General features: G+C 44.8%; 3 protein-coding genes across 6 annotated transcripts in view; all 3 read left to right on the top strand.

Annotated features, from left to right (window-relative positions):
* Positions 1-365, top strand: part of LOC135233958 (ephrin type-B receptor 2-like) — a 130703-nt gene extending 130338 nt beyond the window's left edge. For both annotated transcript variants that reach the window (XM_064297971.1, XM_064297970.1), the window contains exon 16: positions 256-365. In XM_064297971.1, the coding sequence (XP_064154041.1) occupies positions 256-364 (109 nt within the window). In that variant the 3' untranslated portion in view covers position 365. The remainder of the gene's footprint in view (positions 1-255) is intronic.
* A 24261-nt stretch (positions 366-24626) lies between these two features.
* On the top strand, positions 24627-48800 carry LOC135233957 (leucine-rich repeat-containing protein 38-like). The gene is made up of 2 exons (XM_064297968.1): positions 24627-25965; positions 47962-48800. Exons 1-2 carry the CDS (start codon positions 25335-25337, stop codon positions 48207-48209), a joined length of 879 nt encoding a protein of 292 aa, XP_064154038.1. The 5' UTR covers positions 24627-25334; the 3' UTR covers positions 48210-48800.
* A 14109-nt stretch (positions 48801-62909) lies between these two features.
* Positions 62910-133464, top strand: vps13d (vacuolar protein sorting 13 homolog D). 3 transcript variants are annotated; one of them, XM_064297967.1, is made up of 70 exons: positions 62910-63515; positions 64414-64661; positions 65136-65213; positions 65989-66179; positions 67001-67081; positions 67568-67684; positions 68191-68295; positions 68562-68732; positions 68977-69077; positions 70260-70428; positions 70933-71034; positions 71554-71746; positions 72544-72726; positions 72921-73051; positions 73660-73726; positions 74165-74344; positions 74471-74601; positions 75057-75189; positions 75572-77827; positions 78318-78469; positions 78556-79650; positions 79747-79837; positions 80002-80128; positions 80478-80658; positions 81474-81698; positions 83798-83960; positions 84138-84351; positions 84701-84872; positions 86039-86154; positions 86464-86676; positions 87119-87393; positions 88542-88675; positions 89228-89383; positions 89702-89903; positions 90805-90879; positions 91074-91277; positions 91762-91851; positions 92150-92290; positions 93016-93147; positions 94007-94081; positions 94861-94966; positions 95611-95763; positions 96163-96298; positions 96917-96964; positions 97191-97341; positions 97644-97860; positions 98216-98463; positions 98681-98872; positions 99402-99528; positions 99854-99996; positions 100459-100589; positions 101028-101203; positions 101346-101469; positions 101944-102179; positions 102752-102854; positions 103183-103340; positions 103631-103739; positions 104129-104299; positions 106418-106516; positions 106932-107081; positions 107358-107507; positions 108365-108461; positions 109519-109667; positions 110665-110799; positions 111130-111297; positions 117478-117610; positions 119170-119365; positions 126907-127038; positions 129118-129358; positions 129952-133464. In XM_064297967.1, exons 2-70 carry the CDS (start codon positions 64565-64567, stop codon positions 130081-130083), a joined length of 13230 nt encoding a protein of 4409 aa, XP_064154037.1. In that variant the 5' UTR covers positions 62910-63515; positions 64414-64564; the 3' UTR covers positions 130084-133464. The 3 variants fall into 3 exon arrangements, with proteins under 3 accessions (XP_064154037.1, XP_064154035.1, XP_064154036.1); XM_064297965.1 differs by lacking the exon at positions 94007-94081; XM_064297966.1 differs by lacking the exon at positions 94007-94081 and having other exon boundaries at positions 62911-63515; positions 81474-81656.
* The last annotated feature ends 275 nt before the right edge of the window (positions 133465-133739 follow it).

The raw sequence follows: 133739 nt of genomic DNA, 5'->3' as shown, positions 1-133739 counted from the left end.
TCAGGAAATTGTTAAAATGTCTTAATCTAGTGTGTAATCATTATTTACTGCAGCTGTTATTGATTTTGTAATGACTATTTAAAAAATGGACAGGATGCCAGTGACTCTGTTGGGCTTATGGTGTTAACAAGCCTACTACTTCTCAGTAGGACTTGATGAGTAAATATTTCGGTAAGGTGTAGCTCATCATAGCTCCACCCACTTTCAGATCTCGCTCTTCATTGGTTAACCCCACTGCACTCTGTCTCCCTGCAGTGACATCCTCAGAATCGGGGTTACGTTAGCGGGACACCAGAAGAAGATTCTCAACAGCGTGCAGATGATGAGGGCCCAAATGAATCAGATCCAATCTGTAGAGGTTTGACCCTCGGGGGTGGGTGGGGGTGGGGCATGGTTGGGGGGAGGGAATGCAGGGGTGGGTGGCACAGCCCCACATCCTCAGTCTGGTCTTCCTGTGAGTCTGTCTGTACCTTCAAATGTCCCCAGCCCACCCACAGCCAAGCCACCTAACCCTGCCCCCTCCAAAGCCCCGCCTTTCTGCCGTCCCTCTCAGGGGACTCACAGAAGGTTCCTGAAGATAGTCCTCCATTGCCCAGTCGCCCCCACAGAAGAACAGGAGGACATGGAGGACAGTGGACGACCAGCACAGTGTCACCGTTTTTATTCCGTCTTGTTTTTTTTAAACAAAGTTCTTCCACAGAACGAGTTCTCCATGATTTTTTTTTTTTTTTTACGTTTGTTCTTGTTGGAATCTTTCAAAGAACTTTTGTAAGAAGACGTTTGAAGAAAAAAACTAGGAAAGAAAGAGAAAATCTACTATATATGCTGATATATAGATGATGTAATGTACGCAAGATGAACTGAAAATCAAAATGAATACCCTTCAAAAGGGAAATGAAACTAACTATGAGCAGGATTGGGAGGTGTGGGGCTGGAGACGGCCCTCATCCTATGACGCATGCAGTATGCGTCCAAGAATTGTACTTTATTCCTGGAGAAGATGTAAGAAATGCACATGGTCCCCCACAGAGCGTCGTCTGTGGTAGAGGAGTTTCGGAAGATATTTTGGAGCCTTGATTGCACTCCCATTGTGATGGGAGGGGGAAAAAAAGGAGTTTATTGACATTTGAAATTATCATATTTCAGCAGCACTTGCCTCTGTGGACACTTTTAAAAACTTCCGTGATATTAAATATTTAAAACAAAAAAAAAAGCTAAAAGAAAGAAACAAAAGCATCTATAACAAACACAGGCACAATTTTTTTTTTTCGCAGTGAATAATCTTCGACAGTGTGGAAGTCGTGGTGAATACTTTTATTTGCTTCCTTCTCTTCAGCTATCAGAACCGCTATCATTTTCTTCCATTCTGGAATGCTTTACAGCCTGCCGAATGGGTCATCGTCCCTGTGTACCTCTGATGTCATCATTCTGTACATATCAGATGCACTTGACATTGTGATGTCATCATTAAGAGACAGCTTGCCAGAGTTCAAGATTTGATTCATCAACTTTCAGTGTTCTTTGGGAGGGATTTTCATTGTCATTAGTTTACTTTTATAAAATACAATGTTTTTTGTTCACCTTGTGTAAGTAAAAATACAGCCATTTTTCCTATATGGATGTATTGCAGAGGAAAGGGGGGTGTTTTTCTTCTTATAATGTTTGCTTTTCTTTTCTTTTTTTGGTCTTCACATAAAGAGTACTTTCCTTTCACTGTTTTCAGTGGCCAGAGCATCATGGGAGAGAAAGCTTGTGAATATCCAATGTTGCAGGGAACCCAACCAAATGACACTTTACAGAACATCATGGTGATGTGGTTTAAATTTCCTTTTTTTCTTTTCTTTTCTTTTTTTACACACTTTGTAATGACATTTTAGGATTTGTCATACAACATACATTAATGTAAAGGCCATTTTGACTGGAATCGGCAGAGGGACATTGACTTTCTGCAGTTGGGCAGTGTTTGTGTGTGTGTGTGTGCATGTGTGAGATTAAGTTTGGTGTAGTAGAGACATTTGTCCACAGGTTCCCCTATCTCTTAGCCAATGCTGTGAGGCAGAATGGGCTCTTTATTTTTGGTTTTATGAAATACTGGCAGAAATGAACGGAGTATTGAGAGCTCTCTGCACTCAGAGTCAGGATAGATAAGGTGTACACTGTGCAGCTTTAAATCAGTCTTCGTGCTTGTTTTTCCTTTGGTATCGTTATATGGTCTCTTTGGTGTTATTGTTTAGGGCCTAAACCTTGTAATCCTCTTTACAGCCAAAGGCTTTATGGCAGGGATCATCAACTCTGGCCCTCAAATCCAAATCTAGCCCTGGTTTTCTTTTCTCCCAGGTAATTAGTGCTACTGATTGGCCAGACTGTCTTCACACCTGACTCCCAGGCAAAGAGAGGGTGGAAAACCAGCCCTCGAGGAACATGAATTGCTGATCCCTGCTTTTTGGCCTCCCCCTTTTTTCAGCCATGGCAACAGAGTTTAAAAAAGAGGAAGAAGGTCATATCCAAGAAGGGTATTTCTGAGAGCGGTGGTGTCAAACTCCAGTCTCGATGCCGCAAGAGTGTCTGGAGGCATTCCTGGATTCCTTTCAGTCAGCATCCGATTTAGGTCTTGGAAACAGGGTTTGTGGACTTTAGTCAGTCGGTAACTGAAATGAATAGCTTCATTAGTGAGGCACCAATAGTCAGCAGGCACTGTGGCCCTGGAGGTCTGGAGTCTGACACCCCAGTCTCAGAGGAGGATTATGTTCAAAATGTTGAGTTGAGGTGCCAGCGGTCTGATTCACTTTAAGGGCGTGATGCCCGTGGCGCTAGGTTCTGAAATGTTTCCTGATGTAGTGTTGGGGATGCACCGGGTGGGGGCAATTGGGAAGCCATCAAGACCTACATGGTCGCAGCCCCCACAGGACGTGACGAGTGTCTTTGGTCTGCGTTAACCTTTAGGGATCCAAATGCGTCTGACTCTTAGTTCCCAGAGGCCCCTTTTCCCCTTATTCATTGGTGCCTAGCCGGCCATTCAAGTCAAGACTGCAGTGCTGCGCTGATTTCGTCTCCTGAGTTTGAGTCCAAGCTCAACTGCTTCCAGTGATAACGTTAACCGTTCTTCTCGAAAAAGAAACACTTCCTATATAAAAAAAAAAAAACATCACTATCTTCACCTTGAATAAAATGTCTCCTCTTCCTTTCCTCTGAGAGAGAGAGTGCAAGGGCACAGCAGTACCCCCCCACCCCCAAACACTTCCACACTAGACAAAGAGCTTCCATTCCCCACCTCCCCCTCTGAAAAAAAACAAAGCCTCATACTTGAGGCCTGACTGGATGTTTTGCTAAAATATAGTTCCCTGACCAAGGGGAACCATGGAATTTAAACCATCACTTTGGTCCGTAGGTTTTCTAGAAAACCATTTGGAGATCATTCCAAATGAGAGGATATTAGACATCTTTATACCTTTTGAAATCCGTTCTTGCTTTAGTCTGAGAGTCTGTCTGGTGAATCCAAGCCATGGGAAAAGTGTACTTTTCTATATTTCATTCCTTTCCCCTGGTTCTTGTGTTCTGGCTGCAAGATTTTGCTTTCGTATTAGCCTGTGTATGCCTGATATCTTTGACCCTCTTTGACATCCTTTTAGATTTCCCATTTCCCATTCTCACAGTGATGTGATAACTGCTTCCTCTTCACCCATTGAATTGCGGAAAGGGAGAACTTGGATAAATTCCTCATTTAAGTCTGGTGGTGTCTCGTATATATTTAATAAACCCTAACCTTTTCCTTTCACACACAACCTTTTATGTTGTAATACATTCACCACATAGGGTGGTGTTCAGTGTTCTAGGCAGAGTTCAATATTTTCCTTAACTTTGAGCAATTAAATGTTTCCTGCATTTTCTTCACTAGCAGGTGTGAACTGATTTATTTTGATCACAAAATAACCGAAACTAACAATTTTATTTAATTGTGATGTTGAGTGAATCCAGGCCAGTGAATTTCTCTGAAAACCTTTTCCACATAGCCGGAACAAAGATGACATTAGGAATAAAGATCTCTGTTTCTCCTGACAGGTACATGTGTTTCCATTCTGAATGTAAGTTGCTTGCACTCATGAAACTGTGCACATACACACAGTACCTACTCTGCTCAACTAGAAAGAGATGCTCTTTAAACACGCTGAGCTAAGAAATGAAAGTTTGAACATCAGAAATATTGATGATTTATTTATTCCATTTTATTATTATTTTATTTAATTTTTTCATTTTTTTCTTTGGTCAGGTTGAGATATCTTTAAATGAAATCTAGGCAGTCTGAAGTGTCAACCTGTGGGGTGATTCAGGCTATTAAACTGATGGTACTTTACCACAAAAGGGAAATATGTTGTTAGTCCGTTATGGACTTGGGGCTCGTTTCAAGAAAAATGTAAGGTGCACGTTAATATCTGGGAGGTGTGATCCGTTCTTGAAGCGTTTCACAAAAAACAAGACCAGGTCAAAACCTAGTATATGGCTGAACCGAACCAGCCGACCAATGGTGTAACTTCATCAGTCAGTCACTCACTCAGTCACAGACATTCACGTTTATAGGGCTGTTGCGGTCCAGCCAAAAATAATGATACCAGTTTCATTCTACAAGCAATTTCACAAGCTTGCGAGAGAGAGAAAGTCAACTAAGTAGCTGTCATTTTCAGTCCACTGCCTCGCTCGGTTTCAGTGGGCATGAGTGGGTGCCCAGGTGACCGCCCAAAATCTATTCAGGGGAGAAATCGCAGACCCAGATCCCAGACTCAGTATGTACGGTACATATGACCTTCTTAATTCTGTAAACAAAGGGAGCAACTGCTCAGTGACAATACCCCATATCCTTGTCAATAAAACAGGGAATGCAATAGGATTTGTATGGCTTAGTAAAGATGAGCTTTAAGTTTAAATGGTATTGTAATAGTGGTTCAGTTAGATCTTAAGGGAAACAATCTGCTCAGTTAACGAAAAGGATATATTTAGATATGGGTGTTGAATAACCCATCATACTAGTTGGACATGTACAGTAAAGGAAAAAAGGAATTCTGAAGAATTAGTCACCTGATAGTGAAAGCTGTCGTATCTCTTTTAGATTATCATCCCCTTCCTGTCAAAAACAATCCTCAAGACACTTTAGTGGTCGGTGTTTATTTATTCTTTTTTTTCTTCTTTTAAAAGACTCATGTGAAAGACATGTCCTATCTGAAATTCTGTCACAAGTAAAAGTGTCAAATTCTGAAATCCTCCATCATTTTATTTTTTAACAACTGTGATAAAAGTGGCAGTGGCAGATTCTGTCAGTAACAGTCTGTTTTTCCCGGTGAGTATTTCGGTTGATTAGTTTGAAGAACTCTTGGCATTGGAAATAAGGATTGTGCAGTTCGTCCTCAGAAATGACGGGAGAGCAACAGTGTCACATTTATGACCAGGGGCATCTTCACGGGTTCATGCAGTTACTGTTCAGATGGAGCAGCTTTAGCAAAGGCTTACAAGCCATCATAAAGCTTTGGAACTTTGAACAATATGTTTGACAACAGGACTTATAACCAACACAGTTGGGCTAGATCAGAAGAAACCTCTTGCAGGAGCATTGTTTTTGTAATATTTGAACTTTTAGGCAGTGTTTGTTTTCAAAACTTACCCATTCTTGCCGTCTTTATGTTATTGAAGTCTGGATGCAGGTGGGAATTGTGGTGGTTTCCACGGAGAATGAGATCTTACGTGCTGTTCTGTACAGGTGTAGGCCTATCAGACGCAGGGGGTTAATGGTCTCTGAAGGATGGCATTCTGTCTGATTTAATTGTCAGCATGATTCCCCGCCATGCTGGCATTTATCAAAATTAAAAAATGACTAGTGAGTGAATATTGCACCTGGCTTTTTTGCTCTGTTTATGGTTTTATGGCATCCTTGGTTATTATGTCTCTAGAACACGAACTCGGATTTTCGTTACAGGCAACTCTTGAAATGTATGCAGTTTATTTGAAATAGCACTCCTTGTATCCAACTGGATGCAAATGCTACACATGAAATGTCTTTCACAGTTTTGTTGAACGTTGTTTGTTAAGTTCGGGAAATGCTGAAGCCTGCATATACGTACACTAGTTACACCCTCCCTCCTGGGTTGCTGTAGAGATGTTTTGATTGATCTACTTGGCTGGCTATGTGAGGTTTATTTTTTTTATTTTTTTTATTTTTTTTTCAGAATGATTCATGCCAAGATGTACAGCAATGATATGTTTGGATCAGTGTTTGACCATAAACATCAACATCCCTCCCACTCCCATCAACTTTAATTTGTGTCTGACTTTGTAAATAAGGTGGATTTATTTCTCATTACAGTAAGGAATGTTCTAAGCAGTGTCCATAAACAATATAGATTTTGGACTGTATGCTGGCCTTTCATATAGATGATTGCTTCCCTATTTTATTTTATTTTATTTGTAATTATAAAATTACGTTTATGTAATTTTATTTTTATCCATTTCTGGACCAACTGTAAAATATAAGGAAAAAGGGTTCGCGTACTAAGAAGTTATCTGTTAGGATTGAATGTCAAGATCATTTCAGTTTTCTTTTGACTCTGAGCATCACTTAGGTGAGAAGGGTTTGCACATAGAAATGGTGGCAGAGCTCAAATTTTTTCCCCCAATTTATTTGCCACACTTCGGGTCCTTTGTGAAAGACGAAAGGGACACTGACTTTTTCCGAATTCTGGTAGGCAGTTCAGCCACTGTAACACCTCTTTTCAGGGCACTGTGCATGGTCATGTGATTAAACGTTTAGGTCAGGGGAAGACTGCCTGATAGTAAATTGCTGTTGCTATAGATCTGTAACAGGGGAAAGAAAGTTGCAGTTTTTGCTGAGACAGTGGACGTAGAGACAGCAGTCCAGATACCTTTAAAAAGGATCAAACATGACCAAGGATTACCTAGATAACCTGTGGGTTTCTAGCACAAGGAAGAGCACAGCATATCTACAAGGTACAGAGATGAAAGATGCACCTCTGCTTTATCTTGAGTGACAGGCGCATGCTGTGTTTGTGTCTAAGGCATCTTCCTCTCTTACCTTTGTCAGTGTGGATCTTACCATGAATATCACTGCATGGCAGGCGAGTCTGGTTACAGAATCTCTTAGACTGGGAATTTATAGCAGGGCAATGTAGCTCATCAATGTGTTTGAATAGAAAACAGCTGTATATATACTGAGCCACAAACGAATTCTGTCAGTCGATTGGTGCATGTCATGTTCTTTTTAGACGATGGAAGACGGGGAATTTTAAATAAGGGTTACGTGGGTTTTGAACCAAGCCTGTCTAATGAGGTAACAGACCTTGCACATTCCGACCAGGCCACCAGAGCGAATCAGGATCTTCAGTGAATTACTGGTTAATCAGCACAGCAACAGATGTGTTTACTGTAATTCAGTATTCAAAATCCTTGACACGAAAAGCATGCATACTAACAGTGGGATCTATATATTTTTTATGCTGGGGATATTTCATTTCCCATTAAGACATGGGATGTAATTGTTTTTCCTTCTCAGCGCTTTTCCCCACAGAATCTGAATCTGCACAGATCTGTTGGCCTCCGCTCTCTCTGCTCAGACGTATCGGAAGGGTTTTTCCCAACGTTCCCGTCACGTGCCCTGTGTTCCCGTTCAGTGACGTTGGTCTGTGTTGCCCTGCACTCTGAAAGAAAATGGCGTCTGCCCGTGCGGCACAGGCAGAGCTGTGGGATTCTGGGATGCGGACAGATGCCTCCATGCCGGGGGCTCTGTGCCGCCATGTCTCGCCAACACCTGACAGCGATGCTACGTGACGCGTCAGTGAGACGGCCCCCTCGCTCATTCTTTCTCTCTCTCTCTCTTTCTCCCTGCACTCTCTCTCTCTCTCCCTCTCCCTCTCTGTCCCTCCTGACCCCCTGCCCACCTGCAGGCTGTTATTTTCCCAGCATCCCCAAAATACACAGAATGCGTACAGCACTGCCAGCCCTGACCACTGTGACTGAGATGGACATCCCCCCCCCACCCCCCCACCCACTGTACTTTGTATAAATGTATATTGACTGTAACCCTGTGAATGATGTAACAATTTAATTATTTGTAATATTGTTATTGGTTTATTTTCTAAAAATGGAAAGCCCAACTTGACTCTCCTCAATAAAAAAAGAATTCAGTCCGTAATTGTCATGTTCTGTCATGAGTTTTTTTTTTTTTCTAAAATTATCGGACTTGTCAGTTGTTAAGCGTTCAGTTGATTCAGTTTCACTATGAATGAATTTATAGTTTTGCTCTGAATTCATTCATTCATAGTTTCACAATCAAATCATCTCATAACAGAGGGATATTGTGGGTTTTTTTTAAGTTCTTCTGAAAGGGAGAAAAAAAGATCAGTTTGCATTTTGATCTTGTATCTATATAACTCTGATTAATGGTGTTTTTAAATATATATATATATATATATATATATATATATATATATATATATATATAATGATTTTTATGCAAATGGACAATCAAAGCATTAATGTTTAGACTTGTTCTGTTAAGAGTTTGTTTGCTTTTGTAGCCTGTGATGGATGATATTATGAAGTAAACCAGTATTTCTGGAGGACCCCACTGACTATCAATGGCCACTGCAGTCCATACTGTATGTAGACAGACCAGCTCACTCACTAAATCCCCATTGGCCTGGGTACTCCATTTTGTGCCTGCTGACCCTGGATTACCTGGCCCAAAAACATGCATTTCTATTCTTTCTGGCTGTCAGCAGAGACATCTGAGGTCCTTTTTGCCTGACTGTCATTCTCAAAACTCATCAATTTTTTACTTTTAATTTTGGTTGTGTTGTTGTGAAAAAGTTTTAAGTTATGTGTAGTTGAGTGCAGTTGTGAAAGTCATTAGTCTGGTCTTGGCAGATTTGTCATAACATATAAAGGTCTGAATACCTGGGTTTGGCTAAACAGATTGTATGCATTCAGGATATTTTCAGCAAAAAAAGGCAGACAAATCCCAGCTTAAAGATAGGACATACTGGGCTACTTAAACGCAATTGCACTTTGAAGGTACTAGTGCGCCATCTAGAGGATGTCAGTGATACAGTGAACTGTGAGCCTTTGCTTGGGATTTTTGTAAAGATAAAAAATAAATACTAATAATAATAGTAAATGATCGTGAAAAAAAGACTCGGTATTCATTTGGGATATTTTGCTTGTTAAAATGCACTGTATATTTTACTGCTGGTATTTTCATCATGAATACAGGAATTTCGTTACAGTAGCCAGTAGTTTTCTTCAGTGATCTTTAAGTAATTTTGAGCTATATCAAAAGATTTTATTCTCTGTGAACACTGTGAACCCTGTCAGAACATTATTTGTCTGCGCAATTTTGTGAGACATCAAAAACCAGAAAAATAGTAACAGAAAAATATAAAATAAAACCAGTGGAGGGGAATGTAAAATGTGAAGCCATTGCAATTTAGATATAAATGTCATTTTCATCCACAAGGGGGCAGCATCAGCCAAGTAGATCCAGCCTAGCACAGTTGCCCATGAGCACAAAATGCATATGGGAATTTAAATACTCAACAGCAGCTGCTGGGTGATTCATTCAGCATGGTTGCTTGCATTGCAAACCATCAAAAGGAAGGGTGATTCTGAGATAAAATAAGGATTTATTCTGCTCTCTGACCTCCACTGTCCAGCAGTGTACATCTGTGCATGGACAGAGGGATGATAAGTTTACAATCTTACTCTCTCTATGGGCATGGGTTTCATTGTATCCTGCAGTCAGAGCCTTGGAATAAAAATATCCATAAATGAGAACATGTTCCAGGCTGAATTAGGATTGAATGTGCCCTTGGTGAATCAGATTGACAGTCCTTCATAGCAGTCAGGTTTGAGTTGGCAAATGTAATGGGATGGGAATTGGCAAATTATAACTTGTTGAGGAAAAACTATATGTAAAGCATACACTGATTCTATATTCGGAACAGGATTGATTAGTATATGTAAGGATACAAACTATTTATTGTTATACAGTTGTATGAAAACAAACCAAAGTATGTTAGTGTACTGGGCCAAAAGCCAGCGGTTAACCACCCAAGAGCATTTGTGGTTACTGCTGCAGGAATCAAACGACTCTGCCTCACATAACAGGTTTAAATCTTGGCAATGATCAGACCTCTGTTGCTAGTTTCCATGCTCTGGAAAAATACACCAGTCTCTGCTGCCCTCGAGAAGTTACTACTTGGTCACTGCAATTAGAAGCAGTCAGCCTTCAAAATAATAGCTACGACTGATTTGTATTGGAGCTTCTGATAACTTTTATAAAAAGTTTTAATTGAAGTGGCAGTGGAGAACGGACGCGCTGACATTTAAGCCTCCGATCTCTCATTCTGTGAACAGCAGTAATACCCTGACAGGAAAAGGAAGTTCATTATTTTGTAATGGAGGACAGCACGTTGCTACAATGCTACAGTGGCATTTAGCATTCGGTGTTTTCCACAGACCTGGGCCTCCGGGAGGAGTCTGAACATTAAAAAACAAGTGAGTCATTCTAAAGACAGAGACAGGGCCCATGAAATTCCAGTTTTACCAACTGAAATGACCTCACAGGGAGAGGTTATTATTTGGAGGGACTCATTCCTCTGTTCCTTCTTAATGGCACACTGAGATGACATCCCTAGCTTTCTTTTGTCACAATACAATATATACCGTTGTTTGCTTGGTTAATGTTACATTTATTGATTTTAAATGGGCTTTCTGTTCCTTCTTGGTGATGGCCTCAGTATTCCTGAGGCTAACACTGATCTCCACGTCTGTACATCGCATTAGATCGTAATGTAATAATGCTTCCCCTCCTGGGTTCAGAAGGAGTAGATGCAGAAGCTGGTTTATCTACTGCTTTAATTTTCCATTATTTCTCATCAAAACAGCATATAGAAAAGCTCTGTGTGTGATGAGATGGTCTCTGTGCTGCCATTGGCTAGGACTTAAATTTCAATTTTGTTTTATTTGCATTAATGTTTTTTTTTTTTTTTTTTTTTTTTTTTTTTACAGAGAAACTGTCACCAAGCTTTATTGGAATATAGTAGAATTGGTAAAGATCCTGAATCCCAAAAAAGCAAGGGAAGCAAGCAAGGGAAAATAAATCCCCAGTGAAAATTTGAAACTCTCAAACAGTGGTGAGAACTTCCTGGTGGGAAGAACCTGGTTATTGGGGGAGCCCACCCACCACTGGACAGCCCAGCGTCTGTAGTTAGAGTTTGAATAAATAGTAATAGGGAGTTAATTCAGAATCCTAGAGCAAATAATCACCATGGTTGGGCGGGTTATAGCCTGTGGTTTTAAACTGGTAATATATAAAGTCCAAGCAAAGAAATGCATAAACTGTACCAGAAGTTTGCATGTATGTATTTTTGTGAAAGGGTATGGTTCTCTTTTCAATTAAGTGAGGAGGACTTAGTGTGGAACCCGCTTTGAAGATGCAGTTCTGAACCAAGAAAATGTGCTACTCTCAGATATCAGTAGGTCTGAGGATCAGCCATTATCCACAGACCAGCTCAGCTCCCACAAAAAAGCCCTGCCTTTGGGGTGGAGTGCCAAGCCCAATCAGCCACTGCTTCAGTAAGCAGGAGGCCATGATGAAGTCCAGAACTCAGTCATTAGTCTTCGATCGCACTGTAATTAAGAGAGGGATCGCATCTCCAGTCTGTGGTCCTCTCGCACGAGAGGGAGGGAGGGAGAGAGAGAGACAGAGAGCAAGGGAGAACAAGAGAGAAAGAGGGAAAGAGAGGCAGAGAGAGCTACAGTAGAGAGAGAGAGAAACAGCAAAAGGGAATGTGAGTCGGGGAGAACAGGAGAGAGAGGGACGGAGAGACATGGCCTGAGAGCAGGAGTGAGAGAGTGAAAGAGAGGGGAGATGGATAGAGAGAGGGATGAGGCGGAGGCTGATTGGATTTTGGTTTGATTGATGTTCACGGAGAGGAATCTCTCCCCGGCCCCTCCTGGGTCTGCCCCTGGGGCCCGCGAGCCGTCTGTGGCTCCGATGGATGGGGGCGCTCCATTGGGGCGAAGCTCTGTCCTGGGGGAGGAGGGGGCAGAACGAGCCTCAGCACGGGGGTGGCGGTGAGACACTGAGAGCAGGATCAAAGCTCGGCCCACCATTACACATCGCCCTACATCATAGGAGAATCGATGGGGTAGCCCTCTCATTAGTGGTAGTCCTGAATTATAACTCTCTGTATGATTTGCAGTTGTGCTGCATCACGAGCTCTATCACCCCTCAGGGCAGGGACAGGGACACTGCGCAGGCGTGCTCAGCACATCAAAGCGAGCGCCTGACTCGCCTCGTTATTAAACAGCCTGTGGCGCTTATCAGAAAAGCACCTGGGGTGCTAGCCGCAATGTTCCGAGCCCTTTCAGTCAGACCACCTAATTACACTCCTCAGTTTACTGGCTATCAGCGCTGGAGTCGAGCAGGTGGTGTTTGCAGGTTTGAATCCTCGGTGGGGCACTGGTGTCGTACACGTGGTACTCTGAGGAGAGAACCTTCAGTCTGCGTACCGCTGTTCAGGAGAACAGCATGTAAACTGCATAAGTCACTTACAGTAATGTTGCGCTATAAACTGCCACGGTGGTTCAGACATCATGGAAATGAGATGTGAGAACTCCCAGGCACGCTGGAAATTACTGTAATCAGAGAGTAATATCCCTCTCAAGGTTAGGCGGAGATCTAATTGACTTTAGCTTGATACGATTGTGTAACTGCTAACTCTCCAGACAGAGCATTTGAACTCGAAAACGAAGCTGTAATGTGAGGAGTAGCAGCTAGAGATCCTGCAGAATGGGTGTTCTTATGTGGCACTGAAACAATCTCAGCGATAAAACGGGGGGTGTGAATGTCACCTTCGGGGGCGGTGGGGGGGATGATTTGATGTTTTGCATTACCCTAATATATTTTCTTTTTCCCAGTGAGGTGATCCAGCGGATATGTGTGCGAAAGCTTGGAATATGAGAAAATGCCTTCGGTGGGTATGCTAAAAAAGTCATCTGTTCTTTTCACAAGAGGGAACAACCTTGTCCTGACACTGACTCAAGAGTGCGTGGAGCCCATTGAATGTAATGAAAGTTAAAGGAGAAAGGGAGAGAAATGAAAACAGATTGGCGAGTATATGCGAAGTGATTAAGGGATTTGTGTGTGTGTTTGTGTGTACGTGTGCATGTGCGTGCGTGCGTGCGTGCATGCGTGTGTGTGTGTGTGTGTGTGTCTGGCATTTAGAAAATAATGCAAAAGGCTCCACGTCCATCACTCTTCTCTCTCATATGTCCCATCTTCTTGCTCGCAGCGGTTCAGAGCATCGTCTGACCTCAGGACTCACCGTCCCTGTGAAGGAAATGATGTTTTTGCGTCTGTGTCTCTGAAGGCTTCAGGCAGTGCACTGAGTTGTCCTTTATCTCAAGGATTTAAAAAGCAAACGCAGCGCACAGGGCATTCGTATGCAGCACAAGACTTCAGTCACTGGATGGCCAGATGGAAATGGCATCACAATATGCATTTCACTTTTAATACTGTGGCTATTTATTTATGTATTGATTTACCTTCAGCGAGTCTTATCCCACAGTTTAGACTGCAGTGGGTCTTAAGCCATAGTGTAGTCTGCAGTGGGTCTTAAACCACAGTTGGTTTTAATCCTCAGTTTATGCTGCAGAGGGACTTAATCCTCAATTTAGGATCTTCTAGTCTGGTCTCACTGTTCTTGTTGGACAGCATGAGCACCATAGACCTATAGGCTGAGCAACTCAGCAACTAATCTGATAACTAATCTGGCGATAAACGCAAACCTGGTATTAGTGTATTCATGGCATAAGTGCCACATCCTTAATAATTCGTGCACACAAGGCACATGCTTAATAATTTATTAATTCCTATATTATGCATCTTAAAACGTTACATCACTGCAGACCATTCAGAAGGTCCGGGACTCCAGGGTTACCAGTGGGATGAGACAGGAGCCCCCCCCCCCCCACACACACACACATCAGGGCTGTGGAGCCACTTCCTCATTCCGTCCGCGTATCCTCCATAGAGTGAATTATGATGTGACTTTGCAGCAGGGTCACCCCCATTGCCTGCATGTCACACAAATTCAATATCCCAACTAAAAGGATTGTGGCGGAGACAAATGAAATTAGTCGACAGAAATAAAACATCTCCGTGGCTTGTGTGTTGCCTCCAAACTGTTGGGTATCAGAGACTGGGAGTCAGGGATGGGTGGGGGTGGGCGCAGGTCAGAGGGCAAGGTTACGGGCAGAGGGGTGAGGCAGTCGGGCATAGATAGAAGCCAGAGTATGGTGCATCTGTCTGCTCTGCATTATAAGCAACATAAACGGTTGTCCAACCGCACCTGCTTATAGTGTTTGATGTATTTGCACCCTTGTTGACATTTCAAACTTTACAGTGTTTGGTGACTCGTCATCAATTCGAGGTCTGTCAAAGGTGTGCGTGTGAAGACAGGGTCAGTCCTTAGCTGTCTGCTGCTGGTCCACCCTTGAGCAAGGCGCTGTAAATATACTGAGGTATAAATGGCTGTAGCCCTTGTGAGCCACATTGGCAAAGATCATCAACCTGAATCATAAAAAAATACAATTATTTAAACAATTCTGATGATTTTGCCCTCGGTTGTGCTTTGAATTAAATTGTATGACTGTCACAAACTGCTGTGTAAACTTTATTCAATTTTTAATAAGTTATCTATTGCTAATAATATATTTTTCATACATAAATGCATACATAAATTTATGAATAATTTTAATCCCTGTATTAAAATATTGCTAATATATCTGCCAATATTCATAACTGCTAAAATATAAGCGTAATAAACATGCTTAATTTGCCCCTGTTACTGAAACAATGCCATTTGCTATGATCTCCACAAAATGTGCATTGGTGTATAATTAATGAGATATGTACACACACAGTTCGGCTGTGCCAAAGGTGAGCCTCTCCACTGGCTTCAGCGTGAGGGAAGAGAAGGTGTTATTTCCACAGCCATGCTCCTCTGAGCCCGTCTGATACGCCATCCATCCACCAGCTGACGTTGGCTGCCATTATCACCCCCCCAGTGCCCACACCAGTTATTCCAGCATCCACACCATTTGTTGTCTTCTAATGAGCCCTGGTCCCTGCAGTGTCGTCCAACCTGGAGCTCAGTATAGCCCTTTGCGTCTTTCATTGTGAAGTGAACCATTTCAGTCATATTGCTAGTTTTGTAATGCATCGCTTTGGCCAGGATTCAATCACCGTTTGTCCCAAGCTCACTACTAAGTGTCTTTATTTTCTTCATGAAGACAGTTCAGCGAGCTCAGAGATTGCCAATATTAACTTGGGAAATATTGTGACTGTTTGTGAAGAAAAGAACTGAAGACTTAATTGTGCGGGGCGACAGAAGTTGGAAAATTGGATCCAGGCTTTTGTCTCTAAAGCGCAATCATGTTTTACACTGAAGAGAACCTAAGCGATCCCTGGTAAAGCGGTGGTAGGCAGCTACAGTGTGTCAAAGAACAAATTAAAACATAATTTGTTTCTTGTCCTCCACCACCTGTATGTTATGAAAATCTGACAATAAAATAAAAAAACTAATTTGAATATTTAGAATTGCTTACAGTCGTTCATGTAAAGATTTTAGTACCCCCTAAGCTTTTGTTTTTACTTAAATATAAAAACGTCTAAAGGTATGAAGAATCCTTTATGTAATCGGAAACCTTTGAGAATAAAAGGTCTGGAACAACTTTAGCGAGCTCCGCTGTAGTGTCTGATCACTGCGTTCAGGAGTGGCCTTGAGAGAGAGAGAGAGCTTGTCACATGACCGGAACGTTGGCCAAATAGCCAGAACAACTGCTCATCTCTGGTTTTCATCACCTTCAGTTACTATTCAAAGAAGCGAAATCACGTGAAGGTGTGCGTAGTGGAACCGATTTAAACTTCCACGGAAACGACGCGTCAAATTCAAACAGCCTGCCTCTCCGCCTCCTGCTCAGAGCCCACGCCATGGCGTCTCTCCCCCAACACTCCAGTCTGATTATTAGAGATGAGAGCTCTCTCATGCTAAGAGCACCTCTTAACATCACTAACATGTTTTGCATATATTATGTTTAATATTATGGATTAAATTAAATCTGTACCCAAAACAAACAACTAACCAATTAACCAATTAAAACCACTTTCAACACAGCCTTTTTCTTTGTAGAGGGGTCAGAAAAACTTGGACATGGTCAGTTTATAAAAATGTACTTAAAGGGTTATAAAATAGTAATATTACTGGTAGCCTAGTGGCACTGCAAAGTTGTAATATTCAGACTTTAATATTGCAATAATTACCACTGTCCTAAAAATTGTTGCTATCTGAATTTTGCAAACCCTAAAATATTTACAAAGGTTTATATTTTCAAAAAAACGTTATATGCATACTAATGTGATTAACCTTGCACTTGGCATCAACAATGTATGTTTTAAATGGCTCTTGTTATTAATGTTTCATTAAGCATCTTATAACATACTGTATAAGAAGGCATTGCCAAATTGTCACAGACTTGCCCAAAGGAAACAATTCAGCTACGTATGGACTCCTGTATTTCACAATGAGCCTCAGTTTTCAGACTTATGCTAGTTCTCCACATCTGCTTAGATCAGTTTTTCAAGGGTTTTGGATTAAGTAGTAGTTTTCCACTGTCCTAAACTCAAGCCCCGATTTCAAGCAGCTGTTGCAATTTTAATCATGTGAATGCTTTATTACAGTAGATGATGTGCCCTTCAGCACTTGAAATGATGGAATCAAAAATTGCCGTATTGATGGTTATGACATGAAATGATAGGCTGTATATTTCAAAGGTACAGAAATGAGTTTGAGATTTGTGAATGTAAATCCCTGGATGCAATTCCTTGTGACTTAGCTTAAAATTTATTGCGTAGATTTATGCTGTCAGAGGTTGCCAGAAAGGTACTTGATATGCTAACCACTGCAAAGGCAAACAGCCACACGGAGAGGTCAGTCAGTGATGAAATGATTCATATCTATTGAGATCATATCTAATCATTTCCATACCACAGGATTTTGGATTAGTGATAGTCCAGTCTGATGTTAACTCTATGGAAGCTATTTCCATCTGTGCTATCTTTGCATGGATCTGTATCGTCTATGCTGTGGTAAGTAAAGGTAAGATTTCTCTGGGGGCTGATCTCCTTAATGGATTATCTCTAGTACATCTGTACATTGGACCCACGGATTTTAATGCTCTCCATCTGTCTATTTTTATTCCCAGATTTTGAGTTTTTTATGTTTGTATTTATTTATTTATTTTTTTAAGCTTTTAAATGCATTCTAACGTTTTCTCTAAGGTTGGGTAGGGTGGTATGTTTAACCAATGGCAGTGTGTTATTTCTGCTCTTCTGCAAGGGTTCGTGCCAGCCGATAACGTACTACTGTTTGTTAAAAGCCAAGCTGTGCTATTCAAAGAGAACAGTAGGAACCCCCCCTAACTATACATTCACTTCGCATTCTAAAATTGTAGTAGGTAATGAAACCATAAAGCATTTATCAATGTTATCAGTTACACGCTATGCATAATTAATACACAGAATGCAATAATTAAGATCCCGACAGCTTCTGATGACCAGGAACAGCAGCAGAGCCTCAATGCCCGCAGTTATTTAATGCGGGGTCTGATTATGCATAAGCATACATATTCATTAAATACAGCCATGTGGGCAGGTATGTGGGTCTGTGCAAATAAAATACAGGGCTGCCAGGAGACCAGGCTTGCTCATTACTCTATTGTTGATAACAGAAATATTTAAGGACAAGCAGTATCTGGATCAAACATCTATGACTGGGGGAAGACTGTCTGCCGTATCTATGTGTGCTGCAGATCCACGATCATCTCAGCAACCCATAATTTAACACACTGAGATGTCATTACATTCACTGGAATCATTTTGCTGATTCAGTTAGGAAAAAAAAGTCAAGAGAGTACAGAGATCAAATGGGGAGTTGTCATTTAAATCACACTAAAGTGCTGTACAGACTAACTAAACGTGTTTTGATATGGTGGAGTTTTTTTCTCTTACATGAAAGCTGACCTCATTACTACACAGTCCCTTGTCTTTTCAGAAGATGCTCTTGCTCTTTCCTTGATTGTTGAAAATACACAGTTTGAAAACGTTGTTTAAAACATGCTTTATTCATCATTTCAATTCATGATGACGTTGATGCTGAGTTTCCTCTTTGCGCTTCTGTAAGTGCCCTGAATGGACCTTTCCCATGCCCTCTTTCATGTACTGTAAGGTTGATTTTTCACATAGTAAGATGAACGTTAATGACCAGGACAAGTGCAGTATGTTTCGAATTACCCTCTTTACTGGTTACCACTCTTGGCTTAAATTCTGTTTTAACAATTGCTATTTATCTTAATATAATTTTTAAATATATTCTCTGGAAGAAATACACCATTGTGTAAGTACTGTAAGTTCTTATTATTGGCGTAACATGTTGAAAATAAAAATGGTCCTAGCTCTATTGGGTCAGTGTTGATTTATTTTGGCTACAAAACAGTATGCCGTAGTCCACTTTTTTTTCTTTCTTATTGAATATTATAGGTGAAGGCATATGGTAGTAAATATGATTTAGCATAGCAAACAGTCTTCAGTTGAATTTTATTTGAGTGTGATAACTGGGGGTTATGTATTTATTTGCATATAAAATGCTTTAAAGAAATGAAAAAGTAAAAGGGAACCACTATTACACTTACCAAGGCATAATAAAACCATATTTTCAAAGTATGCAATTCAACTTCAAATAATAATTTTAAAAATCCTGTTTATCAATTGGGGAAAAGAACATGAAACAGCACTTTTGGGGATCAATCTTGGCTAAAATCTCATTTATCTCATATGATAAATGAAAATAGGATAATAACTTGCACATATGTTGACCGACAACTCATAGGTACCAGATAAAATTTGACCAACGACATCAACCACAATATGTTTTTTGACCTTTCCTTTTACAGCCTTCGCCGGTTAAGTCATGCATATGATTTAAATTCTGCTCCGATGCCAGCACTCCAAAGTTTTTTGCAGTCAAAATCAGCCAAAAACAACTTTAAAATGTTATTATGTCTTAGGTCATATTTGTGCCTTAGAATTCTAATGTAAAAGCGTAAAGGGTACAATGGACATACCTTCGAGGGTACTGTCCTAGTGACAAGCCATTTTACCCGTGTAGGTACATTTTTTGTGCATTTTTTTCTGACAGTGTAAAAGAATGAAATGTTCTCATTTAAAACGAATGCTGCAGAGGTGATAATAGAGCTTACTTTGATATTGTTATATTTTTCATGCCAGTGAGCTGATACTAGCGATTTTAAGGAATTATGAAGCGATCCTGAGGGGTCATTCTCAATCTGAGTGGATTTTCCTTGGACTGTTCAAAAACACAGATCACATGTACAGAGACTGGCTGATTTAAAAAGGCCATGGTACAATTTTCTATTTGAAGATTTGAAGTCAGCAGGGTCACACAGTAGCATTGTCAGAAAGCTTTTTCTTTTTTTCCTTTTATGACAGTGTGACAAATACGTTAAGCCTTGGGAGGTTTATGGAACGCGGTGTCTAATCTATCCGTGTGTGATGGGGGGAGGGACGGGCAGTTTCCGGCAGACTGCCTCTCTGGCTGGCTGGCATTTGGGTCGCGCTTTTCAGACACAGGCCAGTGTGTGAGTAGCCCTGGCTGTCTGCCCCCCGGTGCTGCCCCCCCCCTCCCCCAGTGCTGCCATGCTGGTCACAGGGGCAGTGTGTGCTGGTGCGCGTCCACTGCATACTTTTTCCCCTCTCCCTGGGGCTCTTTGAAGATCAGCCAGGCTGCCCACACTAACCTTCAGGGCCTCGTCCTTGCGTGGCTCCCCCCCCTCCCGTCCGTCCTCCCCCTCCATGAGCCCACCACTCAGACAGAGAGAGAGAGTGTGCTAGAAAAAAAGAAAAAGAGAGCCAATGGATTCTCACCTGCCAGTGCGCAACCGAAGACGAGACAGCTGTCCCCTTGTCTTGAATGTCTGCCGCATCGCTGGGGCCATTTTCAGAAGCGTGGGTGACATTTGCGGCCTTTATTTCTTTCCCGGGGTGGCCCTCGAGCCCCACAGCGCACCACACTGGGAGGAATTTGCCATTTATCATTTATTTATGCGCGTTGCCTTAATTGCAGCTAGAAAAAAAGCCCCTTTGTCACCTCTCAGTAGGACCTGCTCATGGTGAAGATACAATACCCCACCTCTGCCCCCGCATGCCTTCAACATGCTGTGCGTCTTTGTAGCCATGGTCTGACAAAACATTTCCACCTCTTCTGTCACCGATTTGGTGCATTTCTCATTTCTCTTTTTTCCACACAGATAAAACGTTTGTGTTCACTGCTATAGCTATCCTCGCAGCCCAAGCTGGTTTGGTGTGTGTGTGCTGGGTTATTAATTAACCATGGAAAAGAAAGAATTAAACATGCTGCATGTGCACAGTGATGGCTGTTATCCACTGTGTTCTACTCATAATTATGCACCAGCATAAAAAAGCATTTGAAAAAATGAGCACAACGAAAGTGTGTTCGTTTATTTGTTTTCTGGGTGGTGATATTTCCTCACAGAAAATATTCAAATGTGGCGAAGCAAAGAGGAACACTTTGTTTGAGGCTCACTGGTGGGATCGGGGACCAGGACAATGCAACCACATACTGCATCATTCAGTATTACTAAAACTTATTTGGAAATTTTGTCTTAAGCCATTAATGTTCCATTGCATTGATTTAGCAGATGCCCTTACGTATCTTACGCTGGGCAAGCTAAGTGCACACACTAACCAAGGCGCTAATTTGACGATATAGTCATGGTGGCTAAATTGAGGTCGACAGAACAAAGCAAATAAATCTTGTTTTATGCACTCTGAACCAGAGAATTCCATGCTTGAATAAATACATTTGAAAACTTCACAAAGCTGAATTTATTTAAAGCTTGCACAGAAATCAAATTGGCTAAGTGGGTGTAAAAAATCACTGGGGGTCTGAAAGGGGCCTTGACATTCCATTATTTAATTTTAGATTTTCTACGAGTGCAGAAGAGAAAATTTGTCCCATTGATTTCAGATGCTTACTCCTACCAGGACATCCATCTGAAACTTGAGTGTACAGTATAGGTGCCCCCTCGAGAGTGGGATGAAGGAATGTGTTTTTTTAAGGGAAGGGTCTGTCTGCGGTGATGTACATCAGCAGCATCTCACTGCGTGGGCCTGTGGCCTCACACCAGAAACCACGGGACGCTCCACGGCCCGGCTCCCCCTCGTTCTGCATTCTGAACCTTAAAATGGCTGAAGTGCTCCTTCAGCATCACTCATGGCATGCAGTCTGGCCTTCAGAACTTGGCCCTGTTGCCTTTGGTAGATTTGCATTCTTTTTTTCTGGCTGTAAATTCATACTATGTCCATTTAATTGACATGATTAGATAAAAAAGGGGTCACCTCTGTTCATTCATTAGACTTTAGTGAAAGTACTGGGATCACAGCCTATCATTGCACCCCAGTGACCCCCACTTGTTGATCAGGTGTTCGCACTCTGCCTGTTAAGCTGCGCATGAAGTATCTTCTGACTCACGTCTGTGTGAGCGCGACTTGTGAACTGCAGTGCGGTGAGAAGCGGCAGCTGGCATCACATGCTTCGTAGGAGAGCACACGCCGGTGTGCGTTCACCCAAAGTGACGAAAGAGGTTGGGCTTTCAAAACTGGGAATAAAGAAGGAGGAAAGCATGAAAAGGAATAAAATACCTGCTATTTAAAATACCAACGCCATGCTGATGAATATTTTGCATTACAATTTCACATTTAGCCGGCCCTCTTATCAAGAATGATGGGTAATTACAGATACAATCACAGATTACATTTTTATTGGCAAGCCAGTTGTTCGGCTGGGTATTTCACTGAAGCAGGTGAAGTATCCTTCTAAATGGTACTGCGACAGGGCCCAGCAGACTTTGAAGTATGAGGCCAGTCCCCTAACAATTACACAATGTTGCTGCCCCACTGTTGTGTATGCTTTAAAGCAGTGGTAATCAACCCTGTTCCTGGAGATCGACCATCCTTTAGGTATTCCTTCAAACCCTAACAAACCACACCTCAATCAATATGGAGAGATCTTCTCGAGCTGCTAATTCGTAGAGTCAGGTATGCCAACTTTGTATTGAAATTAAAACCTACAGGATGGTAGATCTCCAGGAGTGGGGTTGGCTACCACTGCTTTAAAACATTTTCAAATTCGTAATGCATATGGACCAAAATGTTTTATTAAAACTAAACAAAAATGATTCTGTTCCATTCTCCATGATCAGTGGCCAGGGACTATTCGTGATTAAATAGCATATACTGTTACTGTGCTACTGCTTTGTGTCATTATTGAGAGAAAATGATGCCAAAAGGAAATAAATTAATAACTGCTCTCACATCTGGGGGGGAAAGTCTCCATATCAACAAAGTGCTTTTTCCTGGAGATCACCCCTGCTAATGCTCTAGATAGGTTTCAGCGTCACTTCACCTCAATTTAACTAAACCTCCTCGTCCCGTTTAATTGAATTCTGAGCTGGCTGTCGATTACTCAGCCAGCGCAAATGGACACGCGGGGTTGTTGGGAACAGATGCGCGGCCTCTTAGCTTATCCGAGCAGCGTGAAAGCGAGCGTGAAAGCGAGGAGACCTTGAATGAGGAGGTGCATTTTCGCCGCTCGCCTTTTAGAAATAGCACGTAAGTGAGCAAAGGTCGCGTCGCTTACTATATAACAGCACGCCAAATAAAACAATACCCACGGCACAGGACATGTGATACACATCTCAGGGTTGTGCCAGCTGCTTTTGTAATCATATAATGTAATTGTAATGCAGTTCATGTTATTAGCAAGTTAATGTGTCACATTACAGTTAACATCAGACATTTGTGTCTGTGGACTCTATTCTTGCTGAAGCTATTCCTTTACCCAATCGCCAGGCTTTGTCTCATGAGGTCACTTCCCTTATTGCGCTCTCATGAAGACACCTACTTTATTACTTTCCTTTCACTGCAAAGTAAATGTCTATGCATTGTATAAGGATCATGGATGATTTGTGCCCTTTACTTCCTGCAGGTACGCTACATTGTCCAAAAGACAATGTGCACATTTTCAAGAATTTCCTGAAGTATATATTAATATATCTGCATGGTTTCTTAAAATAGCCAATGCAGATCATTGTAACTGTTTTAAAATAGCCCATCACTTGAGAATGAGAGCATAACTGTCTAATATTACATAGAGATACCTTTGGCTGTGCTTCAAGAACGGAAACGCGCAGATCGCTATCCTATACTTGAAGTACAATGAAATTTAAGTACATTAGCTTGTATATGCCCGCAAAAACGGCTTCCTTTTTACGCATAGGGCATTTATTATTGGCAGGTGATGACAGCATCCCACAGACCGACAGCCAGATGCAGGCTTAGCAGAACACCGTGCGGTGGTGATCTCACAATAGCCCCCTCGCGCTGGTGGTCTTTGTGCTGTCTGATCTCTGCTAGGCATGGCAAACTGAGGCAGATAAGAAGAGCAGGTTTCGTTTAAAACGTGCTGTCCCCCTTTCCCTCGGGTGCTGCTGGAGTTGCCAGTGGCTGTGTGAGATCTATCCCATCCGAACTGTGTAACAGTGCTGCTGCAAATATACCATCTGTTGCACGAGTGAAAACTGGGGCTTTGTGAAAATATGTTTAACAGTCACGTCTACGAATGACACGTTTGGAGGAAAATAAAGGCTGCCCCCTTTGGGGTGCTCTGTGAGGACACGGGCCTGTCACAGCTCCCTCTCCTCTCTGGCATATGTGTGATGTAACAGGAAAATCTCCCCATAGAAACGTCACGGCTTTCTCTAATTTCACAGGATAATTATGTAGGGGAGTAGAGGAGTTCCGTCTGTTCTGGGAGAAATATAAACAACGACAGCTGGTTATTTTACCAAATGCAGCCAAAAAACATAACAAACCTGAGGTGACAGCAGTCAGCTATTACAGCATATCTGCTGCCTGTATCTCAACCGAGCACTGAGAACAGTAGCAAGTGGATTCAAAGGGATTCTGTGGGAATGTAACAGGGGGCTTGGTACTTCAGGGGCAAACTGCCCTCTAAAATTGTCTCTTGACAGGAAGTGACATCACAAGCAAACCTCACCAAGAGGATGACACCAGGCAAGTCACCTCCCCTTGGGAAACCTGTGGCCAATCCGGCAGCGCTCTCTGCGCCGTGCTTTCCAGATCATCTTCTTCTTCCGCACGCCTCCACTGTGGATGTTTGGCACGCGTCACTATGGCAACAGAGCTTTAATATGTTTTGCCCGCCCGACACAGCCGAAACGTCACAGAAGAAAAGGGGGGGTGGGGTGGGTGTAGGAGGAGGGGTGTGGGGGCTGAGAGGGGAAGCACATCGTGATGCACGTTGTCCGCTATGTATAGAGAAAAGAAATTAGGCAAGCCTTGTGGCACAAGTGTGTGTGTGTGTGCCTGAGGTGACATTTGCCATGGTACAGTGAGCCGGCATCTCTCTCTCTCCCCTCTCTCTCTCTCTCTCTCTCCCCCCCTCTCCCCCATCCCGCTAACTGGAGCCGACCGCGGTATCCTTTTGTGTCAAAGATGCGGGCGCCCTCCTTAATTAACCCTCCAATGTAGAGCGTGGGTTCACCCAGCCAACGGACTTCCCCCGCTGTCAGTCTCTCTCTGCCCCTGCCATTCCCCATCTCTGGTTTGCTTGCTTCTATTTACCTCTTTGTTAATCTCTCCTCCTCCTCTCTCTCTCTCTCTCTCTCTCTCTCTCTCTCCCTCCCTCCCTCTCTCTCTCTCTCTCTCTCTCTCTCTACCCCCTCTCTCTCTCTCCCTCCCTCCCTCGCTATCTCTCCTCCCCTCACGCCTTCAAAGCCAGCAGTCTGCTACTCGATCCAGACTGCTGGCTACATGATCCCTCGGAAAACATTGTTCGGTGTCTCTCTCGTCGCTCGACGCTCGAGCCCTTTTACATCCAATCACATGGAAAAAAGGATGTCTCTGCTCTGGCACTGATTCCTCCTCTCCTTTCTCATTTCCCCCCCCTCCCCTTTCCTAATCTCCTACCCCCCTGACCCTACCCCAACCTCCCCTCACCTCTGCCCCCTGTCCCCTTTCTCTCACCCTCGGTCTGACCTTCCCTTCCCTTCTCTCCTCCCCTGTCTCCCCCTCTCTTCGGACCCCCTCGACAATGTTGCCATGTGTCCATCAGCTGCAGCTTCTTCTGGCTTTGCTCTCGTCTGTCTTGCTGTCTTCTTGGGGGCAGAACTGCCCAGCTAACTGCCAGTGCCCCGACCCCCATACCGTGGACTGCAGCGGCCGGGGACTGACCCGTCTGCCGGACGCCATCCCCCTGGACGTCCGCAGGCTCCGGCTGTCCGACAACTGGATTCCCTGGATCCCCTCCGACTTCCTGGTGCTCTACAGTGACCTGGTCTACCTGGACCTCCGGAACAACTCGCTCTCCCGGATCGAGCCCGGGACCCTCAGCACCTCGTCCAGGCTGGTGTTCCTGGACCTGGGCAGCAACAACCTGACGGAGATCCCCTCGGGGACGTTCGGGGAGTCCCGGAGCCTGATCAAACTGCGACTCGGCAATAACCCCTACCTGAGCATGGTCAGCAAGGACGCCTTCATGGGCCTGACCTCCCTACGGGAGCTGGAGCTGGAGCAAAACGCCCTGTCTGGCCTGGATGTGGAGGTCCTGGGTCAGCTGCCCTCCCTGAGGCTGGTGCGCCTGGAGGGAAACCCCTGGGTGTGCAACTGCAACTTTGCCAAACTGTTTGCATGGCTGATGAAAAACAGGCAAAAGCTTCCAACAGGTAAGGTCACATTTATTTTGCGCAAGACTGGATCTAAATGTATGTTCTTGTTCATTTTTTGGTATTATTTTGCTTAAAAACACTTTTGTCCTATTGCACATTTATTCATTTTTATTTGCATTTGGGCTGCTATTTTCTTTTTTACATTTTTAAAACATTTTATCCATATCAGGGATTTCTTGCAATTCCTTTTCATTCTCCTCTGAATAATAATTCCGAGCTGTTCTCAGCTGGTCGTCCAGCCATAGAGAGCAAGAAAGAGAGATAGAGAGTGAGAGATAGAGAGAGAAAAAGCAGGGGAGAAAGATTTCAGGGGAAATGAAAGGCTAATGGGTAAGTGTGCTGTGAAAAGGAGCTGCGGTGCTGGGCTTGATTCGGCACGACCTCGGCGCTGTTCAGCATTCCGGAATGTGTCGTGTGTTCCACGACTGCTGGCTGCGCATGCCAAGCATTAGTTTCCCCCTTTTGTTTGTGTTTATTCTGTACGCCATAAATCACCCGGCAACAGGAACCCCTGGCATTTTAAAGTAAGGCTTGTCATTCAAATTGCCAACAGACATGTCAGATGAAACGGCTCGTGCTGTGTCTTTCCCCGCGCGAATTAGGCAACCGCACTTCAGTGTTGGCGTACGGTCCACTGCTGGGTCTCATTTTAAAAATGCATGAACAGGAGACAAAGAGGATCACAGCACTCCCAAAGGAGTTAACAGTATGCCCAAATCTGCTTACATGCAGATATTTAATATCACATTAGACAGCAGCAGTTGCTATTGTTCTTTGATTTTTTGAACAATAACTAATTAATCACAAAAATTCTAACCCTTGTCCCCGCTGTCTCTGACAAGGGTAGAACGTCTTTTGATTGCTTACTGTTGAACATTCTATTGCTGGACTCTCTGCCCATTCTGCTGAAACTAACCCCGCTTTCAGTTTGACTTGCATTTCTGAGCCAATATCTTTCCCGCATTCTGCAAATTGCAATTTCAAAAACATAATCAAAAACATTGATTATGGGCAATGCAATGTGTGCCCCCCCCCCCCCCCATACCAAGTCAGATTAGTATGTAAGACAAATATTGCAGCCCCAATACCATGCAGTTTGAGAATCACTATTACACAAAAGATCTGATAACATAAATGCTCATGACCTCCAGAAGCACTTTGCCAAGAGAACAACTACAGCTTGGAGCTGTAGTAACTTTAATAGATTACTTTAATCTGTGGTGGATGGCACTCAAGCATGAATTGCCCTTCACCAGACAAACATGCTTGAGGTATATATATAAATTATTATATGATCATGCAATGTATAATATGATATTTTAATATCTACTTACAAAAATGTGGATGCTCTTAACTGCTGTGTATATGCCACCACAGTGAAGAGTTGAAGTATTAGAATATTTGCATTGCAGAGCGGTACATTTTAAAAGGTTTAGACCTGTGCGTGCTATTTTGATCTCCAGACTAGAACTCGATTTGAATTCGTAACGATAATTCTACATCGATACAGAACTTCTTCTACCATGGCTCTGTAGACGGCAAGGTCCAAAGCTGATGATAATCGGGGTGGACCTAGGTATTTACCAAATATGTAAATAAATAAATAAATAACAATTCCAATTAAGAAATTGGTGCATACATGAAGAGATGATAATTAAATACTGAAATATTTTTAACATGAAAAATAACTAAACAAGAAGAGAAAGTCCCTAAAAGTAATGTTTCTTGACAGTAGTAGGTTAAACAGTTCTAAGAGATAAGTATTTACATCTAGTAAACTAAACAGACTCAGAAATACAGTTAGATTTCATAAATTATTTGTAATTCTTGCTCACAACACTCAGAATACACAGAATAAGCTAAAGCTATAATGTTATTGTAATGTTAGCTAGCCAGGTAAGCCATATCCTGATCAATGTGAGTTCAACAACGGCCCCCCAAACTTTGGTGATATGATAATATATATATATATATATATATATATATATATATATTTAAAAACGTGTTTGGCTGCTGTAGGTAGATATAGGTTGGATAACCTGGTCAGCTAGCATCAATAGTGTTAGGTAAGGTTAACTAGTGGTTAGCAAGTTATATCATAATAAGTGACTTGGCTAACTATAGGCACATAACACTTATACAGGTGATGGAACTACCAGGAGTGGGCTAAAATAGAAGATATGCAGATTAATGTCCAACTTTGTCCAGCAACACCAACACCCCCCCTCCCCCCCAAAAAAAACCCCCCAAAAAAAACACACACGCACACACACAGACACACACACTCACACATGGCCAAAATGTCCAAATTACAACTTGTCAAAGCTTGTTTCTTGAGTAAAAAAAAAAGCATATACTGCATAAAAAGGCTTTTGCACTTTGCAGTTAAATTTGATTGGCTCTGGCAACACAAGGAAAGAAAAATAGCTAAACTGCAACCTGTGCCAACTTTCTTGAGCACCTGCCAGACAGAATTAGATGCCTGCATTGTTTGTTTCTCCATCGGGAACTCTTTTTTCTTTGGATTTGTGTAAATGGGCTAAATTAAGTGGCTGTGGTCAAAGAAAACAACAATGAGTGGCAATTCAGCAATGTTGCAACTAAATACAGGAACACAAATGGCTTGAACTGCCCATAGGATTAATAGCTACTACAATAAATGAATTCATAGGCACCAGTAGTAGATTTTGAGTGCAGCTTCAGTGTACTACAGCTTTGGCAGAGCTTCAAAAATGGCAACATTATGGATATAAATGCTGATAAAATTCAGGGCTACAACAACGGCTTGTACCAATATTTAATTTTAGCCTGCATGTCGTGCAGCTATAGGTGGGATGAGGACAGATGTAAAACTGGGATATATATATATATATATTGTGATCTCAATATAACTACACCATATATAATTTATCTCGCTGACTTCGTCCCTGGTCAAAGTAAAACAGAATGTGCTCATCCACTCAGAGGGTAGCATAGCGTATCATATCCGCAGTAACACACAATCACTGTGCATTCCCAGGTAGAACAGATTAATTTGTCATCACAAAAAGACAAATTTATGTGATGCCAAGATGCATACATTGTGATCACACGATTCAAAATAATAATAATAATGCATGGCCTCTACCAACATCTGTAGAAGCAGGGCTCTGCAAGATCATAAATATGATTTATTATTTTTTAATTGCTTCTGTTACATCACTCTTCTGGGAAGAGTGTTTAGCTTTTGATAACCCGTGTAGGACCATTTTTCACTGGTTATCTTGAAGTGAGAAAAAATTGAGGGAAGGTGGATCTGTGAAGGGTGGCACAGTGGTTCAGTGGGTAACACACTGTCGCCTCACAGCAAGGTCCTGGGTTCGAATCTGGCCTGGGCCCTTCTGCGTGTAGTTTGCATGTTCTCACTGTGTCCGCGTGGGTTTCCTCCCACAATCTAAAAACATGCAGGTAGGTTAATTGGAGACTCTACATTGCCTGCAGGTATGAGTGAATGGTATAGATAATGTATGGATGGATGGGTCTATGAAAAATTTCATGTTCATGTTATACTCATAGCAGTTTTGCTTTGTAAATAATGGAGAGCATGCATTTAGTTCAGCAGAGGTTACTAATATAACTGGTAGAAAATCAAAGCTAATGCTTTTTCCTTTTTCCTTTTTTAACGTGTTGTTGGGTGAACCAAAGTTTCATTTGTTCTGAAAAGTGTGATTGGGTGTCACACATACAATGAACATGAGAAAAATAAATGTTCATTTTACAATGGCCAAGACTATGACTATGTCTGCCTTATGTCTGACTTAGGTATGCAAACCACCAGTTCTCTTGAAAACTGGAAGGAAATACAATACTGAATATACAGTTGTCAGCAATTTGTGGAACTCCAGACAATGATGCAAAATCAGTCTGAGAGCTTTATGACAGTGACTCACCCCAGTTTGACATGTTTCCATTGAATCAATGACACAATAAATAATAAATAAATAAATAAATATGTACTGCATATGCCTATAAAATAAATATGTACAGTATATTATAAAACAAATATGCACAGTATATTCCTATTAAATTAACATATACAGGATATGCCTGTATATAATTTTTGTTTTTGGAGAGACTGTGAAAAAGGTTTTTTTCACTCCAGACAAGGTGCAACGTTTACAGCATAAATTAGATCAATGCAGCCTCTGTCAGGGCATCCTAAATAGCTTTTCTCACAGCCTAAATGGAGACCAGTGGAATGTGTCTGTGTCTATGCCATTTATAATTCATGGGTCACTCTTTGAATTATAATTTAACAGCTTGAGTAATTGAGCTGTTGGAATGCAAACATACCCTTGTCCAGCATGTGGTTAATGCAGTACATAAACTTTTCTTTCCGCTATAAGACTGAATGCAAAAATGATGAGCCTAGTCATTCTCATAATTGAGTTGTACTTATTCGCTAAGATAGGTATCTTTTACGACTGTGTGAGCACAAGCATGACATTCTCAAAATGTATGTTTTCTCTATAATGTAAACTATATATATTTGGACTTTATTTCATTTGAGATGTGCACTTTTTAAAAAGTATTTTGGTCGTTATTCATTTACAGTACTATGGGTGGAATTTTATCATTCTGCTACTTTTTTGGGGAAAATTTTAGCTTGAGAATTAAACTTTAGTCCCTTTCACACACCCGTGGAATACAGAATGGAACATAGTACACAGAACATTACTGAATTCACTTTTCACTGACACTTTATTTGACAGTGGTTGTTATGACATGGAAATGGCAGTGTCATTACCACAACATAATGCCTAATAACTAATTAATGCAGGATGTTATGCCAGTTGTGTCATAACACAAACTGCCGATTGTGTCATAACAACGGTATGTCATGAATTGACGTGACACTTCATGACAGGTATTATGTTATCGAAATGACACTGTCATTTCAATGTCATGATGACCATTGTAAAATAAAGTGTTACCAACTTTGACAGAAATGATAGTGGCTTCTCTTGTTAACTCAACCAACAATGATCTCTTACATTAATGGATTGATTGAATGCACACATCATAATGCTGGTACTCGCTGTCTGACATGTGTAGTCACCATGAGAAAATAAGTTCAATGCTTCTTAGGCTTGTAACATGCTATAAATCTGTTACATCAGTCATGGGTGAATGTTCAAAGTGAACAAGTGACTGTAGTGATCCAGGTAGGAACACACACACACACACAAAAGGTCCAAAGCATTTATACATTTTCACGAGGTGAAAAAGAAAAAAGGTGAGTCACCAGACAAGCCTTTCTCATGTTGCTGCTATACTGTAACATTTCCAGTGAGAGTGTAAACATTGTTGAGACTGGCTCAACGCTCTTCTTTGTTCAATAATTCATTAGTACTCGACCTCAATGTGTAATGAGTACTAATCCCAAGAATGATTTCTTTGAAAAAGACAAAGAAACAGAAAATCCAGTTTTACAGGGGAAAATGAACTTCCTAGTCATTTTCAATCTGTGTTTTGGTACTGGGTAATGTAGCGAGATACAGATATTGCAGTGTAAATATTAGGCAAATGTGAGCACTCTCGATTTGTTCGGGTGAGAGAACCCTTGGAGAGACAGCATGCTAGCCAGCTAATGGCCGAGGCTATTGCCTGAGCAGGTGTGGTATACTATGGAGGGAGATCACGTCTGCTGTGTATGAAGATCGTAAAAATAATGAGATCGTAATGAGATTGTATAAATGTTTGATGCCCGGAACAGAACATTCAGTCCCATTGCCTATTCCAGAAAGCATCCAGCAATGTGCCAGTCTTGGTCCTGAGCACAACATGTGTTTTCAGTGCTGCTGGAAGCCCTGGTAAGCTATTCCAACCTATAAACACTCTATATCGGTAAGAAAAGACTTCTTAGAATAATTATAACTTGTATCTTTATTTACCTTTGGTTTCCAACAGCTGTGGTAGTGGGTGGATTATCTGTGGCTTCTGTCTGGCTTTCCACATGATTTTTTTTGTCCTACTGCTTGACTTATGAACATAGATTTTTTTTTTCTTTCCATGTGGGATTCCTTCCCATGTGGCTGCAAGGTCTTGGCTGAGGATATGTTCAGCCCCTCCCCTTCCAAAGCAGGCGCTGCAGCCATTGCTTCCTCTCCACAATGGGTCCATCAGCTGGGCTGTGGATTATTTGCTTCAGAAGACTATATCTCATGTATGGCTGGTACCAGCAGACTGCAGCTGCCATATTGACAGTAAGAGATGTACTTTCGGGCCCATTGCTCCACTAGGGGACAGTGCTTTAGCTCGATATGCCACCCAGGAGAATGTCTGCTCATCTTCTGGATATTGCAATGATACATATTTGAATGATGCCCAAGCGTCATTATAGGTAGGATAGGCACACAATGTTACCATGGCTTGCGCTACTGAAAGGCCATTAATTAGAAAACAAGTCTCAGTTTTGGCTTGGTTCCGATCCTGCATCTGTATAGCCAGGCTTTGGGTTTAACACACAGGAGAGGTGTGATATCTTGTGATGGGTGCATATTCCAGATGGGACTGAGCTATTTGTGATGTTCTGTATTGTCTGCCTCATTAGGTTGTGCTTTTAGATGGTGCCATAATCAGCTTAAGGTTCACCTATACCTCTCTCTGGAAAACAAAACGATAAGTTGAGTTGGATAAATGCCAAGTCTTTGTAATTCAGGCTGCAATGAAGCCCATCTATTCTGTACACACTTGGTACAGCACAGAGCATCCCACATGACATTGTCCTTGGCATTCAGTTCTGAATACTTATTGAAGGGCTTCCCTGGAAAGCCATTGTAAAGCAATTTCACATTCCCACTGATGCATAAATGACAGTGAAAACTAATAACTCTTAAGGTGAATTAGAGTTGTTGTGGTTCCCATACCCCATACTACTACTACTACTACTACTACTACTACTACTACTACTACTACTACTACCACTACCACTACCACTACCACTACCACTACCACTACCACTACCACTACCACTACCACTACCACTACTACTACTACTACTACTACTACTTCTTCTGCTTCTGCTTCTGCTTCTGCTTCTCTGTCTTCGTTATATTACATTAGAATGCTTTATCATCCATTAAACACAGCTTAAAAGGTCATTTTAAGGGTCATTTCTTCAACCCAATGCTCTTTACGAAGAACAATACACAGAGAGCAGGGATCTAACACTTTTAATGGAACACAACAACATATACAGTGCAGACATCAGACAGCCAAATGATTAGCACAATTATCAGAAAGTCTTCTTTTGAATTTTCCCTTCAGTATGTTTCACAGAGTTCTGTGGGATTTGCATCTCTAGCTTGAACTGTGTGTGTGTATCTGAAATGACCCAAGATTTTCGGATCAAAGGTATCACAGTGCACAACAGGGATACCATGTATGTCATAGGCCTCTCCTGGTCCCCAAATATAAGGGGTATTGTGGACCCCACCTTTAATCTGAGACCACTTCCCTGTGGCACTTACTACAGCTATGAGCAAAACTTTGACATATATAAGTTTAATTCTAATGCCAAAATGGACAGAAGCTGCTGTTGTAGGGATGCACATAATGTACATACAAGCTGGGTTTTATGCCTGCATTGTACTTGCTGTCAAACACAGGGACACCAACCAACATGTACCAAAAGGAGGTTCTTTGCAGTACCTGGTCCTTATAAGGGAATTGTAGGTACTGAAGATACCAATAATTCAACTCAGAGGCAGAATCTGAGTCTGTCGAAGTAAATGATTGTGTTTTCTTATTCGTCAGTACAGGCAGTCTCCCTGAAAATGCATCCCTGTTTGGTGCAGAAGGAGACCTGGAGAATAAGTGAGTCTGATAGATTAGCTGATTGAGAGATTACAGTGAGATGGGCTCACTAATGCACGAGTGAGAAAAAGATAAGCTTTAAAATTGATGTGTTTCGGGTTTGTCCACGTTTCTTTTCTAGCCCATGTTACCTTTTTTTGTGATCGCTCAATCAATTTCACTCATTCACTGCTGAGCCTGTCAGGATCTGTATACACACGTAGCTTTTTAGCCATTGCCCATACATCATACTGAGCACCGTGGAGGACTGCTTTTATTATTTTTCTATTTTTTTAATTAAAAATCATGCTATGGTTTAATTTCAATTAATCATTTGATTGCTGAATCAGTTCTTAAAATATCCAGTTATTGCAATAACCTTATCAGATGTTGATTTGAAATATTAAAAATCTTTTATACCCTATCCTGTGTTATGGATCACTTGGATATTAAATTTCATAACCTGCATATATACAAAAGATTTACTGCTAGGCAGCTGCTGTACATTAAACATAGAGGATCTTTGATTTAATATACAGCATGCATAAGGTTAGATATCAGGGACAAAAGACTACACTATTGTTATGGAATAAATTATGAACTATCTGTCTGTAATCAAATATGCTTTTGAGTGAAGCAGTTTGTTTTCACACAAAAGCCAGATATGTCTCCTGAAATGTATGGCATTTAGAATTAGTACAGGTGGAGAGACAACACATTCAGTGCCAGATTTGGAGAACCAGGGCCGCCTACTAATCTCCTTGGTGCACGTCAAAGATCATGTTGGATATTAACCTGTATCCTTCCGGGAACCTGTTTTATGTTCATGTTAACAAGAATTCTCCTGCAGCATGTGCAAGATTAAAGTTTTAGAACAATTATCAAAAACAAGACAAAAACGAATAACATGTTCAATTTTGGAGAATGTTGAAAAAAAAACTTTACTTGATTCATCTAAATACCAGTTACCTCAATCATATCATATGTTTTCCATCGCACCAGAGGAGATGCAGATGTGCACTTCCTGTGTTGCATGAGCAGCAGTGTTATTTTGCTGGGATTTACGTGCAGTTTCCTCATCTTGTTCTGGAAAACCCCTCTTTCCAGCGATCACAGACACATCTCTGTGACATACAGACAAGGATGGTGCACATTTGTGCCAATATATAATAATAATAATAATACATTTCTTTTCATTTCTTTTTAATGACTTCGATTATTGCATCTATTTTTCCATTAACTAAGACAGTGCATTGCAGGCTTAGATATGAGGTAGCATTGCCAACATGAAGGTGCAGCTTGCTGTCTGATTAGTCAAATGTGAACATTTATTGTGTAAATTCCTAAAGCATCTGTGAAATTCAATTGAATATCTTTGAGCATGTTTATTTCTTGATCTTGCTTATTTAAATCTAGGGTATAGACGCAGTAAAACACATGTATTTCCCTGATTAAGAAACCAAAACGGTGCCTCTGCTGACAGTCAGGCATCTGTCATTGAAATCAGAGAGGTGTTGGGATTCTCGACGCATGATTACTCTCCATTAGCTGACCTACTGGAAGGTTCTTCGTAGGAAACACGTCGCTGGGGCGGCCCCGCTCGGCTTCCTGTCTACGCGCACGATCTGTTTAAAAAATTAAAAGGGCTAAGTAGGGTAAACATGATACGACACCGTTTCAGCTACTCTTGGACGCTGGTGATGACCATAGGCCATCCATTATTCAGTGCGACACTGAACTGGATCTCATCAACAACCCGCTGAGACTAGATCATATGAACCCCGTCTGCTCACAGGTTAGGGCTAACGAGACCTCCACTGCTACTGTCGGACTCCAGCTCAGACACGACTGTCATGAGACAGAATAACTAGCGTGTGTTTGAGAAAAGAGGGGAGCTTGTGGCATGGAAGTGCACCTGTCACTGCATGTTAGAACTTGAATTTATTTGTTTTGTTTTTACATTTTAAATGGCATGTGGTATCGTGTAACATGAAATCCTTTGAGGTAAAACATTATTCTCTATTAACTCATATAAATGTGTGGGAGAAACACAAACTGTCATGCTGTTAGTCTTTTGGTGAAATGTTATCCAATCCAATCCATGATTGAGAAAAGTTTAGTATTTATAGCTCCATATAAACAGGTGGACTTCAATCATATGGTCAGATGACAAAGAACTGCTGAACAAAGTTAGAGATCTATTTTTCATATTTTCATATTTGTCTTTCAGTGTAAAAATATGTAAGCGCATTTGTTTACTATATGTATTTATGTGGGTAATTCTGTATCAGAAATATTACTGTATCCATCAATTTATTAATGTTTACTTTTTAAAACCACCATGTCTGCTCCGTCTGTTTTTCAGCTGCTAAAATCTATGGTTGTGCATCTGTTACTCAGCTGTTTGTGTCGATGGCCGTGCATCTGTTTTTCAACGGTTCATGTCTATGGTTGCGCATCTGTTATTCAGCTGTTCATATCTATGGTGGTGTGTCTGTTTCATGCTGTCTGTGACTGTGACTGTGCACGTTTGGAAGCACTGCACCGTGCCTCTGAATGGCTGGCTGGGGTGGAAAAATCCTTTCTGGTCTGAAAGTGACTCCATCAACACCTCGCTATCAGACGCACAAACACACACACACACACACACACAGTGCTCAGTCATGTCTGCTAACAGTGGGCAGAGGACATCTTTCCTTTAATAGCAGGGTCTTATTGAAGGGGGAGTTAAGCTCTTTTAATTAAAAAGTGCACACTGCAGTAGGTGTTACCCGCCAAAGGTCACCAAGCATATGACCCCAAATATATTAAATTATTAATTTAATTTAAATTTCCTGCTGGCCAACAGACACAGCTATAGATACAGTTAGAGCATTGTTTCAATTTACCATTATAAACCTTGAAGCAGACAGCAGCTCAATCTAAAAGTATACAAACTTGATCATGGCAAACAGGCTTGTATCCTTCTTTTTTCCACTAGATCTTTCAACCAAGGGTTGGCAGTCTTCCTTCACACTTTATAGAGACTATTCACTGCAGTCTTGTTTCCTTTCCCCTGATGCTTACTCTGGTCCTTGGCCTGGCAAACTACCCAATCCCTGTCCCATATTACAAATGAAAAAGATTAGTCTCTGTTCTCCGGTAAAGATGTGTCTCATTCCAACACAATCTGTGAATTGAAATCCTATTGCTCCTACTTAGCCGGGTGAGATAGGGGAGGATGGACTGATAGTGCCTGACAGGAAGATGAATCACTCTGGCTGAGATTTTGTTACATCTTATACAGCTCTAACGGTCTCTCCTGCTGTAATCCTAACTGTAATTCGTTAGAAGTGGACACTTGCTGTCAACTGCTGAGTGCACTCATGGTGCTATGATGGCGGATCTCTGGTGTTAATTTTCTTTGTATTTTCCATCTGACAGATTTATCAACCCGTGGCTTGTTCCATGGATTTGCGTTAGACTGAGGGAAAGGTGATTATAGGTGATTACTCGTAGAACATTGTTTGTCTTAGAGAAAATCATAAGCTTGTTTTCAATTGACCAACATATGATTTTAGTAATATTATTGGTTGTACATCTGTTTTGCAGATTTATTATGAATGGTGTCATTTAACAGGGACATGATAACTGTCAGTGGTTTGCTTTTCTGTTGAGGGCCAGCAGTTTACATTTGCTCCATAAATGTAGTAATGCAATTGGTTAACACAAACAGTCTTTCCTGAAAAACACAACATGAAGTAAAACTTCAGAGGAGAAAGGGCAGATCAAACTCCCACAGGGTGCTGCACAGGGGTCTTCTCTGCTTTCACATCACCTTATCACAATGTTTTACAGCGTTGCAGGAGGCTGAATGTTGAATACAAATGTTGCATTTGCAATTTTTCGGGAATCTTTATTGTTATCGCTCCAAACTACAATGTTCCAGCTACATAAAACTATCTTTTCCCACTGGACATCTGAATCCATTGTGAGCTGAAAAAATTATTCATAACAAACTTTGCCAAATGTTCCAAGTCACAGCTATTGAAATGACTTAATGCAGAAAAATGGTGATTTTAAAGCAGTATGACTCTACTGTGAAAATATTGGTCCTTGAAGACTACTGTCTGTCAAAGCAATTCATAACAATGATCATTATAATTATTACCATAACAAATTATCATTAGTTATGAACTATATGACACAAAACCGTGTTGTTTACATGTTAACACTTGGTGCGACATTGCCATAGACATATTTCACTGAATTGTGATCAAAGCTCCGGCCTAACCCTTGTGTGTTCAGACTGGCCCATTTTAAACTTCGTTAAAGAGGAATGACCCTTTTGAGTAACGAAACCCATGTCAATTCTTTTTTTACATTACATTACAGGCATTTAGCAGACGCTCTTATCCAGAGCGACTTACACAACTTTTTTACATAGCATTTTTTACATTGTATCCATTTATACAGCTGGACATATACTGAAGCAATGCAGGTTAAGTACCTTGCTCAAGGGTACAACGGCAGTGCCCTACCCGGGAATCAAACCTGCGACCTTTCGGTTACAAGCCCAGTTCCTTACCCACTGTGCTACACTCCGTCCGTTTTTCTCGGTTGATTTGTGTTTCTCATCTTTGTTGTTCCTCATCTCTATTTGCTTGATGTCTTTTGCTGATATGGTTTCTTTGAATATAATAAGCTAAAGATTAAAAAATAATTGCGAATGTCAGTTCAAAATGATAAATATCAATAATCTGTTGCATGAAACCCTTGTTTCATTTTAATTCACAGACAGGAATTTCACAGATAAGCATGATTTATGTCCCCATGTCTCCATTATAGTGGATATGTTTATATAAATCACATATTTATCACAAATGAATAACAGTTTCATTGCTAAATGTATGTATTTTTTATTTTTATTCTGTATTAAAATCCCAATAATGTCCTGGGTATATCTGACCCAGTTTAAGTGTTTCATGGGTCATAATAAGTGAACTGAACAGACGGGTTAGTAATTAGTTTAAGAACAAACTTTCATTGTAGTGTGTGGTTCTCTCTGTCTAGGATATACAGAGAGAAGGGAGATTGTATTGAAATCAGTGACACAATGATTATCAAGAAACATCATAGCTGAGGGTAAAAGCATTATTTCATAGATGGTTAAACTGCCTAATATCTTTTTTTATTGTTGACCACAGACCCACTTCATGTCATCATATGTTCCACATTGCAGGGAACCAGAGTCATTAGCATGAGGTGAAATGCCACTCATAGAGATATGTTCTGTTGGCCAGAATTGCCGGCAAGCTTGCAATGTTATGAATAAAATAGCATTACCAGGTTGTGAGAAAAATACGTACAGCAAGTGCTTCAGGCAATCAATGGGCAGCAGTCTAGTATAATGGGTATGGAGCTGATCTTGTAATCTAAAGGTCTCTGGTTCAATTCCCAGGTAGGACACTGTCGTGGTACCCTTGAGCAAGTCTTAAGTATGCATTGCTTCAGTATATATCCAGCAGTGTAAACGGATGCATAGTTGTGTAAGTCGCTCTGGATAAGAGCGTCTGCTAAATGCCTGTAATGTAATGTCATGTAATCACAGGTGACCTGAGGACCCAAGGAATAATAATAAACCAAAACCAGAATATTACTACGTTGTTCTACTGTTCTTAAAATAGTAAATGCAAATCCATCCGGGAATTATTTGGTGCTGATGGTAGTTAACTGGGGCTTACAAGTTCATTTTAAAATAGACGGAAGTAAAATGAAGGGTGTGTGTGTGTGTGTACACACATGCATATGTGTGTGTGTGTGCATGCATGCATGTTTGTGCCTGTGTGTCTCTATGTCTGCCTGTGTGTGTGTTTGTATGTGTGCTTGTGTGTACCTGTGTGTGTTTGTGTGCATGTGTGTATGTGTGTAGTGTCCACCTGTGATCTAAAGAGAGGAGTGTCGAGTTTCATGAAGTCAGAGTTGAGGACCTCATGGAAAAAAACAAAAACAAATTAACAACACAAAAAAAAAAAACAATACTGGCCTTTAGAGCTCCAGGAAGAAGATTATATGTCCTGCACTAAGCCAAGCACCTGTCAGACAAACAGCCACTGTAGACGGGGCCATCTGAGGTGTGATTATGGCAGGGCGATGGGATACAATGCTGCCTGGAGTCTGAGGTTGTCCCAGGGCAGCTGGCCGTCCAGATTCCCTCACCTTAAAGTGAGGGTAAATACAACAGGGCTGAAGAAAGACATTCATTTACCTATCCGTTGGTACAAAACCTGAGATATGAATAGACTACAAAAGGAATGGCAATTTATTGTAATAAATAAATAAATAAGGATGATCCTCAGTTTATGCTTTTAGCGCAGTTTTTTTTTTAAAACAATAATATTAATTCTTTTGCTGTTATTTTTTATTTATATATTATATATTTTGTGAGTGAGCAGTTCTTGTAGATTCACTGACGACAGAGGGAAAAGAGTGTATGCAATATCCATGGCCACGTTAAAAATGGCATGTGCTTAAACATACTGTGTTGTACAGAGGGTAATCAATCCTTGCATAACACTTCCGTTTGATTTTCTTCAGTTTAATAACCAGATATTAAAATAGATATTAAAATAGGCTATCCGCACACCTTCATTTTGTGTGGTATGCGTAGGCTACTGTAGTATTGCATATGTGCGCTTGGTACTTTCAGCATGTGGTTACAGTACATGTGTCATATCAAGGAAGTGATACGGCACATATTTCAAGAAGAACAATCAAAGAAATAAGCAAGTAAAATTGAAAACCCGGGAGCCGATGGGTTGATAAACTGCCAGTCACCGCTGCCTTTTGAAGTATTTATGATGAAGGTCGAACGAAGGTTTAGGCACATTCTCCGTGTCTTTTTTATTGTCACTTAGCTAAAGCCGATGTGTGTCGTGACGTCGTGTCTGTCCTTCCCAGAACTATCGCTTTACTGCGCTGTTTGGTCAAAAAACAGATAAACACGGTATCTGAATATGATTCCGTTTTTGTCAGAAACGTGGGAGTCAGATTAGGGGCCAGATAACGAGCAGTTCCGCTTTAAATCTGTCATCTGGCGTCTCATAAACGCGCGCTGATGACTGTGGATTAAATCCCGCTTCTATGAAACTCAAAAGCCGTTACAAAACTGGAAATGAAACAAATGGGTGTTCACTGCACCTCCAAGGTATAATGTGACATTGGCGCCTATCCCGACCCAAATCTTACAGCTGTATTATATAACATGAATTATTTATGTAACATTTGTCCACTGTATCCTCAACAAATTCGTTCTTATCTGGGTTGGAAGACAGTAGCCTAATCTTCACTGTTTCTGAAAACACGAGAAAAAAAACAGCACGTGTAGATGTAGGTCTATTTTAAAAAGAGCCGTTTTAGTATTAATTTTCCTCCCGGCACGTTTTCTGCATGCTACTACCAAGTCGGGGAGAGTCGCCATAAATATAACGGGTTTAGGATTTAGATTTTTTACTCAGAAGATATTTAGCCTAGCACTATGCAATTCTTACTTCACTCAGGTTTGACATGTCTGCAGTCATCAGCCGGTTATAATTGCAATTATGACTTAAGTGTGTCGTATACAATTAAAACAAAAACATAGGCACACCATCTAGTCGGTATGATTGTAACAGGTGCCAAATATTTGTAACAGTTAATGAAAACGCACTGTAGGCTAATGTGCACACACAGGTATTATTTGTTTATTATTTTTTATTTTGCACATACTAATGTAAGGAAACACATTTCCAATGACAAAGGGAGACCAGCCACATCCTCAGGTTATGAAGCATGAGGCTGTACACCGTGTAAAACATTGACGCACAAGCGACTTCATAATTTAGCGTGACGTGAATTGTGCTAACTTTCCAAATCGATGTAGAAAGCTGCTTTTTGTTTCTTAACACCCAGGTAAGCTTCTACAAAGAAAATATCCTATTATACAGACCGAACTGGTGCGTGCTTATTACAAATGCCTGTGACCAGGTTGCTGTTTATTTTCCATTGGCCACTTGGAGCATCCAGAAGACGAGTCCATTACAACGCAGCAAGCAAATCAGCGGGACATATTTAGCATTAAACAATGAACTAACTTAAAAAGTCAAAACATGTTGATGAGTAAAACGACTTTCTTTAATAAACATTAAACACAATTTAATATACCTAATGTTTTCAACATCATCGAGAGTCCACAATCTCCAAATCTGAAGTCCCCCCATTACCTCCCTGGGACCAACCCTTTCGTTTCTCTTCAGATGGCGTTCTGTAAACATATAAAGGAAAAACGTTGTTTTTCATAACTTACAGCGTAACTGTAAGCGCTGTCACATGTATACATGTGACACTGCATCCAATTCTCACTAGAATATACTCCGAAAACCATACAAACTTTTCAAGGACCAATAACTTTTCGATAACTTTTTAAAATGATATATGACTTGATTTATTGTAAATGAAAATAAAGCCTTATCCCAGAAAATTACATCCGGACAGATTTTTACTTGAAAACAGTTTTTTTTGGAAATATTTCCCGCAAAGGTTATCAGTTTGCCCTTTACCTTTGGGAGGTGGTAGACAACTGAATTGTAGGCTGCACGTACAAACCTGAAAGGGCTACTGTAGCCGCATTGTAAGCTACATTAAGTTGTTGACCGTGTCACATTTATCCAGCGTTACATTTGTGCGATTTTCCGCTCCATGACTAGGTTGATATGTTCCTTCCTGATTATATTGAATAGTCTTGACTGTTTTTTTTTTTTTTTTTTTTTACTTGTCTGATATATACAGAAATAAAACTCCCATAAATTAAGTTGAGAATTACTCCTCGTGTTCTGCAACAAAATCAATTAGATCTGCATCAGAATGAATGAGATTTCGGTAGACACCGAGGTGGTTAATTTTCCAAGTCAATAAAACAGTGTGCCCACATAAATCACTCGGAATGCAGCTCATATGTGGCAGATGCGAACAGATGTGTGCTCATATCAGTGAATATACTATTTCTGTTTTTATTTCAGTTTGGTTCAGTTTATGGCAAGAATTTCAATCATGCTAATTACCAAGCAGAAATATTAAAGTGGCAAGCAGAGCTCGTTTATCGGATAGGCCTCTTATCCCTTTATGTGCATTAATTGTAAATCATTGTGTCATCCGCATATCCCATCTGCTCCTTATTGATGTATTGCAGCATAGCTTATCCTCCATTGGAGCTGTAATATCAATTTCACAGAGCCAAACAGAGAAATCTTCTCCGAGTCTTTAATATTGATGACATCATATTTGTGGTGTTGAAGGCAAATATATGCAGTCATTGCATTCTGCATTAATCTTACTGCAAAGTAATTTTTCATGCAAAATCGTTTCAATGCAATTTCCTTTCCTGTAATTGAAAATGTTTTCAAAACATATGTTGGTATTGATTGATTTATGCTATTATCTCACAACAAATAGAAAATGAATACAGCAAGGCATGCAGTGGATGAAGGCAGCATACAATATTCATTATTAAGGAGCCAAACAATATGCTAATTGCAGTAGATGGATGATATTGGCTTCATACTGGGAGGTTATGAATCAAAGCTTGATCATGGTCTGTTTATCCCAGCTGCTGACTTGACTGGAGTTTGATGACACTTTAATAGATAATTTACTTTAATGGCTGAGGTAATAACTTTAATGAGTGTGTGATCTATAGCACCAAATATTCTAGTTGCCGACAACAAATGCTGATTAGAATGGTAATATTACATAATGGGCCCGGGTTATTATTCCCCATGATTCAATCTGATTATTCTTCTCAGAAATTGCATTTTACTCTCATTCGGGCACCACGATAGGTTGTTTTTTTTAAATAGAAAATGTGATCTGTAAATGCCCCTCTGATACATATAGGTAAATGGTTGCATTTGTTTGTTTTGATCTGGGTGAAAAAGCTTGAGTGATATAACTGGGGGGTGATTTCAGCAGAATATTGCAGAGGGAAATATTTCAGGACTCAATTAGTCAGTTACACTTTCTCACTGGAGGATTTGAACTCAGGAGTCCTGGTTTGTTCAAATCTGATTGGTTGATATGTATATCACGAATACAGTTGTTTTCATTTTGATTTGTAATATTTAAGTAATGGATGTTTTACTCTGCTTGGTGTTTGATACATTTTTTCATTGAGTGAAAGGGGTTTGTTTGCTGTTTAATATTAGTTGCATTCCATTAGTTAATGGTCTTTTCTATGTTCACACTGTTGCCCCCATGTGACCGCCTCCCTGCCGTGTAGGTGCTCAGCTTGACACGATTTCTGTCACATCGAGTGGCAATTTCTGCTCGGCTAGGGGTAGAAATCCATTTAGCTTGTGAGGATCCCTCCCAGAGTTTTGTGAGAATCTGTGATTTTGGACAGGGAATGCTATGTGACAGTCGCGCTTATCTGAGAATTGTCTTGGGTGAACTCTGGCCTGTAGATCTGTGTCTGAAAGAGACAAAGGGGGAAAAAGTATCCCCACGCCACTCGGCGCTCCCTGGCGCTAGTCGTTGTTAAAGTATAGCATGTGACAGAATGGGGTCATGTGATTAAATCCAGGACAGTGTGATTGGTTGAGTGAGACTCTTTGTGAAAGGAAGCTTAAAGGGCTGAACTAGTGGAAGCAAAGGGTCCTGTGCTTTTACATCCACGTGAGATCAACTTTGAGTCAGCAGGTCTGCAGACAGCCATTTGAAGTGATGCAGACTCACTGACTCACTTCAGCCAACAAAGCGCTGCTATACCACAGAAAATCTGTAAGGGTGTGAACCCGCACACCCAAACACGGCTATTCTTAGTACAGAAATGCCACCTCACAGGCCGCAATGTCCACGCAGTGTTAATTGAATCATAATTAACATTAGGTTCACAGCAGCTGCGAGAAATGCATTTTAAAAATGGACGCTTTGCTGTGCTGGAGTTTTCCGGAAGTGCTAGTTCGTAATTTACACAGGAATAAATATTTATTGTCACGGTGATATTTTGTGGCCTTAATGACCACGTCCCTTGATGCCGTGTTGTGTACGAGTTGATCAAACAGGCACAGTTAGAATGTTACTCTGGGATGATAAACAGCCAATTTGCATTCTAAGCCACATTAATCACTCAGTGGGGAGGGCTGCAGCAGTTTTTTTTTATCTGACAGATCATTTCATCAAGGCAAAAAGGACAAGTGGGTGGGGAAATGGTTTTGTTCGGAAAGAGTGCATCAGGAATATAAATAGAAGTCGTTAATCAATCTTAGAGGTGCACTAGATGTGCAGATATTGTTTTGCATGACTGAAACTTTCTCTCAAACTTTTGTTTGTTATGCAAGTGTACATATTACAGTGCCTTGCTCATAGTCTCCTTACTGTTGTTACAAATGGACAGGCATAGGAATTTGGAAATGGAGAGTACTAATCCCTTAGAGCACAGAGGTGTTCTGATAGTCAAGAGGACTGGAGAGAGCGATATATCGTTTTGATTGCCCTTTTTATCTGTTTCTTACAAAACTGCAGTGTCGGATTAGTGTGGAACAATGCACCGATAGGACAGATGGGACTGAGCTGCAATAGCCCGTAGAGTTGGAGTGAATGTCGGGCAAATGTGGACATCCCTGATAAAGTGTGTTGACTCAGTTTATTGACAGCTTTCTAGGACAATTAACAGGGTGCTGCCAGGTTGTTTGAGTTCTGCATTTGAGAAGGCTCTATTTAAAACCCGCCAGGTGAACATGTTAAATCTGCTCAGCGTGGTTGTGTAGGAGGAGACATCCTGGGAATGCAAATGAGAAATATCACGTACACATTATCACATGCACACACTCTGGGGTGCACACACTGTCACACTCAGACACATGCTATCACACTCAATACCCTTTTTTAATTATTTTCATGAGACTACAGTTAAGTATGCAATGATGTGATGTCTTGGAAATGTAATGAAAGTAACACAATCAAAGAAAATATATCACAAAACTCCACTAAACTATCAGTTAGCTCAGTTAAAAAGAAAATACTTCAAAGCAGCAATTTAGGGGTATTTAAAGCTGTGCCTTCTCCAGATTTAGAGGATGTCCATGTTGGCTGAAATAGAGCAGCATCTAACTTGTTTTGCATTATTTTTTTGGAGGCCTGTGATCTGCAATCCCCTCACGACTAGTCTATGTCCATGCTCCAGACTCCCAAAAATAAAAGCTAACAGTTGGCACTTATATCTTAGATTAGTTTGCCAAAGCTTGAAATGTAAAATCTTTAGAAAGATATGCTTCTTCCAGAGATAAATACACAACCCACGCAGGCAAACGTGTACATACACATGCATGCATGCACGCACACACACACACACACACACACACGTACACATATGTTTGTATTTCTATACTTGTGAGGACTTCCCATTGACTTACATTCATTCCGTAACCTCTAACCCTAACCCTAACCCTAACCTCAACCACTACATGCCTAACCTTAACCCTAACCTTAACCTAATTGTAACCCTAACCCTAACCCTAAGTCCTAACCCTAGAACAGCCTCTTGAACTTGTGGGGCCAGCAAAAGTTCCCCACCTTGCATAGTTTTCCTCATCTTTCTATCCTTGTGGGGACATTTGGTTCTCACAAAGATAGTAATACATGCCCACACACACACACACACACACAATATCAGGCAGTGTCAAAGGTCTTCAACTGCATTGTGCTTGTGCTTGTAATCCAGTGTGTATGGCAGTTTCATCAGGACGAGTAGGTTAACCCATCACCCCCGGCCTTCACTATGAGACAGCGGTGAGCTTCTTTCAGCTCACACAGCACCTTCTGCATCCACGCTTTAAATCTCACACGCTGCGCTGCAGAACTCCTCTCCTCCTCCCCAAACACACTTTAGCGGGTGGTGTTTTGCCTCTGATGGTTGTGTAATGCAGATGGTAGGTGGTGGAGTGAACCTTTTAAAGATTTTTTCCCGTATTTTATTTTTTTTGTGGTTAACCATTTAGCCACTGGCAAATGTGTCTAAGTGGTCCAATTTGCAAAACTGTGTAACAGGGATGGGGGATGTTCGGTTTCGGTAGCCTAGGAAGCTTTGGAAAACACTTTTCACAGAATTAGCAGAAAAGGCGAGTGCAGCTACAACTGGTCCATTAATGACAGCACCTGGTACCTTCTCAGAACCATTCTTGAAAGAAATAGCACCTTCTCAGCATGGCCTTCTCTGAGAAGGTTTGGGATCAGTTCACATGCTGTGCTGGTGACAGACGTCGCTTCACGCTCAGTAAGCAAGTGTGTCGTCAGAAAAACCTTGACCACCTGATGCCCCTCGCTCAGTCTCCTCCTGCTGTGCTCCGAGACATGGCCTTCTCCCTTTATCCCTTTATCCTTTTCTCTCCAAGTATCGCGTTAATTCGTCTTCTTCGCACAATGCAGTGTCAATAGGACTTTCTGCTGATAAAAGACAGAACAACTTTTGTTTGGCTTGTCTGTTTTAGAGCAAATGTGTTTCCATAAGGCAATAAAAAACAAGTTTAAATAGATGAATATAATTGAATAAGTAAACAAACAAATAAATAAAAATTCTAATAGTTGTTTTTTTTATTTTTAATAGGTACATTCACAAATGTTGAGAGTTCATAGAAAAAGTGGTTTTTGGTCTTTCAAAAAATTTTAATTCATGCCTCACATCTCCTGCTTACATTTCCTGAAATCCCCATAAATATGCCCTTTAACATCTTAATAAATTATGTTCATAATGCTCATTCATATGCAAAAAGCAGGTTTGGGGGAATGCCGTATACAGTATCAAGCTGCAAATGAAAGGATATTGAATCTTTAACCTTGATATTTGTGTGCTAGAAATTTTTATTGCTGTGCTATTGTATAAACAGTGTAATCAACCTGCTCTTTGTTTGAAGCTACAAATGAGTGTTGGCTGCGGTTAGTAGTCTGTCACATTAATTACTTCCATTTAAAAATGGCATTGAAAATTCCTGAAATGCTGCACTAAGTAATGTTTCATGAATTTTTACCCTCTCAATTTCTCTCTTTTTCTCTGGTCTCAAATTGTTGTTTTTTTTTTTGTTTGTTTTTTGTTTTGGGGGGCGGTGTTTCTATGGTAACGATCCCGCCCTTGTGTGCGTTCCTCTGCAGGCGTTCATGGCATGGAGTGCTCACTTCCTGTGGACGGGAGGCGTGTGGCGCTGAGCCAGCTCTCCGAGGACAGTTTCCGGGAGTGTCAGGTGACGCTGACCCTCACTGACTATTTGATCGTCATCTTCTCCGGCATCGCCGTCTCTGTGGCGGCCATCATGACCAGCTTCTTCCTGGCCTCCACCGTCCACTGCTTCCAGCGTTGGAGCAAAGCCAATAAGACAGAAGAGGAGGACAGCGATGCCTGAAAACTTCCCCCTTCCTCTCCATCTCCCCTGCCTCCAACTCCTGACTCCTCCCCCAGCCCCCAACCCCACCCTATCACCCCCGGCAACCTGCCCCATCCCTGCTCCTCTGGTAGGTCGGCCAGGAGAGGGGCAGAGAGACTGTTCCCAATGCTTTTAGCATGTGAAATCCCACAGGCCGCTCTGCTGACCCATGCAAGGTGGTCCGGGCTGCAGCAAGGTGTAGAGGGGAAGGGGAGTGGTATTTAAAAGCACTTAAATCAGCCGAGAGAGAAGCTGCCATAGACTGGAAATACATTTAATGGATACTATTTTTTGTGTCCTTCCCTCTGCACTGTAGACAATCTTACCTGTTCAAACAGTCTTAATTTGTAGGGCAGGAACAGTGAGCTAGTAGCTGGTCTCACTTTCCAGGTGATCATCCTTTTAAGATTTAATCCAAATCCAAGCAAACCGCGAGGCAATGATTCATTTATTTATTTTTTTGGTGATAACTGAACTTTAAAATATGGGGCAGTTTATGAATTATTTATGAATATGTTCCTTTAAGGGGTTCTGAGTCTAGCACTGTGCTGAAACAGTAAATAAAATAAATGAAGGCATAACCATAGTGAGTGGCTGACTGTGAGGTTTGCCAGTTTGCACTTTAAATGAGGGGAAATGATTGCATTTGGGGGTTGCTGCCATTCTTCTCCATTTAATTAGCTTGATTTTGTCAAATGTACCAAAGATGGGGTATTAAAGACATGGGGTTCGTCTGACAGTGAAAACTGAGGTGATATCTCAGTGCACTGAGGCTAATCTGTTGAGTTCTCAGTAGCGACATTTCTAATATAATTACAAATAGCTAAAAAGCAGTGAAAGGAAATTCCACAGGTTTCAATTATGCTAACAGAGAACCTTATAGATTTGTCAGATAGACTCCTATTGATGTCATATAAAGATATTTTTTTTATCATGCTGAGGTTTATTTGCATCATTCAGTTTTGCAACAGACTTCTAACTAGGTAATTTATGATAATATGATAGCCCCCCCCCCCCCCCGGGGCTATTTGTTTTAAAAAAATATCTCTGCAATTGACCGTACAAATCTTAGTTCCATACTGATGACTCTGTGATTTAAAATACAAAACATGAATATATATAAATCAATGGGAATGACTTTAAATAGCTGTTGAAAGTAGACAAGTCCTTGCATAAGTCACCTGACGGGTGAAGTGTTCAACTGCGATAAGATAAACAAAATTTTGTTGTCGACTCAGCGACAGCCCAAGAGTTTCTGGCTTTGTTTTATCTTCCTACGGAGTAGTATCAACATGCATTAAATGCACCGTACGATGGCGTGCTGGCTCACTCAGCTGGTTTTGGGATTTCACATAGTAATGGTATTGATGAGTTTGACTCACTGTTGGACTCGGTCTAATGCGGCTACGCGGATCCTGAGAGAGGACTTTTGTTCCAGCATTCAGAATTCTTCCAGACTGCGAAGGGGCCTTGGGCCTCCTTTTTTTTTGCTTTTTAGGGGTTGCTTAACGAACCAACTATGTCTTATTCCTGCTGTCTTACTGCCCACGCTGAGGCCGTGTTGCCCTAATATTGAGCCTCAGTGGAAAGATCGTGGTTAAAAGGTTGTACAGCTCTTCACAGTGCAATGGGAGGCATGGTTTTATCATGCACAAAAATGTATTATAGTCTATTAAAAAATAGTTACTGTGGAAATTCAGGTATAGTGCCTATTCTGAGACATACACTGGGTTCATTAGATAATGTATCATCCTTTTTTTCAGTCTGACTAATGAGAAAATAGTAAAATAGCGATTTTATTTTCTGATGCTAAAAAGTATGTAATGTAACCAGTAACATGCTTTGGTGTTCCCAGGAAATGTTCTCATGCCCAATGAAAGTTATATGCAATGTATGTAGTGCTTTGAGGGGGCTTTTCTGTACTAGACAAGGACCCCTTATTGTTTAGATATCTCATCACCTGCAGCTCCATGGCTACACTTTGGTTTGCAACCACCGACTCTTGAATAAATTGTCCTTAAGAATTCACTCGATATGTCTGAAGTCAGCAAAGAAAAATCTCCAGCTGGCCAGAGTATATCATTTTGAGCTTAAGCCCGAAGTACATTTAAGATCCAGGTACAATTGTGATGTAACTTAAACTGCTTTCACCATTGTCTACTGTGTAGCTCCAAATGTGTGCAGTAAATGGTATTTGTTCCTGTCTTTCACTAACAACACAAATAATCGAGGCGTGACCCTCCTGACGATGCTGCCAAGCTGTGTATCTCTGTAGATGACATCCAGCTACTGTTCATTTGCACTGTAATTTCTGTACCTGTGTTCTGAAGTGTATCCCTGTATTCATTTGTCACGGTCTGTTCCATACATTGTATTCACATTTTTATTTTGGTTTCGAAGGTCATAGATTTGCTTAATTTCCTTTGGTTATTAGCCATAATAGTATTTTTTTATGACAGAGCAGATCTCAAGGATTTTGGTACAGTTTGAAGGTTCTCCTGCATTTGGCTTATGTGTCCGCTTTAGATTCATAGATTCATGCTTACCGTTGCCATGGAGCATCCTGCGCGTGTCTCAGTGTGACAGTTGTGTGCTTTACTTTACAGAGGCGATTCCAGGTATTGTATAAACCTACAGTAGCTTCCCTACTGCCAGTCCATCAGTAATGACAACACCACCATCGTCCCCAGGGCAACGAGAGCCTGTTTGATCATACGGATTCTGTTTGCATAATCGAAAACATTTCCCAAGTCTGGTGAAAGTAGGAAGAAACGTGTCATGACTTGAAAATGAAAACATAAATCCAAACCTATTGACTCACCCTTGGGGAATGTCGCTTATCAGGTTATTCCTATACGGACACGGGAGGATCCGGGATTTCAAGGTGGGGGTTGCTGTCCTGAAGGCTGTGGCTTGTGAAACGTTACAAATTTCCCTGGGAACTTCCGGGAGGTGGAGTGTCAAACCGTCAGATGGACGCTCAGAAATATTTTGCCTACTTACACCATTTACTCAACCTGTCCTGAACTTTCTATCTAGCAATCTGCAAGCCCAAACCCAGTACAGATCTACACAATTAATCTACTGGCAGATGAAGGGGCTCCACTGGGGGTGTGGGGCTTCCTCCTCTGTGAATCCCATAAATCCCCTCTGGATCTGCTGGAGATAGAGAAAAAAGTGAGTAATTAAGCTGTTGGTGCAATTATGGCAGAATGGCGGGGGGACAAAAAGTGAGGTTGCACATGGTCTTCTGTCCATCTCCTGGCCCTGGGTTTCAAACTACATTAGCATATCCAAAAACTGAGGCAGTCAACATTAAAGTAGTTTTGTACAGCTCCACCACACCATGCAGTGACTGGGCTAGTTGCTTGTCTATATGAAGACAGATTGTAAAAGGTAGTCTGGGTCATCTCCATAACACATTGACATTTATTGGAACTGAGAGTATTATCGCAATGTTATGGACATTTATCCACATGTTGATTCTGGTACTCAGACGATGGGTCTTATGCACAAAGAATTAACAGATATTGCTGCTGGTAAAATCTGCATTGTGAGTGCATTTCCTTTTATCATTTCATCTTTCTTAATCTTTAAGAATATTATTGTTCTTAGCATTTTATAGTTATTATTTTTTACCAAATTCTTCTTTTTTGCTGAAGTGAATAAAAATCCCAACTGCCATGCTGTTAAATAAGTATCTAACACTGTAAAATTGAGATATATATGTGTATATGTTTAGTTATAAAATTCTAAATGATAAAAAAGATTTTTTAAAGATTTGTGTGGTTTCTTTGTGTTCTTTTTGAAAAGGTGTGAGGTCAAACAGTAAAAAGTACATGGATATGGATAAGCACAACCAAAATAGTAAATCATGGCTAGTATTTCTGGAGGTATGGGTCTGCACACAACAATAGCTTATTCGAGAGTGTTTCAGCCAACCAGATATTAGCAAAAAAAGAAAAATGGCATGCTAAATATTTCATGTTTTATACGGGGGAAAAGTAAGCCTTTCTTGAGTCTTGGGGAAATTAAATCTATTTTGTTACTGACTGCAATATTTGTTCAGTGTGAATCTTGCCTACAGAAGTGCGCACAGATCCCAGGTCAGCACACACAGGTCACGGGCTCCCCAAATTCTCATAAGTACCCGAGGGACCTTTGTAGCTGTGGTGCCCACACATTGGCCTGAAATAAACTCACACCACCGCACTGCAGCGAATCATCAGAGACCCATCACATGAATGCACAGGCAAGGATTTATTTTTCCTTAACTATGATTTGCAAAAACTTTGAGGCATTTTTTTTGTCCTTATCAAAACTATCAGAGTGAGCTGGTGAGTTCATTTTGGTGATCACTGAACTCAGATAACCATTTCTCTGTAAAGAACAAGGGTACCATGTGCATTTAATTGTGGGCCAGACTAAAGGATGAATGTTTATTGACTACAAGTTATTATTTTTAGTGATGAACATATTAGGTGTTTTATTGTATTAATATGTGTAATCCTTATCCTTACGTCCCTTTTGCCAAGCTTGTACAAACTGACGTATTTCAATGTGGGTGTTGAGCTGATGGCTGAGGAAGCCTAGATGAATATAATGCTCAACATTTACAAACCTTTCACCTTCTCTTTCGCACTCCAGGTCACCTGTCCCACAGTGCACGTGTTTGCCAGCTGGAGTCAGATGGACTGAGCCCTGCCACTCGAGAGGTAAGAACCAAGGATGGAGTGGGGGTGGGGGAGGGAGGCGGAGACAGGCGGCTTTTATGAAAATAGAACATAAATACGCACTCCCTTCTTTCAGCGCGCAAATAAAAAAAATCAATCTTATGAGCTCCTGCTTTGGCAAGTCTAATCAGGATAAACTGCCAGGAGCCTGCCGAGCCTGTCAGTCGGACAGGGTTTTATCAGATTGTTTTATGTGCCCTGTCAAAATGGCAACTTTTGTATTTTTACCTGAGAAAAATTGAGATGGAAGAATAGAAATCCATAAAATCTGCATCGCAAATAAAAAATAAAAGCAGGGAGAAAGTCACTGATAATGTTGTGCTATCATACAGAAACATTCCATCCATGTCCCACAGTGTCATGCCTGTTCTCATTATGACAATGCCATCATATCCGCTGAAGTTTATATCCCCTTATAAAAAGCCCATTCGTACCTGTCAGTATATGACCAGCAAATTATAAATACAAGTGAAGTATAAGGAATAAAGAATTTTATTTTTAAGTCTCATAATATTATATATATACAGTATATATGTCTGTGTGTGTGTGTAATATATTTAGTGATACATTTATATTAAATATTTTAAAAAGTGAAAATGATAGCTATATCATATTTACAAATAAATGCTCAATACGCATTACATTTCTTTATGGCTTGTAAATTGTGCTTAAAATGATGCGAGAATTATCTGAGATGCCACCCAGCATAGAACAAAACGGTGGCATGCCAGAGTCTGCGGTGTTCCTGTAAGACTTCTGAATATAAGCACTGCCAGACAGTGACAGTGAAGGCTGGATATCGGGGGTGTGAACGCTGCTTTGTTAATGCGTTTCTTGCAGCACAGCGATACGTCAGCGAGGCACGCGCATTCCAGGCGCGTGTGATGCGTGGGTATTTCTGCTCGGCGTCGGGGACGGGGATGTCCATGAGTGAGCAGCGATGACTCGTGCTGTGAAGCGACCTGACAGCGTGCGGCCGAACCTTGTGGGCACAGAGGAGTAGACAGGCGAACAGAGACGCGGCATGGAGGAGGAAGTGGCTCCTCCTTCCCACTGCCCATAAAAACAAAATCATTCTTTACGAGAGACAATGTGTGTACGTGGGGATTGCGTACGTGTCTGTTTATGAGTATATGAGTGTGTGTGTGTGCGTGCGTGTGTGCATGCATGCGTGCGTGTTTGTGCATGCGTGTATGGGGGTGGAATGCGTATTTTGCCTCGTCATCCACTACAAGAAGCCTGGTAAATGGAGCGAAAGCAGGAGGGGGATAGAAAAAAAGGAAAAAATTAGAAAATGAGGATTCTCCTTCCATCCATTTTGTTCTCACGGTCACCATGGTTACATGGCTTGGAGCCAGATCTGGGGAAGGCCACGACTGGCACCAAGAGGGAGATGCATAGAGCTTACCACCCTATTACACCCCCACCTCTCTCTCTGACTCGGTCCCTATTAACCTATATACAGTATACTGATATATATATATATATATATATATATATATATGAGCACATAACAAATTAAAAATCAGACTGTGCGTACATGCTCAGGCTCGCACACACACTGCCTATGCACGCGTACACACATGGTGCTCATATGTGTGTTCAGGCTTGAGCTCACACACACTGCCCATTTGCCAACACTGTTTTTGGCAGCTCCTGGGGTTTATAAGACCACGTGCAGAAAGTGACAGGCCCGTAGATTAGACATAATCCTCTGTGTATTGTTATCATTATGTTGAGCATGTTTATCATTTTTTGCAATGCTGAATGTAGAATAAAATGCAGGGTCAAACTATTCTGTGATACTTTGTATTTTTGTTTTTTTATTTCTTTATCCATATCCATACCCCCCCCAACCCCCATAGCCCAACACTTCCCTCGGGTCCACATGTAAAACACTTGACAGACAACACCCTGGTCAAAACACAAAAAAATCTAATCTCTGTGAAATGTGGCAGTTTTTTATACAAAATAATTTTAATCATTTTAAAGAAGGCAGACTACCGCTTCAGGTGCCTTACCATTTGAAAAGCTATTGTTTCAGCATGGGCATTGTCAAAATCTAAATACCCATCCCTAGTCATGATACAATATTATGTTCCTAATCCAGAGGAAATTATTAAATTAATTATTCAGTATTAAAATTATGTATTTAACTATTTCCCATGTTTCCTTTTGCATTGCCACAGTGGACTCACGTTAGGCCTTGAGCTACATATCAAAAAGCATCCTGTAGGAGTTGAGGGCTACAAAAGCACTTCTGCTGAAATGTCAGACTTTCTTCCTCCGCACGGTAATTTCTTTTCCGTTTTCTGTGCACGTTTCTTTGGTGCCGCTAGGAACGGTTAGCCTTTCATGCTGCTGCAGCGTTACAGGGGTTAGGTACCGTTGTGTAAAACAAAATAAAGGTAACAGAAAAGCCAACCGAAACAAAGACACATTACTCAACTGCCATCCCAAAAGTCAGAGCACCTGAAGGTCTCGTTCACCACCAGTCGGTGATAACCGAGTGTTATCATGTTAGAACCCTACAGACCCAGCCAGGAAGCTGCAGAAGACATATGGAAGGTAATGTTACACCTCGATGGAGATGCAAGGTATGAATAATTTCACAATGGTTCATTAAAGGATTTGGGTTGCGGACCAGGTCAGGTTGCAGTGTAACAGGAGCAGTTTCAAGCTCACCTGCCACAGTATCTTCCAGGACAGGTCTGTATGGAAAGATTTTTCTTTTTAATTCAGTGACAAATGGCACAGATCCAAAGACCCGGTTGACTGTGGAGTCAGGGATTAAGTCCCGAAAGTAGAATTTGGGAAGTGAAAAGCATGAAAAGCAAAGGAGACTTGAAAACTGACATGACATGGTTTCCTGTCCTTTTCTATGCTTTCTGTAACTGCCACCAAATTGACCTTAGAATCTTAATTCCGAAAACTGTGCTAATTGGTGCCAAAGGTATCTTAGGGTCACATTTCTTGAATTGAGAGGAAAGGCCACACCTAGCTGTAGAAAGAGCCTGGCTGTAGAAGCAGAATATTCTATAGCACATACACACACACGGATCAATGCCCTGTTTCAGGCTTATTTTAAAGGATGAAACAGAAAAGTATAATGCAGCTAGAACCCTGGTTTCTGATGGGATCAAAGTGGGTGTCTTTGCAAGTCTGTCCTGAAAACTGGATAAAGGCAATTCACAATACCTTGTCTGATTGCCAGTTTGGCTCAACAGTGAGCAGCAGGTAGTACTACCGCTGTCCAAGGTCCTGAAAACCACCCATTTATCGGAAAAGACATAAATTAGCGAACAGTCCTCTCTGCTTCCCACTCATCACAAAAATATAGTAGGTTGGCTTACATATCATTTATTTATGGTCATGGTCAAATGTCTTGCTCAGTTCATTATAGTTGGCCGCCATTAAGAATCTTTGGCCTGCTATTCTGGGTCAGTCTCCTAGGGTGCAGACAGTTACTGTCACTTGGCTTGCGAGCAAGTGACAATTTGATATCGGCAAAGATTGTCAAACAGCTCGGTATGAGTGTCCCCTGTCTGGGCCATCACTGAACATGAGCAGTGTTGTCAAGGACATGGAGCTTTGGAGACAAATGACTCCAGTCATCTGCTGTGTGTGTCCATAATCCCACTGCTTCTATATAATCCATGCAATATGAACATTTTTTGCTCTTTTGCGCAGCCGATGCTTCTGACGCTGCCCTGAACAGATCGGAACGTCTCAGTGTTCTCATGGCTCACCTCATCTCATCTCAGACATCAGAGCTAACTGCCGTTCTGCTCTGTGTGGATTAGCAAAGCCCCAGGAGGACTGGCGCTTTAAATGAGGAGCATTTAAACCACGGGGGATTCCGCTAGGAAGTTAATGTCTCTTAATCTGCAACACAAGCTTTGAAACATTAGAGGGATAAACGTTTGAATCACTCTGACATGTGTTTTCGCTGGGAGCGGAGGGGACGTGATGTTTCTTAAGTACCGGGGAACCCTCAAAGAGAGAGAGAGAGAGAGAGGGAGAAAAAGGGAGGGAGAGAGAGAGAGAGAGAGAGAGAGACAGAGACAGAGAGACAGAGACAGATACAGCGAGGGAGGGAGATGGGGGGGGTCTAGAGAGAGAGACCCATTTTAACAGACTCGTTTTAGTGCAGGTGGCATGTTCCTGAAAATACACATAAAGGGAAATTAATATTTCAAAAAGTCAAGTGCAAAATGCATTTATTCATTTTTGTAACTTTTAATTGTCTCCCTGTACACACAATCTGCCAGATAAACAATCTACTTAAACTGTTTTCTTTCTCCCAGTGTCCTACCCACATAGCAACTGGCCTCAAATCGTGTCAAAATCTAATTTTATTTTGCTGTCAGGGCTGGTTCTGAAATGATGCCTTTAATAAGACGCTATGGCCTTGTGGGAACAGCTGAGGTTTAATATCAGACTGCCCACTGGACTAACATGGTTTGTGTTAGTGCATCTGGAAAGATGGGACCAGGGATAATGCACTAAATGGTAAAAAGCAGGACTGAGGGAGAAGAGTATTTGGGAAAAGAGACATGAAGACTTCAACACATTTCCACTTATCATGGAAATGGAGCAACTCTTAAAACAATACCCTAACGAGTCATTCATTACAGCCTTTCTACACAGTAAGCAGTGAACACATAGAAAGAATGGCATCTATAGACATCATAAAAATGAAATTGACACCCATCACTATACATCTATGTTGAAATTTTTGATGAAAACCAGACGAAAAGTGTGAAGACAAAGCAAAAGGGAAACGTTTTCAATCCCTAGATTCAAACAGAATACCGGTGCTATTGGAGTGAGCGACAAAAATGTATTGATACCCTGGTAGGCAACGCACAGCATGTCAGGACAAGATGGGCTGCCGTTAATATCCAGACGCTCAAGGCTAAGAGAGGCTATCAATCTACCGACTGCAGACTGCAGTCATCTGAATGGTTCTGTTTTCTTTACCCACTTTAATTTGATTGTCTTCATTTTATTAGCAGGGCACAGAATGAAGAAAGAAGGGTTCCTTATTAAATTTAAAGAGACGTGAGCTTCTGACTGTTCTGCAGAAACGACAAGGGAAGAAGTCCTGATTAATTTGCTTGTCGGCGGGGTTGAAGGTGACGGCATAAACAACAGTAACGAGGAGTTGCGTTACACCCAGACATATTCAGATGAAAAAAAGAACACTATAAAACCTATTTCTAGAACTGATTTACTGTGTGTATGGCTCCCAATGTCCTCTGAATGTATCTCAGGGAACTGCTGATTCTGGCCCCCAAACAAATGGAACATCTGACCTTTTACTTACAGGGGGGCTGAAATGAATCTGTCAAATTCGGCTGTGTTTCAAGGAGTATATTTAAACCTATTTCAATGTCAATTAATCTGAACTTTAGAGCTCTATTTATTCACGGTCAACCCCCCACCCCAACTCCCACCCACCCACTAATCATGCAAATGACAAGCTTATGAGTAATTCACTTCTTTACTGTATGTTGGTGATTTTTCTCCATTCTTTGTTCACACAAGGATGGAGTAATAACGTCAGTGTGATATCGAAAAATCGGGTGACAGAATCGGCTGTGTAGCGTGGGCACTGAGGGTAGCTGCACCTTCTTGGTACGGCGATGCTGTGTGGAGCTGAATGGCCAAACCCTGGGACACGCAGGAAGGCAGAGGCTAAGCTACATTAGCACCTGTGCTGTTGGTGTCACACGCTTTTCATTACGTACAATGCCATGGAAACAAGCCTATGCTTCCGCCCTCCGAAGGTCAGCCTCGTAGCAAGCTTCGCCGTGTCCTTGATCGTGTCTTATATACCCTCAGAATTGATTACATTGTCTGAATTTTACAAGAGAGATGCTCCAGAAGATGTGAAAGTGAATTGGACATCGGCACGCAAAGTCATTGGTAATGGTGAAGTGAAAAATGCCTGGATCTGGGTTGAGTCACGTTTACACCAGGCTGCTACATTCGCGAATCACAGATTAATCTGTGCTTTAAATAATCCTCCTGTTAATTGGGTTGTACTCATGAGGGGAATGTAGAAAGCATTCTAATTTCCCTTGTGCATTGAAAACACAAAAAAATTGTGATTTAATTAAAATGTCAAATAATTACAGAATTATAAAGCGCAGAATGAAAACTGAATAATATGCACCAACATGTTTCTTCAACAAATCAGACTTAAAATACAGACCCATGAACAATGAGTCTATGGTGAACAAAGCAGGCTGATTTATTATTTATTTCTTTGGAAAATGAGATGGTGACTGAGTGATTGGCTTATATTATATACGCCTTGGAGCATGGACAAAGTCCATTATTTTAATGGTAGGGCACATGGAGCTGGTTTGCAGAAGACCTTTGGTCCGCCATCTTATTCGACAGAAAAGAAAGAAAAATGATTTTTCATGCACACTGTTTGACTTTACCAGACCCAGCTCTAAGGGTGTTTCTGGATGCAGGATCATGGCCCTGCTGGCTCAAAGTGAATGTGGGTGGATACTCTTGTCCTGGGTTTACTGTAGGAGTCCAGAGGGGCAGTGCAGTCCATAACAATACAAAATAATAAGATCAAAATTCAGTCGACAATAGTATACTAATGCTGTACCCCTCATTCTATATCAAAATGCCAGCGGCAGTAGTGTCCCTTTGGGTTGCAATGGGGGGACTCTGCGTGGTGAAAGTGACGGTGATTATCCCATGGCCTTCACATTAGATTGTGATTCGGGTGGAGGCAAGGGCGCTGCACCTCCATCCATGGCCAGGCCCAGGAGCCAGGTGTGAAGACTGCTGGATCAGTAGCCTGGTGCAGACCGTGCTCTTCGCCAACCCTGCGGCGTGTTTTGGATTACGTGGCGGGTGCGGGCACAAGGCTGTCTTCTGACGCGGAGATCTGGAGCTCTGCTCGTGAGCTCTGGAGAGTGCAGGAGAGGACAGGCGGAATTTGGCTGAATTTCTGAGGGCATCGAAAAGCCTGCAGTCAAGAGCACTCTGCAGGGTGCGATGAGAGATGTGCCTGAAGGCCAGAATTCATTTCATACCAGTTAAAAATTGCATGGTATTGCCACAGGCATTGTATTTGATGCTCATATTCTTATTTTCTGATATTTCATGGCACTGATATCACTGGCATAGTTAGGCCCCATTTAAAGAAAAAATGATGCACGGCTAGTTCCTCTACAAATCTCTGTTGCTTTATTTATATTGCCCGAGATAAATAATTGGGGAGCTATTTTGACACTGTTTTTAGGTGGTAGAGAAATTGCTAACTGGTGCATGGGCAGCAGTATATGAATCATCCTTGTAATATTGTCACAAATGATTTATGATCTCTGGCTACAGTTTACTGTGATCACAGCATAACAATGAGCTGCATGATTGGTCAGGAGGACGGCTTTCTGCAGCTGTAAGGCCTGGCTCTGTGCCTTGTGCAGGAGGAAAGGCAAACCTGGTCATGGAGGTGGGCGTGGCCAGTGTTGCCATGCCTACAGTTTTCTCGCCGAGTAGTCCTATGTTGAAGATAAAGACCCTTTAGTAAAAATAAAATAAAAAACAAAGTAGTGGGTTGCTGTTTTTTTTGGGTGCGATCAGACAGTGGAAAGCTATGAAAAGCATGTCAGACACTTGTAAAGTAGGTATGGGGAAAAGGGAAAAGTTGTCTTGTTTCTGACTTTTGTGTGTGGGTTTTGAAAGACCGCTGGGCTGTAAATATCATTCTGACCCGGGAATAGTGGGTGGAACGTGGTCTGCAAACAAAACTGACATGGCAAGCAAATTGATTTTAACCAACATGAAACCAAATCACTTATAACACCTAGAAGGTGATGCAGATCCGAGCAGAATGTGTGAGAAAACAAACAAAAGGGCAAATATGAAACAGCACAATTGAACCTAAGAAGCCCTGCTCCCTCTCCACTGTTGCGTGTATGTAAAACAGCACTTGACTGAGCAGTGTGGTAATTTGAAAATGCTGCACATGGAAATTGCAGCAGTGGGATTTTGAGAAGGGAATGTCTGTCACTGTAATTTCCTGCACAGAGGAGCAGTTTGGACTTGTTAACTTGTGAAGAGGATGACTCCAGTGGGTTTACTGTCTCTTGCATGTAAAGACCTGGGCATGATCAAACCTGCTACTTCTGGACAACTGCCCTGATCGCGATAAAACACAGTGAGACTGTGGTCATACATAAGTGTTCATTTTCATGTTTTCCCATTGCACGTCATTCTTATCGTGCCAATGCAAATATTTCGCAATTTTAAATTTTTACTAAATTCAAATTTCAACACGACTGCTGATGCAATCTGGTACTGTGGTTTGTGCTTCTCAATTTGACTAAAAGTAAATGCGGTTCATCTTGGTACCCGGTGGCCAAATGACCATCTCTGTAAATGATGAGACTCCCTACTGGCTTGGGGGAGTCAATATATAGGTTGCCATAGTGATAAAGTGGCTGACTGCTGTGTGGATCTCAAGCGTGGGTCCTGGGATGTAAAAGAGAGCAAAAAAGAATCTGTAGTTTACTATAAATGGACCCCCCCTTCTCTCTCTCTCTCTCTCTCTCTCTCTCTCTCTCTCTCTCTGCATGTGCTAATTTGAGAAAATGGCAAAATCACACCTCTCCTGACTGCAAGAAAAATGCCGGATTAAGCTTTTAGCTCCAGTTGGGAGATAAAAATGCTTTAATAAGCATTATTTAATTCTGAATACAATTGTGCAGGACTAAGCTGGCTTGTACATGTTGCAGCCTTGTCTATAAGGATGTACTTAGCAGATGCCTTTATGTAGGGTGTCGTCCATTAGATATATTACCTCTATTGTGCACATATTTAGTAAAAATAAATTGCTTATGCGCCTGTACAATGTGCACCGGCAGTACCATGGAATCAGTCTTACAAATGCACTGACAGCATGGCTTCAGTTCATGATGTCACTCCTGATGACCAAATCATATCTGTTATGGCTATCAGGTGAATACATATTTCACAGAACATAACAGAAGTCTGTAAGTATATGGACAGTGAATTAAATTTTTTTTTTTTAATTTTGGTTCTCCACTCCAGCGATACATCATATCTTGTGACATAAATCACATTCTGTCACTTTCACACATACAATGTAATGAGCATGTATGCTATTTAGAATGTAATCTAATTTGGCATTTGTACATTTATACATGTTTTGGTACATTGTACATTTATACCTATTTTACAGTGTATTTTGCAATTTAAGAAAACAATTATGCATACATTTAAAAACATTATAGATATTTTGCATTATTTGACATACACTTAAAGTACTCGCTTAATATGTGATAATCTTTCAACATTCTAGTTTTATGAAAGTGAAGAAGGATGCCGGTGTGCATTTCTGAAATTATATACAATGAAACTCGTGACTGCTGTAAAATTACCTGGCAGAGCCAGCCGCTGACATAAACGCTCTATGCAGTCCTTAGGGGTACAATAATCCCGAGTTTATATTAACTTTTTATCGCACCCAGATAGCAACTTTGAATTCGTTAGCCTGTTATCACTACATTGAAATTAGTTTAATGTTTTTTGTTTTTTTTAATGTATGACTAAATAGGGAAAATACGTCCTCTTGCGATCGATAATGGAATTGCAGCAGAAAGTGCGCATGGTTTTATTGTGTATAGAAAATATGTAATAGGAGTGGGCTAATTACTTTTAGGGGCCAGTGTTCTGTTTTTAAATTATTTGGTGATGTCATATAAAATAAACGGGGACTGGTGTTTGTAATTTCAACTTTCTTTTTCTGTCTCCTCAATTTGTGGCCCAATGTGTAGGTTTGACCTCCACCCACTGAGTGTCGCCAGTTCGTATGTTTCCTGCCACTGTGGTGTTTTGATCACATGACCGGAAAGCACAGTTGGAAGTTCAGAGTAACGAGGAAGCCTGCACTTTGTTTTTATACCCGTGATGCTGACACCTAAGGGGAGGAGAGCGAAAGTCTGAGTTCTTCCGAAGAGAAGCTAAACAAATACCTGGCTCGCTGGCTGGCTGGCTGGCTGGCTAACTTTCCTGACTCGCCAGTAACGATCAAATATAAGTTCGGACGTTTTTGACAAAAGTATTCGGATCACAAAAAAGCACCTCTGCAAGATATCAAATGGACTTGCTGTTGTAGTTTCATTTTCAACCTTGCCCACTCTATTTGCCTTTAGCTAACGTTAGCTAACGCTAGCTATGTAACTGCCCGTTTGGGGATTTTTCAGTGGAGTCTCTGTCGCAGCAATTGCCAGCTAGCAACAGCGAGGATTTCCCCTGTCCACTGTCAACTAACGAGTTGGCGAATCATTCCTTTGTAATAACACGAAGCCAACGTTACTGCTCACAATGGTTTTAAACTTATTATAGCTAGCCTACTCACAAGCTAACTGGACGAACAAACTAGCTGGTTGAAATACCTGGAAAGGACAAGTGTTCCTGGAGTAGTTAACTTACTGTCACCATGGGTTCAAATTTCCAAGGCTTGTGAAGTATTTAAAAGCCTCCAGAAACAATGGTAAGTGTTCACCGATTTGTTTTGAAAAACGTTCGACAATGAACTAACTGTAAAGCTAGTTTGCTGGACTGTATCTTTTGATTATGTCTAACTAACTAGTGAGCTTACTGTGGCTATTGACAAGCGTTGGCTCGTCAAATAATTAGTTTCATTAATTAGATCGTAACGATGTTTTGCAACGAATGCTCAGTTAGCAGACTGTATGTCACGATACGTAGTCACATGGTTTTTCTTCTACATGCTGGGTAAATAGGAATTTTAGCTGGGGAGCTAATGTTGGCTAGCTAGTTACTAGCCAAAGTCGATGGTCAGTTATCATTCCAAGCTCGAAGCTTTTGGATGTTGAAAAGCAGAGATTTTATAAGTTAGCTAGCTATGATTAGCTAGTAGCGGCTCACTTCGAGTTCTAGCAATAGCTTTCAGTGTTTGAGAAAATATAAACGATTAACTGCTATCATTTGGTACGCATGACTGGCCTTGCAAGCTACTTTCTTCACTCTAGGACCCTAGGTAAAGCTGACAAGTTCAATGTGGTGATGGAAATGTCATTGGGGACTGAAGACTGGTCGGATACTGTTCTTGCCCCCACACAGCTGTGTGCGCACAAGGTTTTGGGTGCCAAATCCCCATTGAGTGGAGTTGAATAAACATAAATTGTTATGATTGCACTTGTGCAATAGGGGCATCTGTGCTTTCAGAATGAAACCGAAATCGGAGGCAATGTTTGTAAGTTTTTCTGCGAATATTAGTTATTGTTTGCAGGCGCTTCGTATAGTATTGATCCATTTAAGAGGAGCGAACCACCTGCTGCTTCAGTAGTTGTTGGTTGTGAACTGAGACCGGGTATGTCCCCTCTCTGCCTTCCTACATGACGTTTGCTGATTTGTTTCTTCGTCAGGTCGCTGAGGCAGAGTTGCAGAGTGACCGCTGATTCCCCCCTAAGCCTGCCCTTTGAACCCCCCACTTACACCTGCCCTTTCAACCCTGAATATAAGACCTGTGTGCACTCCCCCACCCCAACCCCTCCTTTTCGCCTCTGACACCTCACCATGTTGGAAGGACTGGTTGCCTGGGTACTCAACACCTACCTGGGCAAATATGTCAGCAATCTTAACACAGACCAGCTCTCCATTGCTCTGCTCAAAGGTACTTGTAAAGAAGGAATATCAATTCTAGAAAAGATTAGCTTGTGCCATGTCAGATCTTGCAAGAACCTGATGAGGGATCTGGCTGTGAGGTTTCAGCAGGCGGTTTGAACTTTACCCTCACCTACCTCTAGTAAGATCTGGAATGGCTCCAACCGCTGTCCACCCGCAGCACCATGTATGTTTCTGATGAAGTGTGGATGTTCTTGAAGTTTGAAAGTGGTGTAGGGTGTAAATGTTTTTGCAGTTGTATATAAAAAAGAAGTTACTATGTTAACATTTTAAAGGTTGCATACGTGTATAAAAATCTGGAATAGTTTGAGGGTAAAGTGTCATTCATAAGTGTCTGCTCCAGTGCATGCGAGTTTGTGACATGGGTGTGTGTGCGCGTGTGGTTTGTGAGCATGTGTGCGTTTAAGCGAATATCACAGGGCTCATATTTGAACGTGTTTCTGAGCCCTGTGTTGTCTTTCAGGGGCAGTGGAGCTGGAGAACCTTCCTCTCCGACAGGATGCCCTCCGAGAATTTGACCTGCCCTTTGAGGTCAAAGCAGGCAAGTGGGACTGTTTTAAATTACCAGCTTGTCTCCAAGTGTCAGAAATGCAAAGAAAATGAACGTCCAGTAGCGCTCTATAGGAATGTTACTGCTGTGTCTGTCTGTGTAACTCTTTAATGGATAAACAAGTGTACGAGGGGAGTGTTATTCCCCTTTGAGGTTTTCATTTGAAATGGTAAGATCCTTGCAAGCAAGTCCAGTCTTAGTAAATTAGAAAATTATTTTAAAAAACATATTTAGCAGAAGACTTTTTTTTGTTCTGTTTTGCGTGCTTCATTTTTTGGCAGTGTTCTGAGGTCTTGTTTCTTGAAATTAGCTTGAAATCTTCACACCTCAGAGAAATGTGGAAAGACCTGTACATCAGGATAGATGGCACATGTGGCGCCTTCAGTGTGCAAATGATGGCTAATATAGAGAAATACACATTATTCTGGAAATGCACCTGAGTGCACTCTCCACGTGTTTTGGCTCAACATATTGACCCAAAACCTGTTATCAATGTATTATGGATGCCTTTAAGAAAGTGGTACATCACTAAATAATGAGGGCCATTTAATTTAGTTGGTGTTGAAAATTATAGTGCTGCGTGAAGTCATCAGAAGTTCTGCTCTGTAAATAATGACTCTAATTTAATATTGTTCACTTGACTTTTGGCTCTGGGTTGGTACACTCTCACCATCAGAGTCCATGTTCAGACTGGCATTGCTAGTGGCACCCTTCCGGCTGCACAAGGTGTTTGGGCAGCCTGTTGAACTCCACTTGTGTCCTGCAGGCTTCATTGGGAAGATCACCCTCCAGATCCCCTTCTACCGGCCCCACAGTGACCCCTGGGTCATCTCCATGTCCCAGCTGAATCTGATCATTGGCCCCGCCCAGCCCCAGGACGCGGACGAGCAGCAGGAGAGGGAGAGAGAACGGGAGCGTAAGAGACAGCTGCTCCAGGCCCTGGAGGACAAATGGAAGGTGAGGGCGGATAACTACTTACAATTCCTCCTGCAGGAGGCGCAAGAGTGTAAGGGTGTTCGATGAGGCTCGGCTCATCTACAGCACTTCTGTCTGTCTCCTAATACCTAGCTCTGGTGTGTTAAGTGTGCACTTTTCAAGACATACTTAGCTTTCTTGCCCACTATTGAGTATACAATTTGCATAGAATTTGCATACAACTTGTATACTCAATAGTAGACAAGTAAGGTGTTTCAGACATGGCCTTGTTACTGTGGTACATCACTGAGCAGATCCTGCTATGTGTGGTGAGGTCCTGTAGATTAGATAGATCCAGAGAGAGCATAGACTAGCAGCTCCTACTCCAAGCTGTAGCCTATTTTCTGCAGGTGTGAGTGGGATGATTGCAGTAATATGTTGTGCTGACTGGGGTGGCAGTGTTGTATAGTGGTTAGGAAGCTGGCCGTATAACTCAGGTTCCGGGTTTGCTTTCCATCTGGGGTGCTGCCTTTGTACCATTGAGCAGAGCACATAACCTGTGATGCTTCAGTAGCTTAAGTAAAATGCCCTGCTGTATAAATGGACTGTATGTATAATATAGAAATGCAATTTGTGTAAATTGCTGGGATAAGACCTGAATGCCAGAATGTAATGTAATGTTAATGATGAAGTGTGTACTTACAATGTAAAGTGCATTATTCAGCGACATGGTGATTGTACTGTTAGTTTTAATGCCTTTGTTTGTCCTGATGCGTTTTTAGAGGTGCTTAGTGTAAGTGTCCTTATATGAGATAGCCTGTGGCATGAAGCACTGGCCTTTCACACGCCTCTCTGTTTCCTAGAGTGAATGTGAACAGAAAGGAGAGTCTTACTGGTACTCTGTCACCGCCTCGATTGTCACCAGAATCGTGGAGAACATTGAGGTAAGATTACATTCGGCTCAATTCAATTTCATCTGTATGGCTCTTTTCACAAAGGACCAATGCCTCAAAGCACTTTCCAGACAGTTCAGGCCCAGACCCCCATGAGCAAGCGAAGGGTGACAGAAGCGGTGAATAACTTCCTCCAGAAACAGGAAGGAACTCTGGGTGGATCATCACTCTGGACAGTGACCAGCCACTCCTGGCTGACGCTGGGCAGGCTAATTAATGTGGTGACAGAGTACAGAGATTTGGGTTAAAGCAACAGCATTGCGTTAATTATATACTTTAGTAGTGCTTCTTACTGTATCATGGCTGTATTCGGTAGCCAGACTGGCACGTTAGGTGACTTAAAATATGTTTACAGATGTTAAATCACAATAGGTTTTTGTGTGTGAACATTTCATTGCTGTATTACCATCACAAGTTTTCGCTAGTATATGAATGGAACTTGACCTGTCGTGCTGTTTTTTTAACTTTCCCCTGCAGCTGAAGATTCAAGGGGTCCACCTGCGGTTTGAGGACAGCTTCTCCGTGCCCGAGAAGCCCTTCTCCTTTGGCGTGTGTATAAAGAACGTCTCCGCGCAGAATGCCTCCAAAGAGCCGGTGAGTCACCGCTCTGGGGCTGGGGAAGTTCTGCGGTGCATTACTGCCCAAGTGACGAAGGACACAGCCGCAATGTTCCTGAGTGCGCTGTAAATCTAAAGAGGCCCGAGCCTTTATTCAATCTGCGTTTGTCCTTCCCTTTCACTTACAAGTAAATGCAGGCATTGTGCTCAATTTGACAAATCAATTCTGGTGATGGCTGAACTTTCCAAACTGGGCTTGTGAAGAACAGACTCATTCTTGGTTCTGATGTTTAGTCACAGTGAAGATGAAATTGAGTGAATACCAGCCTTGCTGTTAGTACTGTGATGGCTGCTTCAGGTAAACGGGTAAAATCCTGACTCTGTACAGTCTGTGACTGCGGGTCCCGCAGGCCGCTATGTGGTCGGTGATAACATTGTCTGTGCAGGCTGGGTTCTCGTATGCAAGGAAAAGAAAAAGAAAAAAGGGAATCCTTAAAAAGATGATAAACGAGTAGCCAGTCAGAGTGACTTGTTTTCCTGCAGGCGGAGAAGCTTCTGCGTCAGAAGCAACTGGAGATCGAGGAGTTCAGCGTATACTGGGATACGCAGTGTTGCATGCTGGGAGATCTTCCTGCGGCTGAGATCCAGGTAAAGCAGTGACAGCAGAAATTAGATGATGATTTATGTTTATCCATTACCATTGGATACTGACCTGGAAATGCTAGAGCAGCGCTGACAGCAGTATCCCCTGGAAATATCCACAATACTGTAGCCAGCTGCCATTGCAGCTGTATGGAGGAAGATACCCGTGTGAACTTCACTGCAGCTCGAGTGCTAGTGGGACACATGCAGAGGTGTAGAGATGATGCTGTAAGGGTGTGGTTTGTGTCCCCTTCGCCCTTCCTCCCCCCCAGGAAGCCATGACCGCCTGCATGCAGAGCCGCGAGCACCAGTACATCTTTGAGCCGGTGTGCGCGTCCGTCCTGCTCCGGAGAAACGCCTCCAAAGAGCCCCTGAGAGCCCGCCACACCCCCCGCATCGGGGGCCAGGTGCAGCTGGAGCCGCTGTCGCTGCGCCTGTCACAGGTACGGCCCCGCCCCCGTCCCCGCCCAACTCCAGTGTGGAGCACTGTGCTGTAGAAGGTGACATCCTTTGGATGAAGCATTGAGCCGAGGTCCTGGCCTTCCTTCATCAGTAATATGAGTATGCTTGGGAAATGAGGACAAAAGGTCTGAGATTCTTGAGGACGCTGTCGAGGCAATAAACACAGCGTTGTGAAGCGTTTAAAGCCGATGCAATCTCCTGATTTCTGCTTTACTCTTTCCTCAGGTCCAGTACCAGCAGATCATGGCCTTCCTGAAAGAGCTGGACCGCAGGGAGAGGGAGATGCTGTTTCGCAAATGGAAGCCCAACGTCCCGGTTTCTGGAAAGTGAGCCACTGCTTGTATAGTGATGCCGAATACATACACCATTCATATGCCGTGAAGCTCTTTGCATGTAAGCGATAAGGAGAGGCAAATTCCACCTGAATTCTATCAGTGTGTCGCACCACCGGGTTGATGCATAGCAGCCATTTTGTTACCGAATTCCCACATGTCAGAAGAAGTGGAGAGCGTCAGAATTTATTTAGCTGGTCAATTTATCTTTTTGTTATTTCACGTCATTTATTATGCAGAATCCATGTTGAAAGATAACTTTGAGGGCTTAGGAAAAGCAAACATTGAAAATGGTTAAAGGGGAAAAAGTTTTATTATAGAAAACTACATGATCACTAATCACAGCTTTAAGTTCTCATTTACATAGATTTGTTTTGAAGTAATTGGATTAAGGAAACCATCCATTTCAGGTGTCTTACCCAGTGTCAGGAAGATGAATAGCTGCCATTAGGTATAAACAGAGAACATGCTGCCTGAATAGGCCTATGCAAGAACATATACAGAATATTCAATTAGCACTTGTGCTTTAGTAATGTCGCGCCTGTTTTTGCTTGTCAGTGAATTATTGTTTGGTAGGTCTCACACAATTACTCATTATCATCTGGTGAATGCATGGGATTAGACTCTCTGCTGAATTACTGAAAAGTAAGCTGAAAAATGAGGAAGACTGCCATGCTAAAGACTTGTAGATATACTTTGAAGATTAGGTGCAGGTGCTTGGAGCTGGTACTGAATACTGCCAAGAGACAAGAATGCTGTCTGCACACTGCTCCAACAGAGCCTTAAGTCAAAATGCAAATGTCCTCATTTATTCCGGCGGGAATACAAAGATAAAATAAAAAGTGAAAAAGTACTTTGTGTATTTAAATTCAGCCAAGCAAATGTTTTTGCTCATGCTATCTTCAGGGCTTGTCACTCGCAGAGCCATACACTGCTCTTATATGTGGCTTAGGCTGCTGACTATGAGCAGTCATACAGGTGATGCCAATTGTAAGCGGTAGACATTTTTATAATGAGATCGCTTAGCTTATTGAACCAGTTAGTGCAAGATGCTAATAAGAACAAACAATGTTGCTGTTTTGAATTGCATATCTATGCAGTGTTCCACCTATGTGCATCGTTATCCTTGAGTCACTGCTCCGGTATGGATGACTGACAGCTGTCCGTGTCCCGCAGCTGTCGGCGGTGGTGGATGTTTGCCATCAACGCTAACATGAGTGAAATCCGGGAGCAGCGGCGACGAGAGAACTGGAGCTTTGCCCTTCAGCGCGCGCGGGATGCCAAGCTCTATACGCGCCTCTACTCCCAGAAACTCAAGGGCCTGCCCTTAAGCGCACAGGAGAAGGTGAGCGACGTTCGATAGCTTAGTGCCATTTGGGCTATCAAGGCTATCTGCTGTCACACTGCTAGCCATGCCGACCTGTGCTGTCTGGGAAATCAAGGCTATCTGCAGTCAAGCTGTGCTAGCCACTTTTACCCATGCTATCTGGACAATCAAGGCTATCTGCAGTTATGCTGTGCTAGCCATGGTTTTCCATGATATCGGGATTATCCGTCCTGTTTCACAATCTCTTCTGACTGCTGAAATAACATAATCATCACTTTCAGGGGTTTCTTCCTGTTTTCAAACTTCTACTTTCAAAATGTATGTTTCATTTTTACCTTCAGGTGAGACTTCATGTACTGCAATATTACTAGTTTTAATTTTGACATCTGTGTGAATCACATCAGTCAATATCCCATCTGTGTAAATGTCTAATACCTAAAATTTAAGCTGACGTCTTCCTCCAGCTCATGTCTGTATGAGCCGGTCTCTGTGTTCTGAGTCAGGCCTGCTTTCTGTGGACAGGGGGAGCTGGAGAGGGTGGAGGACGAGCAGACCCTGGAGGAGCTGAAGTGCCTGAGAGAGATCATCCATGACACCTTCCGCAAGCAACAGGAACTCGCAGAGGCAAGATTTGGGAGAATTGTGACCGTAAAGGTGTTTTCTTTAAGTGCAAGCCAGTATCTACAGGAGATGGCCACATTGTTAATCATGGTGTCATATTTACCAGTCATAATTCCCGAGAAGTCTTCTAAGCTGTGTATTTTCCAGCTTAGCCTGCGTATATTAAGGCTTAGCTGTGTGTATTAGGGCTCCGCCAGAGTGAATTTGGCGTCGACTGAGGCCACGCATGGTTTTGAATGACTAAGCTAGGTTTAATAGGTCATAGGGCTTTTGGATTGTGACATTTCCACCGCAGAGTTGTACAGCTATGAACTTTGAGGTGGAGTAAATGTCTGATCCCTGAGGCTGTAAACTTTAATTTGATACAGTTTGACGGCCATACTGTTCTCGGCACAATTATTTTGCCGGATTTCACATTTTCTTCCTCCATTTGAAAACTGGGCCGATGTGACCATTTAGGCCAGCTGATGAAGAAATACTGACCCTAATCTACTGTCACATAACCCTGTATCTCCCCCACAGAGTGTGAGAGACTCCATCTCAGACCCCTCCCTGTGCTCGCCCTCTGGATCCATCCCAAAGAGCAGCAGTTCTGGTATGATCCAGTACCTGCAGTCGTGGTTCCCCGGGTGGGGTGGCTGGTACGGGGGGCCCCAGGGCCCTGTGATGGGGCCAGATGAGCTCCTGCGAGATCCGGGCACGTGGGATATACTGGGTGAGCGTCTGAGTCCGTGTTTTATTTATTTTTCTGTGAACAGTTGTTTTTAATTCAACATTGCATAACCACATTGGCCTGGAATCAATACACCTTTGTCCTTTCAAGTTTGCTTTCGAATAAATGCAAGTTTAACAATTTTTCTACTCAAAAGTGGTTTGGGGAGTTAATTTTGGTGATTACTGAGCTCGCCAATTTGCGTTTGTTAAGAAGACACCTAATGCATGCAGTAATTTGTATGATAATTTTGATTAAATCCTGGCCAAGAAATACAGAATGGGTACAATATCTCCTTTCCTCCCAAAAGAATACCTCCCTCCCTCCAAATCCCTCAATGGCAGTGTCTAAAAAAAGATAACATTTGCAAGAGAGATTGCATTGGTTGTGTGAGGAATTTCTGGACTGCAAAAGCTTCACTCCTGGCTTCTGTTGTTCTCCCTCTAGCACCATGCATTCATGCTGTTGAGAGTTCTATAGAAATTATATCTATGGAATATAATAAGAAAAAGTGACCCTCTTAGATTTTTTAAAAAAGAAGTTACTAATGAATGAATTCATACCCATGACGTACCTGCTCATGGTATAATTTCTTTTTACTCTAAAGGCAGCAGCGTTTTTATTGATTCGATGTAGATATAAATAGGGCCTTTAAATGCTGTGACATAGACAAGTAAAACAGTACAAGTAATGTTTATCAGCTCTCTGCAGCAGCCTAATAGCACTCATACGTGGCTGTGCTGGGATGCCATGTTCCTCGGGTCTGAAACTGAAGGCTGATCTCTCTTCTTCACGTGTAGCTGAAACAGAAGAGCTCTTTGATCCTTTGGAGGACTCCCAGAGCCTCAACACCTTCACTAGGAGGGACCACCTGTTCGCCCGGCTGGACTTCCTGCTGGAGAAGGCCTCCGTCACTCTCTTCCACCAGGACAGGAAGGGAGCCACGCCCCATGAGAGTGGGGTCATTCAGCTGGAGTTCTCAGGTGATGTATCGGTGCACCTGCATCCCTGGCTTCTGGTGCTTGGATGTTCATTGTCATATCCTTAAAGCTCCAGGAAACTGAAATTGATTAAATCTTTGCTGATGTGTTGTTTTAACACTTTTTTGAAGTGCATAGATTTGGCTGTGTAAATTGTGTAGTGCATAGATTTAGACTGTAACGTTGGGTGATTTCAGGGGTGAAGATTGGGGTGGAGTCCCTGCCTCGCTCCGAGTCGTCACTGCTCTCGGTGAAGCTGGGGGGGCTGTTCCTAAGAGACCTCACCACCCAGGGGACCATCTTTCCTGTTCTCGTCTCCCCAAAGCCGGTGAGAACCTTCCAGAAACACCAGTGTTTGCCGTAACCGACTCTGTAGACTAATCAGATGCTCAGCACCTGTGGCCTTTTCGTCCTCTCTGGTCCTAAATGCAGGAGGTTCTGGTAGGTAAACAGGAGTTTCCGATTCTGTATTACAGATTATGAATTTTAATGAGAAGGCATTCCCTGGGAAAGAACTTCTATTGCCCCTGCATTCTTATTGGTCAAACATCATGAATATTCATAAGATGCATCAAAATGGGATATATAGGCTTCATTGGTAATAAATAGTTGTTAATGATATGGAGCTGAGTATCCTGCAGGTCTGCAAAATCAGTGGTAATGCTGAGCATTCGGCGTATTCCTTATTTGCAGCAGTAGTCCACCTGTCCATGCACCCTGTTCCCATCCCTGTAACTTTTTTCATGAAATCTATTGAAGGATGACCTCCGGACCCATTGCAGTGAGAAATAAGATGTTAAATGACTCATCTGTTTGAATTCGCTTCAAATATTTAATTTTCTTGCAAAATGAATCATGTTTTGGCCACCTCGACCCCAGAGTTTTCAGTTGTGCTTTGGTGCATATTTGATAATGAATATTGTGTTCCTCTGGAAGGACAAGACGGCTGTGGGCATTAATCAGCCATTTGGACAGCCCAGTGCCACGGAATCCTCAAACCCAGGTGAGTTATTTTCCCTGGACGTTAAGTTAAATCTGAACCTTTTTCATGGCAGGTCATATGTTACATTTCCGAATATTAATGTGTATTTCTTTTTTGTAATAATGATTTTTTATTATATTTTGGACATAATATACATTTACAGAACCAGGCACACTGATATTAAAAGAACAGAACAACATTACACTAATCTGAACATCAAACCATGATCCAAAGCTCGGTATAAAAAGCTAAATATAGAATATTTCATACAAAACTGCTCCAACTCATACGCAATCATGCATCCTTAGAGGGAAAGAACGTATTTTTGTGTTTCTTCTGCAGAAAAACAAAAAAACTGCTCACAGTTTTACTGGAGATGGCCACATGTATAACAGAAAATGGTTGTCAAAGTTTGGTCCACAGGGTGGAGTTGACAGGATTAAGTTGTTTTTCTCACAGCCCCCAGTACGGAGACGTCGGGGTCGCCCGTCTTCGAGATGATATACGAACGCAATCCAGCCAGGAGTAAATTCGAGAGACGCCTTGAGGTCAACACAAGCCCCCTCAATATCGTCTACAACCCCCAGGCTATTAAGAAAGTGTCTGACTTCTTCTACAAAGGCAGAGTCCACACCTCAGGTAGGGCTTTCGCTGTCTCTCAGCCAAAGAAGGAATAAATCACAGAAATTCTGCGGAGAGGAGCACAGAATGACGTGCTGGGTCGGCCCTGCCTACGTGTTGCTGATATTGATTTTCTGTCGGCAGGTTTTGGATACCAGTCAGAGCTGGAGCTGAGGGTAGCGGAGGCTGCCAGGAGACAGTATAATAAGCTGAAAATGCAAACCAAGGCAGAAATCCGGCAGACCATCGACCAGCTGCTTGTGGGGGAGTTCATAGTAAGAGTGCGCTCGCACAGAACAGGAACAGGGGGCAGGCATGATTTTCAACACCAACCTCTAAGTGGGCTTTTCAAAATAAAGGGAGGAAAAATAGAAGGACGAATGATGTGAGGGGGAGGGTCATTTGAGATGACCAATCGCATGCCCACATTTCAGTTTAAAATGGCAAAATAAATATAAAATGAAACTGAAATGCATTTTTAAAAAGTGTAATGGTCTCTGTGGTATGAAAATGTCAATTATGGAGTGAATTCCAGATCTGTGCGTTAATTGAAAAGTGTTGTCAGGCATAAAATTATGATCTGCGTGATGCTACTCTGTAGTTATTGTTTGAAAAGTCCTAAGTGGATATTGTAAAATATAGGTATGTGTAGATACCTATATCTAGATATAGGTATAGGTGTGGTTGTGCAGTTGTCTGACTTGCCCTTTTCTCTTGGCGTGTCTTGCAGGAGAACAGCAAACGTTGGACTATGAGGCTGGACGTCTGTGCTCCACAGGTGGTCTTTCCAGATGACTTCCACACAGAGGACCCCATGCTGGTGGTGGTGGACTTGGGCCGTATTCTCCTCACTAATTCTCAAGGTATATATGAGCAACGTCTTGACAGCAAATCGATGACCTTTCATTTGACTGGAAATAGGAATGCCTTATTTTCCTTTGTATTTATTCATAGTATTTCACTTGGATATATTTTGTCATCCTATACATAGTCCAGGCAAAATCACGTGGAAGTAGAAGTTAGGAAAGTTGTTTATTTGGTTTCTCTTTACAGTTCTTGATAACAGGGGGATTAATTGTTGAAAGGTAGAAACCTTTGGATTTGAAATGGCAAATTCACTTAGAATTTATAGACCTTTTCATAGAAATAAAGACCAAAGTATCCATCTCGTTGAAATTAAATGGTGTCAGCAGAGCTGTCTTTTATCTGACTTCCTTATATTTTATCTTTTGTTTACCCTTAAAGAAGACCCCAAAATAAAATCAAAGATGGCACAGTCCGAAGGGGATGAGTTTAGCGATGAAGAATACCAGACTCCACTGGCCACACCCCCGGGGTCCCCTCCTCCTGAGCCTGAGACAGAGTTCAAAGGTCAGGAGAAGAGCCCTGAGTTGTCCAGCTCTCTGCCCTACTGCCCTAACCTGTATGAGAAGTACTCCCTGTCCTTCAAAGACCTGCAGATCATGGTGGGCCGATACCGGGACAACTGGAAGCACCTGCAGGAGAGTGAAGTGGGCCCCACCCATGTGGTGGAGAAGTTCAATGTGCTGCTGCAGCTGGAACAGAGGCTGCGCTACACCTCTGACCCCCAGCTACCTGGGGCTGTTCTCTCCGGAACCCTCCCGGACCTCAAGGTGCACATCAACCTGGAGAAGATGACTGCTCTGCGGAGCTGCCTGACCCGTCTGGGGAGCCCGGGGCCGGGGGAGGACGGGGACCTAGCGGGAGGGGAGAACGCCCGGACACCTGACCCACTAACGCTACGGCACGAGAAGATCTTCCAGCGAGACGACAGCCAGTGGAAGCTGCAGGGCTCCACTAAGAACCTGGCTCATAGTGTGCAAACGCTGGAGCAGCACACGCGGGAGGTGCTGGTGGAGTCCAGGCTCCTCTTGGCTGAGTTCAACATCAACTACATGCAGCTGGGGGTGGAGAGTGGCGGCCGCTACATTTCCGTGCTCAAGGTGTTTGGCACCAATGCCCATTTTGTCAAACGACCTTACGACGCAGAGGTTTCCCTCACTGTCCACGGCCTCCTCCTGGTGGACACCCTGCAGACCTATGGTTCCGACTTCGACCTCCTGGTGGCCTCCCACAAGCACCTCAGCTTCGACGTGCCTACAGGGAGCCTCCGAGAGAGCCAACCCAGCTCCCCTGTCTCTCCTGAACACAAACTCCCTGAGATGACGAACCTTCGCAGAGAATCGCCCCCTGGGCTGTCCTTCGAAAAGGTCTCCCCCTCCAGTTCGTTTCTCAAAGATCAGGACGCCCTCATCAAGCTGGAGTACCAGTTTGTCAGCTCTGACTGTCCCTCCATGAACCTAGACAGCTCTCTCCAGGTGACCTCCATGCAGGTGAACAACCTGGACATAATCCTGAACCCGGAGACTATGGTGGAGCTCCTCAAGTTTCTCCAGAAGTCCTTCCCGAAAGAAGAAAGTAGCTTGACGCCCCCGACCCAGCAGCAGTCCTTCCAGCCGGATGCAGGTGGCCCAGATGAGATATTCCAATCCACATATGACCAGAACACAGAGGTCACCGTGGAGATCCACCGACTGAACTTGTTGCTCCTTCGCACAGTTGCCACGGGAACTGTCCTTGGTGGTGAGAAGAGGGGCATGAAGATCGCCACGGCCAGCATCAATGGTACCAAGGTCAATGTGTCCATGGGGAGCCGCTTGGATGTCAATGGCTCCCTTGGGTGCATCCAATTAGTTGACCTGACGCAGGAGGGAGGGAGGAGCCAATTTGTGGTCAGTATCGGGAATGTGGAGGACCTCCCCAGTGCTGGGGGTGTTGCTTTCTTCAGGGAGACACCCTCTGAAGCTTTGAACTTCCACCTACTGGAGAAGTCCCAGGGGGAGTGCTCCCTACGGCTGCACATGGCCTCCTTGCATTACAATCATTCGGCTAAGTTTCTGAAAGAGCTTAGTCTCTCCGCCAACGAAGTGGAGGACAACTTCCGCTCCATGCTGAAGTGCGCGGCCACCAAGGTCTCCACCGTGCTGGCCACCAAGACAGCTGAGTACAGTGGTATGGTATCAATCTTCGAAACCCCATCCAGGAGAACAAGGACGACACAAAGTCCGAGTCACTGGGCATACCCCTTTGAGGATGAAGAGGATCTGATCATCCCAGAGAAGGAGCCAAGCATGGACTCCTTTATGGTCAAATTGACCCTGAACGTCAGCATCGATTCTCCTGTAGTTTCCATCCCTCGTAAGCCCGGTCACCCCGAGCTTCTCGTTGGCCATTTGGGGAGCATTACCATTCAGAACTTTGTGGCTGGTCAGGACAGCTCGGAGAGGGAGAAGCTGCAGGTGGAGGTGAAAGACATCCGGCTGTACTCCCTCAACACCAGTCACCTGGTCTCGCGCAAGACCGCGCGGGCCGACTCTAGCTCCTCCTCCTGCTTCTCGCCCTCCCACAGTGGGAGCGTCAGCAAGGAGGAGCCGCAGTTCACTCGCCATGACTTCTTTGATTACCTGAGTCGTGGCAAAGGTGAGAAATCCTTATTCAGTCATTTCTGAGTTCGACTTTTAAATGTGACCTTTTTAAAAGTCCTTTCTTAGGGGGGTTTCAGTCCTACCATCATAGTGATTGGTATTCAAACCAAACACTGGACTGCCTTACAATACAGATTTACATGACTAATTTATTTTGTGACTGTTGGGTATTTTTGAAGGCAGAGTGGCAAACAAAAAATAAACTGCTAAATACATTGGCTTTGCAAATTGTTAATGGCTGGTAATTATATGTTTTGATTGAGCAGAGGAAAGACTACTATGGCAGAAGGATTGAATTTCTGCCTTATATAATTATTATTAGTCTGGGCCTTTGCCTTTGTAATGGTGCTGAGGAAGATAATGACAGCATGACAGCACATTATTGTGTTGGCCCTCATCTCAGGTGATTTTAGCAGATTAAATGGAAGTAGCCTTGCTGAGATCCATCTGTGGGGAAGTGGCTCTAATTGTTGTTTCTGTCACAGCCTTTCACATCCTGAAAGACACCACCATTCAGTTCACGCTGGAGAAAGTGCCCCTGGATGAGGATACACAGTTCACTTTTCTCACTTGTGATGACCCTTTTAACAGCTCTGGTTTATTGAAAGTGGATGGAAAATTTGTCAACGCTGTACAGGTGAGCGCCATTGTTGCTTGTTTCTACTGCCGTGTGTTGAAGTGCATAAAATTGAGCCCTGTTTTTTGTTCACACTGCTCTTACAGGTGTTTCTGGCCAAGTCAGTGTACGAACAGGTGCTGCAAACCTTGGACAATCTCTCTTTTATTGATGAGCAGCGGGTGACGCCCAGCCTGCCCCCAACCCCACCTCCGCCCACCCCCTCCTCCACCAAACCACACCGCTTCCCAGACCCCCAGGGCGGGCTCTTCGCTCGGGACCCACCTCTAGCAGGACTGTCGTACGCCTCCCTCTCCTCCTCTCTCTCAGCCCCCTTGCCCCTGCAGGCCCACAGCCCCCCCCACCTGGTGCCGTCCTTCACCCAGGTGAGGGCCACCTTCTGTGTGTCGGAGCTGCAGGTGCACCTGAGTGCGGACCTGAGCCAGGGGGCCCAGGGGCTGGTCAGCCTGCGCTTCCAGGACCTTCAGGGAGACTTCTCCAAGGACCACCCCCACTCGCTGGCCGTCCAGCTGACCCTCCGCTCCCTGCTGATGGAGGACCTCCTGGAGCCCAACCCGGACTCCAAGTACAAGCATCTCATGGTGTCTCGGGGGGCCCCAAAACCCTCCACCTTCAGTCCCAAGGAGTACCTCTCTCAGTCCTGCCCGTCGTCCTCCAACGCGCTGTACCCCGACATGCCGCGCTCCCTCCCGGCCCACATGGAGGAGGCGCAGAACGTCTTTCAGTTCTACCAGAGGCACCCCAGCACCCCGGCGGCCGGGGGCCGGAAGAGCAAGAAAGACCCGGAGTGCCCCAGCACTCCTCCGCCCTCCCCCACCCGTAACACCCCGTCCCCGCACCCGCCCCCCGACTTCGACGACTCCCTCGTCCACATCAACGTTCTGCTGGTGGACCGGCACCACCCGGAGTTCGTTACTCGCTATGGCAGCGTGGGCCGCAGCGTGGATGTAGACTTCAACTGCCTGGACGTCCTCATCACCCTGCAGACCTGGGTGGTCATCCTCGACTTCTTCGGCATCGGCTCCACCGCCAACAACCACGGCGTCAGGGTCTCCTGCTCCTCCCCACAGTCCATTCCTGGACACCCGGTGCTGTCCCCCGACCCGGACGATCTGGGCAGTCTCTACCCTGAGAGTGAGGAGGAGTCCATCGAGCCCGTCAACACCAAACTGGACCTGAAGGTACCGTTGCCGTTTGTGTTCAGAAGGTTACTTTATTTCTTTACCGAGTATGCGAGTGTTTTAAAGTTGTAATTTAATGTGTGGTTGTATCCTTAGGTACATTCCCTGACCCTTGTGCTCAACAAGAAAACCAATGAGCTGGCAAAGGCTAGTGTCTCCAAACTGGCTGCCCACATGGAGATTATTGGTGAGAATTAGCTTGGTTACGATTATTTTATCTGGAGTCAGTTCAGTTTGAAATATTTCTTGCGTCAGTGTGGTGTAGCTCATTCATGTGGAGAGCTGGTGCTCCCTGGGCCTGCAGTGTGGATTGCTCTTCCTGATTTTGTTATGTATTTTCTTGTGTTTCAGAGGGAGACTTGTCACTGCAGGGAAGTCTGGGTAGTCTGTCTCTCAGTGACCTCACGCCACATGGCGACCTGTACAGGGAGCGCTTCACTACCCGCGGTGGAGAGGCCCTTGTCTTCAACATCCACAAGTAATTAGCATTCTCCCCAGCCACTTTATCTTGCCTTTAGCAGACTGTTCACTGTGAGTGAAATCAAACTCTTTCAGTCCAGTTGTTTGTATTTATCTTTTCCTAGAGGAATTGTCACAAAGATTCTTTAGTGGAAAACAGGAAATAGATGGACATATGTGAGGTAGTACCATATTAGGAAAGAAGAATAGGTTACATTTTAGGTGTTTTCATGGTTGTATTTGGTGTGGGTGTTTTAGACATTGGAAGTAGGTCAGTTACCTGCGCGGTACTTTCGGTTGTTGGAACGGTAGAGCTTTAAGGGAAAGAGGTCACAAGATATGCATCCAGGCTGTTATTCTCTCTGCAGGTACGGTGAAGCCGACCCTTACCTGGAGCGTGAGTACGACATAAAGCTGTCCCTGCAGATGGCGTCTGTGCAGTACGTCCACACCCAGCGCTTCCAGGCCGAGGTGGTGGCCTTCATCCAGCATTTCACCCAGCTGCAGGACGTTCTGGGCAGGCAGAGGGCTGCAGTCGAGGGCCAGGCTGTGAGTAGGCCTATTTTTCTGAATCCCAAAGTGGCTCAGGCAGTAAATGGTATCGCTTTCAGTGCAGGCTGGGCTATTATCAGTCTAAACATCTGGTGATAAAGGGGGGTTGCTGTGTGAATGTGATCTGGGAATATGACTTCTCTCCAGGGAGTTCGCCTTCTCCTGGTTGTGTTTTTCGCGACTGGTGAATATTTCCACAGTGGTGTTGAGCAGCCTTGATCCAAGACAGGGTGGTGCATGAGGAGGGGGTGATTTTTTTGGTACATGTTTGTTTTGGGGGGCACAGGGAAAAATTCATGGTGTTTGTTGTGTCAAGTGAATCTATAACAGCATGGCATCACACTCTGCCAGGAAAGATGGCTACCATCTGTTCCTTTGAGAGGTCTGACTGAAGTCAGCGTGAAGTTTGAGCAGCAAGGTGTGACCTTCTGCTGAGATTTTCCCTCACGTTTATACTTGGAAGAGCTTGTAATACCCTGAGGTACCCTGTGCTGGATACAGACTTTGTAGCCTATTATACAAGTATTTGCTTGACATACTTTTCTGGACCGTAATGACACACAATGTATTTGCTGTCCAACATATTATTTATACTGTTGAATATTTATGATAGTAATTCAGGTGCTGACTTCAGAATAGACAAACGGGTGTGGTGCTTAACCACATCCTAACCATTGGAGGTTTGAATGTCTTGCTCTGTTCTGGTTTCTAGGCAGGCCATTTACCTACTGCTTGACCACTGCAGGATGCTTACCTGTTAGGCCGCTGCAGGTTCGAGCGCTGATACGTCCTCTCTTCCCCCCTCGGTCCAGGTGCGGGAGCGGGCGCAGAGGGCGTCGCGGGTGCTGCTGGACATCGAGGCGGGCGCCCCCGTGCTCCTGATCCCCGAGAGCTGGCGCTCGCCGCGCCTCATCGTGGCCAATCTCGGCCAGCTGCGCGTCCGCAACTGCTTCCTGTCGGCGGGCACGCACGGCACCTTCTCCCTCAGAGACAAGGTAGAGAAACTTACCATGGTACATGCCTTTATCCCCTCTCTGGTGAGTCCTGCGTCCTCCCCCTCCCCCTGCCCTCCCCCCCCCCCCTAACCAACCCAACCCCCCGGTCTCATTTCTAAAGCATTAGGACCACATTAACCGTCGTCTCTCAGCCAACCTGAAATGTTTGGACTTTTTTTTTTTTTATCGTTCATACTGTTTAATGCATGTACTGTTGTATAATCTGTGAATAAATCATGTGATTGGGACGGATAGAAATTTGTAAGGATCTAATAAAAACTGAACAGCTCATAAATCATGCACTGTGGCAGTCTGAGTCGGCCATTAGAGTCAGGAGAAAGTGGAGCAGCTTGGACGCCATTATCATCACTCTTTATTTGGTCGCGGTCATGTGGTCTGGTGCTTTACAAATCTTTTCTCCCACGTGTTTGTTTGCCTCTGCAGCCCTTGTATAGTGTTACACTAAATATAAAAGTATTTTAAGGGCATGCATTTACCAGTATTTGCATGGTGTAGCAATGAACGCAAACCATTTACTGTTAAGGAGTAACATGATGTGTTGTCCTGGTAACTATTAATTTATCTCGTATGGCATTGAAATGAGCTTAATGGTTTGAAATGCACTTAGCCGGGTGTTAAACGGGGCGATGGCGAATGGTGGAGCTTTTGTTTTGGCGACTGTCACCATTAACGCATAGCATCTGTGATTTTGTCTGTGAAGAATCTGATTTTGCATGCTTGTTCATACAAGGACCCTTCTCATTACAAGGTACCGGTGAATTATGCGATATCACTCCCTGCGTTGCTGTGTGTCCTTTTTCAGTTTTAAAAGAGAGGGATTAACTCTTTATTTATCCTCTTTTTTAAAATGCAAATGATATATTTAATGATTGACATTGTTTTCTCTTCATTTTTAAGTGTATGAATTTGATTATTTGTGGCTGAATTACATGGACATTATAGCCAGAGTACATAAAAGCATATTTTGTATGATTCAAATTGGATATTTTTGATGTTTAACAAAGGGAGAAATTTGCTTTTTTTGTCAACTATTCTTTTATAGCTACTACTTTAATGTAGAAACTCAGGGAATTCCCTGATAAACATTTCTCTAAGCACTAATAGTTTATTTACAGTGTACAAAGAAAAAAAAAAAAAAAAAACTTTTTTGTTTGGAAACATGAAAAACAATGTTATTTTTTTCCTGCCTATTCTTTACTTCCATGTATGCATTTGTTTGTATATACACACAACAGAAGTAGATTTTGAGGTATTTTTCTAGGCATTCTTTTCTTCTCTATATTTTGACCTTTTTAATGCTGGACTGAATGCTGTCAGTCAGGTATCGACTCCTGACAACCATTTCATAACCTGCCTGTCATTCCAGACGTGTGACTTGAAGCTTTAGCGTGATATTTAGGATCTCAGAACAACAAAAACAAGGGTTTTTTCCTTCTTTTTCCGTTGAACATCTGATCTTGTTGCAACAACCTGCTTGCATCAAGTTATTTGCATGATGTGTGTCTGGTGTGTCTTCAGAGTTTGAACCAACAAAATGAATTTTGTTACGCATATGAAATGTCAGGTATTAAGTGGGCAGATATTCGATTTCTGTTGCAATCAAATACTCAATGCATCTCTCACCACCCTGCGTATATCAGTTTCCTGTGAAACGGACAGGGAAACTGCTGTTGCCATGGTCATTTTAAAGTTTCTGAACCTGGCAGAGGGGAAGCTATCTGGCAGGTCCAGCTGGTTTTCCTTAATCTGATGAGAGATGGAGAACACAGTGCTGCTGACCTTGCTGTGGAAAGCCCATGTTATCGAACACAGGCAGGCTTTTGGAGTGATAGCCTGCTTGTGTTGAGTGCTGGTGTTGTTTAAGATCAGTGATCCTCAATCCTGGTCCTGGAGAGCCACAGAGTCTGCTGATTTTTTTTTTTTTTTTTTTGCCTTAAGATCAGCATCCGATTCAGACCCAAGAAAGCAGGAGAGCCGAGTTATCTGTGTAATCAGCTGCTGAAACTGATCTATTGCTCCTTAAGTGTGGCTCTCCAGCAGCAGGGCTGAGCACCGCTGTGTAAGATGATGTGATGCTGTGTCGGTGCTGAAGCTCGTGCTAATGCCGCCCCGCTCTGCAGGACCGCGTGAGGGATGCTGCTTCGGCCCGCCCGGGGAGAGAGGAGCCGCCCGCGGGGAAGGCCAGAGCTGGGGCCTCGGGCCCCCCAGGCCCCGGCTTCACGCTGGGCCGACCCCAGCCGGCTATGGGCCGGATTCCTGAAGTCAATGTGCCTCTTAGTCCAGGTAAGCCAAGGGGGCGTGGCATTGGTGTGAACTTTAAAGTGGGGGGAAACTATCCACAGAAATGAGCTGAATGTTAATGCATTGACTTCTGTCTCTCTCTCCCTTTCTCGCTGTCTCTCTCTCTCTCTCTCTCTCTCTCTCTCTCCCCCCCTCTCTCTCTCTCATACACACACACAGAGGAGCACGTGTGTCTGCTGGACTGCATAACTGTGGACCTGCAGGAGATGGACATATTTGCGGCGGAGCGGTTGCCGTGTGAACCGTGGGACGGTCCGGAGCAGCAGGCGGACGGCGACCTGCTCTTCCCGTCCTTCGCCGTGCGCCGCACGGGGGGCAACCTGCTGAAGGAGCGCTGTCGCCTCACGCTCAAGGTGGAGAGGAACCTGGACAAGTAAGAGACTCCCCCCCCACACCAGCATCATCATCATGCTATTGAGATACATGAGTGAGATCAAAATACATAGCAGTAGTTGACTTCTTAAAAGACCAATCAGACATAATGCGTCATAGATTAAAGGCCATTGGCTTAGTCCCTCAAACACATCCACCTCATATACATTCTGTGTTAACTCCATTGGGTTATTATCTTCATTTATTAACTGAGAAGCAAAGCCTGGATTGTGTTTGGATTTGGCTTGACCCAAAGCTCAACTTTAGCAGAGTTTTGCTGCTGTTGTGAGTGTACTGTGTGATGGGATTGCTCATTGGCTCATGCTGTTGTATTTTTGTCTGTTTTCCAGAGAGTTGAGCCATGCGATACCGGACATGACCATCCACGGGAGCCTGTCGTCCGTGCACTGCTCCCTGGACCTGGACCGGTACCGGCTGATCCGCGGGCTCCTGGAGAACAACCTGGGCGAGCCCGTGGAGGAGTTCCTCCGACCCTATAACCTGCAGGACCCCAGCACCTATGTAAGGGAAACGAGACCTTGGGCGGAATTCAGTCCTTCACCCGTAGCGGCTTTACCCTGTCTCCAGTATTCATGCCACACAGTTTGTTACATTCTGTAGTTAAGCTAAAGAGGGAATTCAGTATTTTTGAAAAAATCTTGTAATTTTATAACGGCTGCTTGATCAATCAGTCAAATTTTGTTCATATAACACATTTTACAAATAGTTTGTCACAGTACGTTGCACAGCGTACCTCGGCCTAAACCCCAAAAAGAGGGCCAAAAGTGACAGGGGCAAGGTCAACCCTGGATGGCATGTAGAGTAGGAGGAAACCGTTAGAGGAGCCCATCCTGCTCCGGCTGGCTCAGGGTGTGAGTTCAGCATTAACTGTGGCTTAACGCTCTGTTTGAATACTGAAGGCTTGAATTCTGCCGCAGAGCCGTTCACATGAACTCATGCAGTAATTATAAAATGGCGGGTGGAAACCAAGCACACCTTGTCATGAATTAGTTCTGCGTGACTCTTGTTCTCTTTCCATTACGTGGCTCACTGACGTCGTTCTTTCCCACATCCTGTCTTGTGAGGCCGGCATTTAGATGTCACAAGACGATGTGCGCGTGACCTCTCACACAGGACCAATGGGATTCAGGCATCCACTGCACGGCAGCTGTGGCCCAATGTCAAGAACTCCTTTATGGGGCTAAACACAGAAAGAGCCATGACTTATTTATCAGATATAAATGTCACTTGATCCCAGTTTGAACTCCCTTCAAACTCTGCAGTGCACTTGCAGATAACAGAACGGTTTGCCAAGAATGAATGCTATAAAAACACTAATAATACGAGATGTTATGACATGACATAAAACAGAAAGCTTTTAGTGGATGAAGCTACCTTGTGGTCCCGTTCATCCTCTTGTTGTAAAACAAGTTGTTTGCAGTAACTACCTTGGGAGCCACTCTCTCAACAAAGCATTATACAGTGTGTGAGATGTTTCCTTTCTGTAATTTACTGCTTGTTTTGTAGCTGTGCCAGCCTTTGGATGTGTGCACTTCATCCACTGAAGCCATCCTCTTAGTTTCTATTTCCTTCAGTCACAGCCAATAATAAAGAGGAGAGGCAGGCATTATGAAAGGGAATTACTTGTGTCATAAAGTGACTGTTTTCTTCTTTGTTTTTACTTGCAGACGGTATTGAGTGGCGATGTCTACACCAGCCTCTCCTTCCTTGTTGACATGATGAATGTCAGTCTGGAGCTGCACGACACGCCCAGTTCCACTGGCCAGAAGCAGTCTTTGGCCAGGTGATTTATTTTGTCTGGACAAACAAACGGACCTCTCATCTCAAGGAACTGGCTGAACTGGCCTGTATCCATCGCTGGCCTGCATTCAATAAGAAATTTGTTCTTAAATTCAGATTAACTGAAATAAACGCTAGCAGTATAGTTAGTTGGTTTTAGCGATTGTGAGTTTTATGAGTGAGTTGAATCACAGCCTCTACATTTGTTACCCTCAAGGGTTGAGTTATTTGGTTCTTTTTTTTTTTTTTCTTGAATAATTTATATAGTAACAAGAAATTTGTGTGTGTTATTGTCATTCTGTTCCCCCTGTAGGTTTGACTTCATGAAATCCAAGCTGCTGTTTGAGAGTTTCTCCAACGGGTCCAAGTCTGTGAACCTGGTGTCTCACTCTCTCCTGGCGTATGACACGCGGTACAGTGGGCAGGGCTGCAGCGCGGAGAGCAAGCAGAACGCCTTCGACTGCATCCTGCAGCCTTCCAGAACCGGAACCAACCGGGCCACTCTTCAACTGGAGCTGCACTACAGGTACTGCCTGCTCCAGAGCACTTGTAACCACTGTAACCCACACAACCACCGTACTGTAACCACAAACCCACACCACCACCGTACTCAAACCACAAACCCACACAACCACCGTACTCAAACCACAAACCCACACAACCACCGTACTCAAACCACAAACCCACACAACCACCGTACACAAACCACAAACCCACACAACCACCATACTCAAACCACAAACCCACACAACCAGGTTGCCTTCAGAGCCAGGACCCTTTGGATGAAAGTCTAATGGTTTATCAGAACATCAGTAAGCTGCTGTATGTTGTGCTCATTAGATATGGTATTAGACTGTTTGACTCTGCAGCTGAGGGATGTGGCACATTACCTGGGGAAAAGTGTGAATGGTCGCTTTGTCTTTCTCTCTCCTTCCTGCCTTTCTTCCTTCCCTCCCTCACTCACACAGGTCAACCCGCGATTCCTCCTGCTTCACCGTGGTCCTCAACAACCTCCGAGTCTTCCTGATCTTCGATTGGCTGCAGCTGGTGCGGGACTTCCTGCGGTTGCCGGCGGAGAAGGGCGCGGCCCCGCCCAGGCAGCGCTGGCCGAGCGGCAGCAGCGACCCGGGCGGCGCCACGGGCGCGGTCATGCCCAAGACCGTGAAGAGCGGCGTGGTGACCAAGAGGTCGACCGTGCCCGTCACTCTAGAGCGACACCTGGAGGTGAAGATTAATGTGACAGGTGAGATCAGAAAGCACGGGCGCTCTCTAACACTGACCTGTCCCTCAGGGTGAGCAGCGAACGCAGACCCTCACCTGTCACCCATCTCACTGTCCTGTCACTCGCCTCCTCGGTAAGCTGAGCGCTCTTTAGGACAGACGTCACCAGTGTGATGTCACATCAGTAGCCTTATGTCACACACTAGTGCTCCATTTCAGAATTTCCCAGTCTTTTTAGTGCATACCCTAGTCATTTTGGCTTCAGGGAGTGCTAAATGAAGACTAATTTCCCAGTCCCAGTCCTGCAGAACTGTGTTCCTTAGACTCTCCCATCTCTGTGCCTTCGGCAGTGTAAACATGTCTGTAATATAAATGACTGTACAGCTGAGAATCATTTGCTGCCCTGTTTGTGCCTGGAACAATGAGTGGAAGTCCGCTTGAGTAAATCAAAACTGCGGAGCCAAATATTTTCAAGTAGGGACCGTTAACAGTAATATAAGAACTTTAATAAACACCTGAACAATCAACTAACGTTCGTCTAAATTTTCATCTGTGCTAAAATGACAGGTTAGTGAAGCTAATGATGTGAGTGCTCTGCTGTAAAAGCAGAATGCATACTGGGCAGGGGATAAGAGATGCTAATTTTAGACATTTGCAGTCAATATTTAAACGTAACGTATACCTGGCAGATGATTTTATCTGGAGCAACTTTACAAAGGGGTTTTAAAGCTTTGTATCTATGTATTGTTCACTAGTACAAGTCTTGAGACAAATTACTACTGATCGCATGGTTAGTGCTAGTGTTTTATTTTTCTTGGGAAATGGTAGGTTTAATCCTGTTAGGGTTAGGGAAGTGTTAATCTTACTGAGAGTACAGCGTAGGTAAGTGTTTAGCGCTTAATGTGAGGGTAAGTGCAGGATAGGTAAGTGATTGGTAAGTGCAGGATAGGTCAGATCAAATCAATTTTATTTGTATAGGGCTTTTTACGGAAAACTGTCACAAAGACACTTTGCAGAGCAAAAAGATTAAAAACCAGGCCTGAACCCCCAAATAACAAACACATGAGGTAAAAGACCCAGTGGGGACAGAGGTAAGTGCTTGGTAAGTGCAGGATAGGTAAGTGCTTGTTCTTAATGTGCTCACTGAATGCTGTGTGCTGTGTCACACAGGCACAGAGTTCGTGGTGGTTGAGGACTCCTCCTCTCTGGACACTAACGCCATCATCCTGAAAGGCACCACTGTGCTGACCTACAAGCCCCGCCTCCTGGACCGCCCCTTCTCCGGCAGCCTGGCCGGCATCGAGGTGAGCGCACGGTTTGTGAAGGAGGGAGGAGTTTTAATGCTCGTGTTCACTTTCAAGGCAAAGTCAAGGACGAACGTTGAGTGAATGCAGACCTGTGGTTCGGTGCTGTGAAATAAAATGTTCAGACACTGTTGTGATTTGTTCCTCATGACTGTTTGTGTGGTGGAAAGCAATCCTGTTCTTATAATGTAGTCAGGGAGCTTGTAATTCCAGGGTTGCACAGATTCCACTCCCTGGTGGGGCACTGCTGTTGTGTCCTTGAGAAAGGCTGTTAACCTGAATTGTTTCAGTGTATATCCAGCTGTACAAATGGATTGTGTGTAAAGAATATAAGCTGTGTAAATCACCTCAGATTGAAGAACATGCTCCATGCCAAATGCATATAATGTACATGGAAATACACATGAATGATGATCACACTCACTCTCTGTCTGTATGTATGTATTAATATAATATATATATATTCATATTCGTATGTATTATTCGAATGGGACGGAAGATATTTTAGTTTTTTCCGGTGCAGTGATGTCACATCTGTCCGCTCCTGTTCAGGTGTTCTCGTGCCGGCTGGGCAGCGAGCAGGAGACGGCGCTGTCAATCATCGACCCGGTTAACGTGCAGGTGGAGCTGTGCGGCAGCCCCACCTACCAGAGCAGCTCCGGACTCCTGGACGCCTTCAACATGGAGGACTTCCCCCCGCTGTTGGAGGTCAGCGCGCAGGCCAACTGGGGCCAAAATACGACCTCGGCCAAGTTTAGGCTGTCGCATTCCTTAGCTGAGTTTGTTTTCCTCTGGCTGTCCAGAAATTAATTGGAATTGAAGACTATGTACGAAGGTGCTTAACTGAGTTTTCATGCTCTTATTATATGCTGTTCATGTATAGGAAGGGGAAAAAACTGTTTTAGAATCAGATTTGTTTCAGAATCAGTACCATGACTGTGTAGACTTAGCAGAAGTGTTGTGTAACATAAATTTGTTAGCTGTTATCTGATGCAGCTCTCTAAAAAAAATTTTTTTTGCCCGCAGATCCAGTTCCCAGCTCTGGATATCCGTCTCTCCTACAATGACGTCCTGCTCTTCCTGGCCATCGCCAAGTCCATCCCCACGTCAGGATCTCCGAGCACCGAAGATCCCTCTGCCAGCTCCCAGACAGGCACATCCTCGGCCAACCCCGACACCATCGCCTCTCAGAAGGACCTTTTCAGGCACAAGACTGAGGCCTTGCTGGGTATGAAATGGAGTTGAATGTAAAGCAGGGAAAAAATAACGTTACTGAATTCAAAACCTAATGTTCAGCCATCCACCACGGTCCAGTAAACACCATAACCAGACGTGGCATCCAGGCTATCAACAGCAACAGTCTCCTAGAGATGGATTTACTGTGATATAAAGTTTCATTTCATGGCCATAATAACAATCACAGAGCTGCAGATTATTCTCGTGACAGCCTATAATTCTCTGCTACAGTAAAGTTAACTTTTGTTGCCCATATGCGTTTTCATTTTGAACTGCATTTGCATTACGATAAACTAGAACCTTGCTGGGGGGCGTCAGTGATTAGTGAGCCTTGCTTATGCTCACAGCAATAAACTACTAAATTAAAAAAATTGTTCTGCGTGGGGGCAAATCTATTTCGGCTGGCTGCCAAAATATAATCGGTGTGTGGGAAACACTGATCATGTGCCATGGCTGTGTTGAGTCCGTCTCCTTTCCTTACCCATTATTCACCATGTACCACCATGCCAACCTGCTCTCTCTACATACATAGAGAGCATGTTTGCATATATATTAACAGAGGCATATTTAAAAATTCCATAGACGTGTATTCTATAAACAGTCACTTTTTTTGTTTGGTCTGCTACTGAGAAGTGCTTCAAACTCAGAAGTACTTTACAGAAGTGGAATCCGTGGAATTTTGCATGTTAAATGAGATGCGCAAAAGCATTTTTAACAGCAGTGAATTTAACGAGGATGGTGCACACAGCAAGCGGCCTGGCCTGCTGTGATCAGACTGCTTCTGCTTCTGTTGCTTAATCAACATGCTGAAAATGGCTGCAGATGACTGTGTGCAGAGAGGTGGGGGAGAGGGGACCCTCAGAGTGTGTTAACGGTGTTTGGCTTGTCTCCAGAGGGTCAGCTGTCCCGGCTGCAGGACCTGGGCTTCAGACAGGAAGACTGCAAGCGAGCCCTCATCAACTGTAAAGGTACTGCAGGGATAGCTAGCTACCCACCCACCCACATTCAAAATGTTTCCACATATCCCTGTTTTTGCTTCTTATGCAGTGCTGTCAGTAGGTGTTTGACTGGGAGAATGAATTCGCCTTGCTGTGGTAGTCCAGTGTAAGGGTAATTTCTGCCGTAATTCTGCATGCTCTGATTTTCTGTGCTTTGCTTGCAGGGCAACTGGACCAGGCTGCTACATGGCTCCTAGAGAACGCTGAAGCTATGACATCATACTCAGGGGGCGGGGCTGAATCTGGCTCAGCCAGCCACAATGCCCCGCCCCTGTCAGGAGTGGAAGTGAAGGCGGAGAGCGTGTGCATCTGCTTCATCGACGACTGCTTGGACTGTGACGTACCTCTGGCCGAGCTCACCTTCTCTCGTGAGTCCCGCTTACGGCCACACGGTGGCACTGTAGTGTCCAGACCTGTGACCAGAAGCATAGGGAAACCTGGAGCTGGAATAGTCCTGTATTACTGGGCTCAGAAGTAACAATTCTTTAGTCTGTCATGCTTCTGCTAATTCTCTGTTGTGATTGGCTATTATTCAGTCAGACACAAACCCAGCCACAGACTCTTGCGGTTAGGATCTACTGGTGCACTGGCTGCCCTAAAATGAACAGAGAATCTTGCACTGATGGGATAAAATCGTTATTTAAAATTGTATGCATAAAATAGGTGTTAAAAATGTGTTTTACTGGATTCAATTTTGTGTGACAAATGAGTCTTTAAAGGAAGCAAATAAATAGGGGATCGATATTAATCATCACTGTGTTTGTGCTTCCATTTTCCCCATAATTCCCCCATGATGAAAGCTGTGTCTGTAGAGCTGCTCTGCATCGTCACTTTGCTGATGTTCCCTTGCAGGTCTGTGTGTTCTGCAGCGCATTGGGTCCACGCAGGAGGGAAATGCCAGTTTCACGCTGTCGGGAGATTACTACAACAGAGAGCTCTCAGGTGCGTCCGGACTCCTCTTACACATTCATCCCTGTTTACAGGCTGGGTCGAGGGCTGGCACGTGACGCTCATCCCAAAGGGAAGCCATGCTCCCACTTTCATAACTGCACATTGATTTCAACAACACTGGCAGCATGTTTGAAAAGTTTTTCTTCGGTTCTAGATAATCATCATCCTATGTGTGTATGAATACTGCATGTGGATCACACGTTCAGCACACGGTAAAAAAAGTGCTGTCCGCTGGTCTGATTAGAAACGCATAACAACACCCCCTCCATACTCCCGTCTTGTTGTTCAGGTTGGGAGCCGTTCATCGAACCCTGGCCCTGCTTCCTCAACTGGCAGCAGCAGGCCGCGGGACGCCTCCACCCGCCCCGCCTCAAAATGGGGATCCGAGCCAAGCAGAGACTGGACATCAACATCACCTCCGTGCTACTGGGTAAGAGCCCTTAGACAGAGGTGCCAGAGGCTGCGAACATGAGCCAGCAAGGCTTTCAGTGGCTCAGAACACACCGGGAGGCTGCCTTTCACTGCTCTCAGAGTGCGTGTGCTGGGTAATGCGTGCATATTGATTGCAAATACAATTAAGGAAAGCACACCCGAGTTTAATGAAGTGCGGACTAATGGCGCATACAAAAGAATTCAGGGTTAGAGGAGTGTGTGCGTCTTTCTCTTGTTCTGTGTAATGGGTGGGAATTGAAAGATAGGCGCCGATGCTTTCCGGATTAAGACTCCGTAGAGAGTCCCAGAGCGGAACTCTGCTGGAAATGGAGGGGAACGGTCGCCATGGTTTCTTGATATTCATTGTGATGTCAGCAGCCATACTTCCAAAAAATAATTAAGCTTTCAGTTGACCTACATGATTAAATGAAGGTAAAATAAAAAATGACATCAAAAAATACTCAAATTTGTTTGAATTTTGTCTTTTATAATTAAAAAAAGGTTTTATTTATTTATTTTTTTCCTTATTGTTTTATTGTTTTCAGACTGAGGAAAAGCATGAGGTAGATGAGATACAGAAAGTGCCATGGCGGAAAATCGAACCCCCTGCCCCTGGTGGTGTTCATATACGGGCTGTGCTCCACACAGTCTCACCCCAATTGTGTCCTCTTTTATCGAAGGGCGTTGCCTCTGTGTCCTTGCCTCCGCTCTCTTGCCCCACAGAGCAGTACAGCACCACCAAGCGCTCCTGGCTTGCCGATTACTGCAAGGAGAAGGTGGAGGAGCCTCCGACCCCGTCGGCCGCCGCCCTGTCCTGGATGGGGTCATCAGTGGACCCGCCCTCTTTTGGCCAGAGTGAGTCTGGGGGCCATGTAGGGGGGGGGTCTGCTGCTAAAGAAGGGGTACACCTCAATGGTGCTTCAGTTTTTAAAGCAGCTCATTGTAGCTCTGTATAGCTTCTAAACCAGAGGTGGGCAACGAGGGCCCTGGTTTCCATGCCAACTTCTAGCCTTAATGAATTAGCTCTAACATTTACTCCATTTTTAACTATATTTTTTGATAAGCAGCCGAAGACTGTTCTTGTGTCCCTATATGAAGTGTTTTACTGTGAGCTGATCTACGAGTGTATCAGTGTGGGTGTATGCAGCCACTTAGCTCATTTAGCCAGTGTAATTGGGGGACACAAAAACCTGCATACACACTGTCCCTCCAGGACTGGAATTGCCCACCCCTGTTCTAAACAGCCTGTGCCACCACTTTTACTAAAACAGAATTGTGAGGTTGTCAGCAGGGTTTCCATTTTCAAAACTCTGCTATTGCGTTAGGAAAAAACAACTGTCATTTTCACAAGTCTATTTTAGGCTCTCAAATGTCAATTTGATGTTCATTTAAGAGGTTCCAGTTAGCCATTTAAATAGACACACTAGCATTAAGATTGTTGCAATTGCCTTTAAAGGTTAAAAAATGAAACGCATACAAGTGCTACCAAACTGCAGAAGAAAGTGAAAGTTAATGGAAACCCTGGCATATTTGTTGTAGTGTTGGGAGCTTTGGGTGGGGCTTTGGGTGGAGCTTTGGGAGGAGCTTTGGGTGGAGCTTTGGGAGGAGCTTTGGGTGGAGCTTTGGGAGGAGCTTTGGGACGCCCTGCCCACTAACCCCGTGTTTCCTGTTTCCTAACTGCCCTGTGCTCTCCTGCGTGTCTCTGTCCTGTCAGGTCTCCCTCTCAGCTGCCTTAGAACTAGGAGCTCTGCCAGCTTGACTTGCCTCGAGCAGCAGATTCATGCCAGAGGTACAGTGCTTAGTGCTTAGCGCTTAGCCCTTATCGCTGTGGGCCTCTGCTCAAGCCTACGTTAAACTTTAGTGTCTGGAGGCCACATAAACAAAAAATAAAAACACAATGTCACGGACGTCTGTGTTTTTAGCGTTCATGGTTTTCCTCTTGTCACCTTGTCCCATGTCTTTTCTGTTTCTTTCTTCTGTTGTTGTTTTTTCTTTTTGCCTCCCCTCACTCGCACGACCGAAAGTCTTGACAGCCATTGTCATGTTTGTTCATGATTAAATATTGAACTCATGACCAGGTTCATTGTAAAGGTTCATTAGGTCCATGCGTGCTACCCCAAAGCTGTGTTGCCTGTATGAAACAATGACAAAGTCTGGTGTGACTCTGCCTCATTTGGGACAGCTAGCCACTCTTGGTCATGATGGGTCAATTGGGTTTACGATTTCTCAGGCCAGACTTTGGTCTAAACTTTAGAACAGAGTTCAGCAACCTTAAGCGCTGTTCATCTTTGGTGCCAAATGCAGTTTTGTCAAAAAATCTCACTGCCTAATCAACCTTTTCTGACTATGCTCCAGAATACACTGATTGGGTGCTAAATTTGTGACTCAGTAAATTAATTGCATTCATTTCAGTAAATGTTTCATCCCAAATGTGACCAAGGTACGTATGCATGTTTTATATTTTGAAGTATTGAGTGTGAAATATGCACATATTGTGGATATTGCATAGTGACATGCTAACGTGCTAACGTGCTGACACACCCGCTGTTCCCTGGCTGGTTTTTTCAGCGGACGTGAAGCTGTCCAAGAGGAGGCAGCCGTTTGTGCCGTACGCCCTGCGCAACCATACCGGCTGCACCATGTGGTTCGCCACCCTCACAACCACGCCCACGAGGTGACTCCACCCCTCACTCTACGGCACAGGAATGAATTAATGATTTGATTCCACAGAACGTGTCTATGTGCATGTCCATGCTATCATACTCTGATTGCTGAGAAAGCTGGAGCGTTTGTTCTTGGTTTCTCAGCTCTACAGAAACATGGGTAGCCTCATTTGTTGAACGAAAGTACTGCACACCTGGATTGCGGAGGGGCTGACTGGCAAACATAACCTGAAAAAAGGAAGCTGCCACATTGTCAAGCTTTGATGCACAAAATATCTGTATTATTTATGTATTTGGATTGATATACATTTAAACAAAAGGACTTAATCAAAATATACATTTATATCATGTGGAGCCAGGGTCCTAAGCCTGTGAATCTACACAGCTTCATATCTAAGGAGACGGGTGTCCAAGTCACCCCCTAGTCCTGGAATATTTACTTTTTCAATACAGATATATATATAAGGGTGGACTTTTTTGGCCTTCATGATTAATGAAAATGAAACTCTCCACCCGCATGTATCGGTAAGACCTGTGCCATAACGGAGTGCTAATGCCGACTTCGTAATGTGACATCCACCTACATCAAACTCCCTGGCTCCACCCACACCCGGATGTGGTGATGTGCAGCTGACAGACACTTTCCTGTCCACAGGGTGGCGCTGTCTCACAGTGGCAGCGCTGACTCCATATCGGACACGCACGGCCCCGGTACGGATGACACCCACAACGTGAGCCAGTGGAGGGAGGTGTTGCCAGGGGAGGAGATTCCCTTTGAGTTTGAGGCTCGAGAGAAACTCAGACACAGGTTGGTGGTGACATGGCCCTGGAGTCCAGCTGAGATGAGACTTGTTTCCCAGCATGCACTGCTTGCATGGAAAGTGTTGATACCAGTCCTGCTGTTGTTTTAATCATTATGAAACATTACTTCAGGAGCCTGTTATTTCTCTGCCTTGAGCCCACGTTTTTGTCTGGTGCTTTTAGCAGGTAGTTTCTGAAATGTCACACCACAATATGAATTTATAAATTGTACGTTCAATTTAATGGAAACCGGGAGCAAAAAACAGGAAGCATCAGACTAAAGTAGTCTGTGTTGTGTAAAATTCTTTGTGTGTTCCTGTGTGTACTTGGGCGTCTGAATGTGTTTGCATGTGCATTTGTGTGTGTGTGTGTGTGTCTGTGTGTGTTTGTGTGCGGTGTCTTTCAGACACACCCATGAGCTGAAGCTGCACCAGCTGCTGGTTCGTGTGGGGGGGTGGGAGCAGGTGAAGCCAGTCTCAGTGGACAAAGTGGGCGTGTTCTTCCGATACGCTGCCCCCGACCGCAACAACCCCTCCAGCACGGTGAGTCTGTCCTCCTGTGTCTGACTACAAATACAACCCCTCCAACACGGTGAGTCTGTCCTCCTGTATCTGACCACAACAACCCCTCCAACACGGTGAGTCTGTCCTCCTGTATCTGACCACAACAACCCCTCCAGCACGGTGAGTCTGTCCTCCTGTGTCTGACTACAAATACAACCCCTCCAACACGGTGAGTCTGTCCTCCTTTATCTGACCACAACAACCCCTCCAACACGGTGAGTCTATCGTCCTGTATTGCCCATGACCATATCATGTCACTCCTCCCAGGACGATAAGACTTTTCAAAGTGACTGCGTATTGTCAGTGATGGGATTGCGTCGATACACTCAGATCTTTCTGGAGGCTCATATGCTCAGTACTTTTATCATTCACCTTGTTGGATGAATCCATGGAAACTGGAGCAGTGCATTATGGGAGTGCTACCTTGACCAGTCTCCTCACAGGCAAATATTTTCCACATTTAAAAAACTGATTATCACACTTTTAGAGCTGTTAATGCATCTAGCCGAGGGCACTTGTGAAACTTCCTTGATTTATGATTTATATAAAATTAAATGTGCAAATGTGGACATTTACCATCTCTGTATTGTCTTGAAGGTTGGAAGCCCCATCAGCAGGACCAATATCATCCATCCACATGTATACGTAAGTTCATTAGAAACCCTTTATTTATGCATAGTACGTGTCATTATGCACTCCACACATTGGAATGGAGTGGTGTGTCTCTCAGTGACTGAGTTTGGTGTAGTTGTCTGTCGGTAGAGAGAGAGGTGGTCCTGGTGGGTGAAATGGTTGCCTTGGTGTCGACTGGCACAGAAGTGACACCTGTGTGTAGATGCTCAGTGTTCTGTTCTGATTGGTGTGTGTCCAGTTCTCTGCCCTGCCCCCTGTGAGGGTGGTGTTCTCCATCACCATGGAGGGCAGCGCCCGCAAGGTCATCACTGTGCGCTCCGCCCTCATGGTCAAGAACCGGCTCGAGGTTCCCATGGAGATACGTCTGGACAGCCCATCAGCTCCAGACAGTGAGTATGAGGACTGCAAGACCCCTTTAGACCTGTCCCTGAAGAGACCTAAATTGGAGGGTCTTCAGAATGTTAGGAAATTAAGGAAAAATGCAACATGCATTGTTTGTACACATCTGCTTGCTTCCCTCTGTTTTTCTCCTTCTGTTATTGTTTAGAAATTTTTATCATTTGAAAACCAATTAATATTTATTTGGAAAAAAATTTTTCTTTTTTTTTTTTTTGGATGATATCCCCTATAAACCTCCTCTGTCTTCTCCTCATCCTGAGCTCTGATTGGATGGTGTGTGTGTGTCCCTCAGAGCCTGTGGTCCTGCCTCCCATCCTGCCTGGGGAAGCCCAAGCTGTGCCCCTGCACTTAACTTCCTGGAGACTACAGGCCCGGCCCAAAGGCCTGGGGCTGTTCTTCTGCAAGGTGCCCATCCACTGGACCAGTGTGGAGAAGCCTGGAGAGGTCAACAGCAGCAAGAGGGAGTGCCAGTCCACCGACTTTGACGACCACCCCAAACGCAGCTTCAGGTACCACACTGGCACTGTGTACAGATACAAGGACAGGCCTAGGCTTGGCCAAAGTGTGCTGGAGCATGGATAAAATGGCCATGTCTTGTGATTGCGTCAACTGGCCATGGCTTGTGATTTGGAGAAATGGCCATGACTTGTAATTGGATTGAATGGCTATGACCAAATCTATTTCAGTAAAATATCCACCTCCATAAATGAAAGATTCATAGGAATGATCAATGTGGAGAAGAAGACTTTGACCTTTGATACCCCAAGGGTCTGCATGACCTGCCAAGTTGTTCCACTCCGTGTTGTTTGACAGCTCTCGGAACAATTCATTTGTGTAATGTTTAAAGCTCTTTTTTTGCTTCAGGTTTTGTGTGGTCATAAAGAAGGAGAACTACCCCGAACAGCAGCCCGCCAAGACTGTGTCGGGTGGCCCCCAGCAGATTTACCGCCAGCCGGGGCACACCATCTACCTGCTGCCCACTCTAGTGCTGGCCAACCTGCTGCCATGTGACTTGAACTACTACATCAAGGGCACCTCCATCAAGGGCTCCATGAAGCCGGGAAAAGAGGCCGTGCTCCACGCCGCAGACACGTCTCAGAACATGGAACTGGGTGAGCAACCTAGGCAGGCCGCCTGCTCCAGCTTTTTCAACTGATCTGGAGTCAGTTTCCGGACTCAAGTGACCCTCCACTTCTAAACCGTCATGGCTGCAGAAACTGATCTGAAGTCAATTTCCTGACTCTTTTGGCCCTTATTACCAGACTGTCATAGCTGATGAAATTAATCTGAAATCAGTTTCCTGACTCTCGTGGCTCTCCATTTCCCCAGGGGTGCTGCTGGAGAACTTCCCTGTGTGCAAGGAGCTGCTCATCCCTCCCGGGACCCAGAACTACGTGGTGCGAATGCGGCTGTACGACGTCAACAAGCGCCTGCTGTGCCTCACAATCCGCATCGTCCTCCGAGCCCAGGGGGCGCTCAAGATCCTCATCTCCGCCCCCTACTGGCTGATCAACAAAACAGGTACCCCATCTCTGGCATCACACATCCAGCCAACCAAACTACACCCAGCTACACCAGAGTGAATGATGAAGTATCAACGGTATTTTTATGAATGATACAACTTTGACAGGTCTTAGTTGATCATGCCAAACACTTTTACATCATACTTGTAGGGGCCTCAATTGGTGTGACACTGGATAATAATTAATCAGTCAAGAGTCTCTGTCCAGCCCAAAAATATTCACTGGTCTAGTTTAAAAGTGTGATGTCAAATGGTGACCCAGCTTGTGTGTTACAAATATACTTTTAAAATTTATTTTCCATAATTGTGATATGTTTCATAGCCCAATTTTGTTTTTGTTTTTTTAATGTAGATCTCCTTAGTTGTACTACTGCCTATTTCTGATGTTATTTCTTTAGAGTACTGGCTTTTTCTAATGTTAAATATTTAGAGGACAGCCTGTTCTGCATGTTAAGTATTTAGAGTGCAGCCTGTTTCCAGTGCTATGGTCCTGTTCACACTGTGTTTTCTCATCCCTGCGCGCCCCAGGGCTACCGCTGATTTTCCGACAGGACAATGGGAAGTCCGACGCCGCCGGTCAGTTTGAAGAGCATGAGCTGGCCAGGAGCCTGAGCCCCCTCCTCTTCTGTTACACGGACAAAGAGCAGCCCAATATGTGAGTGACCTGGAACAGACCACAACAGTGGCCTCGTGGGTAATGTAGTTGGCAGATGATCGTTAGTGTAGTTCCCAGCAGGGTTCAGCCTTGGCCACGTCCTTTTCTGTTACATGGATAAAGAGTAGCCCAATATGTGATTGGCCAGGAAGGCAGCTGACTCCACGCCACAGAATAGACCACAACAGCAACCTTTTGGGTAGTGTAGTTGGCAAAAGTAGTTAGTCAAAGCAAGGAGCTTTAAAAAAACAGAATAAAGTCCTTTTTAGGTTCAGACGACTTCCACACACAGAGGAGTGAGCCACTGTGTCTGTGCCCTGGTCAGGTGCACCATGCGGATTGGGAAGGGGATCCACCCAGACGGGGTCCCGGGCTGGTGCCAGGGCTTCTCTCTGGACGGGGGCAGAGGAGTGAGGGCAGTCAAAGTTATCCAGCATGGGAACAGACCTGGACTCATCTACAACATAGGCAAGTTCGTGTCACATGCACAATTCATTTTTATGCAAAGAAATTGAAAAATGTAATAAAGGCTATGATACCATTCTTGCATATTACAGCACTAACCACCCTCTCAACTCGACAAGTCAAATACCTAGAGCAGGCTTGTTAGACTCCGGTCCTGAACAGACACAGTATCTGTTTGTATTGGTGTGTTTCTTCAATTTAATGGTCAATTTAAAGGTATTGATTGGCTAATGAGTCTATGCACCTTGTTTCCAAAGGCCTAAATTGGCTTCTGATTGAAAGGAAACCACTAACAGCTTCAGACGTTGTTTGAAACTCCTGACCTACAGAGTAATAAAGAGGTTGTATTAAATCCATGGAAGACAGAACCCCAGGGAGACGTGTCTATCTAAACGATGGGCATGCAGATGGGATGGTACAGGTGTTTCTGTGGTGCGGTTCATGACGACCAGGTTCTGATCGTAGGCATCAACGTGAGGAAGGGAAAGGGGCGGTATCGGGACACCCACATCGTGACCTTTGCCCCCCGCTATCTCTTGGACAACCGATCTTCCCACAAACTGGCCTTTTCACAGCGAGAGTTTGCAAGAGGAAAGGTAACTGTGATACTCAGGTGTTATATATCAGAATCTGTCCCAGATCACATTGTCCATTGTCGGTGTGTGTATTGTAATTTGTGTACATTTGTGTGGTCCATTAGTGATTTATTTTTACATGGGGCGTTTTCTATTTATTTTTTTACGGATATGATTGATTGGGATTGATACTGCAGCTTTTGTAGATGTAGTGCTCATGATGTGGGCAAAAAGGTATTAAACTTTTTCCCAAACTCTTTGAAATGTTTTTCTTAAAGTAAAAGTAAAATCTGTCTTAAAATCTGATTTCACAACTGGTAGACTGGCGCAGTTATAAAGAGTATGAAGACAGATTTTATTATTGTGTTTATAATTGTTTGAGTCGTTTTACGGCTGCTGGTTATTTTAGAAGCTATGCTAAGAGGTTGTGAATAGTGAGAGACTGTCGCTGTGGTGCAGGGCACAGAGAACCCGGAGGGGTACATTTCCACCCTACCCGGGTCCAGCGTGGTCTTCCACTGGCCCCGGAACGACTACGACCAGCTGCTCTGCGTGCGACTCATGGACACCCAAAACTGCACCTGGTCCGGGGGCTTCGAGGTCAACAAGCCCAAGTCCTTCCACGTAAACATGAGGTACCCGCTTTCCAAAAAACCTCCCTAGCTGTGGAGAGACCATGACTCAGTGGAATCGGTTTTACCAGCAGTATTTAACACACATTACACATTCTGCTGTCTGTAACACACATTACATACTGCATGCTTGCTTGTTCTCCAGGGACACTCTAGGCAACTGCTTCTTCCTGCGAGCTGAGATCGCTCTCAAGGGTGCAACTTACCAGATTTCCTTCTGTGACACGGACCAGCTTCCCCCGCCCTTCCGCATCGACAACATCTCTGAGGTGCGTCTGTCTGTCCGATGCTCCCATTGGGCCTTACAGCGCTTAGCCTGCAAAGCTAAGCACAGGTGCACTGATCCCTACGGTAATGTGATCGACTGATGGTGCAAGCGTGGTGAATAGGGAAGAGCTCCCGTATCAGTGAATCTATACAGAACTTATTATTGTATTGACTAGTTCTCCTTTGAGAAAGGCTTTGCAGAAGTGTTGTGTAGTGTGGTGATCAGTCTCCAGGTTGGAGAACAGCTGTTGTTTTCTGAGCTTATTCAATATTTTCCCCCTTCACATATGCTTTTCTAAAGAGATGTATTTGGCTGTTCATTTTGCCTGGGCTTGCTGCAAGGATCTTGTGCATGACTTGAGATCCAAATGTTCAACTTCATGCTGGGAGTCTTCCATGTCCAGACATCTGTGCAGAGATTCCCTGGCCACCAGGGGGCAGTAGTGACATTAATGCGCGCGTGCTTGGCGACGCAGGTGCCCATCCAGTTCTGGCAGCACGGCGTGGCGGACATGCGGCTGCACACGGAGGTGAAGGCGGGGTCGGTGCTGGACTACGCCTGCGACGAGCCCATCCTGCCCCCGTACCTCACGCTCATGGTCAAGGGGGCGGGGTCGTCCGAGGTCACCGCCGACATGAACTTCTTCAGGGAGTACAACAAGCTGTACTACGAGAACTTCATCTACATCGCCGCCACGTACACCTTCTCCCAGTGCGTACACGCGCGGTTCAGAGCTCCTGTGTGATGTCACAAGCGTGTCATAATGTCAGGGGGTGGGTCTTGTTCATGGTAATAGAAGTTCTCATCGGGATGTTCAGAGCAGGGTGGGTCAGGTTTTCCAGTTGTCTGTGAAACCACACTGACTGCACCTTGGGTTATCTAAAGAGTCTGAGTGCTTAGTGCATACACGCTTGCTTGACTTTGTGCACAGTTAGCCCAATGCTAGAGAGTTGGGATTGTTTTCTGATACAGTGAGTATGCCAGTCACATGGTTTATCCTTCATGCAACATTGATGTGATGCCCATGAGATGTGATTTAATTAAAGCACAGTTAGTGTAATGCCCGTGAGATGGGATTTAATTAAAGCACCGTTAGCATAATGTCCATGAGATGTGATTTTCTTCGAGCGCAGTTAGCATAATGTCCGTATGATATGATTTCCGTCATGCTCAGTTAGCGTAATGCGCAGTAGATGTGATTTCCTGCATGCGCAGTTAGCGTAATGTCTGAGGTGTGATCCCCTTCATGCGCAGTCAGTAATGACTCTGACGTGCTGTTGCAGGGATGCTGGGAGGCGGCCGGTGGGTAAGAAACGGGATGTGAGCTGCGCAGAGCTGGTTCTGGACGTGGAGACCAAGACGCAGAGAGTCATCCTGAAGAAGAAGGCAAGGAGCAGCCAGCACTATCTCAGAGCCAATGGCCTCCATTTTCAGCCTCTGCCCTCCTGTCTCTGTGGCTCAGAGCCCAGGGCCTCCATTTTCAGCCTCTGCCCTCCTGTCTCTGTGGCTCAGAGCCCAGGGCCTCCATTTTCAGCCTCTGCCCTCCTGTCTCTGTGGCTCAGAGCCCAGGGCCTCCATTTTCAGCCTCTGCCCTCCTGTCTCTGTGGCTCAGAGCCCAGGGCCTCCATTTTCAGCCTCTGCCCTCCTGTCTCTGTGGCTCAGAGCCCAGGGCCTCCATTTTCAGCCTCTGCTCTCTTTCCTGTCTGTGCCTCAGGAACCTGGGAAGCGCTCGCAGCTGTGGAGGATGACAGGCTCCGGAATGCTCTGCCACGAAGGCTCCTCCCCCCCGCAGAACAAGCCTGCCCAGCCACGCCCCCTTGACTCCTCCCTCGTCCTGGACATCGCAGGATTGGCTGCTGTTACTGATAACAGGTGAGAGCCATTGTGACCCGTTTATCGTGGCTGTGTTTCCCAGAGCAAGAAGGAATTATCCTCTGAAATGATCTGTGTGCAAGTGCATTGCCGTCTCTCTCTCTCTCTCTTTCTGTCTCTCTTTCTCCCTTTCCCACTCTGTCTCTCTCCTTGATGAGTTTAATGCAGAAGGCAGAAGTTCTTTTAAAAAGTGCATGTATACTGTGCGTGCAGTATCTTACGCTCTTCTCCTGCTCTGTTTAAGGTTAAGCAGTGGTGTGTAGTTAAAATCTTGCTCTCTCTGTCTCCAGTTATGAGCCCCTGATGTTGAGGAGGCCCGACTCACGGCGCAGCACCACCCAGACCTGGCACTTCAGCTCCGGCATGCTGACCTGCGGCCTGCCCAGACTGGTGGTGCAGGTGCGCGTGGGTGTGCGGTGTGGCGTGCTATGGCATGGTGTGCGTGTGGATCCACTCCCCCCTGGCCTGCACTGGCAAATACCACATATTGTGTATTGGCCATGTGGTCTTATGGGGTGATGGTTTTTACGAGGTGCCAGAGAGCATACAAACTGTCATTGGAGCCAACATGATGGTTTTATTCAAAGGATGCATCCATGAGATATGAAGGATACTTAATTGGTTTGCATAAATACATTTGTGGTTCTATAAATGCATACATAAGAAAAAAGCATTCGTCTTTGCTAAGCAGAAAAATGCTAACTATAATAATGAGTTGCAATGAGTAATAACACTGGACTCCTGTAAGGCTTGCTATCTGGTGCTGATGGTCTGTCCCGCACTTCCAGGTGAAAGGTGGGATTTCGGGGCTGTTTGACGGGGCGGAGGTGGTCCTGGGGCCGGACTCTGCGCTGCTGGAGCTGACGCCTGAGCAGCAGTTTATCAATCAGAAGATGCGGCCTGGCTCCGGGGTTCTGTCTGTCCAGGTCCTCCCTGACGGACCCACCCGAGTTCTACAGGTAACACGACCTGGTGGACCTCGCCCTGTCCTCTGCTCCACCTCTCTGTTTCTCTACCTCCACCTCTGTTTCTCCAACTCCATCTCTCTGTTTCTCCTACTCCAGCCCTCTTCTTTTGTCCACTGCCATCTCTCTGTTTCTCTACCTCTACCCCTGTGCCCTCCTGATTCATTAAAAGGCCCTTTGAGGCTCATGCTCTTAATGAATGATTAATTCTCAGCTGGTTAATTAATTTCCATTAGCATTTAGCCTAGTTTTTCCCAGCCCTGCTCCTACAGGCATATTCTGTAGCGGTGCTAGCTTCAGTTCCTCAGTTAATTAGGCTTAATTGGGCTGTAAATTTAACATTCACACATCTGACTGCTGCTCGGTGTCCATTTGACGCTCTCTGAAAATGCAAGCGTTTGGAACGTTACGCTCTTGTAAAGTTTAATGGTGGACTTTCTTAAAAACACCAGGCAGCTGGCCCTTGCAGTAGTGTTTTATTAATGTTCTGGAAGCCACTACTGTATGTGCTTTTCATAGTAGTTATGCATTTTTTACTGAACTGATTTTTGACTTGGGGCGTTTCACATATAATAGTCCTTTTATATAAAAGTCCAAAGCGGAGTTCGCTAGCTTTTTACATTGTATTGGTACAGTTCATTTCACATAACCAAATATCAAAGGGGGAGGGGGGGTTGGGCATATTTTGGTGAGTGGATAAAAAGAAAGAAATCTCAGCAAGGCATTTAACATGGAGCACCACTGGCCTTGAATCGCGACCTTGTCCTTTATGGTTTTCCACTCTGTACAGAAATAAATTGTCGTGGCCATTTATCAAGCCTGCGTGCACTTTAAAAACCTGGCTCATGTACTTGGGGATCTAAGCGCACATGCAGGTGTCTTCTGGGCCTGAAGGAGGCTAGTGATGTCTTTTCGCATATTGACTCTGGAAGAGTACCATGGCAGAGTAGCTGGGCAGGTACAGTAGGTATTCAAGATTACAATGACATACGGAGGAAATATGTTTGCCTAGCTGGCAACAGCAACTCTACCCAACTTCAACCCAAGCTAGCTGAGTTGATATGCCAGTGACACACACATGACTCATTTGTAGCTAGCAAGTTGTAAACTTTGCTCTTGCTGTTATTTGGCTAAAAACAGCCAGAGCAAATCGCTGTGAACCTGCAATACATTTCACTCATGTCCTTATTTCCTGCACTTTGTTTGGCCTACGTATATATAATTTGTTTTCACACCAGTAATGATCCACACCACGGTCCGAATGGAGAGGACCATGGCCACTGATTACTTTTCTTTTTTTTTCTTTCTTTTTTTTGGCAAACCTTTTGCCTTTTTTTGGGTCCTGACCGGAGTCCACATGGCATGATCACACCAGTCAAAAATATCCAAACTTAGCAAATGTTTGGAAAGCCTGGACCGAAGAATCTAGGTGTGAAAGCACGTTTAGGCACAATGTTATTCATTTTTTGTTTTGTAATGCATGAAAAACTTTCCTTCATATTTTAACACAATCTATATGGCAGTAGTGTTGTGCCTTCAATGTTTTCTTTGTTGGATGCCGGGTAGACTAATACTCCTGTGTTTTGCCAACTTAAATTATTTTTGTTTGGAGCTATTCAGTCAGCCGCAGCACAGTCTGTGTACTTCCTGATTTGAGGAAATTGGGGAGCTGTTGGCCTGCAAGCGAGTGTGAAATCTGTGAAAAGGCAGTTAGTCCTGGCAAGAAGACTAGCAAAAACGATTTTGTGTTTGTTCTAATGATTGTTCGACACAATGAGTACTTAAAAATGTTAAGGCATAATAATTTTGCTTTATGGGTTGTGCTGGACTTTCTTTCATGCTTTTTGGAGTACCCTAAAGGTTCTCTATCTATGCTCATCCATTTTGGTTACGATAACTGAAAGGAGTAACTGGCTGTATGTCTCTCAAAATAATGTGAATATGTGCAAAATGAACACAAGGTGATCAGCATATTCTTGTGTGAGTCAGAAATAATTTATGTAAGAATGCAAAATTATTCCTAAAAGGCTTTTTCCTGTCTCTGTGTTAGATCTGTTGTCTGTTGATTTTATGGAGCTTTTGTGAATTTTTTTTTATTGTGATAATTTTCAGATCAGCGACTTAAACCAGCGGCGTATAAACCGCACCTCCCCCAGCACAGAAGAGGACAAGGACAGCAAGCAGAAGAAGGTTCCGGAAGAGGAGCTAGAGGTACCCTCAAAATTCATATCAAAATTGATTTATGTAGCACATTTTGCAAAGAATTAGTCACAGTATGCTTTATAGTATACCTTAAACTAAGCGCCCACAGAAAGGAAAAACTCTGTGGATGTAGGAGGAGACCTTGGGAGGAAACAGACTGAAGAGGGGAGCCCATATTCCTTAGGCTAGCTCAGAACACCCCCCTTAGAGCAGTGTGCGATCAACAGTCTGAGTGTTGAAAAGTGTTTTCTTCCTTGCTTTTTTGCCACTTCAGGCTTGAACTTTGCCCATTTTCCATTTTCCTGCTCTCGTATGAAGACGGCGTTTCTGTAAAATGCACCAAACCAATAAAGCAGAACTGAAATGGAACTGAACGGATGCTGTGCCATTTGAACCCACATGTAACCTTGTCTTTGTGGGCCAGCTGCTGGTGAACCTGGAGGAGGGAGTGGGGATCTCCCTGGTCAACAAGCTGCCCGAGGAGCTGGTGTTCACCACCCTGTCCGGCATCGACGTCCACTTCACCCGCACCGCCGCCAGCGAGGTTCTGGAGCTCAGCGTGCAGAACATCCAGGTTTCCTTTCATCCGTTTATCATTTATTTCAGATTTTTTCATCAATCAGCAGTTTTAGAGTTGTCAGTGACCAGAAATGTTATTTAAAAACATTGAATTTCATTGCTGTCACAATATCAAAAACATGGACATTGGTAAACAATGATTTTTTTTTTCATTATCAAAAGGGCATTCACTGTGAAGTACATTTCAGTAACTGTTTAGCATGTGCCTACAAATCCCAGCATGCCATTGTGCTCAGACCTGAATGCTTCCTGTCCTCTCTTTTGCTGTCAGGTGGATAACCAGCTCCTGGGCACCACCCAGCCGGTGATGCTGTGCGTGACGCCCAGCTCCAGCGAGAGCAGCACCGTGGAAACAGGCCCCGCCCTGGAGGTGAACGCTGTGAAGGTGCCCAGCAGCCTCATGCTGACTGACCTGTTCAAGGTGAGATTGACAAAAAAAAAATCCAGGTACAGTCTGATCCGAACCAAATGCAATGGGATCTGCGCTGGTTCTCATAGAGTCTGGTCATGGGTGATTTTTTAAATGCGTTTTAGGCATTTTACCAATGCTGTTAGCCAGAGCAATTTACACAGATTACCTCCTTTTTATATACAGTCCATTTATACAGCTCAATATTTATTGACGTAATTTTGGTTAAGAGCTTTGCTCTATGGTACATTGACAGTATCCAGCCTTGGAATCGATCGTGCAACCTTGGAGTTCCAAGCCTAGCTCTCTTACATTATGGTCAGAAAAGAGTGCTTATGTTGCACACTTGGGCTGACATCAGAGGCTGCATTTTATACATGCTGCATTTTATTATTATTATTATTATTATTGTTGTTTCTTTTCTGTTTGGTGGACACAGAGTGACCGGCTTTAAAAAGAAATCTTATTGTATTCAGCCTTTACTTAGGCTATTTGCTCCTTTGGTCTAGAATGACTATGAGCTATAGGTACAACAGCAAAATTATGTTTACTGCCATGTTGATCCCTAATGTGACCTGTAAGAGTTGACTTGCATCATACAACCATATTCCTAGTGTCCTACTGAATAACTGACCATGAAGCTCATTATAACATATCAGAATTTACGTTAGAATGGAGTGCTAGTTGTAGGACTGGTCCTGTGTGGAATCTGAAGAGGTAAGTCTTTAATGCGCTGTTGAAGCTAGCAAGCAGTTCTGGCAGTGTTAACTCCAGCGCACCTGTGAAATGAGCCAAAGGAGCAGCCTGATGAGTGTGCTGGTAAAGCTGGTTGCGGTTCACTGAAGCTGAAGGTGCGGTTCCCCTTTCAGCACCTGATGGTCACGGCTCGGCGGTTCACGGTCATCATCGAGGAGAAGCTCCTGCTGAAGCTGCTCAGCTTCTTCGGTTACGGCCAATCGGAGCCAGGTACGTCCGGCCCCAGAACGTTCCGGAAAGATCAAAGGGGACACGCCCGCACTGGCGTCTGGCGGCCATTTGGATATTTCACTGCTGTAGATCACGTTTGGTGCCAGGCGAACTTTCGATAAGGACAAACCCAGAGCAAGCCGCAGTTATTTTCGTTTTTTAACAGTGAGAAAACGTCACTGTTATAATATCGCAAAGCGCCCAAAATTGTGAACTCGTTTGGCAGAGAGCTCCTGTTTAAAGGGCAGTGAGGCTTTCCTTTGCAGTATGGGTGGCAGTTCTCTGTGCACATTAAAAGTGATAGAACTTTAGAAGGGTTTTACCAGCCCCTGCAATGTAGATTATTTATTAGGGGATGCACCGTAGCTCTCAGCTTTATGGCACATAATCTTGTTGAACACAATCCTTGCCTGAAGGAACAGGCTGGAACAGTCATGCCTGTTATGAGATTAATGTTTGAAAGTGCAATGTTTTCTTGTGAAAGGCTAGTCTGCTTGTTTACCTGATGTGTGTATCTGAACTTTAATTAAATTGATTAATTACTGTTACAACACAGGTAGTTTTTTTTGTTGCTGTTGTAATATTGGTGTTTTTGTCAAATAGGTATGTCAGGTGTGTATGTGTGTATGTGCCTGCCTGTGTGTATATGTGTGTGTGCATGTCTATGTGTGTATGTGCGTGTGTGTGTACGTGTATCAATGCATGCTTATATGTGTGTATGTGCTCGTATGTGTGCATGTGTATGTATATTTGTGTGTGTATGTGCATGTGTGGTTATATGTGTGTGTGTGTATGTATGCGTGTATGTGCATGGGCATGTATGAGTACTTATATGTGTGTGTATGTATGTGCGCATGTGTGTATGTGTATGGTCATGTATGTGTGCTCATACGCATGTGTATGTGCATATGCCTGTATGTGTGCTTAAACGCATGTGTATGTATGTGTGCGTATGTGTGTATGTGCATGGTCGTGTATGTATGCTCATAGATTTGTGTCTGCATGTATGTGTGTGTACGTGTGCTTATACACTTGTGTCTGTATGTGCATTTCTCAGAAATGGAGAAGCTGGATGAGAGTCTTTATGAGAAGCCCAGCGAGGACGGGGGGGCTCTGAAGCGGTACTACTTTGAGAACCTGAAAATCAGCCTGCCCCAGGTCAAGCTGAGCGTCTTCACCTCGCACAAGCTCCCTCCAGACCTGAAGGTACCGCCCCCCTCCCCCCCCAACAGGCCCCAGAGCCACTGAACCCTAACGCTACCTGCCTCTCTGCTCATTTACATGCACCCAGTAATGCAATTACTGTTAATATGGAGATTAAGACACGGTGTGATTAAGCCATTTGCATGTGTCTGCAAAACAAGCGCGTCCCTAATTCTCCCCGAAGACACATGACTGTGCTTCTCACTGATTTGAACTCTGCATGATTTTGTTTTAGAAATTCCTTTTAACCCAGTGGATGTATCGGTGCTTCTCTTATCTGCCACAGAGGGGTGCACTTGCTTTGCCGTTCTGCTTCCTGTGGTTTTGACGATGAAGCAGCGTGAACTCATTTGCTTGTTATTTGAATCTGCCTTCATTTCAGTTTCATTCTCATGGTGGCTTTTATTTATCACGGATACCTTTTCATATCATTTAAAAATGAACACCGTTTTACAGTTTTGTGAACCACATTTTTACTGAGTTCTCTATGACGTATCAAGTCATTGTAAAAAGGAATATAATTTATTTGCTTGCAGTATTTTACTGTTTTTCAGCAGGCAAAGCGGTGCAGAGTGTTTTCCCCATTTAGGTTTTGAAGGCCAGTGCCTTTTTGACCTCTGTGAATATTGAATGTCATGTTGTTGTTTTAAGTCAGTTTGTGAGGGCTTGTGACATTGCTCAGGAAGTGTGGCATGAAACCCCTGACCTGCACTGTTGTAAGAAAAGAAATTGTGTAAACTGATTTTTTGTTTTGCTTTTTTACTACACACGCTTCTGTAAAGCACTACATTGTAAAATATTTTATGGTAAATAATAACTAAGTGAACCTGTTCTAGTTCCTTGATAATGTCTTGTAATTCCATAAACGTATTTGCCTGAACGAGTGTTGAATTTGAAACAGATCTGGCTGCATTGAGACCCATTTGATAGTGGTAGTGTGGACCCTGCTCGTTCCACACGGCTGGGCTACAGAGTGACGTCTATGGTGTGTCCTCCGCAGGCCCTGAAGGGGACCCTGGGAATCCTCCTCATCCGGTTCGAGGACGCTGTCATCAACATGTATCCCTACACCCGGGTGCACCCGTACGAGACGCAGGAGATCATCATCAACGACGTGCTGAAGCACTTCAGAGAGGTCGGCCCTAGGCTGCCGTTTCCCAGCATGCATTTCACCTGCCACTCTGCACCTGCTCCAGGTCGAATGGGGCATAGTGCCATGGCTTATCAGTCCCAATTAATAATCATAATCATCATGATAATAAGTAGAAGAAGAATAAATACATGCGAAAACAATGTCATATGATCTTTTCTTAATTTTGTGCTGTCTTCAGTTATTGCACTCCAACAACAAGGCCTGCTGGGGTATTCTGATTGAGACTGGTACAGAATGCACCTTTAGGGTTTACCGGATTTACTCGTGTTCTCTTGCTCTCCCTCCCTCTCTCTCTCCGTTGGACTCTGACAGGAGCTGATCAGTCAGGCGGCTCAGATTCTGGGGTCGGTGGATTTCCTGGGGAACCCCATGGGTCTCCTCAATGACGTCACCGAAGGCGTTTCTGAGCTCATCAAGTACGGCAACGTGGGCGGGCTCATCCGGAACGTCACGCACGGGGTCTCCAACTCGGCCGCCAAGGTAAAGGGCCCAGCGCTTCGCGCACGTGTTCGGGTACATGCTACCCTAACCCTAACACTCATTAGTCCCCACACGTATCGACCGTTGTGCCTCACACCTCAGCCCTCACACTTTGTTCTGCGGGCTCTCCTGTCCCAGTATGCTCCTCTGTACGAGGCCATCTGAGGCTGAGAACAGCTGCTCAGGCCAGAGTTGTCCTCACACCGAGCGACTACACAGATGGTGTTTTAATAACACTCTCGCTGGTGAACATCCGTGCCTACCTGCTCTGCATTTGGACATCTGCTTAGGGAAAAAAAAGAGAACGTGGCGCCTGCGTTTGAGTGTGAGAGACACGGCTGTGTGTGTCTGGAAGTTTATCTGTCGAGTTCCTGAGAACTGGGTTTATGTGAGCTCACTTTGGAGCGGCATGATTCTGCCTCACCCAGGAAAGGTGGAAGAACAGCACCGAGGGCTCAGGAACTGCCTCGGGTGATCTGACCAGGCGCCTGACACACCGCACTGCTGGCCGCACCAGGCCACACCCACACCGCGAGCGGGAACAAATACAGTAGCCAATCAAATATACGGTTTGCTTGAGTTCAGTTTAGTAGAGCTGGTTGGACCACATGATAAGTATCAAATTCAGTGAGAATCTCAGTTTTCATTGTAATAGGTCAAAAATAAAATAGGCTTCAAACCAGCTGGTGTGATGCAGAAGACATGATGGAGATGCAGCTCTTGAAAGGAATTGTTGCGACATGGCCAAAGAGAGCTAGCATCGTTGCGGGTTTATCTGGTACAAGCAAAAGGCAGTTACGTTTGTGGTTTATAGACATGGTTTCCGTTTGCAGTATAACCACACAGACCGCAGGTTGGACTTTGGCCTCCGGAAGAACCCAGACGGAGAGTCTGGTCGTGGAATTCTGGCCCCAGAGGGGAGACAGGCCGAGATCCTGCCAAAGCCATCACATGCAACCCCATCATGGGGCCAGTTTCAGCATGGGGCCAGTGCTTTTTACAGGGCCAGTTCCCTGTCAGGGGCCAATTCTCTGCATAAGGCCAGTTTGAGCATGGGGCCAGTTCCCTGTCCGGGACCTGTTCTCTGCACGAGGCCAATTCCCAGCGTGGGACCAGGTCTCTGCATGGGGCCAGTTCCCTGTCCGGGGCCAATTCTCAGCGCGGGGCCTGTTCTGTACCCAGTGGCAGCTCCCCTGTCCGGGGCAGCTTAGTGTCAGTCCCTCTCTTTTGTCCGGGTCCCCTTCCTGCTCTCTGCTCGCACGCTCGTTCGCTGCTCTTTGTGCCGGGGGTGGGGAGCGATGGCGCTCGCCGCGGTTGGCTAGGCGGGTCGGGTGCTGGCTGTTGACCGATTCTGGGACAGCCTCGTTCCTAGCGGTGCCAAGAGCCCTGTCATTTCTCTGACTAATGGCTTGGCCACCAGCGTTTCCTCCCAGAGTGCCAGTGTGGCTAGAGTGCTCCCTGCTCTTGCCCAGGCATGTGTACCTTTAGCTGCAATAACAATCCATAATCAACCAGTTAAGAAGATGCTGTGATACCTTTGTGTTCCAGTTTTCCCTTCCCTTGAAATGTCAGACATTTGCAACAGTCAGGCTTCTTCTTTCCCTCGTCTTTTCCATTCTTTCAGGGAAAACAAAGCGACCTTGTTGTTAAACTAGTAATTCATGTGCTCTCGTTCTGGAAAATGGCCGTCATCTAAAATGGAGCCACCGGGGGAAGTTTGGTAACCAAATGCTGATCCCAGTGCACATATTCAAAAAGCTCCCAGTGTTTCCCATAAAACGGTCCTGCCAGCACGTTTGGTCCGCCTCGTAAAGGTTCCACACCACAGCGTTTAATGGAAATTCACTCTTCTCTTTTTAAGATGCGTGTATTAAGTCCGCTGCCCAGTAGACCTTTAAATAGGTATGCTTAGGGCGTTGGCATCTCTCGTGCTTTCTCTCTGCTTCATAAGACATTGATTAAGCCCAGGCTTGGCAGTATGTGCCTGCGGCTCTGAGAACGCCGATCTCAACTCGAGTGGGACAACAACCTGTCAGATCAGTTGTTTCCGTGGTTACCTCTGGCATTCCTACACTACATTTCCCAGGGTTCTCTGGCTTTTGAACCTGGTTGCTGACGGTGCTCCCATCAGTCTGCATGCTTTTGTCCTGGAACAGCACGTCCTGCTCAAGTCATCCATGGTCTGTGGTGTGTGGCACAGGCGGGCGCCCAGAGAGCCCTTCCCATTGGCAATATGTGGCACGGTGACATATTAAATATTTATGGATGTGGTTTATAGCTTTACGCCCATCCCTAGCCTCAGGTGATATCTGCACCTCAGTCTCATTGTGGAGTACTGGAGGAGTGTTCCAGACTTCTATTTACGTTTGTCATCCCTAACACAAGTTGGAAGTGAACACGGTTTTCTATCTGTGAAAAATATAATTCGGGCATGCTTGAGGTTTACAACTGCTACGTGGTCTGTGGCCATTTCCTTGTGTCCGTGAGCTTGCTCTGTCCTTTAACTTTGGCCTTGTTGTTTCAAGACTAAAACAGAACCTCTTTCATTTCAGACCGGTCCTCCACCACCTATTTATGAGAATCCAATCCCTCCTCTCTGTCCACACAGTGCCCCAAAACCTTTCGTAATACCCCCCCACCCCCCCACCCCGGACCCCCGTGCTTCAGCACAAGGGTGGTAGGCCGTAAACTTGAAAGCATTCTCACTCCCTCCCCGTCTCTCCCCTGGGAGTTTGTCCTGTTAAGTACATTGGTTTAGTTTTGCGGAAAAGGCAAAAAAAAAAAGCCTGTGAGGGGGGAGGAGGAAGAGGGAGGGAGGGGGGGGGGGAGGAGTGGGAGCAGAGCTGCCCTTCAGATGAACCCACGGGGGATGTCGCTCAGCAGGGTCATCCCAAGTTCAGGCCTCCCTCTCCGGCTGTGCGAGCCGTGCGCGCCGCTGGGGAGGGCCGGGGAGGAGGAGCGGGGAGGGCAGCGGAGGAGGCGCGGGGCTGGGAGCAGCCTGTTTACACAGCGCGGGGAGTCCAGCGGCGCTCTCCGGCCCTGTCCTGTAACGCAAGCCCACTTCCAGCAGGCACCTGCTGGGCCCGAGGGGGGTGTTCACTGGGCAAAGTCAGGTCAGCTGGGGGGGGGGGTGAGAGGCACACTTTACTGCCTGATATATCGGACAGATGGGCGAAAGCCCCGCGCTGGAACCCGTCCCGAGGGCGGAGCGGCGCGGAGCGGCGCGGAGCTGCGGGCCGGAGGGTCGGCTTGGTGCTGGAGAGGCGCTGGGAACGTTTGTCTGTTTTTATTCCGTGCATGCGTGTCCGTGTGTAAGCCACCGCAGCTGTTCAGGGCATTCCGCAGCCTCGCAGTCCAGTTTCACAGATTCCAAAGCCGCTGTAAACTTAGAAGAAAGGGCTCATAGATTGGTCATGGGAATAAGCTTTCCCCCAGAATTCCACAGAAATCTCACTTGATTCTTAGCGTGATCTCGATTTTCTGTATGTTGTGCACTAGTTTGACTAGACACGTGAATTAATTACTGAGTTAAATTGATAAAATTGGAGAAAGAAGTAATTACAGAACTGTCTATGTGCGCTCTTATATTAAGTTTACTCTGCTTTGAAAGTTCATAAACTTGTTTTAATTAGGCGGTACTTGTCCCTGTTGAGGGCCCCTTTGAACTGTTCAAAAGGCTTGCTGAGCAACAGGGGTGGTGAGGAGGACACAGTGACAGACAGCGTGGCCAAAGAGACTGCCAGAGCCTTTGATTGAGACAAATGAGGGGCAATCAGTCACTCGGCACAAGAGAACCAGTCAGCCAGGATGGCCGGCTAATCAGGCAGTTCACACAGGCAGCCCTGTGGGGGTCCTTTGACAGGTTAAGTAGTCCGTCAGGAGCGCAGAGCCTGGTGCAGGGTGGTAGGGAGCTAATGAGCTTCGTTGGGTGGTAATTAGGGGTCCACAACGGGGAGATAGACTCGACGGCATAGCAGTACAGATGTAGTGGCCTACAGACTATAGTTCTGAACTTCTTTTTAAATAAACAGCATTTTAAATAAAATAAGTTTATTTTCTTGGTTCGCATCCTTTATGGATCAGATCAAAAAATCTTTGTTTTATTTTAAACGCAGCTACGGTCTAGTAGCCATAACCCAATGCATCTGTTAGTGCCTACATCGAAGCTGACCTGGTTAAAGTGCACATCTCATATAAACTTTGCAATAGGGTGACATAGCTCAGGAGGTAAGACCGATTGTCTGGCAGTCGGAGGGTTGCCGGTTCAAACCCCGCCCTGGGCGTGTCGAAGTGTCCTTGAGCAAGACACCTAACCCCTAACTGCTCTGGCGAATGAGAGGCATCAATTGTAAAGCGCTTTGGATAAAAGCGCTATATAAATGCAGTCCATTTACCATATGACCATTAAATGACTCTACTAGGGTGTGAATCAACATGTTCTGACAGTGCAACCCCAAGTGCATGACCCACAGTAGACTTATTTGTAGGTTTGAGTAATTCAGGTGTAAGCACACCGTGTGAAACGCCTTGGCTTGCCAGCGGCAGATTTCACTCATCTGTGGTTTTCATTTTGTATAGCCTACCATTTTACCAACCGCGGCATTAAGTTTTATGTATCCACAGTTCAGCCAGAGATAATGAAATAGTTCTTCAATATTAAAATAAATGTATATATCTGGAGACCTAAACAGGGCTCTGTGCTGACATTTTTTCCAGGGAGCACACATCAATTTTCAGGACCAAGTCGTCCTTAAAAGGGAGCAATGTAGAATCCTAGACCTGCAGCATGTCCACTCCAGCTACTTAGAAAGGAAGTTGGATGTTACTGTGGCATGTGGCTGTCACATGGAGCACGACATACTGTAATACTGACGTTTTTGCCTAGCTTTTTTGGAAATGTTATTGACTTCTCTTATCTACTCAACTAACGGCTATACCTTATTTTAATGCGTTGCTAGCATTCACACATGACCACAGCAGTAGCTGTTGTTTGAACAAGCGCCTGCAAGATGCTTGAGAAGAGCTAAAGCTGGAATGGAAGTAGATCCAAGTGCGCTGTGTAGCTAGTTGGAAAAACGTACCATTTATCTGATGTATGTGGTCCGTTTGCCTTTTTTTGTTGTTGTCGCAAGAAATGGCGTAGCCGGATGGATGTCTTGGTGAAACGAGTTGTTTCACGTCCTAGATCTGTGGATGTTATGACTGTACACACTTAAGGTCAAAACGGAACCTTTCCATAAAAGTTATGAGGCTTTGAGTCGGCGGATTGCCAGAGCAACTTTTCCGTAATGCTGTCTCTGGCTCTCGTTCACGACAAGATTTTGGAACAACATGGGCTCTGTCTGCATGTTGGAAAAGGGTCACTGACAGGTCTGGACAGGTGGACTTGGGCCCTGAATCAACACCGCCCGTTTCCTGTAAATACAGCAGCTGCAAGGGGGGGGGGGCGCCCCAGTTTCTTTTGGCGTGTGTAAGAAGGTCCCTTACATCAGAAATATCGAGCCTTCTTAGTGTAATAATCATTTTAGCTATTATAAAGCCATTATCCAGGGTTCCGAAGAGCAGGTCAGCCTTTATCTTTATGATCTTGATGAAGTATGAGTTTTTCTTTGTTTTCTTTTTTAATAGCCCGGGGAAATGCCTCATGTTTAATTTCCAAACCGAGTTAATGGACTCTGAACACTCTGCTGACTGTGATTCAGTGCTGAACTCACGACTTGGATTTGGGGCTCTGCGTCTTTTGTCAGTGTTGACAGAAACAAGTTAACCCCAGTAGCTTCTCAGAAATTGCTCTGAGAAGCACAAGACTACACACTTAATGTACAGTTTCATTACTGCTGTTTGTTTCTCAAAGAACAGCTCTTCAGTTCAGCTCTGTTGGGACCTGCTTACTTTCTCCTTCCACTCTTGGTGATGTTGTCACTAAGCATGAAATTAGTTCGGAGCTAACGGGTGCTGTGGAAGAGTCTTTCAGAGCTGACCTCTTGTGTGCAGTTTTGGTGTTGGGTCGTATTGTGCACACTGGGCTGGTTTATGAGATATGCTGGTTTCATAACTGCAGCAGCCTCCATTTGAGTAAATGAGAGAGCAGCGGTGTTCTGTGTTCGTTGGGCTGAGTCGTCCTCATGGCCTACAGAGAAGAAGCATAGGGGAAAAACAGGCCTTTCTCTGTGCCTTCAGTTTGCAGGAACCTTGTCAGACGGTCTTGGAAAGACCATGGACAACCGGCACCAGAGCGAGAGGGAGTACATCCGTTACCATGGAGCCACCAGCGGGGAGCACCTGGTGGCCGGGATCCACGGACTGGCTCATGGTACGGAATCTTTTAAGTTAGTGTGTGTGTGTGTGTGTGTGTGTGAGAGAGTGCGTGTGTGTGACTAACTGCTCTGGATTCTAATGTGTTGTAATGTCTGACTACCCTACATTATATGCTCAGCTAAGGGATGGAAGACCACAACAATTGCAAATGATCAGAGATCCCTTTTAAATGATATTTGAATGCTTATAGATGCCCTGCAGGCGTCTATGCCATGCTGAGAGGAGAGACTGTCCCTTTCTCTGTCCCACAACAAACACGCTCCATCTCTCTATCCCTTTACTGCACAGTGCAGTGATAAAAAGGAACTGGCAGTGGAATTGACCTTTCTCGTGTTACGGATGTGGAGAAATGGCTCTGCGTGCTTAATTTCTGCGGCTTGTACAGTAAGACAGGGAAACCGTGGAACGCGTTTGGCCGTGGGGTTCTTTCTCCGTTTTGCCCGTTTCAGTGCAAACATTTAGACAATCGAAACTTGTTATTTTAAATGACTTGCTGTGCCACAAGAACTGTTTGAAACTGGGAAACCGGGACCTTGTGCTTTCTTCCAAAGGGGAATAGTGTCAGTAAAAACTATTTTCTCAACCTTTTTGTGACGTCTGTTGTCTCAGTACCCGGTGGATTATAGTCCTTCCCTTGGAGACACGTTGCACGACTGCATTATGTAAATCCTTTAATTAGTCTGTGTCTCTGGCTCATGAAGTCAGTTTTGTTTCTGGAGAGTTCTCTTCCCTCAAAGTGGCGTCCTTGTTGGCAGTTTTGTTCAACAGAAATGTAAACACAGGATTGCTGTTGTGGAGAGAGATGATTGCGTGGGCTCCTAGTCTCAACCACCTGTGCATCACTTCTTCCATTACTTCTCATATCATAACATGGGAAATATTTCAGTGTGATGTTTTATTCATCCTATTGTAATGCATTAGTGTCGGGCTTCTGAACGTGTAATAAAAGGTCAAGTATGATGCCACACAAGTGTTGGCATGAAGCTCTGGGCTGAACTGTTTTGGGATTCCCTGCCAACTTCTCTTTATCGTTAAAAAAGTATTATGTGGTTGAGCTTTAACAGGATGGATGGATTTTACCTTTTACCATGGTCAGATATAGGACTAAACCAGCATTAATGTATGCAGCTGTCTATAAAACTGGTTGTAACAAAAACCAGCATACAGATTGCCCCTCCAGGACTGGTGCTGTAGACCCCTGGAGTATGGAGTAATGTGGTTTGAGGGTGTTAACGTGGGTTTATGCCTTGTGCAGTGTATTTGGGGACTGACTGTTCAGGACTGGTGCTGTAGACCCCTGGTCTATGGAGTAATGTGGTTTGAGGTTTGCTAACATGGGTTTATGCCTTGTGCAGTGTATTTGCGGACTGACTGTTCAGGCCTAGTCCTGTAGACCCCTGGAGTATGGAGTAATGTGGTTTGAGGGTGTTAACGTGGGTTTATGCCTTGTGCAGGGTATTTGGGGGCTGGCTGCTCAGGCCTAGTCCTGTAGACCCCTGGAGTATGGAGTAATGTGGTTTGAGGGTGTTAACGTGGGTTTGTGCCTTTGGGCAGGCATCATTGGTGGCCTCACCAGCGTCATCACATCCACGGTGGAGGGCGTCAAGACTGAGGGCGGGGTCAGTGGCTTCTTCTCTGGCCTGGGGAAAGGCCTGGTCGGCACGGTGACCAAACCGGTGGCAGGAGCCTTGGACTTTGCCTCGGAGACGGCCCAGACCGTCCGGGACATGGCCAGCCTGAGCAACCACAGGTAAGGATGGGGTTGGGGTGGGGTGGAGCAGGGGCGGAGTCCCTCTGCATCCCGCCTGTCACTTTAATTCTGGCCCAGTGTGAAAGAGGCAGGGTTCATGAACCTGAAATGGGGTGGAGCTATTGCATGTCATCCCTAACCGATTAGAAGTTTTAAGCTATGAGGCTATGGATAGCAAAAATAAGTTTTTAATTAGCGCACTTAGCCAATGGCTGAAGCCTGTGATCGTCAGCATCTGGAGCGCCGCGCATTATCAGGGTTCATGAGGCCTCAGCCGCGGTATGTGTGTTTCCATTTATGTTTTATTATTTCTTGTTAAGCTGGATTCACATGCTGGAGAACAATGGTACTAATTCAGGATTCTTCTAAGGGCAAAGTTGAGGGCACCAATCCAGTGTGAGAAAATGTTTTCCAAATAAAATGCGTCAGATCTGGCTTCCAGGGAAAAATACCAAGATGCTGATCCTGTGAAGTTCTTCCACTGCGACGACAAAATGTCATATAAGGACTGACCTCTTCTCTGGCCTCCATCAAGGGGGGAGCGGGGAAGGATGAAAGAAAAACGCTTGTAACAGCTTTGCCGTCTCTGCGTTGTGTTATGTTGCTGTGTTGTTTCGGCTGGATGTAGGTGTGAGGTTTAATTACGTGGAGCTTTTGCCAGCGTCATCTGCTTCCCCTTACGGGACGGCTGCGGGGGAGAGGGCGGGCGGGCGCGTCATCGAAATCACGAAACGGCTCCTCGGCCGGCCGCGGCCTTTAATCTCGCGTCTGTAGGTGGCGCCGGCCGATCGGGTTGCGGTCTCGTTTACGGGCAGCTGCGGTTCAGGGCCCGGTCAGGGTGCGCGCGGCCCTCCTTTAGGTGTCCCGCGGCCCCGCCCCGCTGTCGGACGGGGGTGCGTTTGTTTTCCGCGCGGCGTATCGCGTAGCCTGTTAAAAAAGGGACTCCCTGCCGGCCGGAGCGGGGCGTTTCCGCGTCGTTAGGGAATCTTACACTCCGCGCGGCGACGCGGCGCACGGGGGGGGGGGGGCTCTCGTAAACCCCACCTGCGCTTTAATGGCGGGAGCCGCCCGGGTCCGGTTGCGCTCTAATTAGCGTCTAAAGCCGGGCCGGTAACGATCCCGACCGCGGCACAATGGGCTCGCGTAACTCTTACCTGCGGCGGTAAAAGCAGGGGGGTCGCGGGGGCTCCCCCCGGCCCCGGCTAGGGCCCGGAGAACCTGCTGAACCCCGCTGCCCTGCCCCCCGGTCGTGTTACAGGAGGCGTCTGGCGTGCGGGGCTGTTAGCGCAGCGTTAGCGTTAGCACACGTACGAGGTGAGAGCGGGACCAGCAGGGTTTCCAGTCCAGCGCGGATGGGGAAGGGGGGGCGAGGTGTGTGCAGGAGAGGGACCTCCCGGTGAACTGTGCTGCTGTGAGTTTGTCCACCGGGGGGGGCGGGGAACGGAGACGGGGGCGGGCTGGAGGGGGGGAGTGGGGGGGGGCGCTGGAGCGTGCCTGCAGCAGCGTGTCCCGGGAGTTCAGCCAGAGTTCACTCAGAGAATGTGCAGGATTCACTGCCTGCAGAGGCACCGGCCTGCCAGAGACACACACACACACACACACACACACACACACGTACTCACAAATACACACTTACACACACACGTACTCACAAATACACACTTACACACGGACTCACAAATACACACTTACACACAAACACACACACACACACGTACTCACAAATACACACACACACACACTCACAAATACACACTTACACACGGACTCACAAATACACACTTACACACACGGACTCACAAATACACACTTACACACACGTACTCACAAATACACACTTACACACACATACTCACAAATACACACTTACACACACGTACTCACAAATACACACTTACACACACGTACTCACAAATACACACACACACACTTACAAATACACACACGATACACAAACACCTTAACACACGGATACAGATACACATCATACCGACTCAATACACACTCACAACACAAAACACACTTCCACGCACATACACTTACACCACCACATACTTATACACGACAATACACTTACACACACTACTCAATCTCATAACCACTTAAACATATCAACGATACTACAGACACCACACACGTTTAAATCCCCAACCCACCACACCAGTATTTATAAATACACACACATACACAAACTTACTAGTCCTGTGATGCAGGTAATTGCTCATACAAACACACATACACATGCTCAGGTACGTACACACACAAACCCACATAGACGTCCATACTCGCATATGCACACAGATATACACATTCACACATCAACACACACGCACACACACACGCACACACACACACACACACAAACACTTTAGCGCTAGTTCTGGTCTTTCTGATTTCCAGGATCCAATACAAACAAGCCTGTGAGGAACCAGTCAGGAATGAAAATGACCAGTATGTGCAATCCATTAATCATTCCAAAAGAACCCCTGCCACTAGAGCGTCCACACACACGATTCGTCAGAGTAATACTCGTTATTTTTGTCCTCCCTTTTCTAAAAGACTGATACAAGAAATAAAAACAACTGCTTTAGAGGAATGTTTGTCCGGTTTGCCTGCTGGTGCCTTACAGTCCTGGAGCTTGATATGCTGAAAAATATTTAAAACGTGCTGTTGCAGTGGGATTGAATGGAAACTTGAATTTCATTAAGATAACATTGTATGTTATGTAATCTCTCTGTTGTCTGTCAGCCTATCATATCTGACCTCTCCTGTCCTTTAATCTCCTTTCCTCTATCCTCCTCTCTTCTTCTCTTCTCTTTTCTCTGTCCTCCTTTCCTCTCCTCTCCCCCTGAGTCTCTTCTTCTCTCCTTTCCTTTATTCTCCTTTACCCCTCTTTATCCTCCTCTTCTCTCCTCTCCCCCTCTCTGTCCTCCTCTCCTCTCTTCCATCTGCTGCGCTCAAACCGCAAACAGGAAATAAACAAGTAAATGAGAAGCAGACGTCCTGGTGGCCCCAGGGGCGAGGGGAATTGTGGGATTTTCGAAGGTCCCTCCGCTCTGCTGCCCTGCTCGTGAACCCTCCCTCCTCTCGTCTCTCAGCGCACTCCCCCACACCCCCCTTACCCCCCGCCCCACCCTTTTCGGGTGTTTGAGTGAATAAGCATTTGCCCCCCACCCCCAGCTCAGCTGTCAGTTCGGATGGGAATTCTGTTTGCAGGCTGTACGGTCCTGCGCTACCACTTTCTGTAAGATCCGCCACGTCAGTCCTTCTGGCACATTTTTGGACACCCCTGGGCCTGACAGGGCGGGACAACGAGCATCGTGGGACCCCCAAGCCAAACGGACCCATCCCATGCCCCATACCCTATGTCTTTTTGACCTGTCCCGAATATTCCCAGACCTTCTGCGGTTTATATGCCTGACCCTCAGCAGTACATACAGGCTTCTCTGATCACCAGACTGCGTTACGCTTTCCTCCATTTTGCTGCATGTTCTGCACATGGAGCATGGAGGATGCTGGGAGCAGCCTCTCTGAGCTGTGGGGTAGAGTAACTGCTTCTCCATGGAACTGCCTTGACCACACAGGCCATTATCTTGAGTGAATGCAAGTGGCCTTTTATTGCTGCTTGCCTCCTGCAGAGAGTGATGCAAATGAGGGGGGGGGGGGGGAGAGAGAGAGAGAGAGAATACAGCCTGCCATGCATTTTGAGCTTTGAGCGTAAAAAAAAGAGGTGCAGATGTGATCAGTTTACTTTTAAATGCTTGCCCAGAGTTTGAACCTGGGACTAGAACTTCAGCGATTCAGAGCTGGAATTTGACAGTGAAACGGCTGGTCTGGGAACAGTTAGAGAGAGCGCTGGCCTTGGGGGCCGCCCCACGTGACGGACACCAGACGTGTAGCGCGGTCTGCGGGGCAGGGAGCTCGGCGGGAAGCGCTTCAAACGCGACGGCGGCTCCGTCTGAAGCCCGTATCGCGGTAAGGGCGAGGAGGACCAGAGGTTAGGGACCCAGCCCTCTGACTGGGGTTCGCCCCCCCTGCAAATCCTCCTGTCGGCTTGAGCCTGGCGGGGGACGGTCGCCGCGCGGTCCGAATGAAGCCGAGCAGGCCCCGCCCCCGGCGCTGGACGACCCGGCGAAGGCAGCGAGAGGGAGAGGCTGTTTGTTTGCGCCTGTTGACGGCGGTCTGGCCGGCCTCCAGGCCCTGCGCTGACCTGTTGATGAACCCTGCTGCTGAGCGCTGCAGTGGAGTGTGGGCCATTGTGTGAGCGCTCTCTGCTAGGGGAGGGGCGGGAGGGCGGGGGTGTGTGTGTGTGTGTGTGTGTGTGTGTGTGTGCTTTCATTTGGTGGATTACGGTCGTGTGTACTGTTCCTTTAAAAGACAAAGAGAGGGAAAAAGCTATTGACAAAGGAGGAGAAACGCAATTGTAAATTCTAAAAAGCAGGCTGTATTTGAGTTAGGCTAGGTTATTGTCACTGGTTTTTTTTTTTTACGTTATCAGTTCTTACACACATTCATAGCTTTGATATTGACCTCCTGTGTTTTATTGCTGGTGCGAGTCCAGTTCCCACATCGTCCCTCCGCACTGCTGCCTGTGGGTAACGGCATTGTCATTGTAGCCTCTGGGGTAGATGTGGGGATTGAGGTAAAAGGTTAGTAGGTAAAGTGACGAGCCCGCAGAGCCTGAATCGCCGGTTTCTCTCGTCGAACACACTCCCGTTCTCAAGCCGTAAATGCTCCTCGTCGGCTCCAGACCGCTGAAACGTCTCGCGGGCGATGCCAGGGGTGCCCGCCACCCTTCGGAGGAGGCGGGGAGGGAGGGGCAGTCCGCGTCGGGCGTCGGAGGAGCAGAGCGGCGGAGCACAGTGGCGTCTTTGTGAGTCCACTGGAAAGCATCGTCTGAAATGGAACCAGCGCAGGCCCAGATTCAAGCCAGATGTGTGAATTCCAGCCCAGCGCGGCGGCAGCAGCCAGAATACAGGTCATCCGCAGGAGAGAGAGAGAGAGAGGGAGAGAGAGAGAGAGAGAGATCCCAGATCTGGTCTGGCGCCGACCGCCCGTCCCGGGATTGCGATGACCCCCCCCCCCCCCCACCCGCCCCACAGAGCCCCCGCTCACCGGCACCGCGTCTGAACCCGACGGTCTTAATTAGGAGCCTTAATTGGGACGGCATGTGGGAGCGATCACGGGCGAGCGAGGCGGAGGTGGGGGGGACGCACCGCGCCCCGCGTGCGCTTGTTAAGTTTCAGATGAATCGCTAACTCCGCGGACGCAGTCTGATCTGGGCTGCAGATGTCAATTAGATAATTCCCTGACCTCAGTCAGGCTTCCATAAATCAGCGTTAGCGCTCCTCGCTACACCTTCCTCAAGTCATTCCCAGCCGCCATAAAAAGAGCTCGTAAATTTCGGTGGCTGGAAAAAAAACTGCAAAACAAATGCTGTGACAATCCCCAAGTCCCTGAACGGAGAATTTTTCTTTCTTCTTTTTTCCATTCGGCCAAAATCGCTATGCAATAAGACAGATGTTGAAGAAGCATAGGAAAGTGCCTGCACAGAGAGCATTACTAAACGCATCTCTGTCCCTGGCCTTGACCTTCACACTTTGGAAGCGAAGTGAAATATAAGGGAATGAGGACAGTCGTGTTAGTGCTGCCAGAGAGCGCGGGGTCAGTCACTGAGCAGGCCGTGCTCAGGCCTCGGGACCCAACCTCGCGAGTTTCCTCCTTCCACAGGGGAGAAAAAAAACGACAGGGCGAAACATCGTTTTAACAGACGCAGGACGGAGCAGAGTCTGGGCAGCTCCAGAAAGAGGCTCGCTCTCAGCACAGCTCTTAGTGGTGGGATGTTTCGTGAAGCGTTGTGTGATTAATGGTGAGTTTGAGTCGCAGTGATTCCTGTAAAAGCACAGAGCCGCTCTCTTATCCCTGATCAACGCTGGGCTGTGCTTTGTGAGGGCTGGCTGGAAGATCTGATGCATTTTGTTCGAGTGCCCTTTCCACATTTTATTAAAATTCTTTGCAGTTTATTTGACCGAGACAATGCACATTAAGAACATTTCTATGAATGTGCCATTGTTAGCCTGGGGGCTTAATTTCCTCTGGGCTACATGTTTTTGGGTGTGGGAGGAAACCCTCGTCAGCGCTGGGAGGACGTGCAAACTCCAAGCAGAGAGGGTCTGGGACGGCCAGGGGCTCGAACCCTGAACGAGGCGACGGTGTTAGCCACTGCGGCACCGCGCCGCCAAAATAATTCAGTCATCTTCTTATGATTTGGTTTGATGCAGTGAATTTTGGCTGCAGAGCAATCACCGTGATTGAGCATCCTAATGAAACTGCCCTTGAAGTGTAGTTTATCATGCACGCTAGTGAAAATGTGTTGCTCTTTGGGTGAAGTTTTGATTTGTTACCCAGGTTTTAGTTTACAGCGTGTATGTGTGCGAGTGCGCATGCTTGCGTGCATGTTGACATCATTGCAATAATCAGCACATCCCACAAGCTTTTGAAGTGTGTTTGTCCAATTGAGTTGATAGGCTGCCATTTGCTGCGTCTGATTTGTATGGAGTCTGTTTCCCTCCGTGTCTGTGCTGGTTCGTGGGGTTGTGGTTTCCTGCAGAGTTATGATCATTGCAGACCTATTAAATCAGCACATCTTCAAAGGAGGATGATGAGAAGCATGGAGGCCGAAGCTAGCGCTGCTGTAACGATGGTAACCTAGCTGGCTTGTGTTGCTTTGAACACTGTGGAGTCAAAGGGTCAAGATAAATATAATGCAACTGTGCAGCTGTTGAAACACAATGTTATGATTATGAATGTAGCCTTGACAGTTATGACCATGGCATCTCTGTACAATGCATCTGTGCATGATTGTATGTCTGTGTGTGTTTATGTGATTGCCAGCGTTTGTATAATTATGAATGAGTGTGTGATACATATTTTGTATGCCTACAATAACATAGGGCCTGGTGTGTGTGTGTGTCTGTGTGTAATATATATGTGTAACATGTCTGTGTGTGTGTGTGTGTGTGTGTGTGTGTGTGGATGTGTGTGATATGGTTGTGTGTTTAATATATGTGTGTGTGTGTGTGTGTGTTTGATATGTATGTAATATATGTCGGTGTGTGTGTGTAATATGTCTGTGTGTGTGTAATATATGTGTGTAATATATGTCTCTGTGTGTGTTTAATATATTTGTAATATATGTCTGTGTGTGTGTAATATATGTGTGTAATATTTGTGTGTCTGTGTGTGTGTAATATATGTGTGTAATATATGTCTGTGTGTGTAATATATATGTGTAATATTTGTGTGTCTGTGTGTGTGTAATATATGTGTGTAATATATGTCTGTGTGTGTGTAATATATGTGTGTAATATTTGTGTGTCTGTGTGTGTGTAATATATGTGTGTAATATATGTCTGTGTGTGTGTAATATATGTGTGTAATATTTGTGTGTCTGTGTGTGTGTAATATATGTGTGTAATATATGTCTGTGTGTGTGTAATATATATGTGTAATATTTGTGTGTCTGTGTGTGATATGTACAGGCTGAGTGTGCAGAGGGTGAGGAAGCCGCGCTGCTGTAAGGGGCCTCAGGGTCTGCTCCCGCGCTTCTCCTCCTCCCAGGCTGACGGACAGGAGCAGCTCTTCCGCCTGACCGACAGCATCCACTCCGAGTTGTGAGTGCCTCCACTCGCCACACGCAAACATGCTTCCCAACACTCCACACCCAAACACGCTTCCTATCGCCCTGTACCCAAACACGCTTCCTATCGCCCCACACCCAAACACTCTTCTCATCGCCCCTCCTACTCAGCGAGAGGGTTATGGGCTGTGTAGTTCTCAGTGAGGGGGTTGTGGGCTGTGTAGCTCGCAGCAAGGGGGTTGTGGGCTGTGTAGTTCACAGTGAGGGGGTTGTGGGCTGTGTAGTTCACAGCGAGGGGTTGTGGGCTGTGTAGCTCGCAGCGAGGGGTTGTGGACTGTGTAGTTCACAGTGAGGGGTTATGGGCTGTGTAGTTCTCAGCGAGGGAGTTGTGGGCTGTGTAGTTCTCAGTGAGGGGGTTATGGGCTGTGTAGTTCTAGCGAGGGAGTTGTGGGCTGTGTAGCTCGCAGTGAGGGGGTTGTGGCCTGTGTAGTTCACAGTGAGGGGGTTATGGGCTGTGTAGTTCTCAGCGAGGGAGTTGTGGGCTGTGTAGTTCTCAGCGAGGGGGTTGTGGGCTGTGTAGCTCGCAGCGAGGGGGTTGTGGGCTGTGTAGTTCACAGTGAGGGGGTTGTGGGCTGTGTAGTTCACAGTGAGGGGGTTGTGGGCTGTGTAGTTCACAGTGAGGGGGTTGTGGGCTGTGTAGCTCGCAGTGAGGGGGTTGTGGGCTGTGTAGTTCACAGTGAGGGGGTTGTGGGCTGTGTAGTTCACAGTGAGGGGGTTGTGGTATGCCGCATGTCAGGCGCTTTCCGATGCCGTTAGATCTCGGGGGCGGGGCTGGAGCTCTCCCACGGCGACCCGTCGGCGGCTCTCTCAGTGTGAACCGGCGGGGAGCGCGGGAGGCTGTAAATCAAACTAATTAATTTGAGCCCTGACTCCCAAAGCCTGCGCCTGTCAAAGGGGGAGATCGTAAATATGTCGGGAGGTGCGCACCACGAAAAGACGGTTGGGTTGGGGGTTTTGGGGGTGTTTGGGGGGGGGGGTGTTAGGCGCTGGGTCGCGGCTGCGATCGGACCCCTGAGTCATTAGCTCGCGGCTCTGGCTCCCAGGCGTCCTGAGAGAGCTCATTTGTCACCCCAAGAGCTAATTAATCCAGATACAGAGACCCCCTGCCTCCCCGTGCGACCTTTCACCCCCAAGGTGTTAAACGGCCAATTACTCTTTTCAGCTTCTGTGTGAGCGAAGGGGAGAGCACACGCCGCCCCAGCCGCGAGCTCTGGCCTGGGGCGCACGCGTGTGCGTCTGTGTGTGTGTGTGCGTGTGTCTGTGTGTGTGTGTGTACGTGTGCGCGTGTCCCTTTGTGTGTCTGCTTGTGCGTATGTTCTGTGCACGCGTGCCGAGCCACTTTCCCAGTGTGGGCCAATCGCGTTTCTTCCCCTCAAAGAACACACTGTGTGTGTGTGCATGTGTGTGTGTGTGTGTGTGTGAGAGAGAGAGTAAATGGATACTGATGAACACACAGGCTCCTTTGTTTTTGCACTGCATAGGCTTAGAATCCCCATGTATCCAGAAGCTCAGAAGTAAGTTAACTTCTATACCGTAGATGGATGTGTTTTAACAGTGAGCCTACAGCAAACTCCTCTGGCATTCCAGAAAGCACATTCCATGGCCAACCATTTTGACGTTTCATTGTTCGCAGTCATTCAGTCCTCATTCAGCTGTCAGCTGAAGTCCAATTCCAAAGTCATGGCGCTTCTATGGGGAAAGCATATGTGGTATTGGACAAAGACTCATTGGTTATTAAATAATGAAGAATAATGTTTTTAATTATTGTCAGCCGTGGGGCTCCTTGGTTAGGGATCGGGTTGCGTTCCTCAGCCAGTGGTGAGTTGCGGGCGGATCAGAGTGCTCCAGCACTTCCCTGCACTGCTCCATTACCCAGAGCTCGTCCTCCCGCCAGCTTTCAGCAGCACTCAGAGGAAACGGACTTTGCTGGGCTTTACAATGTGCTGCGCACATGTTTGAATGCCCTCCCCTCCCCTCCCCGTTCCTTTTTTCTCTCTCACTCGCTCCCTCTCTTCTTTTTCTCTTTCATCTTCTCTCTCTCTCTCTCTCTCAGCTTCATCGCCGTGGAGCCCATCGACACGTACTGCGTGCTCATCTCCTCCAAGGTGGTGTACTTTCTGAAGCCGGGAGAGTACGTGGACCGCGAGGCCATCTTCCTGGAGGTCAAGTACGACGACCTCTACCACTGCCTGGTCTCCAAAGACCACGGGAAGGTGTACGTGCAGCTGACTAAGAAAGCGGAGAGCACCAGCAGCGGCGTGGCCATCCCAGGCCCCTCCCACCAGAAGCCCATGGTGAGAGGCCGTGTGGTGGGGGGCAGCCTTGTTTTTTTTGGGCACAGCATCTAGGTCCCAAGTCGCAGTGATTGTGGTCGCTGTTTATGTTTTTGATTAGAGAACATTGGGGCTCCCAGGTGTCTCTGTCGGTAAAGGTTCTCATCCAGAGAACAGGCAGGTCCTTGCAGTAGCAGATCTGAGCCTCGGCCCCAGCTATGCCATCAGTAAAACTGTGACTGGATGCCCGCAGTGCCCGGGCGCACGTGGCCTCGTGCCACCTGGGGCAGCCTGAGTTTGTAGGCCAGGGTTCCCGCCAAGGACTTGTCAGGTGCTCTCAGGGTTCAGAAGTTGTCAGAGAGACCGATAAGCCCATTTAATCGACAGTAGCTCTGTCTGTGGCATAGAGCTTGTGGAATTGTAACTGGCACACAAGGCTGTTCGGTGTGTGGATGCCGGTTGGCGTAACGGTAATGTGAGCGCCAAGATGGCCGATTCGTAAATTGTGATAAAAGGGGGTGTTTAAAAAGAGAAAGAATCGGTTTTAGTGACATGCTGTGCATTTTAGGGATAGATCGTTTGACCTTTATCCTGACCTCCATTTTGTGCTGTAGGTTCACGTGAAGACCGAGAGCCTCGCCATCAAAATCTCTCAAGAAATCAACTACGCCAAGAGCCTGTACTATGAGCAGCAGCTGATGCTGCCGCCCAATGAGACTGAAGATTACCTGCTGCTGGACTCCTAACCGACCAATCGGAGGGCAGCCAGGTTTCTCTTCTGTGCAGGAACTAATTAGCCAATGGTGGCATCTCCTGAAGGTATCTAGAGAACAGTCGATATGAAAGAGAAATGGAAAATGACGAAACCTACGAAGGGTTATTGCAAGGCACTTTATTTGGAATGAAAAGTAATGTGTCCACGCATCATGCAGGTCCCAAGAAGCACAGTTGTAAAATATAAAAATATGCACCTAGTATTATTTTATCAGGTTCTGTACGTGTAAAACAGAATAAGAGAGTACTATAAAGATATTTTATTTTACAGAGATGTTTATAAAATTGCTGGTTTGTGTGGGAATATATACATACATTGGTAGTGTTATGATTAGACGCCCTTACATGTACACAGACGTGTATATACACACATGCGCATATGCACACAGATTGACACAGTATGTATATACACAGATAGCAGTGTAACACTACCAGTCGTGTACATAGCGAGAATGGAGGTTTATATGAAGTTAAATGGGTTGTGGAATGCTGTATAAAACTGCCTTTAATTAAAATGCGCTATATATTTTTTTTCTTTGTGTATAAAATATTGGCTAGTTGGAGCCGTAAAATAAATTGCACTGATTCTGATGTGGGAGACACTGCAGCTGCTCTTGCCACTAATATAAGTAATCACACGAACACACACACACACACACACACACACACACACACACAGACACTCTGAGACCCCACAGTAGACCATGTGATGGGTGTGTGCATAGCTTTTTTTTTTTTTTTTCCTTCAGGGGTCATGAGACCCAGACATCAAAAACACTAGGCCTTCGTATTCATCTGGATTGTTGGACTGAAAACTGCGAATGGAATGTTGTGAAGCACATTAGCGTAACATGCTAACTTATCTCCTCTGCTAAAACACCAGTGCTCCGCAGTATCTACATTTTGTGCCTTTCATTAACGCAGCGAGACATTTTGGGCTGGATCACACCAAAAAAAAAACAAAAACACTTTGCTACTTTAGAGCCTTTAGACAAAATGAGAATTAGATCGTGTTCGTTTCAGGTCTTCCCCTGCCCTGGCATACACTGGCCTCCCAGAGTCACGCGTGATGTAAGTTTGCCGGTACAGACATCCTGGCGTTTCGTTAGATAACGCGTGCTGGCAGTGCTATCAGTTAGACCGCTCTGCAGCAGTCAGGACCGCACACCCCAGCACAGCCCTCTTCACTGTGCTCCCTGACGCAGGCTTCGCCAGCTCCAGAGAGGCGCGCGGCGTTCCTCTCCCTTAAAGGAGTCGCCAGCCGGCGGCACGGGCCGTCGGCGGGCGAGTGAAGGAAGGGCTCCTGGGAGTGTTTGTTTTTAAAGCAGCAGAGGACCTTCAGCGCACACCCCCTCTCTTTGCTCTGCGCTTGTTAAAACGGTAAAGGAATGCAAATATTTGATTCCAGAGCCCGCTCCGGAGGGTATGAATGCCAAGCACATTCTCACCCTAACCCCCCCTCATTCTTTCCTGAAGCTCAAGGATTACTGCAGTTTAGCTGCACGGGACTGGAGAACTGTGATCATTTGGGCGCTCCCCCACACGTGAATGGGCCACAGTGGCTGCCAGATGAACTTTATTAGCAATAACAGTAAGCTCATCATCGCGTCCGTTTGGTCATCTTTAGCTTTTGCTTAAGTGCTTCCAAGTGACCGTCTCTATCTGGCATGAGGAAAAGATTTCATGAGAATATTCGCAGGCAGTTTCGGAATGTTCCGTTTCAGAAGTTATATTTAACTTTTTTTTATATATTTAACACCCCAACCCCACATTCACCCCTGCCCCAACCCTGAAGGGACACCCCCCCTGCCTCCACCCCTGCCCCTGCCCCTGAAGGGACACCCCCCCTGCCTCCGCCCCTGCCCCTGCCCCTGAAGGGACACCCAGTCCTCACTTATCTAACTGATGACCCATTTCTGCCTCCTCTCCCCTGATCTCCCACTGCTGTCTGCACAACTGTGTCTTCTGGGTTCACCAGAGTTCAGCACAGTTACGCAACCTACCAGGAAACAATTTGGCAATAAATTAACTGCCTTGGAAGGTCCGGCAGGGAATTGGCACTTTGATGGCTTCAGAAGAGGGCCTCGCATTCTCTCCCAGCTCCTAACCCAACGCCCGACAGCTTTATAAATAACCTGAGACGTTAAAAACACAGCGTGAGTTATGTTTCTCCCACACATCTCTCTCCCTCCCTCTCTCACTGTTTGCCTTGTCCTCTAGCTAAAGGGGATCTTTGTTTTTTTAGGGGTTTTTTCACCCCTCCCTCCCTCTCTCTGTCTCTGATTCCAGAATCAGACCTTGCCTTTGTAATGCAAGGGTCTTCACAACAGTAACTCAGTTACACTCACAGGCGCAAGTCCCGCCCCCTGTGATGATGGGTCAGGTTGACAGTTTTCATGGGGCTGCATGGGGGAGTTTGCTGTGGCGCTGGTGCAGCAGGGTGTTGAACGCCTGTCTGTAGGCTGGAGGCTTAACGTGTGCGACACTCAGACGTCCCGCTTCATTGCAATTGGGATTCAGACGCTAGAGGAAAGGCCCACACTGCCAGGCGTCTTGAGCGATGAGCGTCGCCGTTCCGTGTCACACGCGTGCCGCGCGTTGCTCTTACGCGATTACTCACCAGCCCCCGCTTCCCTGTGGCGGGATGACCCCCCTCCTCTCGGGTCGGATTTTCCCCCCGCCGCCGCCCGGGACGCCCCTCGCGTTTCGGCAGAGGCGTCAGCGAGAGGCCGGCTTTGTCCCGCCCGCGTAGCGATGGCTGAGCACGCCGCGTTTGAAACGCTCTCCCTGTACCTGAGACCGGAGTCCTTCCCCTGAACTCTGCAGTGCTGCAGCTCAGCGCTGGCGCTCGAACCCCTGACCTACATACGCGAGCACATGACTCTGTGCATAAGGGAATCCAACTGGAAACCAGGGGGGAAGCTGACTCATGTATTTACGTAGCTCTTTAGATCCCTCTGTACAAAGAATAAGGAACATGAGACTTGGGGGATTTTTATTTTTTTCTCACCAAAGGAAATATGAAGAAGTGAATCCATGATCTCTCCATAAAGGGACTGCAGATTGAGGCTTTTTTAATCACTAAAAGGAACTGCCACTCAGCTAACCATGTTGTACACTAGTTAGGGACGTACTCAACACACACTGAAGCTCGCTGCTTTGTAGAAACGGTGTACAGAAGTCGTCGTCGTCATGCTAACGGAAAGAGTCTCAACACTGACCCACTTTTCAGCCAAGTTTGTGTGTCCAAGTCTACTGATTTATGTGAAAAATGGAAAATGATAATCTTGTGTTTTCTATGGTTTTAAAGTGTACATATTATAACGCTTGATAATAAAATGAAGTGTCTAAGGCTCAGGACTCTTGTTTTCTGTACACCTCTATGTTCATTGTGTTCTTAAACCCAGTATGGACTGTTGTTTTTCCATGTGAGATCACAGAAAATAGCCCTGGTATACTCTTAAATTAGCAAATATAGTTATCCACTCACTGTGAGTGTGTGGTAATGTGAGTGTGTTCTAATTTGAGTGTTAATGTGAGTGTGAATGTGAGTGTTAAAGATGTTTGTTTGAATAATACTTTATGTTTAGGCATTGTTTATGGATTATTTTCAGTTGGCAAATAATCC

This window comes from Anguilla rostrata, chromosome 11, assembly GCF_018555375.3.
Source record: "Anguilla rostrata isolate EN2019 chromosome 11, ASM1855537v3, whole genome shotgun sequence".
NCBI lineage: Eukaryota > Metazoa > Chordata > Actinopteri > Anguilliformes > Anguillidae > Anguilla > Anguilla rostrata.
Note: the sequence above shows the minus strand (reverse complement) of the source record. Positions and strands in the feature narration are given on the sequence as shown.

Coding starts and splice junctions, on each gene's coding strand:
- LOC135233957 (XM_064297968.1), top strand. CDS start 25,335: ATGTTGCCATGTGTCCATCAGCTGCAGCTTCTTCTGGCTTTGCTCTCG. Junction 25,966..47,961: donor CAGGCAAAAGCTTCCAACAG/GTAAGGTCACAT, acceptor GTTCCTCTGCAG/GCGTTCATGGCATGGAGTGC.
- vps13d (XM_064297967.1), top strand. CDS start 64,565: ATGTTGGAAGGACTGGTTGCCTGGGTACTCAACACCTACCTGGGCAAA. Junction 91,852..92,149: donor CTACAACAGAGAGCTCTCAG/GTGCGTCCGGAC, acceptor CTTGTTGTTCAG/GTTGGGAGCCGTTCATCGAA. Junction 96,299..96,916: donor GCAACAACCCCTCCAGCACG/GTGAGTCTGTCC, acceptor ATTGTCTTGAAG/GTTGGAAGCCCCATCAGCAG.